The 113,033-nt window shown below is 36.8% G+C and overlaps 8 protein-coding genes, 2 non-coding genes and 5 pseudogenes across 12 annotated transcripts; 10 read left to right on the plus strand and 5 right to left on the minus strand.

Moving 5' to 3' along the window:
* Positions 1-4,144: 4,144 nt before the first annotated feature.
* LOC143626281 (fructose-bisphosphate aldolase 1, chloroplastic-like) lies at positions 4,145-7,208 on the minus strand. The gene is made up of 6 exons (XM_077096421.1): positions 7,032-7,208; positions 6,117-6,386; positions 5,905-6,014; positions 5,056-5,146; positions 4,708-4,977; positions 4,145-4,620 (listed from the first exon to the last, which is right to left on the minus strand). Exons 1-6 carry the CDS (start codon positions 7,206-7,208, stop codon positions 4,342-4,344), a joined length of 1,197 nt encoding a protein of 398 aa, XP_076952536.1. The 3' UTR covers positions 4,145-4,341.
* Positions 7,209-11,300: 4,092 nt separating this feature from the next.
* On the plus strand, positions 11,301-17,719 carry LOC143626418 (uncharacterized). Its single transcript, XM_077096522.1, has 10 exons — positions 11,301-11,590; positions 11,741-11,820; positions 11,958-12,136; positions 12,212-13,040; positions 13,113-13,240; positions 13,306-13,365; positions 13,446-13,496; positions 13,952-14,022; positions 14,117-14,268; positions 14,340-17,719. The coding sequence occupies exons 1-10, from the start codon at positions 11,301-11,303 to the stop codon at positions 17,552-17,554; spliced, it is 5,055 nt and encodes a 1,684-aa protein (XP_076952637.1). The 3' UTR covers positions 17,555-17,719.
* Positions 17,720-19,295: 1,576 nt separating this feature from the next.
* On the plus strand, positions 19,296-24,165 carry LOC143626356 (uncharacterized). Its single transcript, XM_077096480.1, has 5 exons — positions 19,296-19,482; positions 23,403-23,572; positions 23,668-23,728; positions 23,871-23,940; positions 24,045-24,165. Exons 1-5 carry the CDS (start codon positions 19,296-19,298, stop codon positions 24,163-24,165), a joined length of 609 nt encoding a protein of 202 aa, XP_076952595.1.
* Positions 24,166-24,843: 678 nt separating this feature from the next.
* Positions 24,844-26,880, plus strand: LOC143626357 (protein FMP32, mitochondrial-like). The gene is made up of 7 exons (XM_077096481.1): positions 24,844-24,879; positions 25,265-25,400; positions 25,477-25,517; positions 25,910-25,986; positions 26,121-26,177; positions 26,365-26,431; positions 26,528-26,880. The coding sequence occupies exons 1-7, from the start codon at positions 24,844-24,846 to the stop codon at positions 26,645-26,647; spliced, it is 534 nt and encodes a 177-aa protein (XP_076952596.1). The 3' UTR covers positions 26,648-26,880.
* On the plus strand, positions 24,897-24,969 carry TRNAK-CUU (transfer RNA lysine (anticodon CUU)). Its single transcript has one exon. It is a non-coding gene; the product is annotated as a tRNA-Lys (tRNA).
* A 1,868-nt stretch (positions 26,881-28,748) lies between the features above and the next one.
* On the plus strand, positions 28,749-32,304 carry LOC143626358 (D-2-hydroxyglutarate dehydrogenase, mitochondrial-like). Its single transcript, XM_077096482.1, has 15 exons — positions 28,749-28,827; positions 29,503-29,822; positions 29,897-30,046; positions 30,138-30,208; positions 30,332-30,450; positions 30,519-30,614; positions 30,711-30,820; positions 30,887-30,967; positions 31,063-31,163; positions 31,241-31,349; positions 31,419-31,524; positions 31,622-31,707; positions 31,781-31,906; positions 31,987-32,081; positions 32,246-32,304. The coding sequence occupies exons 1-14, from the start codon at positions 28,749-28,751 to the stop codon at positions 32,074-32,076; spliced, it is 1,644 nt and encodes a 547-aa protein (XP_076952597.1). The 3' UTR covers positions 32,077-32,081; positions 32,246-32,304.
* A 625-nt stretch (positions 32,305-32,929) lies between these two features.
* LOC143626359 (putative F-box/LRR-repeat protein At3g18150) lies at positions 32,930-34,722 on the minus strand (annotated as a pseudogene).
* An 83-nt stretch (positions 34,723-34,805) lies between these two features.
* On the plus strand, positions 34,806-44,867 carry LOC143626360 (limonoid 21-O-acetyltransferse-like; annotated as a pseudogene).
* A 1,869-nt stretch (positions 44,868-46,736) lies between these two features.
* On the plus strand, positions 46,737-56,454 carry LOC143626361 (disease resistance protein Roq1-like; annotated as a pseudogene).
* Positions 56,455-56,655: 201 nt separating this feature from the next.
* Positions 56,656-56,727, plus strand: TRNAH-GUG (transfer RNA histidin (anticodon GUG)). Its single transcript has one exon. It is a non-coding gene; the product is annotated as a tRNA-His (tRNA).
* Positions 56,728-57,393: 666 nt separating this feature from the next.
* On the minus strand, positions 57,394-60,557 carry LOC143626282 (folate transporter 1, chloroplastic-like; annotated as a pseudogene). Its single transcript, XR_013152407.1, has 11 exons — positions 60,452-60,557; positions 60,289-60,365; positions 59,394-59,470; positions 59,177-59,267; positions 59,018-59,111; positions 58,842-58,915; positions 58,636-58,743; positions 58,460-58,531; positions 57,845-57,865; positions 57,602-57,669; positions 57,394-57,526 (listed from the first exon to the last, which is right to left on the minus strand). The product of XR_013152407.1 is annotated as a folate transporter 1, chloroplastic-like (transcript).
* Positions 60,558-67,308: 6,751 nt separating this feature from the next.
* LOC143626283 (uncharacterized) lies at positions 67,309-70,372 on the minus strand (annotated as a pseudogene). The gene is made up of 2 exons (XR_013152408.1): positions 69,653-70,372; positions 67,309-67,641 (listed from the first exon to the last, which is right to left on the minus strand). The product of XR_013152408.1 is annotated as an uncharacterized LOC143626283 (transcript).
* A 2,083-nt stretch (positions 70,373-72,455) lies between these two features.
* LOC143626284 (uncharacterized) lies at positions 72,456-73,709 on the minus strand. Its single transcript, XM_077096423.1, has 2 exons — positions 73,455-73,709; positions 72,456-72,779 (listed from the first exon to the last, which is right to left on the minus strand). The coding sequence occupies exons 1-2, from the start codon at positions 73,707-73,709 to the stop codon at positions 72,564-72,566; spliced, it is 471 nt and encodes a 156-aa protein (XP_076952538.1). The 3' UTR covers positions 72,456-72,563.
* Positions 73,710-82,281: 8,572 nt separating this feature from the next.
* LOC143626285 (mannose/glucose-specific lectin-like) lies at positions 82,282-83,330 on the plus strand. Its single transcript, XM_077096424.1, has 2 exons — positions 82,282-82,548; positions 82,647-83,330. Exons 1-2 carry the CDS (start codon positions 82,282-82,284, stop codon positions 83,325-83,327), a joined length of 948 nt encoding a protein of 315 aa, XP_076952539.1. The 3' UTR covers positions 83,328-83,330.
* A 13,013-nt stretch (positions 83,331-96,343) lies between these two features.
* On the plus strand, positions 96,344-97,392 carry LOC143626286 (mannose/glucose-specific lectin-like). Its single transcript, XM_077096425.1, has 2 exons — positions 96,344-96,610; positions 96,709-97,392. The coding sequence occupies exons 1-2, from the start codon at positions 96,344-96,346 to the stop codon at positions 97,387-97,389; spliced, it is 948 nt and encodes a 315-aa protein (XP_076952540.1). The 3' UTR covers positions 97,390-97,392.
* Positions 97,393-113,033: the final 15,641 nt, after the last annotated feature.

Consider the following 113,033-nt stretch of genomic DNA (forward strand, 5'->3'; position numbering starts at 1 on the left):
ATTGAATGGTATCGATTAGGGTCGTCAAAACATGTTTTAAACAAAAACCCTAACTTTCTTGTCGGTGGGAACCATATATTGCGTAGCGCGATGGTCCCCCTTCCTAGACCATCGCGTTACGAAATGGTCCAAGATAACTTCATATTTGGATTCCTCTCGTCGAGAAACCCAAAATTCATATATTATGGGTTCCGTAACTCATTTTCTAGCCCAGGTGATGCTCGTTTTACTTCCTGGTCGCTTTTTATGAACCCATCTTGTTCAGTTTTAGCACCGGCTTTAGGTTTCTCATCCAAACTCTTCCCGAATCCTTCTAACACTTCCTAAGACTTCAATTTATGCTCCGGTCTTCCCGATATATCATTCCATGCTCGTACAAGTCTCCAATTAAGCATCTTTAACGATCAATGACCTGAAATACAAAAGCACGTATGAAGTATCAAAATTCTAACAATATACTAAACAAAACTACATAATTAACACACAAATATATATACAAAATACTCGAACATCACCCACATTACTCAATCTTAAAGTTCACATTAATTATGAATGCCCAGTGTAACTAGCTAAATATCTAGTGACTTCATTATTACAATTAACATAATTATGCATGCCTAATCACCCAAGACAATTTTTGGAACAAAGGGATTAGACAAGAGGACCACTCTTTCCGTTTCTTTCTATCATAATTATGGAGACATTACATGTGGCCACAAAAGAGTGCTTGCGAATTGGGGATCTTTAACGAGATAACAACGCTAATATGAGCCATGTTTATCTCATTTATTCTATGCGGATGATGTGATTTTTTAATTGAAAAATTGGTCCGCATCCAACGTTTAAAATTTAACAAGATTGAGATGCTTTTATTTGTCATCAGCGGTAAAGGTTAGTCCTTATAGAATCAAGATTGAATAGTGATAAGGTTGAGAGTGTGCAAGTTAATAACGTGGCCAACATTCTTTGATGGCAATAGACTTCCTTCCCTTTCGATTTATTAGCTTTCGTTAATCAAATCTCCATCAATAGTTATAGAATGGAGACATAATAAATCCAACTCAAAGATCTTATGGGTGACATAAGACAGAGTCCTTATGCCCCCCCCCCCCCCCCCTCCCAATTCCCGCGTTTTTTTGATCAACAGAGTTGGATGTATTAGAAAGCCCCCACAAAATTGAAACCAATCTAACCAAGTAATAGTATTAGAATCGGATCTATTGGAAACCCGCAAGTAACCAAATGACTTTATATCTTTCAAAGTCTTCCTTGGATTTGCAATCGTGTTTGAGAAATTCGAGTCATCTCTAGCCTTCCATATGCACCAACACGCTATGATCAGAATACCATAAATTTTGATCTTGTGCTATTCCTTTGGTATCAATTTATAGAATTCAAAGATATCTCTAGTCAGAGAAAAAAAAATATGGATCAAGAGAGTTTAAAATTATGGAAAGTTGCGACCACATTCGTCCACAAGTTGCTGTTCTCCTCGTTTTTGTAACGCCAAGCCCATTTTGCTACCAAAGCCTTATAATCAAAGTCCCAAACCGTCAAATGTATTTTCCTAAAATCTTCACTACCACCCCAAAAGAATTTTTTATGTATAGATTCGAACACAAAATATTTTTAAAAGAAGGTACCCTCTCAAAAGTAGTGAAAAGTTACATAACAAATATGCCTCGTCCAATAATTTATCATTTTTAATAAATTTCAGCCAAACTTTGCTCGATCTTGGCCTCAAACTTCTAAATAAATTAGAGATTGTTTCAATTCCTTCCATGTTCTTTGTTAATTGTTAATAAATTTGTTTTTTTATATTTATCTATACAACTAAAAACATGTGATCACATGCTTTTGGATTCCCTTTTAAGCCAACTAGATGCATGCATGAATTGCAATACTTTCCATATTTCATCTCATAAAATCGCTCAATAAGATATGCATCAACCTTTTGAACTCGTGATCATTGATGATCATAACTAAGTGTTAGATGTGCACATGAATATATTGTACCACTTTGTTAAAGTATTTTGCGTATTTAAAGCGGTGGACATGGATATTTCTTGGCACGATGTTTCGGTATCAAAGATGGCAATGTGAGCGAATTAGATTACGGGTCAAAATATAATAAGGTTAAAACGAGTGATTTTCACTTACATCTCTCAGTTTTTTTAATAATTTATTTAGACTAAAGCACTATGTTGTTAGAGTAACGTCGTTAAATGAAAAATTGAAAACGGTATTAATCTTTTTGGAAATTCTTACTTATTACAAGTCATAGGAACCAAGTCACTAATCTTTCGTGTTAAATAGGAAAAATATTATGACAAGTGATATAAAGTATTCGAAAAAAATATAAAAATAATATTATTTACACTTTATTTACTGTTATTCAATCAAACCAAATTAAAATTGTTTTTTAAATTGTATACTAGCTAGCTTTACAATGATTAAAATCTGTAATTGTAAGTTGAAGTGGATTTGGTGAACTTGGTTGCGTAGGATAAAGATATGGTTAGATTGTCTAATTCGGTAGTAACAAATTAATAACTACAATTCATCATCATATCCACCGTAATCCAACTTTATTTTATTTAACTAATTTTCCTTTTTAATCAGACAACTAAAGGAATGTAATCCAGTTGTGTCAATATGCGTATCTTCTTAAGTGGTTGACAGTGGACATAGTGTAGGTTTAAGAGTATATTTAGATGGTGTGTAAGGTAGTCGTTTCAAATTTGTATAGCAAAAACTAATATTGAAATAATCGAGTATATAAATAGTAATTTAATTTGAAATATATATAATAGTTATATTAAGAGAAAATCACCCAATTGAACAAGTTGGTCGAGCTATTTTAATAAAGCATGCATTGACTTGTAAAACGCGGGTAAATCTTAGCCAACGGCTAAAAGTACAATGAGGTTCAAAAAACAACAAATTAAAACAATACACGTGTAAAGCGGAGGCTTATCTAATGGCTAAAATTTAGCCGAACCATTACAAAATTATTGTTTTGATTGTTGTTTTTTAGATCCGTGGTACTTTTCATGATTTATGACGCCGATAATTTTTAGCATCTCTAGCCAACGGGCCTATTTAACATTGTCTGATTGATAGTATTGGATGTCTATTTTTATAAAGAGTGATTTTCCATGTCTATTTTGATACTTGTCCATTTTGATAAGTTTATTTTATACTAATGCATATACTATTTTTTTTAAACGACGACTCAAAACATCCATTCAATCCTAATTCTAAATTTTGAATATTAAATCTCAGTTTATGATTTATATAAAATAGAATTAAATATCCTAGAAAAATCTAGAAAACAAATATCCTCGAAAAATCTAGTAATGTTGTATTTTTATTTTTACTTTTATTGGACCCACAAAGCTTTCTCAAGGAAATTATTTTATGAAGATAGGTTTGTTTGATTGTGGTTTCCCACCAACTCCTTTCAACTAAACCATTTACTACACTTTTTACTTCACAATAAAGGAGTTAAATATAATGATGTAGTTTTTATATAGACTAAGGGTACACTCTGTCTTGGTGGTTGAGTGTTATGTGTCTTATGTCCAAAACTTGATGGAAAACTACTATCGAGTCGGAGGTCTTACCGGAAGCAGTCTCTCTATTCCTATGGAGTAGAGGTAAGGCTGTCTACATCTTCCCTCCTCAGACCCTACCATAGCTTTGCTATTGGTGGGATTTACCGAGTACAATCATGATGATGATGTAGTTTTTATATTTAAATCAACAATACTTTATTTTCAAAAGAATTATATATTTGTACAGTTTGGATTATTTGATTGATCATTCCAAAATACAAATTGTTAACCTGAATTAAATGTGAACGGGTTGGTCTGAACCTAACGTGAAACTTACTTGGGTCGAAAACAGATCAACGTGAAGTTAACACAAAACAATTTAGATCAAGTTTTGGTTAGCATCTAACCTGAAATTGACATGTTTGACCGATTTATAACACTTAGCCAAAACAAAACCGATACATATCTTAAAAGTTGAGTCGACATGATATACGACCCAAACCTAACAGAATGAAACAACAAACCGAACACGATCTATCAATCCAAATAAGACTTGATTTGTCACTTGTCAATTTGTTATCCTTATTTTTAGAATATCGGACAATGAATAGTGGGCTTAAAATCCCAAGGCCCAATTCTTAATTTTTGGGCCATATTCAAAGCCACATTAAACTTAATTGGATTGCTAGAAGCCTAGAAGTAGATATGCTATGAACAAAAAGTAGCAGTCTCAAATTCTCATTGGGTTTAAAACATTAACACAAGTTCCTAATTAACTTTTTTCTTAGTACACATAGCCCTTAACAAACATGCCCTTTTTCGCTTCCTCTGACTCACCCTCACCGGTGTATTTCCCGAGCTGAGCCAGCGAGTTTGCACTGGCCCTGAGCAACAAAGCCTCTTGGGCCGCCTTCACATTCTCGGGCCTTCCTCCCCATGTCTTCAAACAAGTGTTTTGTAGGGCCCGAGCGTATGAAAACGACACGTGCCATGGGTTCGGGCTTTGGTTCATTGCATTCAAGTTGAGTGTAGCCTCCACCTCAGATTGTCCACCTGACAAAAACTGCATTAAATGGGTTAGTTTTTAGTTACATGTCAAAATGGGCCGGGCTGAGTTGGCCTGTTAACACTAAAGGGTTAGGATACTTGCCATGATTCCAGGAACTGCAGGTGGGATTCTTCTCTGAAGAAGGCTGAGAGTGTAAGTAGCAACCTCTTCGGGGGTGGCCCGTTCTTTGCAGTCAGCTCCGGGTGTAACCATGCTCGGTTTCAAAAGAATGCCTTCGAACAACACGTTGTTTTCGGCCAAGTAAAAGAACACTTCAGCCCATACTTTAAGTGCAACCTCAAATGTCTTGTCAATTCCGTGCTCTCCATCAAGCAAAATCTCGGGCTCAACAATTGGGACCAGCCCGTTGTCCTGCAAAATGGGCCACATAAGATCAAGATTTCAGACCTGGAACCGTATTGAACCATGGTGTGTGGGTCGGTTTGTCACCTGGGAAATGGCAGCATAACGGGCCAGACCCCAAGCTGCTTCCTTCACTGCAAGTGATGATGGGCCATTGGGAATGCTCACAACAGTGCGCCTACGAGATCAGGAAACTGAATTTAGAAGTTTTAAATTTAACCCGTTTGCTTATTGATAGTCTATTTTGGTTTTGTTTTATCTCACTGGGTTAAATGGGCCACGTGGTTTAATGGGTGCAAACTAAATTTCGATGTTTTAACTTTGGCTCGTTTGCTTATTAATAGTCTATCTGGGTTATGTTTTATCTCACTAGGACAAATGGGCTAAATGGGTTACACATATTGTAACTGAATTTAGATTTTTTAATTTTGACCCATTAGCTTATTAATAATCAGTCTGAATCATGTCTATCTCACTGAGTCAAACGGGCCCGGTGAAATTGAATTTAGATGTTTTAATTTCGACCCGTTTGCTTATTAATAATCTATTTGCTTATGATTTATGCCTAGGTCAAACGGGCCAAATGGGTTGCACGGGTTGAAACTATATTTAAATGTTTTAACTTTGACTCGTTTGCGTATTATTTTGGTTTATATTTTATATCACTGGGTCAAACGGGCCAAATAGGTTGAACATGTTGAAACTGCTCGAGAGGGTTTTTAAATCCACACAACTTTCTTACCTGGACTATTTAAAACTTTATAATCCAATGTAAGAATATGGTTTTTTTTTAATCACATTAAACAGCTAATTTAAAAAAGGTTCAAGAAAATGAACAAAAAGTGTTGTGGGCCAACTGGACCCGGCCCGTTAATCCTCACACTATAAACTTACCTATTTCTGCCCAAACCCATTTTAGCCCGTTTATGAATTTACCATTTGGCGAAACGGGCTCCCTGTTGGTAGTAAGCAGCTGAACGGGACGCGAGCCCGTCAAGACCTTGACACCATGACTCAACATTTGAACCAGCCAACGGGACTAGACCCTATCAAACAAGCATTTTATTAGTCATTTGCATCATTAGCTTGTACAACAGCGGGCGGTTAATGTACAACCCATAGATGCATGCTGGGTCTAAATGCATTACCTTGTCAACCTTGATACCGGGGACGATTCCTTGTTCCAAGAGGACATCAACGATCTTCTTGCCATCCGTTGTGGATTGGTACAGAGTTTCCTCAAAGAGGATGGCACCCGAGATGTAGTTGCCTAGGCCAGGTGCACTAACCAGGAGGGTCCGGTAAGCCTGGCGGTTAGCCTCGGTGTTCTCTAGCCCGATTGAGGCTAACCGCTTTCCACAAGTGGCATTTGACTCGTCCATGGCCAGGATTCCTCGGCCCGGGGAGGCCACAGTATTCTACATAAACAAATTCACTCATTAGAAATGTGTTTCATGTTATTCGACATCGAGGTTAGTTAAGGGTGTTAAACAGGCCATCTTCATTGGTTGACAGGTCAATCTTGACTCATACCAGAAAATCATGTCAAACACGTGAACTTGAACAAAAGATGAATATATAGGTTGCCACGAACACAACACGGTTAACCTTTTTTCTTATTTTATTTTATTTTTTTTCATTTATTAATACTATACACAAATTAATATAAAAAGTTGCGTTTAAATTATAAAAGAAATGATGTCAATTTCTCTATTAATTATTAAATTTTGGCACAAAGTACCTGAACATTTTAAGTTATGACCATGAAAACACATTTTAAAATAATTTAAAAATAAACATGTTAAATGGGCCAACCGCCAGTCAACCAAACCCAACCCCTCTAGCGGGCTCGACCCGAAACTGACCTAAACCCGTTTAGCTTAAATCCAAGCTCATGAATTTTGTGTTAAGTTTGTTATTTGTATCGTGCCAAAAATTCACACCCTTAAGGTTACTGTAGAGTTGGCAATGGGTCGAAAACGGGTGCCCAAAGTTATTTTATTTTTTCTATCCAAGTTTCTAAACAATGCATAAAAGCATAATAAACAACAGGAAACACGAACCGCGGTCTTGACGAGCTCATCGCCATATGAACTTGCACGAACAGTTAACGCAGACGGGGCAGCCGCGTTGAACCGGACCGCGAACACGGGTGCTTGTCTAAGGGTCTGGCCCTTGACCCATTCAGACTTATCAAGAACAGTTGCTGGTGATGGTTTGAAAAGAGAAGCTGAGGCCATAATGAACTCAACTTCTATCCTATAGAATTAGACACCACCCATTATGTGTTTGGGCTCACTGATTATATACTTGTACATGGTGCCACTTGTGATATGCATTTTGAGGCCATAATGGGTTGGCCAATGACAGGCTGCCACGTGGGTTGATAACTTTGCTGACATGGCAGTGGGGATTGAGTTGTGTCAAGATGATATGTGATGAAGGGTTGAAGTTTGCCCCCCTTATGATTGCCATTAATTGGACTTGTGATTTATAGAATTAGGGTGAGTTGCATAAGTAATCCTTTGATTTATGCTTATGTTTCATTTTGTCTATTTTAATAGGGTTTGTGCATAGTTTGGTTTGATTATTTGCCTCAACTGAATCAAGGAATTCATTTTGGTTAATCCAAACGGTTTATTCAGTTAGCTTTTTTTGTTCGGTTGTTTAATTTCATTAATAACTTAAATCATACTTGGGCTAAAATTTTACTTAGAAATAAATAAATAAATACATACATACATACATGCATGCATGAAATGAAGGTATACATACATAGAATGGAGATATAAATAAGTGAAATGGAAGTATAAATACATGAAATGGTGATATAACATGAAATGGATGTATAAAAGCTAAAAATATATGAAAATACGATTGAATTGGTTTGGTTTGGTTCGATTCGGTTTGGTTTTCAGTTTGAGTATCAGAATAATCGATAAACGCTTTTTACTCAATTCAATAATCAGTTTAAATAATTTCGGTTGGGTTTCGTTAATTTTAAATTTGGTTCAATTATTGCTCACTCATTGTTCCCATGTTAAGTGATTGATTGGTGATACGTGATTGTCACTGATTGACTAATATATTTAAGCATTTAAACAAATGAAATAAACTGGGGTTTCTTCGTGCTCCCCATTTAACTTTAAGTGAACAAATTAACAAACATGAACGCTTAAACGTAGGGTTGACAATTTATAACACGGTTTGTCAAATACATAAATTTATAGCTATATAAACAAACAAATATATTCTGATTAAGCATGGATTACAGATAACTTTTATTGTTTTGTTATTTTTAAATCATATATAGTGAATTGCGTTAATAATGGTGTTAAACGTGTGTCATGTAAATGACATCAGCATATCACATTAATCTCATTTGGTTAGCCTAAATACAAAATCTTAGTGGGCTCAAATAGGCATAATTCTTGGTTTATATTTGGGCACCGGCCCAATGAGAGCATAAAAGAAAAACAAAATGGGGTTTAAAAAACAAATAACAGAAGTAGTGGGTAGTGGGTCATAAAAACATTAAACCCCCTTAATAGTTAATACAACATCATAATAGGAAAAAAATTTACTCTAAAACTTGACCTCTATGACATGATGAGTTGATGACCACCTTCATTTAGACCAAAAATTTTATACTTATTCAAAGATAAAGATAGACAATGCTATTTAACATAAGTAGAACTAGAGCTGTAAAAGAACTCCACAAAAGCTGTGGGTTAACCGACACAACAAAAGTTCCAACCCTACAAGTCAACTAATACATAAATCATGACATAGTAATATTGTTGTCAAGGACTACGAAAGGTATGAAGCACACCCATAAATAAAAGCTTTGAGTTTGTTCTTGAGCCGAACATGTAGTCGTAAACAGTGACAGGGTAACTTGAAGTGTGGGCCCATCTTCAGTTGGAAAGAGCACCATAAGAGCTGCAAGTACCAAAAACGCAATGAATGTTTTGATAATAAAGTTTGTAGTATGGGTTTTATATACGCATATCAATAATTTGAGCATGTCTTTAAACCGTTGTTGGATTTGAGCAAGAATCAAGAGGAATGATGGCTTCGAATGTCCCAACTAACTTCTTTCGTTAAGATGTCTCAAGCTTAACAATTGGTTTATGTTTAACAACTCATCCGAAATGTTATGAGTTGCTACTATTACAAAAAATTAAAACAAAAGACATAAATTCACATATTCAAAAGTTAAGGCAGCAAATTAGTTATAGAGTATCAAAAATCATTATGTTAAACATTCATTACATTATTTCTAACTTTTAAATATGAAAACTTACGTATATGATGTTAACCCTCTTCTTGTCTCGAATTCAACGAGACTTGTTTTATATAAAAAAATGTCATTGAGCCCAACTGTCAAACGAATAAACACTATAATAGTAATGGTTAGCGAAAGGCAAACTAAATAAGCAAAATAACAATATGTATGTTGATCTAACACATAACATAACAAACCATTACATTGAATATTACAATAGCAAACTTGAGATGTGTACATAGAATAGACAAAGTGGAACTAAAGTCCAAATCCAAAGTTTACAACAATGATTCACAAGCTAGAATTAATAAGCAAAATACCAATATTAAGTATGATGCAAGTTACTAATTGAATCATACAACAAAGACTTTTTGGAATTTTAAATGTGCAAGTAAAGAGGTTTTCAATGAAGTCAGAGTCAAAAGGGATTTCATACTACATTAACTTCTTAGAAGGCTGAAAATCATACAACAATAATAAGTATAGAGGGTGTTAAATTAATTATACATTGATAGTTCGGTTACTTGTATTGGGTTCCTAATTAGCTTGGGAAAAAACAAAGAAAATATGTTATAGAGTGATTAATTATCATATACTTTGAAAATTAAAATATTAATAAAGAGAAGGCAAAAGAAGAACAATCTACATAAACTACACTTTTCATATTCTAAACCGGTAATTTTTGTAATAATACGGTCATTCTCTTGAAAGTAAGAAGTTGATAGAGATTTATTTCACGACGTAAAAAGAAACAAGTCGTTATGATCTTTATATTTTTAGAAAGCCGTATATATACAATACTGACTTTAGTGAGAAATGAAAAATAACCAATACCTTATTAGTGAGATATTGAAACGATGATGAAGTCAGTTACTTATTCCTTTTTTACTAATTAACGTCCAATTTTTTGTTTCTTTCATGTTTTATCATAAATATCGTTAATAATATATAGTTGGTATAAACACTCAGAGTTTTCTTGCCATTCAATCTCACTTCTTAGACCACACGTAGACTCAAAAACGAGCTCAACACCTTCCCCGCCTTAGTTGTTAGACAAGTTATGTGTTGGCTCATTGTTTACACAACGAGAGTTGTGAGACAAAATGTAATGGTTGCAAGGGGGGTATTGAGACCTTTTATCACTACACCACTTTTTGCAAAACTCGTTATTGCTGTCTGGGACGTCAAGTGCCGCACAACGACCTATGTGCGTAGTAACCACAACACATCGTCTTATGCCACAATAAATGCACATCTTTAACTCATTTTTTTCCTCCAATAACTTGTATATGTTAACTTCAAAAGAAACCGAATGCGTAGTCGTGTTACCCCCCCCCCCCCCGACATTCCAACATAAATTTCATTGAATACGGTTTGTATCACAATAAAGTATTCTTTTGGTAACACGAGTGCCGGTACCGTACCGATACCATCCAAACAATCAATACCAACATGCATTGTTATCAGATGCAGTACCAGTATTAGTATATATTGTTTTCAATCTATATAAAACACATGCCGGTATCCTCTTGGACAAATCACAACTTTGTTTTCCAGTTACCACACCAAATGCTTATACGTACCAATATCCTAACGAACCAAAACGATACTAGAGTTTTGTTTTTTAGGTCTTCCCTTTTCGTTGTTATTTAACGAACCAAATTATATCTCGTTACATTTCTCTCCTCTAGTCCAATATATTCCGTAAGTTTTCATTTCAATGTCACCCCTTTATTATTATTATTATTATTATTATTATTATTACAACTAACGAAAAATCAGTGAGTCAGTCACCGTGTTGATTGAATAGAATACCATCATCAGCATCATCAGCAGCAGCAAACAACACTACTCACCACCGCTCCGGTGATCGGCGTTCCGATTAACCTCACATATCTCCGGCCACCCTTCAACCACCACCACTAATCTCTCGCTTCTCCCAATCAATTTTCATTTTCAACTCGATTTCGACTATTAGGGTTTCTTCATGACCTAATTAATTAATTAGCTAATTAGTTTCAACCTCAGCTTACTTAATCAACTAATGGAGCTTCGGAATTCTAGGGTTGAGACTTCAAACCTTGACCAGAGTCAACAGATTCACAAACCTGACGGCGGCGTTGCGGCGGATGCTCCGGCACCGGTGGAGATAGCGGCGGCGGTGGCGGATGGTGGTAATGGAAGTGCAGCGGTGAAACGGAAGCGAGGGCGGCCGCCTAGGGCTCAGTTGAAAGCTGTACAGCCTGCTGCTAAGAAGAGTAAGGAAGAAGACGAGGATGAGGATGTTTGTTTCATTTGTTTTGATGGCGGAAGTCTCGTTCTCTGCGATCGCCGGTTCGTGTTGGTTTTGGTTTTGATTCTGTTTGTGTTGAGTATTTGGGGGTTTTATTAATGTGTGCATTTATTGTAGTTAATGTGATAAGTCTGAGAAATTGTGTTTTGTTTGAGATGATTAATGAGTAATTAATGTTGGTTTTGGTGTAGGGGATGCCCGAAGGCGTACCATCCGTCGTGTATTAAGCGGGATGAAGCGTTTTTTAGATCAAAAGCTAAATGGAACTGCGGTATGTAGTATGTTGCTAATTAGGTTACATAAATTGATGACCGGAAGATAGAATTAATACATATTAGTCCAAAAGTTAACATCTTGCTATCTAATGCAATCAAACTTGTAGTATCTTGATGTTTATATGGATTTCAGGTTGGCATATTTGCAGCATGTGTGAGAAAACTGCACACCATATGTGCTTTACATGTACTTACTCATTGTGCAAAGGGTGCATTAGAAAGTCTGATTTTTTGTGTATGAGAGGTGATAGAGGCTTTTGTACAGTTTGCATGAAAACAATTATGATGATTGAAAACAGTGGAGATGCAACGGTAAGCTAATTTGCAAAATAATTATGTTTCTTTCTATGCCCTTGTTATATGTTTTTGCTTATGTGTTACGCGCAGGTGGATTTTGATGACAAGTCTAGTTGGGAGTATCTTTTCAAGGTGTATTGGGTGTACATAAAAGGAAAGTTATCTTTAACTGTTGATGAAATAACTCAAGCCAAGAATCCATGGAAACTAGCTTCCATTGAACCAACGGGTTCAAATATTATTGGTAGTGGTCGAAGAAGCATTACATCCGACTTATCTTTAGCTAATCTTGAGGCTAATGAATCCAAAAGAAGAAAGACAGATGAACAGACCAATGGGCCTGCTAACGAGCCGTCTACAAACGGGCCCAGAGAATGGGCCAGCAAAGAGTTAATGGACTTCATTTCACACATGAAAGATGGCGATACATCCGTTTTATCTCAGTTTGATGTACAAGCACTTTTGCTAGAGTATATAAAACGAAATAACCTCCGGGACCCACGAAAGAATACTCAAATTATATGTGATTTAAGGCTAATGAATCTTTTTGGGAAACCGCGTGTCGGGCATATTGAAATGTTGAAGCTTTTAGAATCTCACTTTTTGGTTAAAGAGGATGTTCAGAAGAATAGCACTGTAAAACAGGGGGATACTGATGTTAAAAGTGAAAATATTGTGGTTGGTAATAAGGAACGTAGGACCCAGAGGAAGAGTGAAAAACGCATAAAGAACAAATTGGATGATTATGCTGCTATTGATGTGCATAACATGAATTTGATATATTTAAGGCGGAATTTGATGGAGTTGCTAATTGAAGATAAGGAAAAGTTTAATGAAAAAGTAGTAGGGTCGATCGTGCAAATAAGAATATCTGGTAGTGATCAAAAGGATGATATGTACAGGCTTGTGCAAGTAGTAGGTAATGCCATTTTAGTACCGTTTTCACCTTATTAAGGTGTCGGTCGTTATTTACCGTTAAATTATTTTACAGGGACGACTAAAGTGGATGTACCATATAAAATTGGTGATAAATTAGTGGATATCATGCTTGAAGTATTGAATTTAGACAAGAAGGAGACAGTGTCAGTTGATACAATTTCGAACCAAGAGTTATCTGAGGTGACATATTAAATGTTTGTAAAACTATTGTAAAGGGATGATTTATGTTATCATTTACTTTTCAGGACGAATGCAGACGCCTGCGAGAGAGTATAAGATGTGGGCTTGTGAGATGCTTTACTGTAGTAAGTGTGCATGCGGTTTTAATGATACTGTAATTATTTTTATTTATGCTTGCTTATGCTAAGTTTTGTGGTTGATTTAGCGTGAAATACAAGAAAAGGCAATGGCTTTGCAGTCGGTGCTGATTGATGAAGTGAGTTACTCGGTTTCTTTTGTTCTTATTTAAAATGTTTTATTAAATATGTAATGTATTAACTAAGATTACAAAAACAATATTATCTTGGAATAAATCAATTTAGGAGGTTATATGCATCAAAAATAGAATTTAAGGGACTTTCAAGTTTCAACCCGTTTAAGCTGTTCCAAGTTAAAGCCTTTGAACTGATTTTATTTGGTACTATGATTGTAGCAAATTAAGCCTTTGATGTAACTTAGTAAAGTAATAAGTATTAGTCATCTTGAGGATTTCTTTTAAAACTTAGATAAAAAAGTTCATAGGTAAGCTTTCTATTTGACCTGTCTGAGACAAAGCACAATCTAAGTCGACCCATTTATAAGCAAATGGGTGGAAATTGCCACATCTAACAAATAATGTAGGTCTATTTATTGCTTTATTTAATTGGTTTGAACCTTTCATATGTAAACCAGAGAATTGAAACCGAGGTGTTGCGGCTCAATCAGCTTCGTGATCGAGCGAGTGAAAAGGGGCAGAAAAAGAAATATCCTTTGATGACAATATATACTTATTTTCAATTTGTTATTTTCTTATTGTTTACCGAGTATTATATATTTGAATTTCTTAACAAATTCCACTGTTAGAGACTGTGTGAAGAAACTCAAAATTCTAAAAACACCAGAGGAGCGTGAACGTAGGTTACGTGCAATTCCCGAGGTTCATTCGGATCCAAAAATGAATCCAGACTATGAATCCGATGACACTGAAGAGTACTTTAACAATGAACAAGGTCTGTTTTTTTTTTGTGTGTGTAGTTTTACAACACATTTATTATGTTGACTTTTGTTGACCATTGCTCAGGAGAACATCTAAACCCGAAGTTTCCTTGGGCCAGTGGCACAAACACAATCTCTCCAACGAAAAAAGTTGATAATTTAAATGATCAACCGATCGGCTCGGGTGCTGCAAATGTCGATAATGATTCTAGCAAATTAAACACTGAAAAGGATGCTAGTGGACCGCAAAATGAGGCTGATTGTAACGGTTCTAGCGTCCCCAAAAGCAACACCGAACCTGCTGTGAGCTCATCGTTATCCAGCGTTGCATCAGCTTCAACTTCAACTCCTTCGTTTCTCTCGATGATGAAAAACGGGTCGGTTGATGATAATATGTGGCATTACCGGGACCCGGGTGGAAACGTTCAAGGCCCATTTTCTTTAGTACAGCTGCATAAATGGAATACGAGTGGATACTTTCCTATTGATATGAGAGTATGGGCGGGTCAAGAAGCCGACTCATTACTTTTGAACATTGTGTTGCGAGAGCGGTTTCACAATCCTGATGCTCAACGGGCCGAAAATGAACGAGTCAACAAAGATAATATTCAAGTTCAAATTCCATCATCTACCGTTCTTGCAACTTCGTATGGTTTAGATAGTTCTGTTAATCTCGAGAAGATACCCGAAGATTTAAACTGTGATCCCCCAAGTGTTGCTTCTTTGACCAAGGTCAACGAGTCAACTGAACACTTTGGTATCCAAAACATGCCTGATATCAACCAGCATTTACTGAAAAAGGAAACTCCTGAAAACCAGAAAATTCAAGATTCTGTAAAGGAACGGGCAAAGATTCATGCTCAAGATTCCGGGATCCAGAACATGCCTGATATTAATCAACATGTTTCGTCGGGTTTCACTGTTGCAGATGTACCTCTTGTGAATTTACCGAACTCATTTCAGAAAAAGGAAAGCAATAAAAACCTGAAAATACAAGATTCTGGGGCCAAGGAATGGTCAAAGACTCCGGTTCAACATCCCGGGATCCAAAACACGCCAGATATCAATCAACACGTTTCTTCGGGTTTCAGCGTTGCAGATGTACCTCTTGTGAATTTACCGAACTCATTTCAGAAAAAGGAACGCCATAAAAACCTGAAAATACAAGATTCTGGGGCCAAGGAACGGTCAAAGACTCTGGTTCAACATCCTGGGATCCAAAAAATGCCTGATATCAATCAACACGCTTCTTCGGGTTTCAGCGTTGCAGATGTACCTCTTGTGAATTTACCGAGCTCGTTTCAGCAAAAGGAAAGCCATGAAAACCCGAAAAGACAAGATTCTGGAGTCAAGGAACGGTCAAAGATTCGTTTTCAAGATTCCGGGATCCAGAACATGCCTGATATTAATCAACATGTTTCTTCTGTTTTCACCGTTTCAGATGTACCAATTGTGAATTTACCGAACTCGTTTCAGAAAAAGGAAAGACATGAAAACCTGAAAACACAAGATTCTGGAGTCAGGGAACGGTCTAAGATTCCGGTTCAATATCCCGGGATCCAAAACATGCCCGATATCAATCAACACGTGTCTTCAGTTTTCACTGTTGCAGATGTACCTCTCATGGATTTACCGAGTCCATTTCAGAAAAAGGAAACCCATGAAAACCAGCAAATACAAGATTCTGTGGTCAAGGAACGGTCAAAGATTTCGGTTCAAGATCCCGTTATCCAAAACATGCCTGATATCAATCTACACGTTTCTTCGGATTTCAGTGTTGCAGATGTGCCTCTTGTAGATTTACCGAGCCCATTTCAGAAAAAGGAAACCCATGAAAACCAGAAAATACAAGATTATTTGGTCAAGGAACGGTCAAAGATTGCGGTTCAAGATCCCGGGATCCAAAACATGCCTGATATCAATCAACACGTTTCTTCAGTTTTCAGTGTTGCAGATGTACCTCTTGTGGATCTACCGAGCTCATTTCAGAAAAAGGAAACCCATGAAAACCCAAGAATACAAGATTCTGTAGACAAGGAACGGGCAAAGATTCCGATTCAAGATTCCGAAAACCCGCCTAGCTGGAGTACAACTTTGAGTCTAGTGGTTGGTGGGACCCAGCTTCCTGAAACGGGTGACGAATGGGGTAGGTACCCTCCAACTGTAGACCACCAAGTTGCTACTATAAACCCAACCATCGATCAAATTACCAATATGCCCTCATGGCATGGGCTTGGTGAAACGATTGAGTTTAGCACGTTGGCAGAGGAGTCGGTTTCAGATCTTTTAGCTGAAGTTGATGCAATGGAGTCGCGAAACTGTGCCCCATCACCTACTTCTAGAAGGAATAGTTTTCTTGAGGATTTGTTCAATGGCTCGATTGATGATTTTAGCCCGACTGCAGATCAGAGTACACGAAGTGACGGGTTTAGCTCCACTGCAGATATTCATTTAAGCCGTCAATCAACGGGCTTACAATTCTCTTTTGGGCTCGAGCCCAAGCCCGCTTGTACCGTTAGTATTCCTCACACATCCGAGTCGGATAATATCGGGTTTAAGTGGGCGGAAATGGGTGGTTCTGAGCTCCACCCACCCCACCAAGATATGATTGATTTGAATCATTCCACTCGTGCTGAAGCTGACGAGGCAGAAAGAGAAACGATAATCGAAGAAAAGTCAAACCGCTCGGTAGGACGGAAGTCAAAAGAGAGAGTGAGTGAAAGCATAAAACCTGAGACAGCAAAGAGTGCTCATGGGGTTTCAGTAATCGGTGAGGAAGAAGGCGAGTTTATCCAGCCAGAGGTGGTGGCACCGCCACCGCCACCATCACCGCCACCGCTGCCACCGCCACCACCACCGTCACAACTGCCGCCACTTCTACCGACTCCACCGACAATGGGATTGGACACGGTTGATTCACGAAGAGTGGGATCGGGAAGACCAGCTCAAGGAACCTCAAGTACGGGTCGCGCTCATTCACACAGGAGCGGTAGTCGGAGCGTGAATGTAGGTCGGGACGCACATCACAGGCGGTCTGGTGGAGATAGGGATAGAGATAGATATTACAGTAGCAGTAACAGTCCGAGAGAGAGGAGTCATCATGTTGAAGACTCAGGATACAGTAGAAGCAGTAAAGCTGGATGGAGTCGGCAGTCTTCATTTGGTGGTGGCGGGGGCAGTGGTGGTGGAAGTGGTTATTCGAGGCCGCCATTGAAAGGGCAGCGGGTTTGTAAGTATTATGAAAGTGGGCGGTGCCGGAAGGGATCTGCGTGCAACTATTTGCACCCGCAAGACAGGTAATTTAGGGTGTGGTTGTTTTGATTGGTAACATGTTTTTTTTTGTATGATCAATATATGTAGTATGATGATAATGATGATAATGATGATGCCTGTGATTCAATTTACCATATTTTGGGCTTATGAAGATCGATATTATATTGATAACTGGAAAATTGAAATTGTAATAACTCATGATTATATTATTGTTTTATGAAGATGGGTTCTGTTGATATCTGGAACCCTGCTAGATTAAAATCTTAAATGAATCAACAATCCATGAAGCATAATCTGCAAAAGACATCATAATTGATACATGAATTATTATTTCAGTTTTATTGTTTTCTTTTTGCATCTTAAAAGAGGATTGACTTTTATCTTAATAGAATGGCAACAGTAAAGGATTAAATGAAATGGATTAGTTAACTCAAGTGTGGGTACTAGTTAGTATGATTTTCAAAGTTGTGGAAGAAAAATACATGAAGCAATCTTGAGGGACCCTTTGTGTAACTTTGTCTTCATTTGGGGTGAATACGAGTCTTCGCACGAATTCATGCCTAACTTGTTCAAAGGGCGTGGGCTTGAGACCCGTGGTTGTCAAATAAAGTGTAATTTAGGAATAAAACTAAAAAGTGCGCAAGTTGACGTTCATGAAAAGAAAGCTTGAGCGCGATAGCAACTTAATATTTGGGTACCATTTGCATGGTTTTTATCATGACAAATGAGTGGTCTTTTACTAATAACGCACAAGGTCAATCGTGCAAGTATTGTGCAAACAAATCCGACTTTAAATGATTTTTAAAGTATGCATGTAATATGTTTTTAATGGCCAAACATCCTAAGGTGAGAGGGTAAGACATCATCTACATAAATTGTTAGAAAATAGATGAAGTGTAGTGAATATTGGTTAGAATGAGTAATTAGCTAATTTAATCGTATATTTGGCCACCATTTCCTAATTGATTGCATTGCACAACGGCACTTACTTGATTGACTTGACGAACCAATTAGAAATGACAATTGATGTTACCTTACATTTCTGCATTAGGCTTTTTTCACTCTTTGAAAACTGCAACCTCAAAGTCACATGACAACAACCTTACCCTTGTTTCAATCGATATACATGTTTATAAGGGTATCTGTTTGTCTACATGACAATGAAAACTAAACATAGTAAAGACCATTATACATTTTAGTGGTTCAGGTCATTTTTAGTAAAATTAATATAAACCAAATGATTTGTCTTTTTATCTTTCTCTATTTTTTATGGTATATTTTGTTAGGTATGTGTAAATGAGCTGAGTTCGAGTTTGGCTTGTTTCGAGCATAGTTCTAAAGCTCTTGCTTAGCTCGTGAGTTGTTTTTCAAGCACGGGCTCGACTAGTTTATTATCTGTTAGTTAATATATGTGTATATATATCATTATTTTTTACATATATTTTAAGAAAAATCTTAAACGAGTCTAGGCTTGGCTCGAGCTTGGTTGTGCAGTGTGAAATTAAATTTAAAAGAGGTAAAAGTTAAAAATACACAAAGTTGGACTCGAAAAAGCTTCGTTTGTTTCAAATTGTTTTATCGATCCGAACTCGAGCGACTCGTTTCGACCAATTGTAAGTCATAAGTTTGCGAGTAACAAATTAAACAGGCACACAGTTTGCCATTTACTTGTCTTCATCAACAAATTCGTTGCATCATCTCCGACGAAAGTAATCGGAAGCAAAATCATTATATTATTATCCGGTTGGAGAAATTAGGGCTGGAATCAATGGCGGTAGAAGACGAACAAGTGGAACGAGCAAACCCTAGCTCCAAAATTCAGAGTAATAATCCACAAGAGAAAGCTGGTTCGAGATCAGGTAAATCATGCAAAGGATGCTTGTACTATTCTTCAACTCTCAAATCCAATTCTCGCAATCCTCTTTGCGTTGGCATCACTCGTTCTCTTCCCAAAGGTATTTTATTATTATTATTATTATTAATTGAATCCTGATATGCTAGTCATGTTAGGTTTTGATTATTAACAGTTTTTATGTTTATTATCTGATTTGATTGATTTTGAATGAAAGTAGATGCATCTATTGGTATACTTGTTCCTCGAAGAAATTAACCTAGGTTTTGATATATAATAATATTACTGCTGTGTTCGGAGCGTAAATAAGGCGCATAGTTTGAGTTTATGCATATAGTTGTGTTAGTTTGTTTTCAAAAGATGATTTAATTGTAAACACGCATCAATTTAGGGCTGTAAATGAACCGAACGTTCGTTCATGCTCCCAAGATGCACATGAACTAGGAATTTCGTTTGATTAACTGAATGCATGAACACGAACAAAGGCCATGTTTGTTTAATTGTGTTCGTGAACGTTCGTTTATGTTCGTTAATATTTGTTTGTTCATTAAGGGTTTTTCACTCTATGAGTTGGATTGTTGTTCTGCGAATCATGTTAAGATTTGATTATTAACAATTGTTTATAATCTGATTTTTGTGGAATTCAGACGCATCTATTAATTATACTTGTTCCCGAAGAAATTAACCTAATATCTGATATCATATTACTCTAGTTCAGATTGTAAAGCATAAGTTTATATGACTATTAAAGTTTCCTCACATTATCATGCAAGTTACTAATTAAGAATAACAAAATCTTCCTGTATCAGATCTCCACTTGCTAATTTTCTTATGAATAAGGGAAATGAGTGTGCTAATCTAATTTAAATAAGGCATATAATTGTGTCAGTTTGTAGTTCAACTAATAAGTTCGTTGTAAACATGTATCAACTTAGGGCTGTAAACGAACCGAAATGCTTGGCAGGAAGTTCGTTTACGTAGTTCTTTTAATAAATGAGTGAACATGAACAAGGAATTTTGTTTGATTAACTAAATGAACAACACAAACTGTGCTATGTGTAACACCTCAGCTCGGTCAGGGTGGACGTGCCACTCGATACGGTAAATCAGAGTCCGAAATAAATATTTAAATTACAAAACAAGAATCGAAAGAAAATCTCTTTCAATAGAAGTCTTAATAAAGCCCTAACATAATATTGACATCATTGGTCATTTCATTTCCCTTATCCCTCAGCCCTATCCCATGTTTCTCTTCCGGCTATCATCAGAACTACCCAGAAATGCTTGTCTTTCCATTTACACTTTCTTTACAGCTCTAGCAGCTTCTGCAACAGTTGAGAAAGTCGAAGAAATGATTGAACTACGAATTTGGTCTCATACAACTTACTGATATATCTCTGCTTGTTCCTCAAGTGTTCCAGCAGCTAATTCAAGGAATCCGATCAATCAGTCTAAACGGTTTGTGATTCAGAAAGTGATTCATTGTTTTGTTGACAGAGACCGGGTATAGGAACTCTTATGCATGCTAGTAAAATATTTTATAAAGAAAATAGAATGAAAATCTCCCTAAGGCAAGTCTTCCACAAACGGGTCTCCTTTTTCTTCTAATACACCCTTCCACCAAGTATGTGCATCTTCTTCCAGCGTATACGATGCTAATCTCAACTCGTATAAGAAGACCAATTTTACCGATTGATCGGATTCCTTGGATCAGCTGCTGGAACACAGCTGCTGGAACACCTGACAAACAAGCAGAGAAATATCAGTCGGATGTATGTGACCAAATCTGTAGGTCAATCATTCATTCGACTTTCTCTACCGTTGCAGAATTGCAAAGAAAGCTGATGTGGAAAGGCAAACATTTCTAGGTAGTTCTGATGATAGCCGGAAGAGAAACATGGAATTGGGTCAATTGGCTAAGGGATGAGAGAAATGAAATGACCAAAGAAGTTAATTTTATGTTAGGGTTTTATTAATGTTTTAAGACTTCTATTGTAAGAGATTATTCTTTCTACTCTAGTTTGGTTATTTAAATATTTATTTGGGATTTTGGCTTAGCGTATTAAGTGACAAGTCAGCCCTAACCGGGCCGGGGTGTTAAACCGTATTTGTTCAATTGTGTTCGTGAAACGTTCGATAATCTGTTCATTGATGTTTGTTTGTTTAATAAAGGGTTTTTAATATTTTTTTTAATGACTTTTCTATTCTTATAATATAGGTTTAAGCAAAATTATATCATAAATCAAAAGTATACATGAGTATTATGTGATTAATTTATTTGCAAATTGGCATATGAATGCTAAAACCAACGCAAATTTGGTGGCCAGATCGAACCGTTGGCACTGGCCATTCTCGGTTGCCAAATCAACTGAAACATTGTTTGTGTTTGTGATTTGTTCATGTTCTTAATGAATGAACACGGACAAGAAATTTCGTTCGGTTTGGTGTTCGTGAACCATTCGCTTGCCTGATACAAGGTTAATGGATGAACATGAACAAGGCCTGGTTTGGTTCGGTTTGTTTACTGCCCTATTCATCATTGTTCTTCGTTGTTTGAAAAACGCAGTCAGTAAACAAAATATAACGAGACCACTTGAAGGATGAAACTACTTTTTAAATAATTCATAGATTCTTGTATTTAGAATTTTTTTACAGCTATGAAACTTTTATTGCTTAAAAGTTTTAAACACACGCACATATTATTATCATATCCATGACTTCAATCTCAATATATTAGCTACTTTGATGTTTTTGATCACCTTTACTGCTCTTGTGGCAATTGGAGGAAGACGGGTAAACTTAAACCCGGTCCTCATTTTCTCTCCAAAATCCCTAGGCTCAAAACTCAACCAAATCCCCAACGATCAAGTTTAAGTTCTAACAACGTTGTTGAATTTTGTGAAAACATATTAGTTTTGAGGGACAAGTTATAAGGTGTAACAACTTCACCGAAGTGTGTAAATATATGGGTCTTGTGCATGAGCAAACTATACAGTGAAAGTCTTTCCATCTGTATCGTTTACCAGCTGAACTTCTATGCGTTTACCTAATGTGAGGAACTGCTTTTGCAAATCACTATTACCTGCATGTGGCATGATCATCATTCACGCTTTTCGTTGGTAAAATAATTGTTCCTGTATGATCTGTGTCAGTATTACAAAGCGTTTTGGATATCATCCTGCCTTAAGATACTCTGTATGCGTATGTGTGAATAAATATTCAAACGTGTTAGTATGTTACTTGTATTACATAGAAAGCAGTGTTCATCATAAGATATGTATTTGGTCTTTATTGCTTTAGTTACTAAATATGAATTGAATAGCACATTTCAATATGAATTGTTATGACATTAATTTGATGATAAGCGTCCTAAATATATTTTTATTACTATAACTTAATTAAGTTTTAAAGTTTCATGAAATTTAATGTTACTTGTATGCATAGCTAAAACAATATTTTTTAACAACAAAAGATTATGGATTTTTTATATATAAATATGACTAGTAAATTTCTTAACTTCCCCAGATATCGATGCACATAAAACTAGGTCAAGTATATAGGCACTATATGCCAAGTATAAAAGTTTAAACCATGCCTTGATCCTTATGTAGGCACTATATGTCAAGTATGTGTTGGTGTCTATTTCATTGTCTCACAAATCATAATCTGATGTGTCTTTATAGTTCATTTGATTTTAAGATTTTAGGATTGATAGTTTATTGCATGAAGTATAAAAATATAACTTTATTTTTTTACACTACATAAATATCATGGCAATATTAATATTACCTATCTACATCTGCAATTGGAATTTTGGCAGATATATAAGTTTATCACACTAGCAAACATAATAACTTCTTTTGAGTTGTTGGTGCCTCGCTATATCAATAGGCGAACAGTGCGATGAATAATTCAATATTATTGCTAGTCTATGTTTTATTTATAACATGTCAGGATGCACCTTATACTACTAGTTAAATTAAAATTTATGGAATCTTGAATTTTAACTTGTGTGATTTGTAGTACCTCGATACTATGTTGGAGAATCTGAGATGGAAACTTCAAAAGAGGGCAGGAGCCTAGCTGATTTCAGATATGGTTGTGTCGGTTATTCTGTTTATTCAGATATGAAAAATCACAGTGGCAATGTAGAAGAAACACAAAAGGAGTTGCCAGTCTGTGTCGGCCTCGAGGTTCTCTCTCTCTCTCTCTCTCTAGTCTCTACGCACTCACGCACAACACATCTGTTTATAATGCATATTAACATCACATAATCACTTGTTTGCAGGTTCTGGTGGACAGAAAAGTTACTAACGCTAAATCTGCTCCGATTCATGCTCATAACAAAGGTAAATTATTAGTTAGCATCATGGTTTTTGCAAGGTTATAAAAGTGGTAGCTTATCACTGAAAAATAATTATTCGATTTTGATTTTCTTTCTATATATACCACAGGCATAACAAAACTAATGCATTGTTTTTCTTTTTGAAGATAACCATGTAACATCGCAACCACGAGTAAACAAGCCAGCTCAGTCTGCATCGGATGATTTCTTTAGCAGGCAAGTAGTTATGTGTTACATTTTGACTTTTGAGGTCAAATAAGTTTTGACCTCAAATTATGCATGACTGTTGACTTTGATCAGCTTCCTTTGGTTTAAAACAGATTTACTAGAAATGCAAACATAGTGGCGTCGGGTGTTGCAAAGAATGTACGCAAAGTCGGGAATCATATAAAGGAAAGTGTTGATGATATTTTATATATGTATCGAAAACCGCCCAAGTAAGAACGAAAGAAGGATTTAGCGAGATGATAAAATCAAATTCACTGTGAGATCAAGAATGCTAAACAAGAACAGGAACAGAACATCAAGCATCAAGTTTAAGGATGCAAAAAATTTTAGTATTTTTCTTTTAATAATGGAATGTATTTCTCTTCTCTGATGAATCAAATTGGCAACATTTATATATGATCTTAATAGTTCGATTGTTAAGTAAATCAAACCCAAATATGAGTTTAAATAAGAGTTCAGGTTACTCGGGTAGGGTGGGTTTTATTAAATCATTCAAATACCTTATTTAAACAACTTATGGATTTATCACTTATATTGATTATAATTATCACAATTAATTATGTTTGCAATTATCATTATTTTGATGTCATTTGTCTTAACATAGCTGTACCCATGTGACATTTTGACACTTCAATTACTTTTAAAGTGTTAATACTCTTTGATGTTTATATAACCGGATATCAAACTGGTCATCCTACATTCCTAACTACCGGTTCACGAACCAGACTTGGAGATCTGGATTTATATTACAAAGTGTTTAAAAGTTATATTTTGACAGTTTACTATAACTATGAGATTATGTTATTTATATTTGAAAAATAAAAATGAAAAAAAGTTAGACCATATAACTCACAAAAAAACATTCATAACAAATGACCGGTTAATACGTAAATGGGTTGGAGACTGATATCAATAATACCTGCACGGGTACTAGAAGACAAAAAACCCGTGTAGCTCGGTTGGTATAGCGCAAGGCTCTTAACCTTGTGGTCGTGGGTTCGAGCCCCACGGTGGGCGTACAACCTTTTAAAATAAACCAAAATCCATTTCTTGTGGACTCCCAATAATAAACATAATCCAATCTTTCTTTCATTCTTGTTCAAAATCCAATCAAGAAAATCTGGGTTTTCATTCAATTGAATTCGTGTTTGTTTGAAAGCTTATTTATTTGTTGATCAATACCAATACCCACCAGTCAATCAATTATCGTTTAATGGCCTGCATCCTTGTGGAACGAAGCTCCGATTCGTTCAGGCCACTAATCCAATAATAATAATAGGGGTTTTTGGTTGGTTTGGTCCTTTTATTTTAGGTTAGGAGATTAGAAGGACAAGGCGTGCCGTCGAAGCAAGCTGAAGCGATCACGTCAGCAATTACGCAAGTGTTGAATGATAGCTTGGAGAATGTGGCTCAATCCTTTGTTACAAAAGCCGAAATGCAAAGGGTGGGTTTGTTTTGCTGTTAATAAATTTTGTTGCTTTTTGCTTTTGTGATTGGTTTTATTATATATTTGTTTAGATTGAGATGACTTGGGCAAGTTCAAGACTCAAGTGCAGAGCTCTCAGGTCATTTCTTTACTCAGTTTTCTTATATGTATTTCATGATCATTTTCAATCTTCTTAGATGAAGTTCAAAATTTTAAGTTATCACTATTAGGACTGCCAAACGGGTCAGAACGGAAATGGGTCGGCTCAAAACAGGTTTCTAGTTAGGAATGGATTGGTTTAAAAAATGTTTTGTTTTTGTTTTTTTTTTAATTACTGTACATTTCAGCTTTACTTCTCGTTTTCGGTACCGATTTTGAGCATTGTTCTTGCTTTGGTTACGCGTACCAGGGAAGGAAAACGCTTAACCCGGTTATGGTACGCACAAGTAACAGGCGTTGGTTACGTGCATTTGTTTGAATTCTTGGAATTTGTTCATCCAGTTAGTTGACATTTTTTGGGACTTTTTTTAGGAAAACCATTTCTCGTTGTTGCAACGCGAGACGGAGAAGTTGAGGAATGATATCGAGAAGATGCGCAGTGAGTTGAGGTATTATGCATAATTGACTATTGATCCATGTTTTTGTGATAAACAAACTATTACAATTTTATATGATTTCAAATCTATAAAAACTTTATTTGTAACTTGAAAAATACTAATTTTCGTTGTTACTTGTTACATAGGTATGAAATAGACAAAGTCACTGCTGGACTGCGTCTGGATTTGAATCTTGAAAGAGGGTAACAAGATCCATCTTTTTTTTTTCTTTTTAACTTTTTGATTAAACTAATAGTTATTTTCAAGAATCAACATTTTTCTAACAAATTGTTGTTAAAAGGAACCAAATTGGTTCAAGAAGCCAATCCACCGAGCTTACTAATGTTGCACAAAGTCAGATTATTACTTATTAGTGAGTGATAAATGCAGGAGAATTCGGGATGAACTAGCAAACCAAAACCAAGAAACTGCTAACCTCACAAACAAGCTTGATCGGGTGAGTACACACCGTCTTTTTGTCTGCTTTCATCAAAAGGCTATGACTTTGACCAAAATGTGACTTTTTATTCTTGGACATCTTAAAAAATAACAGGAAATACATTCATTAAGGGCACAACTGGAAGCAGCTAAATATGATGTGATCAAGTACTGCATAGGTACCCTTGTCTCGATTTCTGCTGTTGGTTTGGCGGTGGTGCGGATACTCATGTAAACTGCAATCTTGCTACTTGCAATGATTAGCATTAGCACATAGAGATGAAACCATGGTTAGCTTCACGCTTGTTTTATGCTGCTCGTGATCAATTGGTGAAATATGTAGCATAAATAAACTGATATAACCATGATAGGTTGGTTATTCTTGGTCTTTACTTCACTTATTTTGGCATGTTGAAGTAATTGCACCAATATGACCATAATGAAACAGTTATCAAAGTTTGTTTGTTTGTTTTTTATTTCTGGTTTATTTAATTTTGTTATTTTTAAGCTTAATGTGAGCCAAATGCCATTTTTTAGGATGTATCTGAGCATAAAGGCTTAAGTTATGGACTATTTTGCATCAACTATGTATTTGTTGATTTATGTGTGATAGATAAGGTTGTTATGTAACAACATCACTCTGTGCATCTTTCTTCCATTTTCTCACATTACACATATGTCACAATTCACAACTTTACTTAAAATTGATTCTTTAGCAGACCGTAATTTGTCTTATGAAAGTAGTTTAATTGTGCATACCTCTTTTACAAGCAATAAACAAGTATATTGTCGAAACGTGAATAGTGTAAGAATAGTCTACAAACCCGTAATATATTGTGGTTTATCGTGAATAGTTTTTAGTTAGTGAGACTGATGTCAATCAAGCTAATGAGCATAAAACGTTTGATTGCTAAGTTTTTAGTTATAAAATAGAATTTGGTGATGGTGTAAAAGGGGAAAAAAGGTAAAAATAAATTTGAACCCAGGTCTGTAACGTGGCAGGGTACCATTCTACCACTAGACCACTGGTGCTGTTTGATATTTTTGTTTTGATACTTATTATTAATAATAAGCGTTATTTTCTTTGGTTCATTGTATCAACCTTTGAAAACTAAGGAGAGAAATTATCAAGTTCATTTTGATGGAGGTAAACTGGTTTTAATAAGTCATAATGATCTGAGTTTGTTTGGGTGGAAAATCAGGAATGTTCTAGCTAAGTGAGTTTGTTTGGGTGGAAATCAGTAATGTTCTAGCTAAGTGACCGATTACCCTGATGTCTAGGACGTTCATCACAAGGTTATTTGATTCAGTCGAAGACAAACGAGTCTATTATGATCAATACGGTAGTGCACACCAAGCATACAAAAATGTATCTTAGGAAAATGAAAAGTCAGAGGCATGCAAATGAATTAGTTACTATAAGAAAAGTTGCGTCTAGTATGAGACTATGCAAGGTGAAAGAATGCTTATATTAGCACGACCTTCTTTTCTTAGATCAATATCAACCTCAATGTTTTCGGTAGATCTTCCAATTGTAACCTATAACATAAACTGTCTTCAGTTGGTCATATATTTTTTTAAATAGTAATATAATAATAATCTGAATACCTCGGTTTTCTTGATATAGTAAGTCAAACGACGGCTGTAAAAGATGGCAAGGGCCTCATGCGATGATGACATGAATCTTTGAAACGAAGAATGGGCTGTTTGTTCCAGCCTCATTATCATCCTTTTAGCATTCTTGGTTTTATACCTTGCAACTGCAGATTGGAAAAACTAATGATAATAAGAAAATGACACCAAATGCTAATAAGAAGTTGTGTACAACACCATAAGCATTACCTTCATTTGTGATACACTGGCGACCATGGACCAAGTCCTTTTCAAGTATCTGAAACAATAAAATGAATACATCAACCATTAAAATGTGTAAAACATATAAAACAAAATGATAATATGAACAATGGTGTTATAAAAATTTACCATAGGTTCAACATCGGAAAAACAGGGTATGTCATCATCACTCTCGGAGTTTTTCTCACTGACATAAGTATTATTCACCGATTTTACATCAGCCAGAGACCCTGTTTACATGAGTTAAAAACCAAAATCAGATAATGAAAGCTTTAGTGTGATGAAATCATATGTAATATATATACCTTTAGTTCAACTTTACTAGCATCTTTCTCCTTCTTTCCATTCCCGAACTAACAAAGCCACATCCTTCTTGTGTGATGACGAGGCTAACGGACCAATAGAACCAGCAAGAAAATATCATCAGTGTCTTCCGTGTTTAAACTGCAAATAATCTCCCCTTCGTTAAGCTCTTGATCACTATGAAATTTGGGATCCTTAGATTCTTCAAGATTCACGCTTGCAACTGCTGGTGTGGCAACATCAGCATCAGCACTTCCGGTAAATTAACCCTAATTTACTTGCATCTGAGCATGCACTTTGCCTGTTAATTGTTTCTAGCTTTAACTTTATTATTATGATTTGTTGTTAATTACTAATTAGGATTAATAAACAAAGGAAATTAGTTGCACCAATTAGCTGAAAATTAATCAGTAATCAACCCGATAGCCTCATAACCATCTCCCGAACTAACAAAGCCACATTTTAATCTTTATTGTTAGCTTGTTGTGTTTTTCTTTTCGGGTAGAAAGCCCTGAGATGATAGAAATCAGAGTATGAACAGATAGAAATTTTATGATTCAGAACGGTTGAATTAGGATACAGAAAACACCACACGAGTCCAACCGAAGAGCAATCTAATACGAGTTTAGGAACAGAAAACACCACCTGAAAGTGTGATTAGTTTCCAAAGAACACCATCTAAGTTGCTACCTTGGATTAGCAATGGAGAATCAGTTTTAACTCAAAATCCATTAAGTTGCAGAATTTAAAAATAAAGATGACAATGTGGTCCATTAGTTGTTGACCCGATGACCGTTTTCAACCCGTTGGCTCGGGAGATGGCTATCACCACCAACTAGCAATTAATCAGCGATTAATCCTGATTTTTACAACACTGGGAGAAACCTTGACATTAGTTTTTGCTTTTTGATTGAACTGTTTTATTGGCAATAGTTGCAGGTTTTACACATCATTGTGCATCTGTACCTCTAAACCGGTTTTCTGCAAGTTATCTTCAGAAATTGTCTTCTAGTCACATACAAAATTTGTCTGCAATTCATCACAGAAAGTTTGGATCACTGGCCTTCACCATAGTTCAAAGAAACCCTAGGTTTTCAACTATTAATAATGGTGATCTGATCCATTTTGAGAAGATATTAGGAGCAAAAAAAGTTATTCAAGACCATGAAGAACTGCAAACTGCAAACACGGATTGGATGCATAAATATAAAGGCTCAAGCAAGCTTATGCTGCAACCTGAGAACACCACAGAGGTATATAATTTCTTGCTTTTAGAAATGGATATTTATGTTATTGTGTGAGTCTGAATCGCGTGTAATGACTGCAGTTATCTCAAATTCTTGAGTATTGCAATTCGAGACGTTTGGCAGTTGTTCCTCAAGGTGGAAACACGGGTCTTGTTGGAGGAAGTGTACCTGTGTTTGATGAGATTATTATTAGCACTCGGCGTATGAATAATATTATTTCCTTTGATGAGGTAGGTAGGTTAGTCTTCTCATATTTTTAATCCAAAGCTTTTAATTAGTCATATGCTTGTCAAAAATATGCGAGTTTTAATACCTTTGCAGGTTAGTGGTGTACTGGTATGTGAAGCCGGATGTATACTGGAAAATCTCATTTCTTTCCTAGACAAACAAGGGTGAGACAGTACTTTGCATTATGAAAAGTCAACCACTTATTATTATTATTATTATCATTATTATTATTATTATCCTCATTCTAAACAATATGGTGAGACATTCTAATTTGTTTCTTGTTTCAGATTTATTATGCCATTAGATTTAGGTGCAAAGGGAAGCTGTCAAATTGGTGGAAATATTTCTACGAACGCTGGAGGGTTGCGTTTAGTACGTTATGGATCTCTTCACGGAACCGTTCTTGGTATGCCTTTTCCATTTAATTTCATTTAAAGTTTGAAAATTTTGTAGAATTAAGGAGTTATGTTTCAGGGCTTGAGGTTGTTTTGGCGAATGGTAGTGTGATTGATATGCTCGGGACTTTGCGAAAAGATAATACTGGTTACGATTTGAAGCATTTGTTTATAGGCGTGACTCAACTTTAATACTTTATACATAATCATAATTATAGTGTATTAGTATATTATTATCTGGCTGATACAATGTTATTATATCTATTTACAGGAAGTGAAGGGTCTTTGGGTATCATAACAAAGGTTTCAATACTCACACCTCCAAAGTTGTCTGCAGTAAATATAGCTTTTCTTGCTTGCCAAGATTATATCAATTGCCAGGTAAATAATATTATTTCCTGATATTATACATGTTTAAACTAATTAATCACGTATGTTTGTTATCAGAAACTTCTATTTCAAGCTAAAAGGAGACTCGGTGAAATATTATCTGCATTTGAGTTTCTTGATGCACAAGCAATGAATCTGGTAAGTATTAATATAGTCTGCTATTTTTGGTGTCATGTTTAAATGTAAATTTCAGTTTATTATTATTATTGTTATTTTTATTATATGTTTTACAGGTTCTTGACCATCTAGACGGTGTCCGGAATCCATTACCATCCTCAATATATAACTTCTATGTTCTCATTGAGACAACAGGCAGCAATGAATCAAATGACAAGTAATTTACTACTATATAGTATATAATTTTAATTACTTTAGCTTGACCAGTCTACAAACTTATATATAAATATTAAGGGAGAAACTCGAGGCGTTTCTTCTTCACGCAATGGAAAGTGGTCTGGTATCTGATGGCGCCCTTGCACAGGATTTTAGTCAAGCATCATCCTTTTGGCATATTCGTGAGGTTTGAGACCTGATGGTTATAATTTATATTATCACTTTTAATATGCTAATTTTATATGCTTGTTTTCAGGGTATTTCAGAAGCATTAATGAAAGCTGGAGCTGTATACAAGTATGATCTATCAATACCTGTTGATAAGATGTATGATCTTGTTGAGGAGATGCGCACACGTCTCGGTAACCCATAATGATTTATTTTGTTATATATATCCTAATAAGTTATCTCAGTCTGTTATTATATCCTAATTTAATTTTGAATAACATAAATGAATAGGTGATGCTGCAAATGTAGTGGGATATGGTCATCTTGGAGATGGTAATCTCCATTTAAACGTGTCGGCTCCAAAGTATGATGATGATGTAAGATTCATTTTCTCGCTTCATTAAAGTATAAATATGATTTTTTTTTTCTCAGTTTTATATAAATGTGCAGATTTTGGCACAAATTGAACCTTTTGTGTATGAATGGACATCCCGACATCGTGGGAGTATTAGTGCTGAACATGGGCTAGGTCTGATGAAAGCTGAAAAGATCTACTACAGCAAGTCTTCTGAAACTGTGAGTCTACTTTATTATTATTATTATTATTATTATTATTATTTATAAAAGATAGTTAAAACAAAGTTTCACTTGTGCAGGTACAACTTATGGCTTCAATCAAGAAACTGTGGGACCCTAATGGAATATTGAATCCTTACAAAGTTATTCCATCATCATTGGTATCCTAATTCAGGTTAGAGACTTTATTATTATTATTATTATTATTATTATTATTATTATTATTATTATTATTTTATTTTGTGTTTTACCGAAGGGTATTTAGATACTCGAAAAATAGTCTTAGTTCTGTTGAAGTGTGACAATGAAGGTCTGCTTACTGATTTTAGAAATGTGCAGGATGCACATATGAAAGCACAACCAACCATCTGCAAGTTTCCTTGGAGCACATGCTAGATTTTTAAGTTAAATGATAACAATTTAAGATGGTTCTTCTTAAAGTTTTTTTGTTTGTTTGCTTGTTTTTTATTTTATTTTACTTTGAATCTTGTGAGGGATTGTGCTAGACATTGTTTGCGAATAGAGAGGCGACCAAGGAGACAGAAACCATGATAAAAATGGGTATTTTGACCCAAATTTGCCTACGGTCTAAGTTTAAGTGAAGAGAACCACATAAACACTGTACATATTTTTTTATCTATGACAGATGAGGTGGTTATGCGCCCTCTCACTTTATCTGACAAAAACTATATTAGACTATGCGTTATGGTTTAACTAAAAGTGCATAACTATGGTTGGTTGGCTTGGGTTGAATCGCACCTTAGTAGTTCTTTAAAGGAAATTACATTGGTCCCACTGTGACATAAGGTGATTTTGTTCTCCAGCACAACTTGTTGGATATTGAAGGTCTAGATTGGTTTTTTTTTTTCAAGATATTGCTTACTATTATACGCATTACATACACCATAACAAATACATCATACACTGGTACGCTTACTACTAAGTATCTAATATATAGCATATAATATATTTATAAAAGATTAACTCCAATTAGTTCAAATTTATCAATTTTCACCATAAAGTCTAAACCATTAACCTCCCAAATCCAAAGCAACAGAAATTCTTCGTATCCGCGTATGTTTGATTGCCTGCTTCTTCTTGGACGACTGGTTTGATATTAACAAGCGAGATTTGATATTAACAAGTGAGGTAAATAATGTGTTTATAAAATTAGTACCTTCTTTCTTTATGAAACTAATTGCTTTTTCTTCACGAGGTAATGCCATCAACAATGAAGAAGAAGGCAACACAACCTGAATATCGGTATGGCCCTGAAGTTCTTGTTCAAGTGGCTTCTTGTATGTAAACTGAAGAACATTAATAAATAACGAGTCATCTTTGCTAGAATAAATCCAATAAAGGATAATGAACATTTCATCAAATAATAAAGTCTTACCTTGACAACATCTTTTTGTTCTTCAAAAGGAAAGGATGATATTAAAGTTAGAGATCGAGGACGACAACACCAAAGTACCGCATTCACAAAAGCTATATGAGCCAATGAGTTTTCATGGCTTTCAAGTTGTAGCTCAACATGCTCCAATTCGTAAGGAGCCAACACGGTCGTCTTTAGCTTCTCTAACTCTCTGAATTTCTGCAAGACAATTGGAATGAATATATATAAATGTTCACAACAAAGTAACACATAAATGATTGATCACAGAAACGAACCTGACTATATACAAGTTCAAAACTTTAAATTCATTTTTCTTGTCCAAAAAATGCCTCAACTTCCAGAACCAAAGAGCATCTATACAACCGTTGGGATAACATTGCATACACGCTTTCAAACGGGTTGCATTGTATACCCGAGGATTGAAAATATGAGCATTAAATAAGTAACTAAACGAAACCAAATTGGGTGTGCTCAACTCAATTTCTTCCAAGTCAAAATTTGAACATAACACCAATTTCCTCAAGGAAGGGCTTAACAACTTGAGATTGTTGCATTTATAATTAGGAGCCAAAAACAATTTTTCAATAAAGGGGAGGTTGGATAAGAAGTCGGTGAAACAATTCGAGCCTGGTAAGGGACATCCATAGTAAACCACAGTTTTTAGTTTTTTGCATGAAGCCAGGTTCATTTGTGGTGCCCCTCTTTCGGCCCAATCTACCACCCCAAGAGTAGATAGATTTGGAGCTTTAATATCTATTCTCTCAACTCGTGTTTTATAGTAAATCACAACCTTTTGAAGATTCTGATGCCCGTAAACACAAAATCTTTTGAAGCCATGACAATGTTTAATACAAAATTCTTCGAGAAGAGGACAACTAGTGGTGAGATACGTGATCACTTCATCATCTAACGAAACGCTTTCAAGTTTCAAGCAAATCAAATACTTAAACTTGACAGCATCAACCATCAAGGAAGACGGCAACTCACATCCACATATGCTCAAAGATTTCAAAGCGGAAACAGATAAGAGTGCGTTAGGCAAACGATACATATCGAAATTTCCAGTAGTATCAATCCCCAACACTTTTACGCCTCTCTTAAAAACTAACTCAAGGCACTTGTTAACAATATCTAACTTTGCATGGTCATGCATGATTGCAACGACCTTGAGCGTGTGCGCAGTGATAACATTTTGATGGCAAAATCTAGATGTGGTATACTTGACATACTTGACATACTTGAAAAAAGTTTCTCAAGATTTAAAGTGATCCATATTGAAATATAAATGCGGGAAAGAAGCGGTTAGGTGAAACCAGGTCTTAGACAATACACTCATTCGAACAAGCTCTGCGGGATAGCCATTAATACAAGAGAGTATGTCATGAAGAATGAATTCAGGAAGCTGTGAAATCTGATCCATTCGGGTTCAAGTTTAGAAGTTATGGTTTCCATGGGAGTAAATATTTATATTATTATTTGGTGAGAATGTAATATGAACAAAATATGAGTAAAAGTGAGAATAGATTTTACGCTCTGAAGAAGAAGATGATTGATTTTTACTCTGCCGCTTTGAAGAATAATATTACTACGTGAGGGTTTAGGGACTTCATTGAGAACTAATGATCGACTAGTGGGCCCACATGTACTCATTTACTAGCAATTTTCAAGATAAACAAATTTGAGTTTGAACTTAACGAGGTTTATCTCTTAAACAAGTCTACACGTTTAAGACGTGTTTAAAAGTTATAAATACGTGTTAACTTGTTAATTATGACTTGTTTAAAACTGTTTATATTATTTATTATTATTTTCTTAAAATAAAATATATGTTCTACTTAATGGACGCTATGATTTTATTTTAGAGTATTATGGATTTTTGTTTCAAATATCTTAAGGGTTATGTATATTTATTAGTTAAGACTTTTATAAACTTTTATTTCACTTTGTATTTAATATTTATCGTGTCACTAAACAGGTCATGTAACTTGTTTCTGTTTCTAAGCAGGTTGTGCTTGGAAAAATGACATCTACTATACTATTAAAACAATAATTATTTCCATAAATAACATTTATTCACATAATTTCTTACTAATAAAATAATTCAAAATTAAAATAAATCATTCAACTTAATCACATTCAATATATAATTCAATATAAATTAAAAACTATAAGGTTTTTCTTTTCAAAGTTTGTTTCATGGTAGTTATTCTCATTTTGATTTCATTTCAGTTTTTGGTTTTTCTTCGGTTTTAGTTTTTATACATTTGTTTAGTTTCAGTTTCGTTTTAGGCGGGTTTAACTTTTTTTCATTTTTTGTTTCTGTTTTTACAATTTTTGTTTTTGGTTCGGTTTCAGATTTATCGGTTTTAGTTTTTCAGTTTCATTTCGGCTTTGTTTTAGTTTTATTGGTATTTGGTTTTATTTAGCTTTTCGGTTTTAGTTTTTTTTTCAATTTAGTTTCGTTTCAATTTTTATTTAGTTTGTTCGGTGTTTGGTTTCGTATCTATTGTAAAGACTATTGAAAAATGAAATAATATGGAAGGTTCACAAATTAAGTGAAAGGTTCACATGGGTTTCAACTTTCAAGTATTTTGAAGTTATTGAAGCTTTATATTTTTTTGAATCTTCACAACCACTAATAATGAATTCGCATTTGGTAGAAAGGATTTCAAAAGCTAAGAACGTTGATTGTGTTACCCTTCATTTTCTTCTTAATCTGCAAGTGTGTTATTATTTTCTTTTATGAAAATGAGTCATTTTAGAAATGTTTTTTGATTTGCTTTGGCTAGGATCAAAACGGGTTATTTTAAAAGGGTATCAGTTTAGTTCGGGTCAACGAGTAAATATAAAAAGGCATCGATTTCATTTTGGTTTCAACGGGTCTTTTTAAAATTGCATTGATTTGGTTATGGTCATACCAGGTTAATTTAAAGGATACCGATTTGGTTCGTGTTTAAATGGGTAGTTCTAAAAGCATAACGATTTGATTCTGGTCAAAACATGTCATTTTAAAAAGGTTTAGATTTGGTTCTGGCTCTGGTTCTTAAATGAGCTTTGAATGTGCTTCAGTTTATGAGGGTGCAGGACTTTTTACATGAAATGTAAAACTAGTTTTCGTAGTCAGTTAGTCACTATATTTGTTAGATTGATATATGAATGTTTATGTCGTCAACTGTGTTCCCGGTCCATGAATAAAAGAAGCCCGAATCATTCTTGGATGCTTATCAGGAATCTTTCCTGGATGCTTATATTCTGATTTGCTTGCTTTCCCGAATAATGTTAATGAAGTTTGTTTGTTTGTTTTATATTAATATTAGTTTTTAAAGTTTATGTTTTAAAGTTTTAAATTTTCTTTGTAAACATTCTATTATATAAAGTCATTTTGTTGTAAGTTTCTGTATTTAAGTATTTTGTTTGCGTATGAATATGAATTGCAATTAAAAATCATGTTGTTTTAAAAAATATATTAAAAAACAATTTATCGTTTGAATTTGTATATATATTTACTTGACGATTTATATATTACCACCCGTGTCGTGCACGGGTCAATAACCTATTTATATATATAAAACTTGATTAGCTATATTCCAGATTCCATCCAACTCAAGGAAGAAACTGAAAGTCAACTCACTCATTAATGAATTAATTAAACAAAAACTATCCCCCAATACCCACTATCTAGATTCCTCTAGACAGTTGACTATCTATGGGTGTTTTTCTTTTTGATCAAACTAGCTAGCAGACTCACAGAAGATGGGCTTGAAGTTGATTGCAATGATCAAGGGGAAAAGTTTTTGGTGGCTCAAGTGACTACAAGCCTGGATGATTTTCTCAAAATATGTCCCGGGTTTGATAACATGACTCAACTCATAGGTGCAAATGATCAAGGCACAACTTGGTTGGTAACGGTGCAAGTCAATGTCTTTGCTTGTGGTGCACTTGCTATTGGTGTGAGTGCTTCACATCAAGTCACTGATGGATGTAACCTAGTCAGGTTTATTAACCAGTGGGCGAGTATGAACCGCAAGGGTGGAGACAATGGTGAATTTGCACCTACTTTTGATAATCTTGATCAAATGTTCCTATCGACGAAAGATTCATTATTTGAAGACTCATCCATTCTGGTTGAGAAAGAAGATATGACTGTGACAAAAAGGTTTCGGTTTAACGTGACTTCTATATCGAAACTAAGAGCAAAAGCCGGTTTAATGAATGGTGTGTAAAATAACATAATTCCTTGATTTCATTGAATATTGTACAAACTATAAATATACAAACTGATGAGTGAAATCAGGAGAATACTTTGGAAAGACAATCAAACATAAACTAACAAATATTCACAAAATAATTATGATATAAGTGCCAAAAATAGCCGTAGATATTTTCGGCTTAACAGTCCCCCGCAGTTTGAGCCGTAGAAGAGCGGAGGCATAAACTGGAACGAAATCGTTGGAATAAATGCTTAGGTAGTCCCTTGGTGAAGATATCCGCATATTGGTAATCAGTTGGAACGTGTAGAACTTTAAGAGTGCCGAGGCGAACCTTTTCTCTTACAAAGTGTATGTCAAGTTCTACATGTTTGGTCCGTTGATGGTTCACAGGGTTGGCGGATAAATAGACTGCTGAAATGTTATCACAGTAAACGATCGTGGCATGTCTAACTGGGACATGAAGTTCAAGTAAGAGATTGCGAATCCAACTTATCTCGGCTACGGTGTTGGCGACTCCTCGATACTCAGCTTCGGCACTAGACTGAGAGATTGTAGGCTGACGTTTCGAGGACCACAAAATTAAGTTTCCACCCATATACACACAGTAACCGGAGGTTGACCTGCGGGAGTCGGGACACCCACCCCAATCGGCATCCGAATAGGCTGTCAGTTTAGTGGATGGGGAGGGTGTTATGAGGAGGCCATGCGATAATGTACCTTTAATGTAGCGAAGGATCCGTTTCAAAAGTTGAAAGTGTGGCTCGCACGGGGCATGCATGAAGAGACAAACTTGTTGAACTGCATATGAGATGTCCGGCCGGGTAATCGTTAGATATTGTAGTGCACCGGCAAGGGTTCGATATAAAGAACCATCAGTAAATAACACACCATGAGCAGCACTCAATTTAGACCCAATTTCGACTGGAGTGCTAGCAGGTTTACATGTTGACATGTTGGCACGTGATAAAATGTCGGCCGCGTATGTTGACTGAGATAAAAACAAACCCGTTTTCTGTTGTTCGACGGTGATACCGAGGAAATTATGTAATTTACCGAGGTCGGTCATCTTGAATTCCGCGGATAATGATGTGATTATTTTGTGGAGTAGTGTGTCACTAGATGCGGTGAGTATAATATCATCCACGTATAAGAGTAAGCAAGCCATTTGGTCACCCTTTTGATAAATAAATAGCGAGGTGTCGCAAACACTACTTTTGAATCCACATGTTGAGAGAAAACCTGCAAATCGTTGATACCACGCACGCGGGGCTTGCTTTAAGCCATATAGAGACTTATTAAGTTTGCAAACAAAGTTAGGGTGCGTGTCGGAGGAAAACCCCGGTGGTTGAAACATATATACCGTTTCTTTCAAATGCCCATGCAAGAAAGCATTTTTAACATCCAATTGATGGATGGGCCACGCCTTGAATACCGCTAAACTTAGTACCGTACGAATCGTAGTGGGTTTAACGACGGGGCTAAATGTCCCATCGCAGTCAAGACCCACGGTTTGACTTTTGCCATTGACGACAAGCCTAGCTTTATGCCGTTCCAAAGTTCCATCGACGTTAAATTTATGTTTAAACAACCACATGCAACGAATAATTGGTGCATCGGTGGGTCTCGGTACAAGTTCCCAAGTGTTATTTTCCAATAGAGCTTCATATTCGTTAGTCATGGCAACCTTCCAGTTGGGATCAGTAAGAGCGGTAAGATGTGATTTGGGTAACTGAGATATAGACGGAGTGGGTGGGGAAGTTTGTGTGTTAAGCGACATAGGCAGGCGGGGTGGATGTGGTGGGCGGGTTGGGATCGAGTGCGCATGGAGTGATTGGATGTGGTGGGTGGATGTGGGGGCGGGTTGGGGTCTGTGTAATTTAGAGGGTGTGAGAATTGAGAAGGGAGAGATGGTGGGGTATTAGGAGGTGGTTGGTTATTAGGGAATGTGTCATGAGTTTGTAGTGGAGGGATGGAAGGACCATTTGTGGGTGAATTTGCATTGGCAAAAGGATTTAGTTGGTGGAGGGGCGTGTTAACAGTGGGGAAAGGCGTGAATGGGGAAAATAATATGGGTGAGGGGTCTAGTAAAGAATGTGACGGGGGAGGTTGAGAGGGAGTGGCGAAAGGGAAGTTAGTTTCATCAAAAGTGACGTGGCGGGAAAAAATGGTTTTTCCCGTGGAAATGTCTAAGCACCGGTATCCACGGTAGTTGGCCGGGTAGCCAAGAAATACACATGGTGCGGATCTTGGAGCAAGTTTGTGAGGGCGAGTGGGAGAGAGGTTTGGGTAGCATAAGCAACCGAACACGCGAAGGTGGTCATAAGACGGCTGGCGTAAGTATAGGAGAGATGTGGGGGTTTGGTTGTTATGTAATTTTGTGGGAAGAATGTTGTGAAGATATGAAGCCGTGTGGGAGTGCTTCGACCCAGAACGAGGAGGAAAGAGAGACATGAGTAAGAAGAGCGAACATAATCTCGTTTAGGCGCCGAATCATGCGCTCGGATTTCCCATTTTGTTGTGAAGTGTGTGGACATGAAAAGCGAAGTTGCATACCATGTTGGGTGGCAAAGTTCTTAAAATTAGTGTTGTCAAATTCACCCCCCATATCGCATTGAAAAGATTTAATCGGTAGGTGAAATTGGGTTGAGACGAATTGATGAAAATGAGTAAATTTAGTGAACGTCTCAGATTTAAATTTTAATGGATAAACCCATGTGTATTGAGTGAAATCATCTACCAAAACCATATAATATTTATAACCTGCATGACTCAATATCGGGGAGGTCCACAAGTCACAATGTAAAATAGAAAAAGGTAAAAAAGTGCAATTGGTAGAATCAGAAAAAGGAAAACGTTTATGTTTCGACAATTGACAAGAGTGACAAACAAATGATGAGTTTATTTTATTACAAGAAATAAAATTCTTCGAACGGAGAAACTCCATAACTGGTTGACCCGGGTGTCCAAGACGATTGTGCCAATATGGAGAATCTTGAGTTGAAGCAAGACAAGCGGTGGCGGAAGCATTTGATGTGAGCGGGTAAAGATCACTCGTACTATTGTGACGACTCAGGATCGTGCCATCCTTGAAATCCTTCACAAAAAATCCAAAAGGGTCAAACTCAATGGAAGTCCAATTATCAATATTGAACTTACGAACAAAAATAAGATTTTTAATAAAGGTCGGGTTGTAAAGGACTGATTTTAGGTGTAATGATTTTGAGGATGTAGGAATGGTGGAGGTTCCCGATCCTAAAACTGGAATTCGATTGCCATTTCCTACAAATATTGACGATATTGGCGAATGTGAGGAAAATGCATTAAGTTTACCTTGGTCATAAGTAACATGAGAAGATGCACCTGTGTCCATGTGCCACTGATCACCACCTGGATTCACGGATAGAGCATGAATAGCATCCGCCAACTGAGTCGGTTCGAGAGGGTCAGTTTCGGTTAAGTGAGCCTGGGCTGAGGATTGTGGTGATTGGGCTGATTGGTTTTTGTTGGGCCTTGGATTTTGGTAATTCCATGGCTGAGTCCAAGATTGAGTGGGAAAGGGACATGGAGGTGGAGCCCAATATGGCCCATAAGCAAGTGGAGGCCCATAAGTTTGAGGATGAGCCCAGAAGTGTGCAGGTTGAGATTGTTAAGGTGGGTATCCTCTGGCTTGAGACTGATTTTGACCACGATAATTGTTGAACCGACTATTATCATGGCGGCTATTTTCACGACCGGAATCGCGACGAGGGTGACTGTCACGGGGTGGGTTGCCCCGTCGACTGGTATTGTCACGAGGAGGGTTATTGTCACGCCGATTGTTAGAATCTTGGTGTGATGTGACAGTGGCGGCTACCATGGGGGTAGGAGAAAGTGTGTCACGAGCCGCGATCCGACGAGCCTCGGATTGTAATCGTTCAATGGCTTCTTCCCATGGGGGAAGAAATTGATTAAGTATTGAGGCAGCTGCATCGTATTCACGGGGTAGTCCGCGAACCAGGTAAAGGATTCGTTGGGTGTTGTTAATCGGACAATCGACCGCGGTAAGTTGATCGGAGAGTTCACGGATGTAACACCCCGACCAAAGGCGGATTATACATCGGGGCGCCACATATTGTTTCATTACTCGTGACACTATTGGGTGTCAATATTTAATAAATACATTCATTCGCGCACGCGCAAAGTAAACACCGATAACATAAATCATCATAAATCAATATATTATAAATCATAATATTCGAACAGCAAAAACTTGTCTTGATACATTTTAATCTAGGTCCAAAATAAAGAAAACTTCCTACGTGTCCACAAGCTCCAAAACAGCTACTGCAAACCTGAACATGTGTTAAAATAAACGTCAAACACTTGCGTGTTGGTGAGAAATCAAGTTTAATAGATAATAATAGATAACAATAAATCTGCGCGCAACACGTGTATGTCTGGTGTTTAACAAGGGTGCAATCAGATTGTGATCAAGCCTAAATAGATCATAGCTCATAGTTCATAGTTCAATCCGTGCTCCCAATTGAGCACAAAAACGAGAAAACATCTGTGCAAGTGTAAACAAAGAAAACCGTAAACGATAGGTCTCCCGTGTTCATCTAATGGATCCATGAAAACTTCGGAATAGGCCGAACAAAGCGGTTAATGATACACACATACAAATAAACAGCCAAGTAAACGTCCTCAACACATGGGATACTGCGCGACTAAAGTTCATAAACAAGTTTAAGACTCAAGTTTGTACGAACACATGAACATCCCAAAACATTAAAAATAAAAAGGGATTAGGTACGAGATTACTCACTTGATAAACGATGCGGTGTAAGATAAAGCAAGAACCAACTTTAAACAAGCACAAGTTAACCTATAATTAAAGATTATTGTTTTAATGATCTGTTTTAAGTCCTGATTATAAGTTAGCATAATTAATAAGTAAATTATTATATATAATATATATTACCGGAAAAGCAGGGCAGAACAGGGAGGAATACGGAGGCAAGGGGAAGACGGCAGAGAGAGCAAGGAGGAAGAGAGAATAGGAGAGATTAAGTGTTTTGTGTGTGTAGTGTTAAGAAAAATATTATTATTATTTATAGAGAAACCCTAGGGAACACAATCCCTAGAAAAGGGGAAAAAGATCTCAAAAAGCAAAAGATTCCAAAAGCAAAAGATATCAAAAGATATGGCAGCAGGGAAAAAGAGAAAAAGGCTGACAGGGAATAGTAAAAAGGCATGGGCGGTTCAGAAAAAGGTACTGGTCAAGCATGGAAAAAGCAGATCTCAAAAGATAATGTCAGTCACTTTTTCTGCCAACCAATGGGGTTGGTGCGCATGCTGCGCCAAAAGTGGCTTTTCAGACATAAAGCAGATTAGGTCAACAGCACAAAAGATAAGACAACACAAAAGCAAACGGCTAGATTAAACAGAAGAAAACTCAAAGGGTTTAGCGCGAGAAGGCTCGAGCGCGAAGGCAGACACAGAAGGTCAAGAGAGCGCGAGCGCGAAGGCAGACGGAACCAACCTTAACGCGTCGCGGAAAGAACTACATTTCTAAGCGCGCCGCGGGAAGAATTACATTTCTTAGCGCGCCGCGGGAGGAACTATAATTCTTCGCGCGTCGAGGGATGAACTACGATTCTTAGCGCGCTGCGAGAAGAACTACAAATCCTTAGCGCGTCGCGGGAAGAACTACCGTTCTTAGCGCGCTGCGAGAAGAATTAAAATTCTTAGCGCGCTGCGAGAAGAGTTCGTCTCGCGTATCGCTGAAACAGGTGGTCTTCACGCAGGATTCCTTGTAAGGGGTCTGGCGCGTGGAGCTGCGCAGACAACCTTAGGCGGGAAGGAACAAAGGACAAGCAAAGAGTTAGAAGAAAAAGAGGGAAACAAGGCGTAAGGGCGGGACGGCGACAAGAGGGAAAAGAAGGCGGAAAGAGAGAAGGAGAGGGACGGGACGGCGGAGAGAAAGAGAGAGAAAGAGGCGGGAATGAAAATATATATTATTATTAAAAGTAAAATATAAGTATAAATAAATATTAAATCATAAAAGAAAGAGATCGGGTCAGAGAAACGGGTACCTGGGTCGGGTCGGATCGGGGCAGATGTCACAACGGATACGCTGACAGTAAGCTTCAAGATCCGGCATGGCGGAGAGGGTCAAGTTGGTGAGTTCATGTTGTAATGCCGCGGCTCGCGGACCTTTGTTATTCAGGAACAAAGTCTTGACTCGTTCCCAGGCTTCATATGCTGTTGACTCGTCTTCAAGAACACGAACTAGCAGGTCGTGTTTGAGAGTTCCAGAAATCCACTGTAAAACAACCGCATCAATTTTCTTCCAAGAAGAATAATTAGTGGACGTTTTCTCGGGTGCCGGCGAACCGTCGATGTGGTTTAGCACATCGTACCCGATGGCATGAAGCTTGAAAAGTTTGACCCATGTAGGGTATGTGACTTCGGTACCGTCAAGAGGAGGAACCTTGTGTTGGATGTTCGTGACGGTGTAAACGGGGTGAAGGGGCTGTGGTTTGGGATCAGATTCGTCTCCCATGATGGTGAGAAAGTGGCTGGAAAAGAGTGAAGGAAGGATGGAGGCGTGATCGAGATCAGGCCGTGGAGTATGATACCATGTAAAATAACATAATTCCTTGATTTCATTGAATATTGTACAAACTATAAATATACAAACTGATGAGTGAAATCAGGAGAATACTTTGGAAAGACAATCAAACATAAACTAACAAATATTCACAAAATAATTATGATATAAGTGCCAAAAATAGCCGTAGATATTTTCGGCTTAACATGGTGAACATTCTCGGGTAACATAGGTGGTTTCTACAATATGGAAGGCTCTTATTGCCATAGACCAAATGGTAGGAACTGTTTATTGGCCCCTGCCATGAATTTTAGAGGAAAGGCAAGCTCACCCGTGTCGGAAACCTCATTTGGTAACGTATGGGCTCCGTATCCGATTTGGTTTTTGCACAACGAAAACAAATGCGAATTTGGTGATGTTGTGGCTCTGATAGAAGGCACAACAAGAAATGCTATCATGTGGCTTCAAGAAGCAAGTGGTGAAGAGATATGTAGACAGGCAAAGGCATGTTATGCTTTGGTTTATGAAGAATTGAAGCAAAACAAGTTTAGCATATTTACAAGTTGGTGTCGGTTTCCGATGTACAAGGTGGATTTCGGTTGGGGTAAGCCCGACTGGGTAAGTGAAGCAGGAAATTCAGCTGAGATGGTGACTTTAATGGATAACAAAGATGGTGATGGAATTGAAGCTTGGGTAAGCTTGAACCCGAAAGACATGTATGTGTTTGAACGCGATCACGATATCTTAGACTTCACCTCCTAAATTTGTGTTTTAATTCATCTAGTGTTGTATGTGTGTTCAATCTACATTCCAGTATGCATTTATTTGTGTTATAAGACATCAATGTTAAAACACATCTAAAACGATATAACGCAAATATGATTTATGTAACAGTTTATATATCCATTCAGGTTATAGGGGTTGACAAGTCAAATAAGGTTGATGCATGTGTAATAGGTTATAATCAACTTACAAATGATGACAAAGGAGTTGCTGTAAACATGTTTAATAAAATTTAAATGAATTGACAGATAATGCTTATAAGTAAGACATCTTTATAATTTCTTTAATTTATTATATTTTGGAACAACGTTGACGAGTCGAACCGTTTGCTTTTTAACAAACCACTATGCCCATTCCCCCTTTAAAATCAAAGATGCCCTAATCATCTTACATATGGAGACTAAGACAAGAAACAAAACTAATTGGCTTCCTAAACCAAGTGGTGAATAATAAATATATAAATCGGCAAACACATGATTATATATATAGTCATGAGGTTGGTGGCGAATTAAAAATTTAAAACAAAACATGCGCCATTGGCATTCCGGGTTAAAAGTCTTGCAATATCATAATGTATATTCTTCGTGAGGAACTTAATGACGACCTAAAAGTTAAAACACGTATATGCAAACACATTCTAACCATTATTCACTTCTACATAATAAATAAAATTTTATCTAAATATAAAAAACCTTGGAGGATATCGGTTCAGCTTATTGCAGTATCGATGCTGTAGTGACGCTTGGTATATAGGCTAGATTAAAAAAAATAATAAAGAAAACAAAACAAAAGAAAAAAAACCCGCTATGTTGCGAACACAACTCTTTTAACAACTTGTAACAACATTCTCAAATATTTTTACAAATATCGTATGTTAAACATGATAAAAGAATCAATATCTAAATAAATTAACGACGTGACATAGATAATAATAAACAACTTATTATAACAACATACTCAAAAATTTTTACAAATATCATATGTAAAATATGATAAAAGAATCAATAACTTAAATACATAAATAATAAAAAATTGTAACAAATGTTAGCGCACAAATTTGACTCATAGAAACTTTGGAGGGCCAAATCGACACAACTTAAAGCTCAAGGGACTAAAGTTAGAAAGAACTATAGTATACTGTAGCTAAAGTTTTACTTTTATATATACTAGAGTGTTCCCGACGCGCTTTGCACGGGAACTCGAAAGGATTTGGTTGGTATTGGTTCGACTCATTACGGCATTGATGTGGTACCGACACTCGGTATGTGGTTACAATACAAAAAAATATTCTATTGCGAAAACAACTCTGTTTTCATCGGAACTTACATAACTTGTTGCGAATACAACTTCGTTTTAACGGCATGACATATAAAAATATAAGCATGTCGTAACGGCATACTAAAGTTTTTAAAATATCGTATGCTAAAGATTACCAAAGAATCAATAACTTAAATGTATAACTAATAACAAAAAACTATATGGAAAGGAAAACACATGTTAAGTTACATACTAAAATCATGAAAACTTTGGGATGCTAAAGTAAAAAGTAAACAAAGTTTAGCAAAAGAAATACCATAGATCAAAACCGAAACAATTTAAAACTTAGAGAAACTAAATTGAAACAATCTAAAATTCAAGAACTAATATGCAATATGCACTCTATTTTAAAGAAAACATTGTAGCAGTGTTTCTTCTTTAATATATAGTATAAATGTATAATAGTATAATCCTCTCAACAGGTGTGTTTTTAATTAAAGATGATATTGATTTTATGATATCTGATTTGTGTTTCTTGGTTATTAGTTATGATATCCGTAGTTGAATTAACCCATTGTTATCACACATATTTCAAACGCGTCAATGGCGTCTTCATTTTCGTCTTCTTATCGATTGTGTAATGATGTCTTTCTTAGTTTTATAGGAGAAGACACCCGCAAAACATTTGTGGATCATCTCTACTTGTCTCTTAGACAACACGTCGTCAACATTTACATGGGCAATGAAACACTTCCTCGTGGTGAATCCATTCGTCAATCCCTATTTCAGGCTATCGAAGAATCACGAATTGCTGTCATAATATTCTCCAAAAACTATGCAAATTCGTCATGGTGTTTGGAAGAGCTTGTACATATTATGAAGTGTAAGGATGAGAGAGGGCTAATTGTTATGCCTGTTTTCTATAACGTGGATCCATCCGATGTGAGATAACAAAAGGGGGATTTCGGTAAAGGATTTGCTCAAAAAAAAAAAAAAAAGAACACCAAGAAAGCTCATTTGTGGAGAAACGCACTTGTTCATACAAGTAACTTTGCTGGATGGGAACCCAAGCACATTGCCAACGGGTAAGTTTCTTTAAAAATATTGGTTTTAAATAATCCTAACTATGTCCTATTAGCAAATAGCAGTCCCAACTTTATACTTGCCTGGTGGTAGTCCTACTAAATATGTATTTGTTTTTAACGATCCGTGACTAACGGATGCCTAACACCGTTAGTCGTATGCTAAGGTGGCACACATCCACCTTCTTCTCCGGCGGCACCATGCCGGAAACCTGCAACTCGCATCCATTATTCGCGACACCATTACACCGTCTCTCTCTCCTTTCTTCAAAACACATCTGAAAATTAGAAAACGAAGAAAATGTCATCTTCTTCCTTGGACAAACCCTAGAACCGGAACCAGATCTTATTTTCAAAAATTTTAAGTAAATGTTAAACGATTTACAAAATAAACGCCGGGTTGTTAAGGGGATTAAAACGAGTCTAATGTTGTATCAATTACCTTGAATGGTGCACGATTGACGATGGTGGACTTCGCCGGAGACAACGACGGTGCATCATTTTTTAAGTTTCGAGTGAAGGGGAAAAGTGGCAGGAAAAGTGGTTGGAAAAAGAGACGGTGTAACAGTGTCAAGAAGAACAGAGGCGAGTTGTAGGTTAACTTCTGGTGTGGTGCGGCTTTAGAAGAAGGTGGATGGGTGCCACCTCAGCATAAGACTAACAGAGTTAGTCATCCGTTAGTCACGGACCATTAAATACAAATACATATTTAGTTGAGACTGTCACCATCTAAGTGTGAAGTTAGGACTGTTATTTACAAATATGGTATAATTGATATTATTTAAAATCAATATTCTTTTTCTTTATATTTATTTGAAGTATCTATATACGTTTAAACATGTTTTTTACAACTAAATTTTTAGGTGCTAGTCAGATTTTCTTTCAAACAATTAGTTTTGTTCAAACAAAACAAAACACTTACATTGTATGGCTAATTTACAGTCATAATATTGGATTGGTGGATCCATCAAGTTTCTGATTCTTGATCCATTGTAATAGATTAATAGATAATAGTTTTACTTTGTGAATGTGAGCATACATTAATTATGCTTTTTATCCAATTTGCAGGCATGAATCAAAAGTTATCATGCAAATTGTTAATACAATTTTGGATAGATTGACCCCCATGAATTCAGATTTTGATGAAGATCTTGCTGGGATGACGGCCCGCTTGCAAGATTTGAAATTACTTTTAGAAATTGGGTTTGGTGGTGTGCGCATGGTTGGGATATGGGGGGTTGGGGGTGGCGGTAAGACTACTCTTGCGACTTCTCTTTATAATGAAATATTTTTCCAATTTCAAGGTCATTGCATTGTTGACAATATCCGAGTGGAATCAAGAAAACATGGTTTAAAAAATTTGCAAGGAAATGTTCTATCAAGTGTTTTGAAAACACAATTACGAGTGCAGAGTGTTGAAGAAGGAAAGCAGCTAATAAAAAACAAGTTGTGTCATAGTGATGTGTTGATATTTCTTGATGACGTCAATGATCTTGACCAACTAGAGGCATTAGTTGGATCACATAATTGGTTTGGTAGTGGGAGCAGGATAATAATCACAACTAGAGATGAACATTTACTAAGAACGCACAAAGTAGATGAGGTTTGTCAAGTCAAATTATTATCAAATGATGAGGCGATCCAACTTTTTAAGAGGCATGCGTATAATCTAAAAGGCCCTATAGAAGATTTTGAGACTCTTCGTTTTATGTGGTTTCTTATGCTGTTGGGCTTCCATTGGCACTTAAAGTTATAGGTAGGTTTCTATACGATAAAGATAAGGCGGAATGGATAAGTGCGTTAGACAAGTTAAAAGACATCCCAGATCTCAAGGTCATGGACGTACTCAAAACCAGTTATGATGGACTTGAAACTTATCACAAAGAGTTATTCTGGAGAGGGAAAAGTCAAGATGATGCAATGGAGATACTTGAAGCTTGTGGTTATCACCCTAGAATAGGGATAACGGTATTGAGTCAAAAAGCTTTCTTAACTATTGTGGATGGTTATTTTGATATGCATGATTTGATTCAAGAAATGGGACACTACATTGTCAGACAAAAACATCCTCACATTCCTCACAAACATAGTAGAGTTTGGAAACAAGAAGAAATCGATGACATGTGTTTTGGGGATGCAACAATTGTAATGATTAAGCTTTAATTGTAGCATTTAAAGATATACATTCAATGGTATGGGTATCCTGCATGTCCACTCCCAAATAGTTTTCGACCAACGAAGCTTGTTATTCTAAGATTGATCACTGGCATGCAAAAAGAAGGCTGCAAGGTAATTTATAATATTACAATTGTGGGAGAATTTTGCATTATGCTTTTGTACTTTACGTATCAAGATATGTACTTTGTATCTTCTGCATAGGAAATGTTATCATGCTTCTTTTACTTCCACGTGTGTCTAGAACTTGATGTGTGTCTTCTTCAAGCTTTACATCTGCCATCTTCTTACTTTATTTTATTCTTTTGACCTCCCAGACTTTGGTTCCAGCGTCTTCGTTCAACACCCATTGAGATCCCCACCATCGTCGTCACCGTCTTCAATCGCCAGTGTCATCATCACCATTGTCTTTAATACGCGGTTGTGTGCTGCTGATTGAGGATTTCGTGGGAGAATTTGGAAACCCTAGATGGTGTGGTGACGGTGAGGTCCGGTGGCCGGTCCTATTCTAATGATATGGTGGTGGCATGGCGATGTTTTGTGGCAGTGTTGGTGCCCCACGACTGAGCTATTGTTGCCGGGTTCCAAACCCTTGGTGGCGGTGGTGGTGTTGCGGCGGTCCACCGGTGCTGAACAAGATAGGGGTTTTGATAATAATGCATTCTGTAAGGATATAAAATCTGCCTCATAATCATGATTTTAAATCTGGATTCATTACATGCTTAAAGAAACTTTGTTAGGGATTGCTTATTTAACTTTAAAAGTGTTTTTTGTGAAAAGTGTTTATTGGCTTCTGGCTTTTTGAAAATGAATTTTTAAAAAAGTGTTTGAATTAGCTTATGTGGTTGGAAAAGCCATAAGCACTTTTCAAAAAATGTTTAGTTTAGCTTATTTATATAAAATGATCAAAAAGGGTAAAGAGTGGGTAATTAGTAAAAATCTAATTAAAAAGCCAAAAGCATTTTTGAAAAGTTCCAAATTGGGGCTTTTGAAAAAGTGTTTTTTCAAGCCAATCAAAAAGCCAAAATAAAAAGGGCTTTTACATTTGCCAAACACCTTTTTTGCTTATTGGCTTTTTGAAAAAGCCAATAAGCATTTTTCAAACTCAATCCCAAACACCCTCTAAAATGAGTCCAACGAGCAATTATACCTATACTTCATCTCAGCTGTGGTGTTTTGTTGTTAGTTGTTGAGGCGTCTGTTCATTTGTGCCGGTGCCATTTACGTTGCTTTTGGTGGCTGCTTTATGTTCTCGATTTGTCACTTAAGGGGGTGTTTGGCCTAGCTTTTTTGGTTAAGCTTATATCTTTTTTTTTTTTACAAAATAAGCTTAATTTGGTGTTTGTTTTAGCTTTTTAAGCTTATGTTTATAAGCTAATTTAAAGAAGCTTATTTGAAGATGGTTTTTAGCTTATTTGAAAAAGCTTATTTGTGTAAAGATATAAGTTACTCATTTGCCTTCAAATGATGGTGGATTAATAATTATTGAAGCAACTTATTACTAAAGCAAATTAAAGAATGATGGATTTAACAATTTATTATTAACTTGTAGAATATAAGCTAATCCAAACACTTAAAAAGAGCATATTAAATAATAGAAAATAAGCTATAAGCTACTTTGAAATATAAGTATAAGCCATAAATAAAAGCTAGGCCAAACACCCTCTAAATCTTTAGTATAGGCTATGATGATGCCCCGCTAAATGGCTGGCATGGGAACTTATACTGCAGCCATGGTGGAGGTTTGAGCCTTGAGTAATTTCATTCACATTTTGATTTTTTGGTATTTAAGCACCATGTTATGACTTTTCATATTAATCACTAATATAGAGCTTGGTTATATATTGTTTTTCATTTTGCTTGAATTTTACATATATGATATAAAATTGCATTTCTTTTGGTGCAGAAAGTAAATTTGAAAATTTGGTTTAGATTATGTATTTTACATTTTCATAGTCAAAAGGCAGTTTGGGATCACACTTAACTACTAACATGTCGAATTGATTTCAAGTTGAAATGTGTTGCATATTTGAGTATATTCGGTCGACGAGTAGAAACAACTTAATTTATGTTTCGGTAAAAGGGCATCTTGGTCACGTATTTAAATAGTTAATACAGATTGCTTATGCAAATTGGCTTTAAAGCTCACTTTGAGTTAACTATATCCCGGTTTAACGACAACATTGTTAGTGAGGCAAGTTCGGGATGTATCGCATTTTCGTGCCAATATTGATTTGTAAGAGTAAACGGGTCATAAAGTACAATTTACTAGCATTGATTTGTAAGAGTAAACGGGTCATAAAGTACAATTTACTAGCATGACAATTCATATTTGTTTAAAGGCAACATCCAATGCTCTAATGCAGGGGAATAAAACTTTAATTTTGATAAAAAAAAGTCAAAAGTTATTCAAGGGTGCATAAAATTACTTAAAATTCAAACTTGAGTCGAAGTGACATTTTAAAAACTCATATTTAAATGAGTTAAAAACAATAGAATAGAAATTGAGACCCTACACAAACACGTCTAGCAAGTTTGCCAACATTTATTTCATAAAACGGTGCCGTAACGGAGGTCTAAGCCTTAAGCGTTTCGGATTTCTAACCCGGCGCAATGTGCAGTGTATGTTTAGGGTGCTTCATTTGTTTGTACCATCGGTGTGATTGTTGTACAGTTACAAAACCAAAGAGAGATAACATCTATAAAAATTAGTTCATGTCTTTTGCATTTATCAACTATATGTCTTTTAAGATTAACAGCCCCGCCGCAAGGTGGCGGGTTCTTAAAACTAGTACAATTTAATACATGAGATGAAAGTTAAAGGGGATGTGTGTTGTGCAAAGAATTTTTTGTTTTACATTATTTATGTATTTCATGTTAATTGTCATAAATCCTAATATGAACTTGTGTATACTTTAGCATCTACCACACTTGAAAGTGCTTCAACTCTCTGGTATGAAGAAGCTACTCACAACACCGGATTTTGATGGACTCCCGTGTCTTCAAAACCTGACACTCTTTTTATGTTACGAGTTAGAAAAGATTCACCCAACACTTGGATATCATAAAAGAGTTGAATATGTAAGTGTATCGCATTGTTACAAGCTTTGAATGTTTCCCGCAATTGTTCACATGGAAAATATCAAGAATCTAGGAATAGAGGATTACGATAAGATTCTTGAATTCCCAAAGATGCAAGCAGACATGGAAAACTTGGTAAAGTTGTCTTTGAAAAGGCTTGGGATTGAAATTTTGCCCCCATCAATTGGTGAAAGGTGTACCAATCTTATTTGCCTACACTTGTATTATTTGAAGAATTTAAGAGCATAGAATTCAAGTTTGACACCTTAAAACATTTGAAATAGTTCAAATTAAAAGGATCATAACAACTTGAGAAGACACGTTGTCGGTTCTTTCATCAATTTCTACCTACATTACGAAAGTTGGATATCAGTGCTTGTCGTCTTTGAGACGGGGAAATCCCCTCTAGCATTGGTGAGTTATTCAACTTACAAGAGCTAGATCTAAGTGGCAACGACTTTTCATGATTATGTTTCAGTCTCTCGCAACTTACTCGGCTCAAACTCCTCAGTCTATCAAGTCCTAGATCGATAATCAAACACGAATAGAACGACTAACTCTCGTTTATTATAATCAGAAAATATAACTCAAAAAACTGATTACAAACCTCAAACCCTAACTCGGTTTGACTCTTGATGAACCCTAACTCAGTTGCACCGACTTCTTATTCTAATGTCTAACCATAACTCGGCTTATATAGACTAACCAAACTTGCTAACCAAGACATTACCTAATATATAAAACCCTAATAACTCTTGGGCTGGGCTTTACACTTGGGCCAAACAACAATTGTGCCAACAATCACCCCCCTAATTGTTATATCCAACTCACCCCCTAATTCCCTACTCGAAATTGGCGGATCTTCAACTTCACGTTCGTCATCTTTTTCTTGATTCTCCCGAGGCTTTTCTTGATCTCTTGCAATGTTCTTTGGGCTCCATTTGGCTTGAAGTAACACTTGCTTCGTTTGATCATTAGATGCCTTCCCTTGGGTTTGAATCTCTTTCTTGACCACGTGTTTAGTTTCTTGAACACTCTTCTTTGGACTTTGAATTTTGGAACTTGGATCTGTGATTGCTATCTGACTCGTACCTGGCTTGTCTTATTTCAATCCAACAATTTGAAGATCCCGACCTGCAAAATTCTTCATTCCAATGAAAGCTCGTTTACCAGGACTTGCCATCTTGAGGTTAATCTTGTATAATCTGTCCTTGGTCCTTGTCACCTTCATCAAAAGCTTACCTGTATCATCTTTAATGGTTAGCAAATCGTGTTTCATGTGAATCTCGCATCCACCTTCCGTTGCTTGACCAAGACATATGATATTGCACTGTAGGCTCGGGATGTAGTAGACATCGGTCAACAGGCGCTGCTCCCCCGTTTTCCCTTCAATTAAAACTGACCCTTTTCTCCGAATATCAATACAAGATTCATCTCCGAACTTCACCGTTCCCGTTTCTTGTTCATTCAATTCATAAAAGTATGCTTTATTACCCGTCATGTGATTCGATGCTCTGTTGTCGAGATACCAAACATCTTTCTCCATCGGCTCGGTTTCGAAACGCTTTAGAATCACACCGTCTTCATTCAGTAAAATCGTCTTTTGATCACCTTTTATCATAAACAAAGATGGATCAAAATCATCAATTTTGTTCAAATTCGATTATTCCTTTTTCTTCATATGTTCTGGGCACATAGTCGCAAAGTGACCAAACTCATCACAACGGTAACACTGAACATGTGATCTATCCTTTCTTCCTCTTTGACAATCATTGGTTCTTCTTTGTCCCTTATAACTTGACCTACGATCTTGACCACCTCTGTTTTTGCAACCATCTTGGTCCTCATCATCTCGATCTTGACCTCCGGTTCACGGCCTTTTCCACGTCCCTGTGAACTCGACCAACCCTTACCTCGACTACCAAACTGATCATACGACTTGCCTTTACAACTACTTTCCGATCGATTGAAAAGTAACTGACATTGTGAATTTGAAGCGCGCTCTCTCCCTCGTAAACGTTCCTCAAATGCCTTAAGTCTGCGAATAGCATCTTCAAACATCAAGCTATCGAGATCAACACTTTGCTCGATTGAGGCAACGAGTTGAAAATATTTATCCGGAACCGCATCCAGTAACTTCTTCACCAAGACATCTTGCTCAAACACGTGACATAGACTCGTTGCCTTTGAAACCATACTTGTTATTTTTCCTGCAAATTCGTCAACAGTCTCGTTTTCCGCCACCTTGAGTTTATCAAATTCACTTTTCAACGTTAGCAGTCGAGCCTTTTGAACTCGCTCGGCCCCAACATACCGTGCTTTCAAAGCCGTCCATATATCCCGGGCATTCTTGTATTGAGAAATCTGAAGAAGAATATCACCATTCACCACTTGAAATAAAAACGATCTTGCCGTTTTATTCTTTTACGCATCAATAACCGTACCCTCTTCTGGTTGAACAACTTCCAATAGGTCTTGATCATCCAAGATCGCCTCCACCACAATCGCCAATGTGATGTAATTAGTTCCATTCAGCTTTGGAACCTGTAACAATATCCCCCCACTCACTTTGGGTTGGATTACCGGTCTTTCTTCGTCACCTGCCATTGACATAGAACCCCTTTTGCTCCACTTCTGCTAGTGAAAAGAAACTCCGATTCAGAAACCCAACTTGGCTCTGATACGCGCTGATTGATAGCTCCTCCTCAAGCCACTGCTCGTCGGCGATCACAATTAACTCGATTATCGATTTCTTGAACTTGGCTCTGATACCAATTCAAGTTCTAGATCGATAGTCAAATACGAATAAAACGATTAACTCTCGTTTATTATAATCAGAAAATATAACTCTAAAAACTGATTACAAACCTCAAACCCTAACTCGGTTTGACTCTTGATGAACCCTAACTCGGTTGCACCAACTTCTTATTCTAATGTCTAACCATAACTCGGCTTATATAGACTAACCAAACTTGCTAGCCAAGACATTACCAAATATATAAAACCCTAATAACTCTTGGGCTGGGCTTTACACTTAGGCCAAACAACAATTGTGCCAACAGTCTATCACGTTGCGTAAAGCTTCTTGAATTGCCCGAGCTCCCATCAAGTTTAACTACTCTCAAAGCAGACTGTTGCGAGTCACTTACAACCTTTGGAGATTGCCACAAAAGTTGTGAATCCCTATGTCAAGTCTCACTTTTCGGACGGTACGTGGGAGATTACTACAATCCTTGCTTGAGGTATGTATGTATGTATGAACATGTATTTCTAAATTAATTAATTAAGTTTCATGTATATAGATAAGGAATATTAATGGTAGTTAGAATCTAATGAATTTGTGTTAACTAATTAGGGAAAGGTTATTGAAAATGGCCTTGTGGTTCTTCAACTTCGCGGTGATGAGATTCCAAATGGGTTTACACCTCCTTTACTTAGAGGTAGTACATGTAGATTGCATCTTCCGGAGAACTGGTGTGATGACTTTTGTGGTTTCCTAATGTGCGCTGCCTTTTCATATGACTGGACTTATCCTATAAGAATAAGTATGAATCGAGTGACGAGTGATATGGATTTTGAACATGCTATAGTTTGGGAGGAGGGAGATCAAACGTGCAAATCTTATTTGAGAACATGGGTCGGGTATGTTTCATTTGGTTCATTGACACACTGCATGGTGGGATCAAGCATACAAAGGTATTTCGTTTAGCATTGAAACGAGCATTGATTGTAGTGCTTTTGGAGTTAGACTCGTTACCAAGAAAAGTAGAAGTGGTTTAATGCAAACATCAACAGCAAATTCTTCTTTTGGTTATATGCCTAACTTCAAGATTCAACATGACTCAACGTCTTCTTTAATAATCTCATTAGGCTTTAACCCAAACCCGTGTGCGCCCATCACTGTGCCTACCCAACCCGCCTTTCTTTCCACATCAACTTTTCAGCTATCGAACAAGAGACGAAACAAATAACATTTTAGGGTCAGGTATCTCATGGGGTCTATGCTTAACTTGTATGTCTGTTTGGGTATATGAATTACAGTTATATTACAAAGTAAATATCTAGATGGCAACTATTATTTTTATTTGATATTTTGTTTCTATATACTAAGTTCTAAATATGGAACTTTAAATGAGTAATTCAAAATATTTGTTTGAAATTAAACTAACAACGTGGCTGTAGTTTAGTGGTAAGAATTCCACGTTGTGGCTGTGGAGACCTGGGCTCGAATCCCAGCAGCCACATAACTTTTTTGTTTTGTCTTCTCTTTAAACATAATTTTTTTGTTTTGTCTTCTCTTTAATATACCAATTCGAATACATAATAACTACTTACAAAAATACCACACAGATTTTATTGTTATGAAGTAATTATAAAGTATAGTATACTATTTTATGAACTTTCAAGTGTAAAATAGGTAAGCAAAAGAATTAATGTTATACACATGATTTTACTAAGCTTGCTAGTTAATACTTCTAATGTATTGACAAAACATATAAACAAAAGATATGCAAATGTTATGTTTTGCAAGCTCGTGCCACTATATTATGCAAGATCGAAGCACCAAATAATGGATAGTGAATGCAGGTAAGTCCTACCAACTTTGTTGTTGCATGAGCTCGTTTTGGAGAATTTAGAAGCAACGGAAGTGATAATAGTTAATATTTTTATATGTTGAATTTCGAAGCAACAGAGGTGAGGGGCAGGAGACGAAAGATTTACAAATCATAAGGTACATGACTTGCAAATAGGGTTAACCGATAGAACTTTGACTGTGGAAAAACCACCAAAGTTGGAGACTAAATATTGAAAAAATGCATTATATTGAGTAAATAAGTAAACATTTGGTTACATGTTCATAAATACACATCTAAAAGTTCATGTCAGTTTGTACCAAATTAGGATGTCAATCAGTCCCTCATCTTTGTCTGTTTGAGGAATTTAAGAACATTTTCATACACAATGAAAGTTATAGAAGCTGCAGGAAGAGTTTTGAGAAGGCTTGCTGTAAAGCCACCATAAAAGCCTTTAATACCCTCCAATCTAAACAAGTATCAAGCAAGTTTTCAGTTTACGATATCAGAATAAACGTTTTAATTTTTAACTAGAGATACTCACCGAGCCGTTTTCTCCAAGGCCTGCCCACTATCTGTGTATCTTGAAACCCCATACTTATTCGGCCGCTGCTACACTTCAAAAAATAAAATCATAGATACCTGCCTTTTCATTTCCAAAAACTTCTCATTTTTTAATTTTTTATAAAACTTATATATTATGTGATGAATCTCCTTCTGAAAAGATGAGGGAGAAATGCATAGTTGAATAATGTAGAAATCACAAAGATTTAAATGTTTGTTTTACCTGTAGTCAAGCACGAATGACCTCATAATTACCATGTAACATGCGAGAAACAATTAGAAAGTTTAGAGTTGTAAATAATTAGAAATTTAAGCTATGTGATAGTTCCTAATTATGCCTCTAAATGAAACAAACATTTAGTGAACCATCCGGCTAGAAGTTATAGGTTCATTTAGTTAAACGAGCAAGCATGAACACTTGCCTTATTCGTTTATGTTCGTTTGTTTACATTCACTTAGGTTTTTTGGCTTACGTTTGCTTAAGTTCATTCGTTTATATATACATAAAAAAATTCTTAGGCTCATCACATTTTAGGCTAGTTTCATGATGTTAAAATATCACCCATTATAATTAAATCTAGTTTTATTAATTTTAAGGCTCACGCTAACTTTTAATTAGTATTCGCATGGTTATGTTCGTTCATCTATATTCAGTTATATATGTCCATCCGTTTGTGTTCGTTTATGTTCATGAACCGTTATTTTATACAATTAACAAACAAACATAAACGAACACGAACACGCTCATTTTCTAAACGAGCAAGCATGAACAATAAAACCTCGTCTGTTTATTGTTAGTGTTCGTTCGGCTCGTTTACAGGCTTAATCCTAATCCTACCTGAAACGGATATGTTGCAAGTATGGCAGCCAGTTTAGAAGAAGCTCCTAAAGTTGCATAATCAACTGTACTCTGCAAGGAAAACTTAACTAGATTATCAGCAGAAAAAGGTACCAAATTAATATACATATTTAATATGTTTGAAGCTTGAAAAATCATTCACCGGATGAACTTACCAATAATTTAGAACTTTTAGCAACGGACGGGTTTTGTTTATGCCTAAAATCAATTATGAGTTTACGAAGCTCCTCATATGCTGTAAACTGAATGGCACCATGAGTGACCTGCAAGAGATATAGCACAGGCATATTACACACATAAACACAAGAATGTAACATGTCACATATTGCATATCGACAGAAATAACGATACCAAATCTAACCAGAAAAAGTCCAGGTAAAAGCCCTTTGTATAATGCTTTCCATCCTTCATCTCTCAATATTGTTTTCAAAGCATCTGCAATCATATATATAATGGATAATAATGTCAATGTCATCCGTTAGAACATTAGGGTCCAGTTTGTGACTAATGAAATGAAAAACGAGAAACTGAGCGCACCATTAAAACCAGAATACGGAGGGCCTTGATGCTGAGGAGTTTGAAGTTGTAATCTTGTTTTCACAACCCAAATAGGATTGGTAAAAAGACATACCTGAAAAGGTAATCATTTTGATATTATAACAAGATGAAGATAAAGATGAAATGCAACAAACTTACAAGTCCTCCTGCTTCTGCAGCCGAAGCAAGATGAATATACGCGCTTGACTTGTCTTGATTTTCCATATATCTTTGTTTTGCAGTGTTATAGCTATAAACAAAAATTTATGATATGTAAATATGTTAAGAAGGCGAATATGCGTTAAAAAGCATAGAAATCTTGAAATTATACAATATTGACTCGTCTAAGTTAGTTACGGGCTCATACTTCACTTACAAGTAGAAGTATAGACCCCATGAGATAGTTGAGCCTAAAACTGCAGGATTAAAGCCAGCATATAACCCTCTCAGACCCTGAAAAAATGGATACTGTTTAATAACAAACATAACACTCGAATGACTATTGATAAATTATAGATGCGCGTTAGCAGTCGTAATCGAATGTGTTCATCTTTGAATCCAAGATTTAGATTTTTCAGACTAGACTGTTAAAGTACATTAGGCAGACTATTCCTCTTGTATGGTTGTATATGCCGGGGCATTCATGTCCTTTTGATATATTAGTTTGTTAGAGTTTGCTACACCTTGTATCTATTGTTCCCTTTCTTCATGCCCTGTATATCGTGAACCGTTCAGTAAACTGATCGTGAACCGTTCTGCGGAAAGTTTGTTTATTTAATAAACGAATGAACACGAACACATTTTTTAGTTCATTTAAGGAAACGGATGAACATGAACACCATGTTTCGTTCACGCATCTAACCTCATGGCTATGTTAGTTAATTTGCGTTCGTTCATTCACTTGTGTCCGTTTGCTTTTGGTTGTTTAACCCATTTAACTTATGTAATTTTATAGATTTTAAAAACAAATGAATATGTTAAGTAAAAACAAATGAATATGTTAAGTAAATAAGAACCCATGTACGTTAACTATCTGCTCAATGTTTTATTCATTAATGTTCATTTATGCTCGTTTATGTCCGTGAACTATTCACTTATATTTTTAATAAACACACATATTTGTTCGATTAACCATTCGTGTTCATTTGAAGTTAGATGAATGAACACGAACATGCCTTTGCTCGTGTTTGTTGGGGTTCGTTTAGAGGCCGACCTACATACAAGAGCTTACACATATTAATGATCAACGGTAGGTCCTATAATAAACGAACCTCTAATCGACCAATGGTGAAGAGAGCATGAGGAGTATGTTTGTAGCTCGGAAGGTTAGGGTTCCGGCCATCATAAACTGTTGAACAAATTAAACCAATCATCAAAATAAACATTTACAAATGAATATTTGTAGATGAATTAATAATAACATGATGTACGGACCTTGGAATCTGGTGCGGACAACATCGAGGGGATGAGAAAAGGTGACGGTAGCAAGTCCGGCGATGGAGCCGGCGACAGCGTTCTCCCATTGCCATTCCAACGCCATTGTTGTTTGCTTTTACCGTCAACCGTTGCATGCATGCATTTGGGTCACACCCATATATCCTGTTGTCATGTACGTCACCATATATATATATATACACTAAATTTTATCCCCCGTATAACAGGGGTTATTTTACATTATTCGTTTTTAATATTTACATATGTATATTTGGATTTTAATTTTATTTGTAAGAAAGTTCTGATGGTTTGAGAGAATGGTTGTTTTACATTTTTCGTTTTTTAATATTTATTTTTTGGATTAAAATTTTCTTTATTGTAAGAAAGTTAATAATATACGTAGGGTTTGATGATAAAAGAGTTTCATAAATAAATAATATGTTATAACCCGTTTAAAACCTATTTGGATTTGGTGACCCATGACCCGCTCATGTTTTTTTACTATAAAATTGTTTATTAATTATAAATAATATCCTTTTCTTTTTAAATTGAATATTAAATTTTAGTATATCCCTATTTTATAAGATTTTCATATTAAATAATTGGTAAGATTATTTTTTAATTTAATGAGATGCTATAACCCGTTTAAGAGCTATCTGGTTTTGGTAAGACCCATACCCATGAATTTGGGTTAAATCAATGAGAGAACTCCATTTAAAAATCAAACAATCTGGTGGCTTCCATAAAAGGGGGAGCGACCACATCGCGACACGTAAGATTTTAGGGTCTTTGTTTATATATATTATAGATAGATAGATATATAGGAGAAGTATAGTTTGAAAACCCTCTTGAGTTGAGAAAACCCTATGTAACATCGTTTTTTTTATTACATGTAATATATGTTGTTACATTTAATACAAAACATCGAAAACATAAAAAAAATGTTTTGCTATTTTTTATATTTTTTTAGTAATTTTTATATATGTTTTCAGGAGAGAGAAAATGTAAATAAACTTTTACATTTTTTGTTAACTTTAATTGTGGACCACAAGATTTAATCTTTGATTAAAAACATGTGGTTGAGAATATGTTTCTAGAGTTTTCACAACTCAAGTGAGTTTTTATTCTAACCTAACTATATATATATTTATATATATATATATATATATATATATATGATTAGGTTCATTTCAGAAGTGATTCTTATAGCGAGAAGTGATCTCAACCATTAGATTATTAATCAATGGTTGAAACATTATTGCACTTATTGTAATTAATAAAATTTGAAAGATATTAAAATAAATAAGAAAAGAGTAGTTTAGGTAGAATAAAATAATTAATCATTTACTTTATTTTATCTATCTCTAAATAAAAGCTCAAAGCATAAATATCACTAATTTATGATTTGTAAGTTACAATTTATTTATTTCATTATATGTTAGTGTAAGATTAAATTTTATTCTTTTGTCATCAATAAACAGTTTTTAATTTATAAGATTTAAGTAAAATAGTATCTTCATCTTTGATTACTCCTTTGTAAAAAAAAAATAAAAATAGTTCGAAGATGTGTAAGGTGGAAAAAAAACATGTACGAATAAATTGAAAATGTGTATGAGAAAATTAAAGATGCATAGGGAAAAAAATTAAGATGTTTATGAGAAATTAAAGATGTGTAGGAAAATTTTGAAGCTGTGTAGGAAGAAATTAAATATGTGTAGGAAAAAATTGAAGATGTGTAGGAAGAAAAAAAAAGTGTACGACGAATGTAGATGTGTAGGAAAAAAAAAGAATATGTTGTGCATGAGAAAATTAAAGATGTGCAGGGAAAAAAATTAAGATGTGTATGAGAAAATTAAAGATGTGTAGGAAAAATTTGAAACTGTGTAAGAAGAAATTAAATATGCGTAGGAAAAAATAGAAGATGTGTAGGGAAAAAAAGTGTACGACGAATGTAGACGTGTAGGAAAAAAAATATGTTGTGCATGAGAAAATTAAAGATGTGTAGGGAAAAAAAAATAATATGTGTATGAGAAAATTAAAGATGTGTAGAAAGAAATTAAAGATGTGTATGAATAAATTAAATATGCGTAGGAAACATAAGAAGATGTGTAGGACGATAAACATACGTATGAAGATAATTGAAAATGAGTATGAAAAAAATTAAGACGTGTATGAAAAATATTAAAGATATGTAGGAAACATTTGAAGGGGTGTAAGAAAAAATTATAGTTGTGTAGGATGAACTCAAGATATAAGGTAAAAAATATAAAGATAAATTTATTGTTTTATGAATTTATTGATTTTTTTAATTATTTTAGTTATTTTGATTATATTAATTATATTAGTTAGAAATGTAACTCATATGGTTTAATTATATATATTAATTGGAGAGAGAATAAATTTATATTACTTTAATATCCTTTTCATATATTTTTAATTAAGTAAGATTGAAAATTAAATGAGTGGCCTATATTGACTTCTCGCACTTCTCGCTGTAACTTAACTTCTCGCATGATCCATCCCCTATATATATATACATATATATATATATATATATTTAATTAGGAAAATCATATCACATCATATCATAGGTAAAGAAAAACATAAATAGGTATGTTGCATCATATTATTATTCACAAGGTAACAAAGCCTCGCGTTATGGCATGCACATGCAGCAACATGAATTAGGTCGATAACGGTCGCGTTCGGTATGCGTAACGACAATAAACCCAAAAATGTTTAAGACGACGCGTAATAGGCAGATAAAGCCCGCGATGTATGCCAAAACTAAACAAAAACACAAATTCGTTAGTGTCAAAGCACAACAATTTAACATTTTTAAAACAAAAAAAGGGCATTACGACGATGAACCCTATGTGTTAGCTAGTTTCGATGAACCCTATGTGTTAGCTACTTTCAATGCTAGACCATGTTGCAGCAATGGCTGCCGCTCGATGAAAATGGATCTAATTGTGTTCCTCCACCTACTGGGCTAGGTGATTGTTGGAATGTACTTCATTAGAACATAGCTGTCGACACGAATTTAGTCGGTATTAACAGTGCCAACACAAAATCGTACCCCTCCCCCAACCAAAAAATGACGTATTTTTAAAAAAGAATAACTTTTAGAAAACATATTCTAAAAAATAATAACAAAACATGTTGACGTGACACCACCAAGCCAACAACATGACCCAAAAAATGACGTATTTTTAAAAAAGAACATAAACGAACACGACCACGAGCGCGTTCATTTTCTTATCGAACACGGTTGCATATACTTTTTACGATTCATTTTTGTAATGTTAAGGATTAAAGTTAAGGATTTTTAGAGAGAATTGAATACCTTAGGGCTTAGACTTAACTTATTTAGGTCACATACCATAATGGTATTTCCCTTACATATTTTATTATTATTAGTATTAGCTTTTATATTGCGGTTAAACTGTGACCTTTTTATTAATATTATTATAATTAGTAGTAGTTTTTATATAACTGTTAAACTTTGATTTCCTTTTTTTTGCTTCATACACATGTTCTTAGAGCCGAGGGTCTCTCTGGAAGCCACCTCTTTATTCCTTTGGATAGAGGTACGGTGTGCCTACATCCCACCCTCCCCAGACCCTACCTATAGCTCTGCTGTCGGTGGGATTTTACTGGGTATGATTGATTGATTGATTGATTGATTTTTGTAATGTAGTGTTATGTTTTGTTAGATGATTTCTACGGTTCGTGTTGCAAGAAAGAAGACATCGGTTCGAGCAACAAGAATGAATACGTTGGTTCGAGTTGTTAGAATGAAGATGTAGGTTCTAAAAGTTATTGTTTATTACTTTTATTTTTAAACATATATATATTTGTGGTATAATGAAACTTTGTATATTATTTCTTTGGGTTTTATTGAAATTTATATTGGATTATAGTCTTCTGGTAATTTATATTTGGTTATATATAATATTATTTGTGTTTTGAAAATTTAAAAAAAAAATCAAAAGGAAGCAAAAGATGCGGTCAACAAAACAGCATCTTTTGGATACAAGCAGGTCACATACAAGAGGTTCATATTTACATGATTTGGTGTAAGCGGAAGATGCGGTTCACATTTAATTGAGCAGAAGGTGCGGTTTGCAGAAGGTGCGGTTCGATTTTAGTAAAAGATGCGATAGTATAAAGTGCGGGCTTTGGCACGCACCTTTTGGCTAAAAGCACAGCATCTTTTCGGCTTTTCTGTACTAGTGCATGCATTTTAATCTTTTATAGGATTAAGCTCAACTAGCCCTAAGTTAGTATTAAAATATTTAAAAAGTATTTTGGTACATAAATCTGTCAAATTTTGCTAGAACCAACTTTTTGGATGATGATGGCCATCACTTGTTATACATGTCATTGGTAAAAAAGAACTTTAGTAAAATATGTTTGGCTAGTTCACCTTTGATGTACAATTTGTTTAGTAGCAATACATGTGTTGCATTATTTTAGCGTATGGTTGTTGAGACTAGAAAGTTGGGGATCAAACATATACGCTTAGGCCTGTAAACGAATCGAGCGTTCAGTGAACTTTTCGTGAACCATTCGGCGGAAAATCCGTTTATGTTCGTTTATTTAATAAACGAACGAACACGAACAAACAATTTGTGCTCATTTAATTAAACAATGAACATGAACACATGTTCTGTTCGTTCATTTATGTTCATGAACGTTCGTTTATGTTTGTTTATTTATGTTCGTTTATGTGTTAATAGAAAATAATTAAATATTTTTTGGATAAGTTATCTACTTAAAAAGTTTTGTATTTGTTAATTTGTGTTCATTTATGTTTGTTTGTGTTCATTTATGTTCGTTTATCTTTGTTGAATTATGTTAAATGAACACAAGTGTTCAATTTTAAATAAACGAACAAAAACTTAAATATTCGTTTGATTAAGCATTTGTTTCCGTTCAAAGTTAAATGAACTGTTCATGTTCGTTCGAATTGTTTACATGCTTTTATTATTCACGTTGATGAATATATCGGTCTCAATTTCTAGGATTTGCCGATTTTATTTGTGTTCGTTTATGTTCGTTAAGACATTCATTTCCGTAATAAACGAACACGAACATAAAATCTCGTTCGGTAAGTGTTCGTGAACCGTTCATGAAAAAATTATTTCATTAACGAACGAACATGAACAAGGTCTTGTTCGTGTTCATTCGGTTCGTTTACAGCCGTATATACGCTACCTATACTAACCAGCCGAACTTGTGTTCGATAGGTTAATAGAATCTACACTATCTTTTGTATCGGGTTATTACATTCCAACACGCCTTATCAAAACGAGCTATGCTTTGCTCACAAATGTTAAAAAAAAGACAGAATTACAAATTTTGTCCTTTAAAAAAAGCCAAAAACCGGTTCGTGTTCTTTTCTAAGTTTCCTTGCAGGCGGTGTCCTTTAAACTTTTTTTTTCTACACGTTATGTCCTTTACGCTAACTGGGTTAGAAAAACTCAGTTAAATGCCCTCACGTGAGACGCATGTGAGGGCATTTTTGTCTTTTCACCACCTGCAACTTCTTCCTCTTTCTTCTTCATTTTTCTTCTTTATTATTATTTTTCTTCATTTTTCTTCTTCATTTTTCTTCTTTATTCATCCACTCCCACAATAACCACCACCAAACGCCGATTCACATCTCTTCCGACTCCCACATACTCCCAAACACCAATTCCCACCATGGATTCCGGTCTTCCCGCCGCCGTAGACGCCAGATCCGGTGGTAAAATATCAAAACGGAAACCAATTTCCGCCAGAACCACTCCGTACGACCGACCGGAACCCTCCAATTGGCGTAACGGCCTTCTTTTTCCGGCCAAAATCGTCGCCGGCGGTGCAAGTAAACTTATTTCGTCGATTTGGAGCCCTAAAACTTGGGGCTCAAATGGGTTGTCTTCAGAAACTGATTCCGATTCAGGTTTGTGTTCAAATTTGGGGCATTTTTGTGTTCAAACCCTCCACGTCATCCTTCCCAATAACCCACACCAAACCCTTAATCACCATCCGCCACCCAACCCCTAATTCATGAACGGCTCTGATTCAATACACGCACATCCACCAACGGCTCCATAGATTGATATATAAAAATTAGGGCTTGCAACTACAATGCAGATAATTGAGAATCAATAAGGGATTTGGGTTTGCAAACAGTGAAATGATTTAGGGTTTGGGTTTGGATCTTTAGTGGCCTCCCAAATCTCTATTCAATTTCAACCTTCTGCTGCCGGTGGAAATTAGTGGTCGCAACAGCAGGTGATGGGTGGTGATGGCGGTGGTGGCATGTGGTGGCTGGTTGGTGATGGTGGTAGTTCTGAATCTTATGAATGTTATAGAGAGAGAGAGAGTGAGTGAAGAAGATGAATGTTATAAGAGTGTGTTGGTAGGATGAAAGAAGAAAAATGAAGAAGAAAGAGGAAGAAGTTGCAGGTGGTGAAAAGACAAAAATGCCCTCACATGCGTCTCACGTGAGGGCATTTAACTGAGTTTTTCTAACCCAGTTAGCGTAAAGGACATAACGTGTAGAAAAAAAAAGTTTAAAGGACACCGCCTGCAAGGAAACTTAGAAAAGGACACGAACCGGTTTTTGGCTTTTTTTAAAGGACAAAATTTGTAATTCTGTCTAAAAAAAATGACCAAGTATAAATTTTACTATGCTTGCAAATATTATTAAAAAAAATGGCAAGCATATTTTTTACTAAGCTTTTGCACCATTGTTGGTTAAATCAAGCTGTTAACACTATTAAAAGTGATTTTGATGATGATTCATATACTAAAATGTTGATAAACTTTAAATAAATTGGCAAGAAATGCCAAAACTGGACCAAAAGTAACAACAATTATAAAAAAGCTTCAGAAGATCAATCCAGATAGTTTTTCCAGGTACAAAACTGTTCAAAAATCTGCAACATTACGCGAAGAACATCACCTGCAATTCATTACAATTATTCTAGAGGGGCGAACAAACCTCCGACACTAATCATCTTAAAAAGATAATGATAATTCCTACAATAAAACTTACGAGCTTACATGATGCTTTTCGCGCAAATATATTTAACTAATTGCTTCTTTAAAGAGAAAAATGCGTATGTGAATGTGACATGAGCTAACTTTGAAGATGAGGATGATAATGCGTATGAAAACTTGCACTCTTGACCAAAAGCCTGCGTATGAAGGAAAGTAAATTCTGTTACAAACAAATTAGCAATATGTAAATGGCGTGAGGCGCTTCAGGTCCTCAGAGCCGAGTCACGAGGCAAAAGAGCTAGCCTCATGTACACGATATGACTGGACCATAAAATGACGCTTAAACAAAGTCTTAAGGGGCATCATTTTCATAAAAAACAATTAGTAGCATTTGACGCATCTTGTCTAAAATTTAGTGTTTATGGAGTAAGGAGGTGAGAATTATGGCCCGTTATAGGTAATGGCATACGAGACAACTTAGATAGTCGGATAATATTTTATCTATAACGAAAGAGGGTCAACTTGATCGAAAGAGCCCAAAGTATATTCAGAAGAATAAACATCTCGTAACAGTATGGTTTTCCAATCATATTCAACATAACAAATCAACATAGAAACTCAGCCAAAGATACAAAGCAAGAAAGCATGCGACTCAACCAATCCATTCAAACCAACGGTAAAAAAGTACCATGTTCTACTATAACATAGTTTTCTAGCTCGATACCTTTCACCCTTTACTAACTATGAGTACCACTAAAGAATCATCAACAAGAAAAAATGCACAAGTCGGACCATTATAGAACATTAAACTCAAGCATATGCACACTGAATGAAACATAAATACAACAAAAACACACAGGAAATGGCCTTGAACAACATTATACAACTATACAAGAACACTAGTAATTAGTAAAAGTGTAAAACAATCAAACACCAACTTATCATAATAATGTTGGTTCTTAACATACCAAAAAAACAATGTATTCATTTCAAAACCCTAAAACTAGGAGTGTTCACGCTTCACCGCCTGTTTTGACAATAATCCTAAACCGAACTGTTAAGTACAATATCCGATCAAAAAACAACTGGGTGGGGTAAAAACCTATCAATGCATTCATTTCAAAACCCTAAAGGCTAAAACTAGGAGTGTTCACAGTCAAGTTTTAACAAAAATTCTAGACTAAACCGTTAACTACATTTTCAGAATATATTCCAATCAAACCAGCCAGGTTGTGTAAAATACCTATGATGCAACTAATATACAGTATAATCCCAATTATCACAACACTTTCAAACAACTCAAATCCCACATAAACACAATAATCCAAACCAAACAACACAACACAACAAACTTACCTCATTTCATAGCAAAATTCCAAACCGTTGACATTGACCATTCTCGGTTTGCCAAAGTTAACAAAACGTTGTTTGTGCTAGTTCGTGAACTACTCACAAACAAGCTCATTTCCGTAATGAACGAACACAAACAAGGCCTTGTTCAGTTCATTTACGGTCCTAGTTCTATCGACTTAAACAGTTTACGGTCCTAGTTCTATCAGTACAAACAACTTGAATATCTATGAAGCAGCAATGTATCAGCAAGATTGTTCTACTTAAACACAATAATCCAAAACTGGTAGTATTCACCATAATTCTGAACCGTTAGCTACGACTTCGCCAAAAATCCAATCGAACCAGTCGGGTCGAGTAAGCAAACCTATGAATCAATTGTTGCATAGCGTAATTCCAAATCTAGGCTGAACAACTAACTAAGGTTTCGAAAAATGACAAACCAAACCAGAAAGATTTGTTTGGCCATTTAAAAGTCCCGTTTTGACGGTTTTAACTATTTTTTTACTTTCTTGAATCTTTAGTTTGTACTAAAAGTTTGTTCATAAATATAATGCATATGCATAACTGCACATCCTTAAGTTCGCAAAAGCTTAACACCCAATCGCGCCAATCTCAAACCTTCGATTTGCGCCGTCCGGTCGGTTTAAATGGTTTGTAAACACCCCTAACTAAAAGTACACAAAAGTAGCGACAAACACAAACGAACGCGGTACCATGTTCATTTTCTTTTTCTGAACGAATGAACATGAACACTAAATCCTAGTTCCTTTAGTTGTTCGTTTTCGATTGTTTGTTCGGTTAAAGTTAAACAAACACAAACATAAACGCGCTCTGTTCGTGTTCAAGTAAAACTACCTCATTCCATGACAACGTTGGCCCCGAGCGCCTTCATCTTCTCGATAATCTTCTCCGCCTCGTCTTTCGGCACGCCTGTCTTCAACAAGGTGGGAGCTTTCTCCACCAACTCTTTCGCCTCCTTCAAACCCAAAGCAGTAAACGTTCTCACCTCCTTAATAATCTTTATCTTCGACCCAGAATCAAACCCACCTTCAAGCTTCAAATCAAACGCCGTCTTCTCCGCCTTCACTTCACCACCCTTCTCCGCCGCACCACCTTTCGCCACCGCACCAACGCCACCGGATTTAACTCCGACCTTCATCCCCGGCATCATCACCGCCATTGCCGGCATCTCGTTTATACCCATTTTGTTCCGCATCACCTCCGTCAAATCGGCTGATTCAAGAAGCGTTAGATTCATCAATTCGTTGACGATTTCGGATACCCGATTGGATGGTGCTGGGTTTGAACATAATTGACGGATTAAATTGGGGGTTTTGAGTGATGATGGGTGAAATTGGGTGATACGGTGGAAGATTTGTTTGTTCATGGTTGGTGTGTGATCATGGAAGATGGTGATCGGAAATGAATTAAGGGTTTTAGAGGGTGACGGCGTTAGGGTTTGGATATAAAAAGTTTAGGGGTGGGTTTTGGAGTTAGGATAAAGATTAGGGATGTTTTTGTACTTTTATCACTTCTTTGACCGGCTACCGACAAACAAGAAGCTACTCGGGGCTAAAACAAGCAATTAGATAATCGTGAATATGGTGAGTAATAACTAAATCGTTAATTGAATTGAATCGAAATTGACGAAACTGAACTGAAATTAACTGAAAGCAGGTTATCAGTAAATTTTTCTACCCTTGTTTAACTGAAAGTAACTGAATCGGATCGAACAATTCATATTTTCATATATATCTAGATTTTATACCTCAAGTTCATGTACTTCATGTATTTATACATCTATTTCATGTATTCATATTTCCACTTCATGTATTTTTTAAGTAAACATTTTACATTAAAATTGATTTTGGTTATTAACCAAACCAAATACTGAAAAATTAATTGAGTAAACCGAATCAGTTAACTGAAAACCGATTGACTAATTTGATTAAAGCTAATAACGGAACTGAACCGTGGATACCCCTGACAATGAATGAGATTTGAAGCCAAGCCACCATCCTACGATTCCTATTCACATACCACGTATGTAAGAATCTTTAACAACATAATAAAGTTGTTTTGTCTTCTCACACGCGTTATTGTTCATGAAATATCAAATCACCTACAAAGTTGTCGTAACTCATAACAATGGCATGTAGCAATCCTTTCTACTCTTTAATTACTCTTAAATGTGTGTGTAAGATAGTTTTCTCACTTTTTTGTGTTATACTGCTAAAAAGATATTATTACCTTTTGTTATGTTATTGTTTATGATCCCTTATGTCACACACTTTATGATTTATGGGTAGTATACATTTTCATGACAAAAAAAGGTTTATGAAGTTGAGGGTCTCGATGAGAATGGCCTAACTCATAGCTAGAAAACTTTGCTACGGTTTTACAGTTTTCTTTGTTTAAAAGCAAACAAAAGTAGTAAACTATATAAAAAAAAGTATATTTGATTTTTAACATCTAAGAATGTTTATTTATAGAATTATAGGAGACAAACTACAACTATTAGTTTATCTAAGTTTGAAATAACCTTATAAACTAAATCTTAAGTAAAGGTATGTTATAATTTTTAAGAAGGGATTTAGGAGATTGCCGACATAGTTTAGTATACTTGTTACTTAGGTGTCCTTCAATTCAATGTTAGTTGAACCTGCCACACACTTGTCACACTCACATGGGGGTTACAATAACGTTAAAATCAATGTACAGTCGACGCTTTTGGTCCATATAATAGCATTTTAGTACAACTTATTATAATATAATAAATGGTTTGAAAATGAATCGTTTATTACTTGGACCGGTCTAACCGTTTGAATAGGACTAAATAACATTATAATATGATTATTAATTTTTTAAAAAGTTGCTAAGGTTTGACATATAGTAACAAGTTTGTAATAAGTTTGTGTCTAAAGCTAACTTTTACTAAAAGTTTTGTTAAATCCGTCTGTAATAAGTAATAACAAACAGTACGATTAGTTGTATAGTTTCAATCTTACACACGAAATCAAAGCCCCAAAATCATGGTTTCAAATTACTAGCAGTAGCAGGTCACAAAAGTGTATTTTTTATATTAAATCATGTGCTATATATTTTAAATTAAAAAGTATAAATATTGTACTACACCCCTTTTCCTTTACCTAGTTTTTTTTCCCTTTGTGTCACTATTTATTTTGAGTTTTTTTGGTCGGTCCTAAAGTTTCAACAATTTTTTTAGATTTTTTTAATGTCCACATTCACTTTTATTATTTTATTCTTATATTTCTTAATATCCGTCTTCACGCTTCACTTTTCCGTAATTTTCATATTCATTTGTAAATACATCGTTTTAAGAAGTGTTTTTATGTATGTTTCGATTTTTAAAAACATGTCACAACGCACGATGTCAATGGTTGTCTGGTTCATGAACCTAACTAGCCAAAAAACGACTAGGAGGTGGTTAAACTCATTCTAGTTCCGTTACCACCTTTAGAAGGCTTATTTTGATGTTATTCTTTTCTCCAAAATAGTTAAAAACAAAATAAAGAATAAAAGAGCTCAGACACATATGTATATAACACTTCACTTCATCATATTAACACAAACCACAACCCAAATATACAAAAGTAACCACCAAACCCTGCCTTGTGTATCACACAACCAAACGCAAAGCAGATTATTATAGCATCATTGCATAACACATATACATGATGATACAACTTTATAACTATATATATTTCATGTGTATATATATGCAACAATATATGATCACTACTCACTAGTGACCCCCTGGCAACTTCTCCTTTATCTTGTCCATAATCCCTTTCTTCTCATGTCCTTCACTGCCTTGTTCATGTCCATACCCGCCACCGCTTTCTACGTTGGCTGAATTCTTGTACTCATCGCCGCCGTGACCACCGCCAGGCAGCTTCTCCTTGATCTTCTCCCCAAGTCCTTTCTTCTTCCTTCTTCCTCCCTCTCCATCACTCTCCGACTGCACAATTAATTATAACAATCGTCAAACTAAGCTTAAGTAATATAATCACTACTCATAACTCATGGAAAAATAACTGGTCACCTAACGATATATTAATATTTTATCAGTTATGGTCACTTTAAAAAAGATCATCTATGAGCTATACACACCATCTAACATCTAATCTAACACGCTACAACGTTCTAAAAGGATGTCCAGATAAAGGTTGGAAGGCCGTTTCAACCAATATTTTTCAAAAGTTTATCCCGCATGGTCGATATTTTTCAAAGTTTGCCTCCTATATATGCTTAGATCAGTCATCTAGATGTTGTACAAACAGCCGTTCGAACCAATAATTTTCAGAGTTGGATTGTTTTTTTTTTTTTGGTCAAAACAACCACGCGCATGAGTATTGTTTTGTAGATCGATGACTGTTTGATGGTGTGAAATTAGATAGGGTAACATAGCCATCCCTCCTTTAAAAACCACAACTATCAGTTTTAGTGGTTAAAACTATATATTATCATTATTTATGTATATATGCATTATTATTCTAAGTCTTACGCCCCTTTAACCAACTGAGCTACACAGCGAGGACTTATGTATGTATTATGTGATCCGACTTCAACCGAAACGAATATGCAAAAACATTTTTCACATTATAGACTATTAAGATTGATCATGATCACTTACAGAGCTAGAACTACCACTTCCAGTACGGTGAAGGAAGCCGCCACCACCGGCACCACCATGCTTCCCTTCTTCATAACCCTGACCCGTCCCACCTCCAACGTTATACCCCGCGGTGGCGGAGTGATGTTGGGCCCCCGTACCACCAACATTATAGCCTTCAGTGGACGAGTAACCCGGGTTGTGACCATGCTCATCGCCATGACCATGGCCATACCCCTCCTCCTTTCGGTATTGTTCGCCTCCGTATTGTGCCATTTTTGGAACTACAAGTGATGATGATGGTTCAAAGTGTATTGTAAATGTTTGTAAAGGCAAAGGATGAGAAATGAGATGAGATTGAAGGGGGTTTTATAGGGAGGATGGGCTCATGTACGTGGAGGATTGAAGCTGCATGGCATGAAGATAACCGTACACGTGCGAGATTGTGTGATCACGTGCCACGTAATCCCTTGGAAGGTTCTGATTAAGGATACAATCGTAGGTCGACATTTGTAAAGGAGTGTCGGCAGAGGATGTTTGTGGAGTAGGTTTTTTGGATAAGGTTTTGGATTTTTTTAAGAATTAATCACCAAAATAGCTTTAATAATAATAATAATACTAATAATAACCGTCTTGCTATCTAAGAATTAACAAAATAGTCCTAACTTTACCGATCTCTATGCCAACTACGTCACTATTTTCCTTTTATTTTGATGGCCCAAAGCGGTTTAGAAATCCGAGGCTCTTGTTACTAAAAGTGGGTTCGTGTTTTTCAAAATTTTATTAAATTTTAGGTAAATGAATAGCTTATTTTCAAAACTAAAATGATTTCACTTATCTTTAGATACTCTAGTTTATAATATAAGCTACTAAAATAATTTGTTACTTAAAGGAAAACAACCATAATGTAAATATATTGGAAAACATCTTGTGGATAAAACTCACGCATTAGTAGTGTCTAAGAAAGATGTTTATATTTCATCTTAATGTTAGGAAAAGAATAAACATGATAAATTAAATAATATCGAATTTTAACCTTATAAACTCAAAATAAGTTTTGATTGCAAAGTACTAACGCTTAGGTTTTTGTTTTTGCTTTTATTTTTATCTTTTTGTACATATAACTATATAAGAATATAAGCTCATGATATTGAATTATATTTTAATTTAAGAAAAACGATAGGTACTAGAAATATGAATACTAAAAATATTATTAAACAAATCCTTGTTTTGAGAAAAATTAAAGTTTATTTAAAACCCTAGAAGAACATATATCTTTTTTCGTTTTTCAACTCTAAGCAAATCTTATATACGCTATATATACAACTCATCTTTTTTTAATGGGGCCAAAATTTTGTTGAAAAAATATCAGGAGCTTATTTTTTTTTCGGGTTTATTGATTAAATAAAATGTGTATTCGGTACAAGACAAAATAATTTGTTAATAGTTATGCAAGTCGGTTTTGATTTTTTTCTTAAAACTTCAAGAGATTTTGACAAGTGTATGGTGCTTTTTTTGGACGGTGCTTTTCATCAAGTAAAGAACATGGGTATGGAGTATGGACTGGGTATTGGTCAAAGAAGGTGATGTGGCACAAAATATTGATAAGAGATCAATTTTTCTAACGATCAACGAATTATTTAAATTAGCTACTTGTTGCAGGCTTGTCAAGAGCGCAAAAGAGCTTTATTTATAATTAGAGTAAGGGCACGCCATTTGCAATGCGTTTTCTTGCTTTCGACCGGACCCCCTTCCGACAAGAGAAATACTAAATTCATCAGATCGGGATATACTCGTCTTTCTATCCGGGAAAAAACCCTCACCTAAGGCCAAAGCCCGTAAACATTCATCTGAAGACACGATAGTACGGTGAGATAAAATTCATTCAATTTAATACCTTACATATCTTTGGTGGTGGTTCAGAAATTTTTGTCAGTGTGACTGTGAGAGCAAAAAATTTGTTCAGGTTGAGAAGGGTAAGTGTAAATGAGTTAGGTTAAAAACTGCATTTAACATACCAAAAATTTAACTCCAAGCTCAAAAGAAATGAACTAAAATGTTACAAATCCAAATTTTTTGGATTAATAATATTTTACAAGTGAGAAATAGAAACCAAACCATAATATTAATCATGACTGGAAGATGGGAATTTGCACATTCAAAAAGTTTCTGGATCATTCAGTCACTACGGTAAACAACTAATAGTTACTAAACACATGCCATATACTGATATACAATTTGTCTCCGTAAGCGTTTCATCTATATTTGTGTGTTTTAGTAAAAAGTAAAATTAAAATATTTACAATTTACCATAGATCAAAATTAATCTGAAATGATTTCTCGAAATAAAAGTTTTTTTCTTCTCATGAAATAAATAAACACACTCCTATGAAACACTAGTTACGATTTGAATGCTATTGGTCGTTGATTGGGCATGGTTCTTCCGATTGATAAAGGGCCTAAAAATATTATAGACCTGTTGGATTCGTCAAGATGGGTGAAGAAGGAAAAAGCATATGCTATAGAGGTGATTATCTACACTACATAGTGGATTATTTAGAGAGCTCGAAATAAGACTACTTTTTGCCAACCCAATGATAACAAAAACACTATATTTAAGTCGATAGTTTTGGAATTGTATTTATGGTTGTCATTTCATAATTGTAAGTCTTATTTGAACTGGGCAGCGTGACTCAAAAACCCGTTACATTGTATGTAATTACTATTTTGTCCCCGGTTAGGTTTTTCTATTCGGGTATAATTTTTATTGCAGATTGTCTTTAAAAAGAAAATTCGCTATCATAGCCATAAATCCAATATTGTCATGGCCTGTTCTAAACCATTATTGTTTTAAAATTACAATGTCATTAAGATGATCCACTAACTTAGAGAGAGGGGTTGTTACCCTAAAGTACCCAAATTTTAATCAATCCTGCTTTTTATGGCATTTATATTTTAAGCTACCTAAAACTCAAATTCATAGGAAGTAGCACTCTTCTCAAATACATATAAAAAAAAATCATTTTTCTTCTTTCGTTTTTAAAATTAAAATTAAACATATAAAATAAAAATAAAAATATCATTTGATTAAAACTTCAAATGATATACTGATTTGCATGCTAAATACGGATTTTCTTTTTTTTTTTAGTTTTCCCCACACACCCAACAGTCACTTTGCAACAGTAATGCTAATCGGCTTCTATAAGCTGAACTTGGGTACCCTATTTCGGTAAACTTTGAAGGTGGTGGTGTTCATAGTTCGGGTTCATACTCGAAATTAGCTAGGTACCCGAGGGTGCCCTCCCCAACTTATATAATTATCCAAATGATTATCATTGGCATCCCATACTATAGTAACGTTACAATAACAATCTCATTGAACATTACATATAATTTGAAATTTTCACTGTCATTCTAGCTGTTTTTGAAGACCAGAGTAACGTTTGATTCCACACTTGATACATATTTCTTTTACCCTCTTGATATTTGTTTTTTACTGTTGCCATTATGAAAATGGAGAGTTATCAAACTAAAAAAATATTATACGTTGCAATAAGAAACCAGGTTCGAATCCGTATAAAATGATACATTTTTTTTGACAATCCAAAATGAATTATATTTACTAAATCCACCGATTAAAAAGAAACTAGCCTGAGAAAAATCCAAAATTACATAACAAGGAGTGAGCTTTTCAACCACTCAGTCCAACTAATTTTGAAATTACTACTTGAAACCCATAAAACACCAAGGTCATAATCGACTCAACTCTAGACACCATGTTGAGATCATTTTTGTTAAAGACAATATCATTCCGTTCCCTCCAAATTAACCACCAAATCGAAAAAATAATCGTTTTAATTATTTTTTTGCTTATTAAAAGGAACATAACACAACCAAAAACACATCTCCTCAGGCGTATAAAATCACTATTGTTCATGTTATCATGTATGTCTCTTTCTGTTTTAAGACTGTTTGTTAATCATAAAAATAAGTTGTTTAAGCAGTTATGTTTTCCAGAATCAATAAACAAAAAGTTGTAAACCATAAAAGTAAATGCAAAAAAGGAAATGTGGCTGCTGAGATTCGAGCCCAGGTTTCCAAGCCCACAACATGGAATTCTTACCACTAAACTACAGCCACATATGTGTCTATTAGCTTTTACGCCAACTCTAAAACATTAAGTTGACAAAGTATGACACAGTCTTCTTAATTGTTAATATCATGATTTAACTCGTATAATGAATTGTTAAGTTACTTTGTAAAACAACACATTTTGTGAAATATGATATAACAAAGTCAAGAATAGTAAAGTCGTCGGTCACTTATTAGAGCTTAACGTTTAGATTTTAGGATATAAAAACCAAATAGCATATAAGTCATTAGCTGCTACCTTGTTATTTACTTCGATTGTAAAATAATAACTTGACTGAGACCGAAACCAACTAACCGAATAAACCGAACCAATTAACTGAAAATCAATTGGTTAATTTGACTGAGACTAATAACCGAACCAAACTGAACCTTTAGATTATCTGAACTTTGTTGATATAATAATCCTTAAAATCTTTAGAATTTGAAATTGATTAATCATGATAAATTTGTTGTCATTAATATTCTGTGTATTACAAATTTTTTATCAATTTTATATTTTACAATTAACAATTGTATAATCAAGCAAAATATAAAACCAAAAATTAAAATATAACAAAATGATTTGTTTCATTTCATATGAATGTAATTGTCAGAAAAATGACAAAGACATACTAACCTTAAAACCATGTTCAAATAACAATGATTATTCTAAGTTAGCAGAATATTAGAAGATTTAAAGTTGTATAAAGTGAAGGTAGCGATTCTTATTTATAATAGTTGAAAGTATTGGATTATGTATACTTAAATTTTGAATACTAATCCCATGTTATTAGTTATTATTATGGAAAGTTGTTAGAATATTAATTAATCGATATACATAGATACATACATACATAGATACACACACACATACACATATATTAACAACTTACAAAAAAATGAAGCAAAGATTTCAGACTTTATAAAAGCAAGATAAATGACTTTTAACAGGATTAATTATTTTTTTAAATTAATATGAAAATGAAATATCCTTTAAATGTAATAAAGTTAAAAAATGATAAATAATAAATATTTCTATTAAGTTACATTATAATTAACATGTGAATCTTAATGATTTTTTATAACATATTTGAATAATAAATGTTATAAGTGTAATTTTTTTTTTGTGTATAGCTTTATTATTTTGAATATAAATCATAATAAACACTTTAATTATGTATTAACCAACAGGTAAAGCTAACATAAACCCAATTCGTTGTATTTATATAAAAATAAAATTAATAAGTTCATATAATATTGAATTATGTGAATAACTTATAAAAATGATATTATAGGTTTCAATATCCGAAATAATTTTTGGAATGCGAAAATAGTGGAATGAGATTAAAACATGTAAACAGTAATTTGAATGCTTTTAATTTAGTAATTGTCTTATAATGCATATTAAATTAAATAAATTTAAATGTATAAAAAAAGTATAAATCAAGTCATAAAATATATATTTATGAAACATTTGGTCTGAGTCATGGAAGAAAATATTGAAAACTAAATATTGATATTCTTACTGCTAAAACCATTTATACTGCACGAAAAGTCATATAAATAAATGACAAATAGTTCATATAGTAAATCGTTATACATATAGATTATAATTATAATGTTCAAGATATATATATATATAACAGGTATTCTCCATATTTATAATATTTATACAAAATGTTTGAAGAAAATTAAGAAAATATATATTTTCTTGAGTTCAAATGCATACGAGAAAATTTTAAATCTAAATTTGAAACCTGTCTTATATGAAAAAAATTACGCATTGCTGCTCGAATCCTAATCTAAAAACAATTTGTAGTTTACCATACAAATCCAAATTCTTTGACAATGCTTATTTCCTTTAATTCAAATTTTATTCTAACAGGTTTGCAACTTCATTTTTGATATTTCACCATTAATGTTAATGAATAAATAAAATCTACAATTAATAAAATTATTGAATTCATAAATTAAAATGAGTTAAAAGACAAAGAACCATATATCAAAATGTGTTATAAAAAAGATGAGAAGGGCTAAGAGAATGACAAGTGTAAAAAATAAGTATTCTTTATTATTTATTATAATAGATAGATAGGATTATAATAACTGTTATAAGCTCCAATCCAACATAGCCCAGCCCAATTTTATTTTTCAATTTGATTGGGCTAAGAGCCTAAGATAAACAAATCCAGATTTTGATTACTCCTATTTTAATCAACATACAACAATTTTCGTTTTTGCCTGTAGTTTTCGTTTCTTAATAACTTCGTGTTTGTTTTTGATATCCGAGCATTATAAAATGACTTTATAAAAAAAAGGATCTGTGCAAAATTTGTTGCAAAGTTGTGACAAACTGCGAAAATTGTGAAAAACAATGTTTTCGGTCGTAAGTTTGTCGCAGATTTTTGTCGCAAAGTTGTCCAAAAGCTGATTTGCGACAGGTTGGTTCACACCAACCTAATTTATTGCGAATGTGTGGTTACAATCCTTTTTTTTAATTTGTTTTTTTTAACTATTTTATTACAAATCTATAATATATATAAACGAAAACCCAAAAATCCTATGTGTCACGACAGGTTGGTTCACAACAACCTAATTATTGCGAATGTGTGGTTACAATCCTTTTTTTTATTTTGTTTTTTTCTTTTGACTATTTTATTACAAATCTATAATATATATAAACGAAAACCCAAAAATCTTATGTGTCAAGATGTGGTCGCTCCCCCTTTTATGAAAGCCACCAGATTTCTTGATTTTTAAATGGAGGTTCTCATTGATTTAACCCAAATTCATGGATATGGGTCTTACCAAAACCAGATAGCTCTTAAACGGGTTATAACATCTCATTAAATTAAAAATTAATCTTACCAATTATTTGATATGAAAATCCTACATAATAGGAATATACTAAAATTTAATATCCAATTTAAAAAGAAAAAGATATTATTTATAATTAATAAACAATTTTATAGTAAAAAACATAAGCGGGTCATGGGACACCAAATCCAGATAGCTTTTAAACGGGTTATAACATATCATTTATTTATGAAACTCTTTCATCATTAAACCCTAAATATATTATTAACTTTCTTACCATAAATAAAATTAAAATTCAAAAAATAAATATTAAAAAACAAAAAATGTAAAACAACCATTTTCTCAAGCCATCAGATTGTTTATTTGTAAATGAAGGCTTCTCATGCATTTGGCCCGAATTCACGGGTAAAGGTCTCACCAAACCCAGATAGCTCTTAAACGGGTTATAACATCTCATTATATTAAAAAAATAATCTCATCAAATATTTGATATGAAAATCCTATAAAATAAGAATATACTAAAAATTAATATCCTATTTTATTTAAAAAAAGATATTATTTATAATTAAGAAACAATTTTATAATAAAGAAAATAAACGGGTAATGGGTATCACAAAACCCAGATAGCTTTTAAACCGGATTATAACATATCATTTATTTGTGAAACCATTTCATAATCAAACCTCAAGTATATTAATTATTTACTTTCTTACAATAAATAAAATTAAAATCTAAATATATATATATATATAAATATTAAAAACGAATAATGTAAAACAACCCCTGTAATACGGGGGATAAAATCTAGTAAAAGAAATAATCGAGGGGCTGCCAATGGGAGAATAATGGTTTATATAGGTGACACATTATTAAAAAAACTATATTTCGCATCCTGACACGTGGAAGTGAATAAAATGAAAAAAAATATCAGATAGTCTTGTGGTTAGTCGAATATTTTACCAGTTTTTGCTATCTCATCACTGACCAATAATGTTACGTTTTTGCATAAGTTAGGACCAGTAATTAACTTTCTCATGCTTGAGGATCAAACCCATAATTTAAACACACCACAAGTTGTGTAACTTACACTAAAATTTGATTAATATATCATCGTTGATACAAATATTGGTAGTTATAAGAACCATATGCTGAACGATTAAAGATACTTTTAAAGTTTATAGTAGAAGTAGAAGATCTGAAAAAACAAATTTAAAAGAACAGTTTGAGATTTAATCTATAGTTACAGTTCAAAAAAAAAAATCAAATTGTATATAATTTAATAAATAACAATAGTATTTGACGTTGAAGTGCATGCTAGTACAAAAATTTATAAAAGAAAATTTAGTTTAAAGGCATTTAAAATGTGAGCTAAAAGAGCTCAATTATTGATCAAAAGAAGACAATTAAGATATATTGTGATCTCTTAGTGAATTATAGACCACAAAATGCACACGAGTTTTTGCATATAAATTCATAGGATCTTACGCTTCTTCCGCATTCAACTCAGCAAGTTTTTATCAAAAGAAGGTTAGCGAGGTAAGAATCATACATTAAGTTAATTAGTCAAATTTAAGTTATATTTATTTTTGTTAAGTTCCTAATATCGATTCTTAAACTTAAAATAAACGTAACTTGTTAGAGACAGTGCAAATCGACGTATCTATCCCACCCAATAAAACTTTTATTCAATAAAGGCTCGTCATAATACATGGCTTTTTTTTCCTTCATTCATTAAAAGCAAGTGTTTACATCAATACAGAATGCAAACGAGCAATAAAAAAACTGTGCCGCTAGTCCTTTTTAGATAGGAAAATGCATGACTTGTTGGTCACAACACATGGCAAATAATATTTAGAGAAGTTGTTAATTAATCTAATTATGTTTGATACATGCGGCTAGCATGGCAGGAGTACTACAAAACGTGAACATTCCGCAAGCAGAGACAAAAAGGAAAGGAGCGGGATTTACTCGGGTCGGAATTTGGGGATTTCACGGTGGAGATCCTCAGGATAACTGGTCTTTTGAAATTAAGGAAGGTCACAGGCTGCACAGTATAAGGGTTGGTCATGGTGATGATGAGATACTATCTCTCGGGTTCACCACTGAATATAGAGGTGCCTTGAGCCTTTCTAACATCTATGGTCCGGATGGCGGAGAAACTACCCTGGTGAGCATATAACATATATATGCTAATTAACTTCATCTAGTGTTTAATGCATACACACACAAACTTAATCTCATGCATATATATGTTTATATATTCAGGTCACGTTTGACTCAGACGAGGAATTAGTTGGGATTCAAGCAAGCTCTCGTATTTTGGGTCGCGGTACAGTAATTTCTTCACTATCTTTTCAAACCAACAAGAACACCCATGGACCTTTTGGCCGGATAGCAGGTCCAGTGTTCTCCTTACCTTGGAACAATGGCTCATTGGTCGGATTTTACGGCAAATATTCAATACTTGGCGGATTAATTGAAGACATTGGTGTCCATTTAAAACCCTACTGGGAAATTGTGAATGTCGGAACATGGGGAGCATTATGGAATCGTCCGCAAACTCTTTGGTCTTTCCAACTTGACCGAAATGAGCGTCTGGATGTGATAACCATTATTCGTAAAGATGGCATAGAGTCTTTGAGGTTCAACACTTCCGAAAAGGTGGATGATAGATCAGGTGGTGGTGTTTACATAGCGGATAACGCAGTGCTTGACGCCGATGAAGAGATTATTGGCATCAGTGGCACAATCGGAGCATACCCCACCCGTCAAGTAGTACTTTCTTCGATATCATTCAAGACGAACAAAAAAACCCATGGGCCATTCGGTGATGTCAAAGGAGACCCTTTTACAGTCTCATGGGATGATGGTTCTTTTGCTGGATTGTATGGCCTTCAGGGTAGTTATATTAATACTATTGGTGTCTATTTGAGGGCTTCAAACTAGGATATATATGGAATGAAATAAAGTCTTTCAAATATATATGTAATATGCTGGTCTATCATCAATATTTTAATCTTTAAACTTGCTTACGAATCTTAATGTTAAATATATATAAAAAAAAACTTTAAAATCTCTCCGGTTGCTTCCTACATTCTCTCGAACCACCATATTGTTTTATTTGTAAATGGAGGTTTTTCATGTATTTTACCCGAATTTACGGGTATGGGTCTAGGGATGGCAATAAAACCCGAACCCGATAGGAAAACCCGAAACCTGACACAATTAGGACGGGTAATACCCGACCCATTAGGGTTTGGGATTATGTTTGAAAATTTTCATGGGATTGGGGCAGGTTTGGGATTTGTAATATACCCGATTACCAGACCCGATTACCCGATAACATTGACCCATTTACCCGATATACCCGACATAGCTTTATGTATTTTTTTTAATATGTATATACTAAGATAAAATATTATATTTGTATGTACGATTAAGATAATAGAGTCCCTTAAAGTTTTCAAATCCTAAATATCTTTATTCTCTTCGTGTCAGTTCACAGCACATTCCGTCTTTTGTTCCGTCCCAAGTCAACAAGCCCATCATGTAACCACTTAATTATTTATATTACATTTTCCTTTTTATAAACCCAAGTTTCCAACCCATGTAGTTATTTTATGTTTCCATCCGAATAAATAATATGTCTCTAAGTCAAAGGAACAATTCTTCATTTAATGATGACTTCAATTTTATTAATTCCCACCTTTTGCATCGTAGGCTTCACTTGCAATATGAGCACATCAATTGATTTACTTCACAACTTTCCTCCATTTGCAACATGAGTTTTCTTTTCAAATACTTGTGTACGTCTTCGAGTATCACTTGTAGCGGTGATAATTTTCAGCCACTTTAACCTTATAATCTCTTTTACTGGCTCGCATGTTACTAGAGACGCGCTTGACAACATTTTATTTTCTTTTTATATGTTAATATAGAACACTTGTTTATCCTTCCTAATCTTCATGAGACTCCAAATCATGCTCCTAAGTGCCTCCAATATGTAACTTTAACAATCAATGACCTGAATACATAAGCATGTATGAAGTACCATTGTTCTAACTAAAAACTAATTAAAACTAATAAAATAATACAAATATATACATGATTTATACCCGACCATCACATCCCCTCACTTATCATTTGCTTGCCCTCAAGCAAACTATCATGAAACAAATTCACCTCGATCGATGATTCATCAATTATCATCATTAATGCTAGTACGGTCGAAAGTCATACCCAATTCACAAGACTGGCACTTTTAAGATTGATAACCCACAAAACAAATTTAATGATGCATTTAAAAACAATGGAACCGCCCAAACAAGTTTACTTTGTTTCCGATTAAGGCACACATGTTCACACCCCTCACAAATATATATCTCTCCTCTCGGTTTAATATATCTGGACTAGCAAAAAGTGTGCTAGTATCTCTCTGCCCTCTATACCAAGTCTGAACACAAAGTAATAAGCTTGCAAGCCAGTCATATCTCCACCCATTAACTACCGGTTGCATAAAGAATAGGACTAAGGGTTTTGTTGTGGCTTAGGTTCGGGTGCGGAATAGGAATTATCTAGTGACTTATGGTGGATGAGATCCAACTTATTCAAACTAAACAAAAAATCAAAACTAATAAACTGACTGCTATTTACAACCGATACTAGATCTTTTTCAGTTTTTCTGATTTTTTTTTCAACATTTTTTTTCTTTTTTTTTTCTTTTTCATTTTTTTTTTCTTTTTTCTTTTTCTTTTTTCATTTTTTTAAAGATTACTTACATCAATATATAGAAACAACTGACCCGAGACATACGTACATTGTGTACTATGCTCAAGAACTAACAATATACAATTCTAATATATCGGATTCATTCACAGGGTTTAAAACAAAAGGCCAAGGCTAACATGGCTTGTAATGTGGGCTTAATAAGTGAAAGTGAAAAGGCATAAATTTGGCTCCTAGGGGATAAAAAACTCCAAACCCTCAGGGTTTGGAGTGTTTTTTTTTTATGTAAAGGCTATTAAATGTGGGTTTCTACAGTCCTATTTCTTCATACAGGTGGTGATATTAAGATCTTGACATGCAAATAACAAACGAGTTCTAGATATCATGAACATACTGGTCACACTCTTTATAGCACTCATATGACATGTGTATATATCTATATATTATATGTGTATTATATATAAGGCAAATCTCACACACGCATGGAAGGAAATAGGCTGCCGACATGAAACATGTGTACCCGTCCCCATAACTCGTTATCCCCATCTAAACGGTCCATTTTATTTTTCCTTTTTAAAAAATATTTGATGTGAATACTTTCGAGAAGCTTAAAAACTGACCATGGCCAAAGACCTTTAACTTGGCATTAATAACAGTAATTAACAATTTACAATTTCGGCTTTTGCACACATTCAAGCTACCATAAGGCAAATAAAAATTTTCAATTTTTCCCCATCCCCACACTTGAGGTTAACATTGTCCTCAATGTTAAAAATTCAACTTTTAAAAAAGCACTAACAAGGACGGGGTTAAAATTTGATTGAATATATTAATTTAAAACCGGGATGCAATGGTCACAACAAACTTTTCAACAAAGCAATGAGTTAACTCGAATGACAAAACAAAGCATGGAGATGAGAGCACCTGATTTGAGCAACTTCAGTTCGTCCAAGGCTTTGGATGACTTGTATTCTTTGAAGACTCAACTATAATCTTCAAGATTCTTAACTCATGTAGAATCATGCAAGGCTAAAATCATTATCTCCATAATTCGCTTTGTTAAATGAGTTAATTTTTTTTAAGATTCTACATTAGAAAAGAACAACTTTTTGTAAACAAACTATAGTAAAATTAAAATCCTAAAAAATATTAAAAATCTTTTTGTCCATTTTTTTAGAACATGTGTAAAGTAATTAAGAAAAACTCAAAATAATTAAATACACATTCTTCAAAATACAAAATACAAAATACAACCGGATGGTTTGTTACCCGCCCGGTATTAACCGGCCCATGATTAACCTGTTTCATAAACCGGTGAAACTTCAAGAAAGCTCGCCAATTCCTTTTATTTTGTTTTTTTCTTTTGACTATTTTATTACAAATCTATAATATATATAAACGAAAACCCTAAAATCTTATGTGTCAAGATGTGGTCGCTCCCCCTTTTATGAAAGCCACCAGATTTCTTGATTTTTAAATGGAGGTTCTCATTGATTTAACCCAAATTCATGGATATGGGTCTTACCAAAACCAGATAGCTCTTAAACGGGTTATAACATCTCATTAAATTAAAAATTAATCTTACCAATTATTTGATATGAAAATCCTACATAATAGGAATATACTAAAATTTAATATCCAATTTAAAAAGAAAAAGATATTATTTATAATTAATAAACAATTTTATAGTAAAAAACATAAGCGGGTCACATATTATATATCACATATCACATCTGCGCGTGCCGCATATTATATATGCTTGCGCATATCACATTTGCGCATGAAACATCTGCGCGTGAGAATAAAGAGAAGACTTCGCGCATCCTCAGGATAGGCGCATATCACACGTGCACATAATCAACCTCGTCCTTATCCAAATCAGGATAAGGACAACCTTGATTGTGCTCGTCAGACAACCTTCCAGAAGGTATCCTTTAAGGAATAAGAATATGCTGATGTTGACAGCTGCCAATGAAAGGTGGACAACTCAGCAAAACCCATGTGCTACCACGTGATTGCACATGGGTCAGGTAAAATGCCTGGGTCAGAGAATAATCAATTAAAAAGCACCAGGTGTCCTAAGGACACGTGGCGCAAAGCAATAGGAGGAGGCCAAAAAGGCCCTAATGGGATCTGAGCCCAATCATTGTAAACCCTAACACTATAAATACCACACCACCTCCACAAGGGGAGGTAAGCAAGAAAATACATTCCAATTCCTTACTAATTCTCAGATTATTATTATCTTCTCCTACAATCTCTTATTCTCACACCGGAGGGTTACCCCAAAGAGGACCCCTCTGTCCCTTTCTGAGGGGTAAGTTCACGGTGCTGCTCGTTTTGTAGGTGGAAGAACTCATACTCCGGAGAACCATCGGTGACATAGCATACTCATACCCGAGGAAAGTTGATCGTCTACCAGTGACCCGATCCACGTTTCTTCATTGGCGCCATCACCTGTTACAACGGCAACAAAATCTCATCAGTTCTCTCTGAAAAACTTCACCATGGTTTCTGGTGTTCGAAACAGCGATCAAGTTCTGGAGGATATTGAGCGTGAGGATGTTAATGAGGGACAGCAGTTTCTGAGGGTGCCGCGTGATTCTGCGCGCACCACCAGTAACCATTCCTTCATCACAACTCCTCATAGCCAGACTGAAACTCCTCCAGACGATCTCACGTTCCAAAATTTGACCGGCGCGAAACAAAAAGGACCAATGGGTCCAGAAGATGAAACAAATGACCCTAAAGAATGGCTCATAAACGAACAACGGCGTTTAATGGACAAATACAATGAGCTGGTCAAACACAAAAAGTTAGCCGACCTAACACAAAGGCTCGCGTTTGATAAGCAAACCATTCAAGGAACAACAAAAAGGGCGCGCGCGCCGGAAGATGGTCACTCTGTTCACACTGAACACGCTGATTTTAGTGATGAAGAAGTGCACAACATGAGGAAGACACGAGATACTCATGCAGGAGGCTCACAGCTCCGCGGGCACATGAACATGGCGCCTGGAGCCAAAGCCGATCTGGATCTGTACACACCGTACAGCCCACCAGCGAGAGGGCAAGTGGACGTAACCACACCGTACAGGCCAGCCATCTTGGTGAAGCATTCAAAATTCACTGAGCGCATCGCGAAGGCTCCCATTCAACACAAAACCAAGATGCCAAGTGGGTTGGGCAAGTACGATGGCACAACAGATCCAGACGATTTCTTACAAGGTTTTTATAACACAGGAAACCTAGAAAGCTGGACGATGCCAACATGGTGTCACATGTTTGCTCGCTGCCTAACGGGCGCGGCGCGTGTCTGGTTCGAAAGTTTGTCGACTGGGCAAATCGATGGGTTCGAAGAGCTATTGGAGAAGTTCCAAGCTCACTTCGTACCGCAGCGCAGACACACGCGCGACCCTGATGACATCATGCACTGCGTGCGCAGGAATGATGAAACGATTGAAGACTACATAACTCGTTTCAATCAGGAATCTCTTGCAATTGGAGGTATCACTGAGCAACTCTTGCGCGTGGCCTTTATACAAGGTGCGCGCAGTGATTAACTCCGCAGAGCTCTCGTGAGCAGAGATGGCATGCCAACCACTTGGGCCAAGCTAATGGAAGCATCGCGAGTCTTCGCGCGAAATGAAAAACAAATTGCCCAAGATAGAGCAAGAGAAAGATGGCACCAAGCAGAAGCACCGCGCAACAACGAAAGGAGGGGCAAACAAAACTCTGTATGGTCCAGGTTGCAACAAACCAGTTTTTCTCCCGCAGAAAAGCAGGCGCAACCAAGCTCACCCCAGCCCCAAAAAGACAGTCGTAATCGCGGAGAGGGTGACAAGAGGGAGGGGGCAGAGAGCCTAACAGACCTCTACCAAGAATATGGACTCCCCTCAATAAAACGCCTTCACAAGTGTTAAGCACAGAGAATGTCCAGTTTAAAAGCCCCAAGCCACTACACTATAAGGGACCACCAAACAGTGGCAAGTATTGTGAGTTTCACAAGTCCACAGGGCACAACACCGATGCATGCCACCATTTGAAGGATGCGATTGAAAGAGATGAATGGGGAATGCGCAAGATGCGAATAAGGGAAAAACAAAATTTCATTCCAAAACATTGAAGGTTACAAATTTACAAAATGATGAGATACAAACTGCAAATAAAAAAAAAACATGAAGGGCTTCTCAAGTCTCTATGTCGACGTCAGCCTCTTCATCGCCCTCATCATTACCTCCCTCAGCATCTGGCGCAGCCCGCTCCTCGTCATCTCCAAACTTGCCATAGTCAAGCTGTTCGTCTTGAATGGAGTCGTCTTCTATCACAATAGTGTCAGGAGCGGGTCCTTTGGCCACGCCAGAGCCGCTAGCAGAGGCAGCATTGCCCGCGCCATCATCGCCGCCACCAGCCCCTTCACACTCGTCAAGTAATTTCTTTAGAGCGCCGAGTTCGGGCTGATCAGCAAGCAAGGCTATCTGCAAAGCATAAGGAAAAGTGTGAGTGCAAAAAGACTAGGAAAATAAGTCAAGGTAAACTCATTAAGGTTAAAATACCTGCTCAAGGATGGGAATGGGAGTATTCAAATACTTCTCCCCCACCTCGGCCATGTCCGCGCAGACAACGTCGAGCTGATAAGGGTAGTCGGATGGGTTCTTCTTCAGCATGCTATATTCACAGCCATCCTTAAACCCTTCAGCTCGACCCACCAAGCGCGAGGCAGCGTTGCAATCCATCACAAGGGTCTGAAACTCGTCTGAGTATTTCATCGCATAAGCGCTACTAGTCATACCCTGTGAGACTAGCCATTGGCGATCCTGCACAAGGGAAGAAACAGACGTCTCAAGAGCAGGAATCTGAGAGTTTAACAACTCAACAGTTTCCTTGGTCTTTTTCAGCTCCTCTCTGTCGGACGCTGCTGCCGCCAAGGTCTCTTTCCTTTCCGCTCGCGCAGCATCGAGCGCTTCTTGGCTAGACGCTGCCGTCGCCAGGGCTTCATCCTTCTCTGCCCGCGCGGCCTCAAGCTCCTTCTTCAGGCGCGCAACCTCACTCTCTAATGAAGATTTGTCACTGATAGACTGCACAAGCGCTTGGTCACGCGCCTCTGCATCCAGCTCCAAGTCGCGCACTCGCCGCGCATACTTGGCCGCGTCCGCCTCTGCTGCCTGCAGCTTCTCCCGCGCAGCCTGCAGCTCATGCCCGCGCTTCACGAAGGCAGCGTTGGCACTTGCTCGGTTCTCGCTGAGTTCTGCTTGGAGTTTCTCAGCTCTCTCTCGAGCGTCAGAAAGATTCCAAGCAGATACCTTAGCCTCTTGTTTGGCCTCCGCAAGAACATCACGCACCTTTACATAATCATAGCGAAGCTCTTGGGAGGCAGCAAAGAACGCTGACCCAGCGAAAAGATGGTCGTTGAGCAAGTCCACGCGGGCGCGCTCCTCCTGAAACCTCCTTTCAGCTGGAGGCACGGAGTGAGCCCAGAAGTCTTCACACACCCCCATGGACTGAAATGAGCTATCCTCAGTAATATTCCATCTCGGGCGGTATATGCGATCGGCTTCCTGCAAACACAAAGCAACGTTCTAGTCATCTAAACACTAATATGGAAGTCCGCGCAGCGGAGCAAAACGAACTTATACCTGCGGGGAGCAAGCAGAAAAGTCAGCGCCAGCCCCATGAGAAGACTGCGCCACGAAATCTCGTGGCGCTACAGGGCTTGCGCGGCCGCCATCGGAGTATTCAAAATAGGCCTCCTCATCTTCCTCTGTAACAGGCCTTTTCTCCTGCGACCTGGAAAAATCAAAACCAGTCTCGCGAGGAGGGCTGCGCGCAGGAGGAGGTGAGGGAGGTCTCGACGCCGCGAGATCAGCGCGTAAAACAGCCTCCTGCTCCTTAGTAATCCCAATGAGGGGAGATTTAGTGCTTGCAGGAGCAGGAGCAGAACCAACGGCACTGGCGCCGGCGCCAGCAGTGCCGCCAGCAGCTTGTGTGTCAGCTATAATGCCTATGAAAAAACCAACAAAGAGAAATGATTTAAGACTTGATCTAAAAAGAAAAAAGTCAGAAAATAAAAGCGCAATATATACCTTGGCGCACCGCCGTTCGCGAGTTAAACATCGCCATGAAGTCCATTTTCCCCCTTTTTGAGGGCAAAACAGGGGACTTCAAAGCAACCTTCGGCGCAGCCTCGGTACCTTATTGCGCCTGAGGTTGATCCACCAAGGTCGCCGGCTCTACAAACATTTGAGTGAGCAAAGATTCATTAATAACTCTATCGGAATCACGCTCATAAAACCATAAAGTATAAACAAAGTATACCTGTTGAAGAGGAAACAGCAGGCGCAGCGCCGCTTCCCTTTTCCGCCGCGCGAAGAGAGGAGGTGGCGGCACCATACCTCGTGTGGACAGGAGGACTGCCCACACCTTGAGGCAAAGAAGACAAGGAAACCTTGGAGGTAAACCCCTTGGTTTTCTTAAGTCCCTTCGCCTGAGTAGGAGGATCCTGAGCAACAGGGGCATCATTTTTCTTCTGTTTTTTACTGGCCCCTGCGCCAGTTTTCCCTTTAGCTTTACGCTTGAGTTGTGGCACCTCAGCTTCCTCCTCCACCTCTTCTTCCGCGAGCTCCAGCTCATAGTTCTCGAGCGCATCTACAATACGTGCAACAGAAATGTTAACCAAATTTGGTATTCTAAAGGCATAAACATAAGTACAAAGGCCTACCAGGCGCATCGCTGTCAAAGCAAAATCCCAAATCAACAGGGATGAACATATCAGCAAAGCGATCGGGGAAGCCAACTTCCCCAGCGCCCAGCGCGACAGAGCCACCCTCCATATGCTCATCATAGGCGGCGTGGACGTACTCCTTGCTTACTGCATAAAACAAAGACAAATGATATCAGCAAAACGAATTATGTTCGCGCAGAAATAATGCAATGAGCTAATAACTCACATAATCCATCAACTTGGATAACAGGCTCAGTCGCGCTGTCGGCCCACCTCCTGCTCATGCCAACCCCCACCAGCGCCTCCTCGCAAATATTCTTGGCAGGGGATGGTTCAGCAGTCAACTTATTAACCCATGCGCCAGTTGGGTTCTTAAAAACATTCACATCCGCGGGCGCAGAAGTGATCGCGCGCATGGTCATGCGGATGGGAATCACACCAGCCTTAATATAGAAAAATTTCTCAGACCGGTCATGAAGGCTCTTGAAGGAAACAGTGCAGCACTTGACCTTCTGACTGCGAGGAACGAATGAGAACCAAGAATCTTGGATTTTTGGCTTATAAAAAAATTGAAAGCGCCGAGGGGTTGGCTCCTCGCGCTGAGCTTTGTACATGAACTCAAAATGAGTCATGCGCACAAGTCCAAAAGGATGGACTTGGGATATGTGAATCCCATAAAATTGAAGCAGCGCACCCATAAACCTTGTCATCGGGAGACGAAGGTTGCAGTGAGTGAAAAAATGGCAATATAAGGAGATATAGCCGGTGGGCGGATCTGCCGCCGTTTGCCCGGCCGCCGGAAGCATACAGCCATACTCAGGGAGAAAACCCTGAGAGGCGATGAGACTGTCAAAATCAGACTGTCTCAATTTACAGGGAAACTCATCCCACCTCTTTACTGTCTTGCCCTTCCCCACCTCCTCCGACGAGGCCTCAGCAGCCCGTTTTCCCTTGCCGGTCTTCTTCAAAGTGGACATGACTAATGATTTTACACGGCGTCTGCTGGGGGAGATTGTGGCGTCTGGGTTATCAGACATACAACTGTGAATCAAACAGAGGTTACTTCAAGAACGGAAATCTGGAAGCAAAAGACAAGCTCTTAATCGGAATAAAAATGGAAGGAAAGAAAAAGCTCTGAAATAACAATGAAGATGAAGAATAACAACTCAAAAGGCTTGCTTTTATAGGCCCAGGAGAGAGAGAAACAGGTACTGATCAGAGTTCACGCGCCCCCACTCGCAGGTGCAGGCCAACGCGAGCGCGACACGTGTTCCTGACACTGTGTGAGGGGACATAAAAGGGAACGAAACAGGTACTGATCAGAGTTCACGCGCCCCCACTCGCAGGTGCAGGCCAACGCGAGCGCGACACGTGTTCCTGACACTGTGTGAGGGGACATAAAAGGGAACGAAACAGGTACTGATCAGAGTTCACGCGCCCCCACTCGCAGGTGCAGGCCAACGCGAGCGCGACACGTGTTCCTGACACTGTGTGAGGGGACATGAAAGGCAACTGTAGCACCTCGAGCACACGAAAAGTCTGACACATGTCTCCATCTCTGACGCATGTCAGCACCAACCAACCACGTACATGGACGATTCATTTTAACCACAAGGATAGAATTTCGCGCAACGATGAGAAATAAAAAAGGAAAAGACAAAACCCTATTAAAAGAGAACTATTAAGTCTAATATCTATCTTACCTCGCTCGCGCGAGACAAGACACGCATTAGACTGGGGGGCTTGAAGAGGTATGTACCCGCCTTAACATCGAGCGGGGCGGGTCAACCCACAAGATATAGACAAGAGGCTTGAAATCAAGATATCATGAAGGCACAAAGCCAAAACCTATGCGCACGGCGCATATCACATATGCTCACGCATCACATATGCTCACGCATATCATATATGCTCACGCATCACATATGCTCACGCGTATCACATGCTCGTGCACCATATATGCTCACGCATATCACATCTGCGCGTGGCGCATCTGCGCGTGGCGCATATCGCATGCTCACGCATCATATATGCTCACGCATATCACATCTGCGCGTGGCGCATATTACATATGCTTGCGCATATCACATCTGCGCATGAAACATCTGCGCGTGAGAATAAAGAGAAGACTTCGCGCATCCTCAGGATAGGCGCATATCACACGTGCACATAATCAACCTCGTCCTTATCCAAATCAGGATAAGGACAACCTTGATTGTGCTCGTCAGACAACCTTCCAGAAGGTATCCTTTAAGGAATAAGAATATGCTAATGTTGACAGCTGCCAATGAAAGGTGGACAACTCAGCAAAACCCATGTGCTACCACGTGATTGCACATGGGTCAGGTAAAATGCCTGGGTCAGAGAATAATCAATGAAAAAGCACCAGGTGTCCTAAGGACACGTGGCGCAAAGCAATAGGAGGAGGCCAAAAAGGCCCTAATGGGATCTGAGCCCAATCATTGGAAACCCTAACACTATAAATACCACACCACCTCCACAAGGGGAGGTAAGCAAGAAAATACATTCCAATTCCTTACTCATTCTCAGATTATTATTATCTTCTCCTACAATCTCTTATTCTCACACCGGAGGGTTACCCCAAAGAGGACCCCTCTGTCCCTTTCTGAGGGGTAAGTTCACGGTGCTGCTCGTTTTGTAGGTGGAAGAACTCATACTCCGGAGAACCATCGGTGAAATAGCATACTCATATCCGAGGAAAGTTGATCGTCTACCAGTGAGCCGATCCACGTTTCTTCAAAATTCATAGGATCTTACGCTTCTTCCGCATTCAACTCAGCAAGTTTTTATCAAAAGAAGGTTAGCGAGGTAAGAATCATACATTAAGTTAATTAGTCAAATTTAAGTTATATTTATTTTTGTTTAAGTTCCTAATATCGATTCTTAAACTTAAAATAAACGTAACTTGTTAGAGACAGTGCAAATCGACTTATCTATCCCACCCAATAAAACTTTTATTCAATAAAGGCTCGTCATAATACATGGCTTTTTTTTTCCTTCATTCATTAAAAGCAAGTGTTTACATCAATACAGAATGCAAACGAGCAAAAATAATCTCATCAAATATTTGATATGAAAATCCTATAAAATAAGAATATACTAAAAATTAATATCCTATTTTATTTAAAAAAAGATATTATTTATAATTAAGAAACAATTTTATAATAAAGAAAATAAACGGGTAATGGGTATCACAAAACCCAGATAGCTTTTAAACCGGATTATAACATATCATTTATTTGTGAAACCATTTCATAATCAAACCTCAAGTATATTAATTATTTACTTTCTTACAATAAATAAAATTAAAATCTAAATATATATATATATATATATATATATATATAAATATTAAAAACGAATAATGTAAAACAACCCCTGTAATACGGGGGATAAAATCTAGTAAAAGAAATAATCGAGGGGCTGCCAATGGGAGAATAATGGTTTATATAGGTGACACATTATTAAAAAAACTATATTTCGCATCCTGACACGTGGAAGTGAATAAAATGAAAAAAAATATCAGATTGTCTTGTGGTTAGTCGAATATTTTACCAGTTTATGCTATCTCATCACTGACTAATAATGTTACGTTTTTGCATAAGTTAGGACCAGTAATTAACTTTCTCATGCTTGAGGATCAAACCCATAATTTAAACACACCACAAGTTGTGTAACTTACACTAAAATTTGATTAATATATCATCGTTGATACAAATATTGGTAGTTATAAGAACCATATGCTGAACGATTAAAGATACTTTTAAAGTTTATAGTAGAAGTAGAAGATCTGAAAAAACAAATTTAAAAGAACAGTTTGAGATTTAATCTATAGTTACAGTTCAAAAAAAAAAATCAAATTGTATATAATTTAATAAATAACAATAGTATTTGACGTTGAAGTGCATGCTAGTACAAAAATTTATAAAAGAAAATTTAGTTTAAAGGCATTTAAAATGTGAGCTAAAAGAGCTCAATTATTGATCAAAAGAAGACAATTAAGATATATTGTGATCTCTTAGTGAATTATAGACCACAAAATGCACACGAGTTTTTGCATATAAATTCATAGGATCTTACGCTTCTTCCGCATTCAACTCAGCAAGTTTTTATCAAAAGAAGGTTAGCGAGGTAAGAATCATACATTAAGTTAATTAGTCAAATTTAAGTTATATTTATTTTTGTTAAGTTCCTAATATCGATTCTTAAACTTAAAATAAACGTAACTTGTTAGAGACAGTGCAAATCGACGTATCTATCCCACCCAATAAAACTTTTATTCAATAAAGGCTCGTCATAATACATGGCTTTTTTTTCCTTCATTCATTAAAAGCAAGTGTTTACATCAATACAGAATGCAAACGAGCAATAAATAAACTGTGCCGCTAGTCCTTTTTAGATAGGAAAATGCATGACTTGTTGGTCACAACACATGGCAAATAATATTTAGAGAAGTTGTTAATTAATCTAATTATGTTTGATACATGCGGCTAGCATGGCAGGAGTACTACAAAACGTGAACATTCCGCAAGCAGAGACAAAAAGGAAAGGAGCGGGATTTACTCGGGTCGGAATTTGGGGATTTCACGGTGGAGATCCTCAGGATAACTGGTCTTTTGAAATTAAGGAAGGTCACAGGCTGCACAGTATAAGGGTTGGTCATGGTGATGATGAGATACTATCTCTCGGGTTCACCACTGAATATAGAGGTGCCTTGAGCCTTTCTAACATCTATGGTCCGGATGGCGGAGAAACTACCCTGGTGAGCATATAACATATATATGCTAATTAACTTCATCTAGTGTTTAATGCATACACACACAAACTTAATCTCATGCATATATATGTTTATATATTCAGGTCACGTTTGACTCAGACGAGGAATTAGTTGGGATTCAAGCAAGCTCTCGTATTTTGGGTCGCGGTACAGTAATTTCTTCACTATCTTTTCAAACCAACAAGAACACCCATGGACCTTTTGGCCGGATAGCAGGTCCAGTGTTCTCCTTACCTTGGAACAATGGCTCATTGGTCGGATTTTACGGCAAATATTCAATACTTGGCGGATTAATTGAAGACATTGGTGTCCATTTAAAACCCTACTGGGAAATTGTGAATGTCGGAACATGGGGAGCATTATGGAATCGTCCGCAAACTCTTTGGTCTTTCCAACTTGACCGAAATGAGCGTCTGGATGTGATAACCATTATTCGTAAAGATGGCATAGAGTCTTTGAGGTTCAACACTTCCGAAAAGGTGGATGATAGATCAGGTGGTGGTGTTTACATAGCGGATAACGTAGTGCTTGACGCCGATGAAGAGATTATTGGCATCAGTGGCACAATCGGAGCATACCCCACCCGTCAAGTAGTACTTTCTTCGATATCATTCAAGACGAACAAAAAAACCCATGGGCCATTCGGTGATGTCAAAGGAGACCCTTTTACAGTCTCATGGGATGATGGTTCTTTTGCTGGATTGTATGGCCTTCAGGGTAGTTATATTAATACTATTGGTGTCTATTTGAGGGCTTCAAACTAGGATATATATGGAATGAAATAAAGTCTTTCAAATATATATGTAATATGCTGGTCTATCATCAATATTTTAATCTTTAAACTTGCTTACGAATCTTAATGTTAAATATATATAAAAAAAAACTTTAAAATCTCTCCGGTTGCTTCCTACATTCTCTCGAACCACCATATTGTTTTATTTGTAAATGGAGGTTTTTCATGTATTTTACCCGAATTTACGGGTATGGGTCTAGGGATGGCAATAAAACCCGAACCCGATAGGAAAACCCGAAACCTGACACAATTAGGACGGGTAATACCCGACCCATTAGGGTTTGGGATTATGTTTGAAAATTTTCATGGGATTGGGGCAGGTTTGGGATTTGTAATATACCCGATTACCAGACCCGATTACCCGATAACATTGACCCATTTACCCGATATACCCGACATAGCTTTATGTATTTTTTTTAATATGTATATACTAAGATAAAATATTATATTTGTATGTATGATTAAGATAATAGAGTCCCTTAAAGTTTTCAAATCCTAAATATCTTTATTCTCTTCGTGTCAGTTCACAGCACATTCCGTCTTTTGTTCCGTCCCAAGTCAACAAGCCCATCATGTAACCACTTAATTATTTATATTACATTTTCCTTTTTATAAACCCAAGTTTCCAACCCATGTAGTTATTTTATGTTTCCATCCGAATAAATAATATGTCTCTAAGTCAAAGGAACAATTCTTCATTTAATGATGACTTCAATTTTATTAATTCCCACCTTTTGCATCGTAGGCTTCACTTGCAATATGAGCACATCAATTGATTTACCTCACAACTTTCCTCCATTTGCAACATGAGTTTTCTTTTTCAAATACTTGTGTACGTCTTCGAGTATCACTTGTAGCGGTGATAATTTTCAGCCACTTTAACCTTATAATCTCTTTTACTGGCTCGCATGTTACTAGAGACGCGCTTGACAACATTTTATTTTCTTTTTATATGTTAATATAGAACACTTGTTTATCCTTCCTAATCTTCATGAGACTCCAAATCATGCTCCTAAGTGCCTCCAATATGTAACTTTAACAATCAATGACCTGAATACATAAGCATGTATGAAGTACTATTGTTCTATCTAAAAACTAATTAAAACTAATAAAATAATACAAATATATACATGATTTATACCCGACCATCACATCCCCACACTTATCATTTGCTTGCCCTCAAGCAAACTATCATGAAACAAATTCACCTCGATCGATGATTCATCAATTATCATCATTAATGCTAGTACGGTCGAAAGTCATACCCAATTCACAAGACTGACACTTTTAAGATTGATAACCCACAAAACAAATTTAATGATGCATTTAAAAACAATGGAACCGCCCAAACAAGTTTACTTTGTTTCCGATTAAGGCACACATGTTCACACCCCTCACAAATATATATCTCTCCTCTCGGTTTAATATATCTGGACTAGCAAAAAGTGTGCTAGTATCTCTCTGCCCTCTATACCAAGTCTGAACACAAAGTAATAAGCTTGCAAGACAGTCATATCTCCACCCATTAACTACCGGTTGCATAAAGAATAGGACTAAGGGTTTTGTTGTGGCTTAGGTTCGGGTGCGGAATAGGAATTATCTAGTGACTTATGGTGGATGAGATCCAACTTATTCAAACTAAACAAAAAATCAAAACTAATAAACTGACTGCTATTTACAACCGATACTAGCTCTTTTTCAGTTTTTCTGATTTTTTTTTTCAACATTTTTTTTCTTTTTTTTTCTTTTTCATTTTTTTTTCTTTTTTCATTATTTTAAAGATTACTTACATCAATATATAGAAACAACTGACCCGAGACATACGTACATTGTGTACTATGCTCAAGAACTAACAATATACAATTCTAATATATCGGATTCATTCACAGGGTTTAAAACAAAAGGCCAAGGCTAACATGGCTTGTAATGTGGGCTTAATAAGTGAAAGTGAAAAGGCATAAATTTGGCTCCTAGGGGATAAAAAACTCCAAACCCTCAGGGTTTGGAGTGTTTTTTTTTATGTAAAGGCTATTAAATGTGGGTTTCTACAGTCCTATTTCTTCATACAGGTGGTGATATTAAGATCTTGACATGCAAATAACAAACGAGTTCTAGATATCATGAACATACTGGTCACACTCTTTATAGCACTCATATGACATGTGTATATATCTATATATTATATGTGTATTATATATAAGGCAAATCTCACACACGCATGGAAGGAAATAGGCTGCCGACATGAAACATGTGTACCCGTCCCCATAACTCGTTATCCCCATCTAAACGGTCCATTTTATTTTTCCTTTTTAAAAAATATTTGATGTGAATACTTTCGAGAAGCTTAAAAACTGACCATGACCAAAGACCTTTAACTTGGCATTAATAACAGTAATTAACAATTTACAATTTCGGCTTTTGCACACATTCAAGCTACCATAAGGCAAATAAAAATTTTCAATTTTTCCCCATCCCCACACTTGAGGTTAACATTGTCCTCAATGTTAAAAATTCAACTTTTAAAAAAGCACTAACAAGGACGGGGTTAAAATTTGATTGAATATATTAATTTAAAACCGGGATGCAATGGTCACAACAAACTTTTCAACAAAGCAATGAGTTAACTCGAATGACAAAACAAAGCATGGAGATGAGAGCACCTGATTTGAGCAACTTCAGTTCGTCCAAGGCTTTGGATGACTTGTATTCTTTGAAGACTCAACTATAATCTTCAAGATTCTTAACTCATGTAGAATCATGCAAGGCTAAAATCATTATCTCCATAATTCGCTTTGTTAAATGAGTTAATTTTTTTTAAGATTCTACATTAGAAAAGAACAACTTTTTGTAAACAAACTATAGTAAAATTAAAATCCTAAAAAATATTAAAAATCTTTTTGTCCATTTTTTTAGAACATGTGTAAAGTAATTAAGAAAAACTCAAAATAATTAAATACACATTCTTCAAAATACAAAATACAAAATACAACCGGATGGTTTGTTACCCGCCCGGTATTAACCGGCCCATGATTAACCTGTTTCATAAACCGGTGAAACTTCAAGAAAGCTCGCCAATTCCTTTTATTTTGTTTTTTTCTTTTGACTATTTTATTACAAATCTATAATATATATAAACGAAAACCCTAAAATCTTATGTGTCAAGATGTGGTCGCTCCCCCTTTTATGAAAGCCACCAGATTTCTTGATTTTTAAATGGAGGTTCTCATTGATTTAACCCAAATTCATGGATATGGGTCTTACCAAAACCAGATAGCTCTTAAACGGGTTATAACATCTCATTAAATTAAAAATTAATCTTACCAATTATTTGATATGAAAATCCTACATAATAGGAATATACTAAAATTTAATATCCAATTTAAAAAGAAAAAGATATTATTTATAATTAATAAACAATTTTATAGTAAAAAACATAAGCGGGTCATGGGTCACCAAATCCAGATAGCTTTTAAACGGGTTATAACATATCATTAATTTATGAAACTCTTTCATCATTGAACCCTAAGTATATTATTAACTTTCTTACAATAAATAAAATTAAAATTCAAAAAATAAATATTAAAAAACAAAAAATGTAAAACAACCATTTTCTCAAGCCATCAGATTGCTTTATTTGTAAATGAAGGCTTCTCATGCATTTGGCCCGAATTCAAGGGTAAAGGTCTCACCAAACCCAGATAGCTCTTAAACGGGTTATAACATCTCATTATATTAAAAAAATAAACTCATCAAATATTTGATATGAAAATCCTATAAAATAAGAATATACTAAAAATTAATATCCTATTTTATTTAAAAAAAGATATTATTTATAATTTAGAAACAATTTTATAATAAAGAAAATAAACGGGTAATGGGTATCACAAAACCCAGATAGCTTTCAAACCGGATTATAACATATCATTTATTTGTGAAACCATTTCATAATCAAACCTCAAGTATATTAATTATTTACTTTCTTACAATAAATAAAATTAAAATCTAAATATATATATATATATATATATATATATATATATAAATATTAAAAACGAATAATGTAAAACAACCCCTGTAATACGGGGGATAAAATCTAGTAAAAGAAATAATCGAGGGGCTGCCAATGGGAGAATAATGGTTTATATAGGTGACACATTATTAAAAAAAACTATATTTCGCATCCTGACACGTGGAAGGTTATAAAATGAAAAAAAAATATCAGATAGTCTTGTGGTTAGTCGAATATTTTACCAGTTTATGCTATCTCATCACTGACCAATAATGTTACGTTTTTGCATAAGTTAGGACCAGTAATTAACTTTCTCACGCTTGAGGATCAAACCCATAATTTAAACACACCACAAGTTGTGTAACTTACACTAAAATTTGATTAATATATCATTGTTGATACAAAATATTGGTAGTTATAAGAACCATATGCTGAACGATTAAAGATACTTTTAAAGTTTATAGTAGAAGTAGAAGATCTGAAAAAACAAATTTAAAAGAACAGTTTGAGATTTAATCTATAGTTACAGTTCAAAAAAAAAAAAATCAAATTGTATATAATTTAATAAATAACAATAGTATTTGACGTTGAAGTGCATGCTAGTACAAAAATTTATAAAAGAAAATTTAGTTTAAAGGCATTTAAAATGTGAGCTAAAAGAGCTCAATTACTGATCAAAAGAAGACAATTAAGATATATTGTGATCTCTTAGTGAATTATAGACCACAAAATGCACACGAGTTTTTGCATATAAATTTGAAGAGGTATGTACCCGCCTTAACATCGAGCGGGACGGGTCAACCCACAAGATATAGACAAGAGGCTTGAAATCAAGATATCATGAAGGCACAAAGCCAAAACCTATGCGCACGGCGCATATCACATATGCTCACGCATCACATATGCTCACGCATATCATATATGCTCACGCATCACATATGCTCACGCGTATCACATGCTCGCGCACCATATATGCTCACGCATATCACATCTGCGCGTGGCGCATCTGCGCGTGGCGCATATCGCATGCTCACGCATCATATATGCTCACACATATCACATCTGCGCGTGCCGCATATTATATATGCTTGCGCATATCACATCTGCGCATGAAACATCTGCGCGTGAGAATAAAGAGAAGACTTCGCGCATCCTCAGGATAGGCGCATATCACACGTGCACATAATCAACCTCGTCCTTATCCAAATCAGGATAAGGACAACCTTGATTGTGCTCGTCAGACAACCTTCCAGAAGGTATCCTTTAAGGAATAAGAATATGCTGATGTTGACAGCTGCCAATGAAAGGTGGACAACTCAGCAAAACCCATGTGCTACCACGTGATTGCACATGGGTCAGGTAAAATGCCTGGGTCAGAGAATAATCAATGAAAAAGCACCAGGTGTCCTAAGGACACGTGGCGCAAAGCAATAGGAGGAGGCCAAAAAGGCCCTAATGGGATCTGAGCCCAATCATTGGAAACCCTAACACTATAAATACCACACCACCTCCACAAGGGGAGGTAAGCAAGAAAATACATTCCAATTCCTTACTAATTCTCAGATTATTATTATCTTCTCCTACAATCTCTTATTCTCACACCGGAGGGTTACCCCAAAGAGGACCCCTCTGTCCCTTTCTGAGGGGTAAGTTCACGGTGCTGCTCGTTTTGTAGGTGGAAGAACTCATACTCCGGAGAACCATCGGTAACATAGCATACTCATACCCGAGGAAAGTAGATCGTCTACCAGTGACCCGATCCACGTTTCTTCATTGGCGCCATCACCTGTTACAACGGCAACAAAATCTCATCAGTTCTCTCTGAAAAACTTCACCATAGTTTCTGGTGTTCGAAACAGCGATCAAGTTCTGGAGGATATTGAGCGTGAGGATGTTAATGAGGGACAGCAGTTTCTGAGGGTGCCGCGTGATTCTGCGCGCACCACCAGTAACCATTCCTTCATCACAATTCCTCATAGCCAGACTGAAACTCCTCCAGACGATCTCACGTTCCAAAATTTGACCGGCGCGAAACAAAAAGGACCAATGGGTCCAGAAGATGAAACAAATGACCCTAAAGAATGGCTCATAAACGAACAACGGCGTTTAATGGACAAATACAATGAGCTGGTCAAACACAAAAAGTTAGCCGACCTAACACAAAGGCTCGCGTTTGATAAGCTAACCATTCAAGGAACAACAAAAAGGGCGCGCGCGCCGGAAGATGGTCACTCTGTTCACACTGAACACGCTGATTTTAGTGATGAAGAAGTGCACAGCATGAGGAAGACACGAGATACTCATGCAGGAGGCTCACAGCTCCGCGGGCACATGAACATGGCGCCTGGAGCCAAAGCCGATCTGGATCTGTACACACCGTACAGCCCACCAGCGAGAGGGCAAGTGGACGTAACCACACCGTACAGGCCAGCCATCTTGGTGAAGCATTCAAAATTCACTGAGCGCATCGCGAAGGCTCCCATTCAACACAAAACCAAGATGCCAAGTGGGTTGGGCAAGTACGATGGCACAACAGATCCAGACGATTTCTTACAAGGTTTTTATAACACTGAAAACCTAGAAAGCTGGACGATGCCAACATGGTGTCACATGTTTGCTCGCTGCCTCACGGGCGCGGCGCGTGTCTGGTTCGAAAGTTTGCCGACTGGGCAAATCGATGGGTTCGAAGAGCTATTGGAGAAGTTCCAAGCTCACTTCGTACCGCAGCGCAGACACACGCGCGACCTTGATGACATCATGCACTGCGTGCGCAGGAATGATGAAACGATTGAAGACTACATAACTCGTTTCAATCAGGAATCTCTTGCAATTGGAGGTATCACTAAGCAACTCTTGCGCGTGGCCTTTATACAAGGTGCGCGCAGTGATCAACTCCGCAGAGCTCTCGTGAGCAGAGATGGCATGCCAACCACTTGGGCCAAGCTAATGGAAGCATCGCGAGTCTTCGCGCGAAATGAAAAACAAATTGCCCAAGATAGAGCAAGAGAAAGATGGCACCAAGCAGAAGCACCGCGCAACAACGAAAGGAGGGGCAAACAAAACTCTGTATGGTCCAGGTTGCAACAAACCAGTTTTTCTCCCGCAGAAAAGCAGGCGCAACCAAGCTCACCCCAGCCCCAAAAAGACAGTCGTAATCGCGGAGAGGGTGACAAGAGGGAGGGGGCAGAGAGCCTAACAGACCTCTACCAAGAATATGGACCCCCCTCACTAAAACGCCTTCACAAGTGTTAAGCACAGAGAATGTCCAGTTTAAAAGCCCCAATCCACTACACTATAAGGGACCACCAAACAGTGGCAAGTATTGTGAGTTTCACAAGTCCACAGGGCACAACACCGATGCATGCCACCATTTGAAGGATGCGATTGAAAGAGATGAATGGGGAATGCGCAAGATGCGAATAAGGGAAAAACAAAATTTCATTCCAAAACATTGAAGGTTACAAATTTACAAAATGATGAGATACAAACTGCAAATAAAAAAAAACATGAAGGGCTTCTCAAGTCTCTATGTCGACGTCAGCCTCTTCATCGCCCTCATCATTACCTCCCTCAGCATCTGGCGCAGCCCGCTCCTCGTCATCTCCAAACTTGCCATAGTCAAGCTGTTCGTCTTGAATGGAGTCGTCTTCTATCACAATAGTGTCAGGAGCGGGTCCTTTGGCCACGCCAGAGCCGCTAGCAGAGGCAGCATTGCCCGCGCCATCATCGCCGCCACCAGCCCCTTCACACTCGTCAAGTAATTTCTTTAGAGCGCCGAGATCGGGCTGATCAGCAAGCAAGGCTATCTGCAAAGCATAAGGAAAAGTGTGAGTACAAAAAGACTAGGAAAATAAGTCAAGGTAAACTCATTAAGGTTAAAATACCTGCTCAAGGATGGGAATGGGAGTATTCAAATACTTCTCCCCCACCTCGGCCATGTCCGCGCAGACAACGTCGAGCTGATAAGGGTAGTCGGATGGGTTCTTCTTCAGCATGCTATATTCACAGCCATCCTTAAACCCTTCAGCTCGACCCACCAAGCGCGAGGCAGCGTTGCAATCCATCACCAGGGTCTGAAACTCGTCTGAGTATTTCATCGCATAAGCGCTACGAGTCATACCCTGTGAGACTAGCCATTGGCGATCCTGCGCAAGGGAAGAAACAGACGTCTCAAGAGCAGGAATCTGAGAGTTTAACAACTCAACAGTTTCCTTGGTCTTTTTCAGCTCCTCTCTGTCAGACGCTGCTGCCGCCAAGGTCTCTTTCCTTTCCGCTCGCACAGCATCGAGCGCTTCTTGGCTAGACGCTGCCGTCGCCAGGGCTTCATCCTTCTCTGCCCGCGCGGCCTCAAGCTCCTTCTTCAGGCGCGCAACCTCACTCTCTAATGAAGATTTGTCACTGATAGACTGCACAAGCGCTTGGTCACGCGCCTCTGCATCCAGCTCCAAGTCGCGCACTCGCCGCGCATACTTGGCCGCGTCCGCCTCTGCTGCCTGCAGCTTCTCCCGCGCAGCCTGCAGCTCATGCCCGCGCTTCACGAAGGCAGCGTTGGCACTTGCTCGGTTCTCGCTGAGTTCTGCTTGGAGTTTCTCAGCTCTCTCTCGAGCGTCAGAAAGATTCCAAGCAGATACCTTAGCCTCTTGCTTGGCCTCCGCAAGAGCATCACGCACCTTTACATAATCATAGCGAAGCTCTTGGGAGGCAGCAAAGAACGCTGACCCAGCGAAAAGATGGTCGTTGAGCAAGTCCACGCGGGCGCGCTCCTCCTGAAACCTCTTTTCAGCTGGAGGCACGGAGTGAGCCCAGAAGTCTTCACACACCCCCATGGACTGAAATGAGCTATCCTCAGTAATATTCCATCTCGGGCGGTATATGCGATCGGCTTCCTGCAAACACAAAGCAACGTTCTAGTCATCTAAACACTAATATGGAAGTCCGCGCAGCGGAGCAAAACGAACTTATACCTGCGGGGAGCAAGCAGAAAAGTCAGCGCCAGCCCCATGAGAAGACTGCGCCACGAAATCTCGTGGCGCTACAGGGCTTGCGCGGCCGCCATCGGAGTATTCAAAATGGGCCTCCTCATCTTCCTCTGTAACAGGCCTTTTCTCCTGCGACCTGGAAAAATCAAAACCAGTCTCGCGAGGAGGGCTGCGCGCAGGAGGAGGTGAGGGAGGTCTCGACGCCGCGAGATCAGCGCGTAAAACAGCCTCCTGCTCCTTAGTAATCCCAATGAGGGGAGATTTAGTGCTTGCAGGAGCAGGAGCAGAACCAACGGCGCTGGCGCCGGCGCCAGCAGTGCCGCCAGCAGCTTGTGTGTCAGCTATAATGCCTATGAAAAACCAACAAAGAGAAATGATTCAAGACTTGATCTAAAAAGAAAAAAGTCAGAAAATAAAAGCGCAATATATACCTTGGCGCACCGCCGTTCGCGAGTTAAACATCGCCATGAAGTCCATTTTCCCCCTTTTTGAGGGCAAAACAGGGGACTTCAAAGCAACCTTCGGCGCAGCCTCGGTACCTTGTTGCGCCTGAGGTTGATCCACCAAGGTCGCCGGCTCTACAAACATTTGAGTGAGCAAAGATTCATTAATAACTCTATCGGAATCACGCTCATAAAACCATAAAGTATAAACAAAGTATACCTGTTGAAGAGGAAACAGCAGGCGCAGCGCCGCTTCCCTTTTCCGCCGCGCGAAGAGAGGAGGTGGCGGCACCATACCTCGTGTGGACAGGAGGACTGCCCACACCTTGAGGCAAAGAAGACAAGGAAACCTTGGAGGTAAACCCCTTGGTTTTCTTAAGTCCCTTCGCCTGAGTAGGAGGATCCTGAGCAACAGGGGCATCATTTTTCTTCTGTTTTTTACTGGCCCCTGCGCCAGTTTTCCCTTTAGCTTTACGCTTGAGTTGTGGCACCTCAGCTTCCTCCTCCACGTCTTCTTCCGCGAGCTCCAGCTCATAGTTCTCGAGCGCATCTACAATACGTGCAACAGAAATGTTAACCAAATTTGGTATTCTAAAGGCATAAACATAAGTACAAAGGCCTACCAGGCGCATCGCTGTCAAAGCAAAATCCCAAATCAACAGGGATGAACATATCAGCGAAGCGATCGGGGAAGCCAACTTCCCCAGCGCCCAGCGCGACAGAGCCACCCTCCATATGCTCATCATAGGCGGCGTGGACGTACTCCTTGCTTACTGCATAAAACAAAGACAAATGATATCAGCAAAACGAATTATGTTCGCGCAGAAATAATGCAATGAGCTAATAACTCACATAATCCATCAACTTGGATAACAGGCTCAGTCGCGCTGTCGGCCCACCTCCTGCTCATGCCAACCCCCACCAGCGCCTCCTCGCAAATATTCTTGGCGGGGGATGGTTCAGCAGTCAACTTATTAACCCATGCGCCAGTTGGGTTCTTAAAAACATTCACATCCGCGGGCGCAGAAGTGATCGCGCGCATGGTCATGCGGATGGGAATCACACCAGCCTTAATATAGAAATATTTCTCAGACCGGTCATGAAGGCTCTTGAAGGAAACAGTGCAGCACTTGACCTTCTAACTGCGAGGAACGAATGAGAACCAAGAATCTTGGATTTTTGGCTTATAAAAAAATTGAAAGCGCCGAGGGGTTGGCTCCTCGCGCTGAGCTTTGCACATGAACTCAAAATGAGTCATGCGCACAAGTCCAAAAGGATGGACTTGGGATATGTGAATCCCATAAAATTGAAGCAGCGCACCCATAAACCTTGTCATCGGGAGACGAAGGTTGCAGTGAGTAGAGGTGTTCAAAAAAACCGGTTACGGAACCGGTTTGGCCGGTTCAACCGGAAACCGGTTTTTTAAAAACCGGTTTTTTTAAAAACCGGTTTGACCGGTTTACGTAACCGGTTTACGTATCGGTTATACGTTTTGGAGCCAAAACCGGTTTTATAACCGGTTATAAAAAAAACCGGTTTTTTTAAATAACCGGTTATTAAAAAACCGGTTAACCGGTTTTTAAAATAACCGGTTTATTACCGTTATAAAAAAAACCGGTTAACCGGTTTTTTAATAACCGGTTAACCGGTTAAACCGGTTTTCGAACGTTACCAAACGGCTTTATAGCCGTTTTTTTTTTTTTTTGACCGTTTTTTAGCCGTTTTTTTTTTGTTTTTTTACCATTTTACCCCCACAAACATCTATATATAGTTTAGGTTGGGTATTGGTTAGATCACACTTGATTATACAACTCCAAACGCTCTAAACGTTTATTTCATACGCGATTATACAACTCCAAACGCTCTTCTTTCGTAGTCGTTTATTTCATACTCGAGTATACCACTCTTAATTCGTAGTCGATTATCATGGCCTCCCAAAGTGCTGCTTCATCGGTCAACATGGGTGCCTCGAACACGGGAGAAACCGTCGTTCGGGTCATCCCCACGAAACGAAACCAAGATATTTGGCAACATTTCGACCTATGCGAAATGTCTAACGGAACCCAAAAAGCTAGATGCAAACATTGTTTGAAGTTTTATAACAAAGAAGCAAACTCCAGTTTAAGAGCTCATGTAGAAAAGCCCTCTTGCAAGGTCTTGAAGGACGAATCCGGAAGTAGTTCGCAGCCGGAGATGACGAATCAAGGAACGGTGTTTACGTACGACCTTGAAGCGGTACGTCAACAGTTTGGCAACTTTGTGATTCAACAATCACTTCCTTTCAACCACTTCGACAACCCTCAATTCACGGAGATGATGCAAAAGTATGTTCAACCACGCTACCAACACGTAAGTCGTTCGACCCTTAGAAGAGATTGTCTTAAAGCATGGAAAAACGCTAAATCCGAACTAATTTCATACTTTTCAAACTTACAAACTGGTGTGAACTTAACAACGGATGTGTGGTCGGTACCTAATGGTTCGCCCGACTCATACATTTGTGTGACGGCTCATTGGGTTGACCCCCGGTCGTGGCAAATGATGAAACGAACCGTTGCGTTTCAATTGTTTGATTACCCGCACACGGGTAGAAATATTTTTAAACTCTTGGATAAAGTCATTCGACAATACAAGATTGAAGATAAAATCTTTTCAATATCGTTTGATAACGCGTCCAACAATACGGCCGCGGTTGGCCATTTAAAATTAAAGTATAAACCTATCTGTGATGGAGCGTTTTTTCATAGCCGATGCATTGCACATATTATCAACTTGGCCGTGCAAGATGGGTTAAACGTGATCGAAACGCAAAGAAACAATTTTAAAAGAATGTTACGAGATGTTTTTAGCAACAATTCAACATTTTCAAGATACAAAAAATTTTGTGAAGAAGCTAACTGTCAATGGTTGGGGCCTAATTGGGATTGTCCAACAAGATGGAACTCGACTTGTGAAATGTTTGAGAAAGCCATCCAACAAAAACAATCGTTAATTGCGTTTCATCAAATTTTGTCAAATAGGGGTAAATGTGCACCGTACGATCCTAGAAACTGGTTATTGATTGAGATCGTTACGGAGGTTCTTCAAATTTTTAAATCTTGCACAACTAGTTTATCCGGGGTTTACTATCCAACAAGCCCCATTGCTTTACCAAAAATTGCTGTCATGTGCACAAAGTTGACTGAAATTCATTGTAGGGGTGCACCTTATTTTGATATGGGTGCAAAAATGAAAGAAAAATTTAGAAAATATTTTCAACAACTACCCGCTGTTTTGACCTGTGCGGCTGCGTTAAACCCTTGCATCAATGTTGGTGGTGTTGAAGCTTTAATAGAAAAAATTTGTGATGAGCTAGAGTTAAACGACGATCAAAACCCCCATTATAACCAAACTTTAAAGAATGCTTTCAACACCACCTTGGCAAACATGTATGATGTTTACCTTACAAAACACGGGTCGTCTTCCCAAATTCATGACTCGTTAAGAGCTGTTGCCCAATCCCAATCCCAAACCGACCTTGAAATGGGGATGTACTACATGATTTGGGAAGACGCCGGTAAACGTCAAAGGGTAAACACCCCAAGCAGTGAACTTGGAAGGTATGGTGGTACCAACTTTGTGAAACACATGACTCCGGATGAATTTAGAAGTCTTGATTTGCTGGCTTGGTGGAGAGGTAAGGAAGATGAGTTTCCGATCCTCGCCGCCATGGCCAAAGATTTACTAACGGTCCAAGCTTCCACGGTAGCTTCGGAGTCTGCTTTTTCTGTTTCTGGCAGGGTTATATCGATTAGGAGGACTCGACTCACTCCACCAGCTGTAGAGATGTCGATTTGCTACAAGGATTACTTGGACTCTTTAGATAGGGCACAACATCAACGCTCACTCGAGGGGGAAATGGAGTATGAGGCGGCCTTGTATGAAGACGAGGTCAATCAAGGACACACTCAACCAATGACCGATGAAGAAGCCGCGTACGACGATTACCTAAGGAATAGCTCGGGATCGGGTAGCGAAGAAAATGAGTAACAAACATCAACTTGTTAATGTAATCGTGTCTAAGCATTCTTTAATGTTTGTATTTTTGAGTTACGAATATGCGATAACGATTTAATGTTTGTATTTTTAATGTAAAAGCTATAAATGAAAGTTATGTGTTTTTAATCTTCCAAGCAAAGAATGCTAACAACGAAACCCTAAACCCTAAACCCTAAAGCAAAAAAAAAAAAAAAAAAAAAAAAAAAAAAAAAAAAAAAACCGGTTAACCGGTTAGACCGGTTATTAAAAACCGGTTATAAAAAAACCGGTTTAATAACCGGTTCTAACCGGTTTCTAAACCGGTCCAAACCGGTTTGGCCGGTTTGAGTTTTCATTGATAAAAACCGGTTAATAACCGGTCCGGTTATTAACCGAACCGGTTTTTTTCTGGATAAAAAAAACCGGTCCGGTTAATAACCGAACCGGTTTTTTCAAAAAAACCGATTTGTGCACCTCTAGCAGTGAGTGAAAAAATGGCAATATAAGGAGATATAGCCGGTGGGCGGATCTGCCGCCGTTTGCCCGGCCGCCGGAAGCATACAGCCATACTCAGGGAGAAAACCCTGAGAGGCGATGAGACTGTCAAAATCAGACTGTCTCAATTTACAGGGAAACTCATCCCACCTCTTTACTGTCTTGCCCTTCCCCACCTCCTCCGACGAGGCCTCAGCAGCCCGTTTTCCCTTGCCGGTCTTCTTCAAAGTGGACATGACTAATGATTTTACACGGCGTCTGCTGGGGGAGATTGTGGCGTCTGGGTTATCAGACATACAACTGTGAATCAAACAGAGGTTACTTCAAGAACGGAAATCTGGAAGCAAAAGACAAGCTCTTAATCGGAATAAAAATGGAAGGAAAGAAAAAGCTCTGAAATAACAATGAAGATGAAGAATAACAACTCAAAAGGCTTGCTTTTATAGGCCCAGGAGAGAGAGAAACAGGTACTGATCAGAGTTCACGCGCCCCCACTCGCAGGTGCAGGCCAACGCGAGCGCGACACGTGTTCCTGACACTGTGTGAGGGGACATAAAAGGGAACGAAACAGGTACTGATCAGAGTTCACGCGCCCCCACTCGCAGGTGCAGGCCAACGCGAGCGCGACACGTGTTCCTGACACTGTGTGAGGGGACATGAAAGGCAACTGTAGCACCTCGAGCACACGAAAAGTCTGACACATGTCTCCATCTCTGACGCATGTCAGCACCAACCAACCACGTACATGGACGATTCATTTTAACCACAAGGATAGAATTTCGCGCAACGATGAGAAATAAAAAAGGAAAAGACAAAACCCTATTAAAAGAGAACTATTAAGTCTAATATCTATCTTACCTCGCTCGCGCGAGACAAGACACGCATTAGACTGGGGGCTTGAAGAGGTATGTACCCGCCTTAACATCGAGCGGGGCGGGTCAACCCACAAGATATAGACAAGAGGCTTGAAATCAAGATATCATGAAGGCACAAAGCCAAAACCTATGCGCACGGCGCATATCACATATGCTCACGCATCACATATGCTCACGCATATCATATATGCTCACGCATCACATATGCTCACGCGTATCACATGCTCGTGCACCATATATGCTCACGCATATCACATCTGCGCGTGGCGCATCTGCGCGTGGCGCATATCGCATGCTCACGCATCATATATGCTCACGCATATCACATCTGCGCGTGGCGCATATTACATATGCTTGCGCATATCACATCTGCGCATGAAACATCTGCGCGTGAGAATAAAGAGAAGACTTCGCGCATCCTCAGGATAGGCGCATATCACACGTGCACATAATCAACCTCGTCCTTATCCAAATCAGGATAAGGACAACCTTGATTGTGCTCGTCAGACAACCTTCCAGAAGGTATCCTTTAAGGAATAAGAATATGCTAATGTTGACAGCTGCCAATGAAAGGTGGACAACTCAGCAAAACCCATGTGCTACCACGTGATTGCACATGGGTCAGGTAAAATGCCTGGGTCAGAGAATAATCAATGAAAAAGCACCAGGTGTCCTAAGGACACGTGGCGCAAAGCAATAGGAGGAGGCCAAAAAGGCCCTAATGGGATCTGAGCCCAATCATTGGAAACCCTAACACTATAAATACCACACCACCTCCACAAGGGGAGGTAAGCAAG

This window comes from Bidens hawaiensis, unplaced genomic scaffold (genome assembly GCF_021521415.1).
Source record: "Bidens hawaiensis isolate Kalapana, Puna unplaced genomic scaffold, B.hawaiensis_p1.1 tig00004357_1, whole genome shotgun sequence".
In the NCBI taxonomy this organism is placed as follows: Eukaryota; Viridiplantae; Streptophyta; class Magnoliopsida; order Asterales; family Asteraceae; genus Bidens; species Bidens hawaiensis.

Coding starts and splice junctions, on each gene's coding strand:
- LOC143626281 (XM_077096421.1), bottom strand. CDS start 7,208: ATGGCCTCAGCTTCTCTTTTCAAACCATCACCAGCAACTGTTCTTGAT. Junction 5,147..5,904: donor GGAGCCCGTTTCGCCAAATG/GTAAATTCATAA, acceptor CTGATCTCGTAG/GCGCACTGTTGTGAGCATTC. Junction 4,978..5,055: donor GTTATGCTGCCATTTCCCAG/GTGACAAACCGA, acceptor CCCATTTTGCAG/GACAACGGGCTGGTCCCAAT.
- LOC143626284 (XM_077096423.1), bottom strand. CDS start 73,709: ATGGCACAATACGGAGGCGAACAATACCGAAAGGAGGAGGGGTATGGC. Junction 72,780..73,454: donor GAAGTGGTAGTTCTAGCTCT/GTAAGTGATCAT, acceptor TTAATTGTGCAG/TCGGAGAGTGATGGAGAGGG.
- LOC143626285 (XM_077096424.1), top strand. CDS start 82,282: ATGGCAGGAGTACTACAAAACGTGAACATTCCGCAAGCAGAGACAAAA. Junction 82,549..82,646: donor ATGGCGGAGAAACTACCCTG/GTGAGCATATAA, acceptor TTATATATTCAG/GTCACGTTTGACTCAGACGA.
- LOC143626358 (XM_077096482.1), top strand. CDS start 28,749: ATGAAATTTGGGATCCTTAGATTCTTCAAGATTCACGCTTGCAACTGC. Junction 28,828..29,502: donor CATCAGCATCAGCACTTCCG/GTAAATTAACCC, acceptor TATTGGCAATAG/TTGCAGGTTTTACACATCAT. Junction 31,525..31,621: donor GGAGATGCGCACACGTCTCG/GTAACCCATAAT, acceptor ATAAATGAATAG/GTGATGCTGCAAATGTAGTG.
- LOC143626357 (XM_077096481.1), top strand. CDS start 24,844: ATGGGTTGGAGACTGATATCAATAATACCTGCACGG. Junction 25,987..26,120: donor AAGATGCGCAGTGAGTTGAG/GTATTATGCATA, acceptor CTTGTTACATAG/GTATGAAATAGACAAAGTCA. Junction 26,432..26,527: donor TCACAAACAAGCTTGATCGG/GTGAGTACACAC, acceptor AAAAAATAACAG/GAAATACATTCATTAAGGGC.
- LOC143626418 (XM_077096522.1), top strand. CDS start 11,301: ATGGAGCTTCGGAATTCTAGGGTTGAGACTTCAAACCTTGACCAGAGT. Junction 11,591..11,740: donor CTCGTTCTCTGCGATCGCCG/GTTCGTGTTGGT, acceptor GTTTTGGTGTAG/GGGATGCCCGAAGGCGTACC. Junction 13,041..13,112: donor CAGGCTTGTGCAAGTAGTAG/GTAATGCCATTT, acceptor ATTATTTTACAG/GGACGACTAAAGTGGATGTA.
- LOC143626356 (XM_077096480.1), top strand. CDS start 19,296: ATGGCGGTAGAAGACGAACAAGTGGAACGAGCAAACCCTAGCTCCAAA. Junction 23,573..23,667: donor CAGTCTGTGTCGGCCTCGAG/GTTCTCTCTCTC, acceptor ACTTGTTTGCAG/GTTCTGGTGGACAGAAAAGT. Junction 23,941..24,044: donor TCGGATGATTTCTTTAGCAG/GCAAGTAGTTAT, acceptor GGTTTAAAACAG/ATTTACTAGAAATGCAAACA.
- LOC143626286 (XM_077096425.1), top strand. CDS start 96,344: ATGGCAGGAGTACTACAAAACGTGAACATTCCGCAAGCAGAGACAAAA. Junction 96,611..96,708: donor ATGGCGGAGAAACTACCCTG/GTGAGCATATAA, acceptor TTATATATTCAG/GTCACGTTTGACTCAGACGA.